This window comes from Diabrotica undecimpunctata, chromosome 6 (genome assembly GCF_040954645.1).
Source record: "Diabrotica undecimpunctata isolate CICGRU chromosome 6, icDiaUnde3, whole genome shotgun sequence".
NCBI lineage: Eukaryota > Metazoa > Arthropoda > Insecta > Coleoptera > Chrysomelidae > Diabrotica > Diabrotica undecimpunctata.
This window is the reverse complement of record NC_092808.1, coordinates 140,460,464-140,604,642: the sequence shown is the minus strand read 5'-3', so window position 1 is coordinate 140,604,642 and position 144,179 is coordinate 140,460,464. Positions and strand designations below refer to the sequence as shown.

Here is a 144,179-nt window from a genome sequence, read left to right as displayed (position 1 = left end):
AAATTGTTAAAGCATTTGTTTTCTCAAGTTGCTGGCATGAAATAAGATGAGATTTTGGTAAGGTATCTTCTTTAAGAACACCAATCAATAAATGAGCAATATACTTTCCTGAGGAATCAGTGGTTTCGTCTACAGATATGTAAAAATAATTATCTGCAATTTCTTCCTTAGTATTAATTAACACCGACGAGTATAGCCCGTTCACATTATTTCTTCTTAGAGACCGATCACTTGGAACATTAAGTTTGCAATATTTTTTTAGAAACGAACTAAAATTTACATTTGCTAATTTTGAAAGCGGTATGTTTGCAGACACTAATGCGCGACACAAGTCTTCATTAAAAGTTTCTTGCTCATCTAATTTTTTTGAAGTAGATTGGAAACATTTAGCCATTGAAGTTTGATGTTTTCCTCCTATTTTTCCTTTTTTTGCAATGTGTGAAGCAGTTCTCACATGTTGGTCTATCTGAAATTTCTTCTCACATGCTATGTATAAATAAAAATAAAAACCTTTATTTTAACCCAACCTTTAAAATATAAAAATATACAAGGTGTTTTTGGTTAATCAAATAACTGGTTTGGAAAAAAAACACTCGCTAAGTGTTTTAAATGCAGTATTAATACACAAATTAGTTTTTGTTACTAACCATTAGTACATCATATAACTTATTTTAAAATTCAACAAAAGTTTTTTTTTTGTTAATTCAATTACAATAAAAATAATTGTGTTTTAGAATAGCTGACTTCATAAAAAAAAGTAAAGGTGAAAAATTTTTCTAAATACACACCATTGTATTGTACCATGGACAATTTTTTCTCACTAAAGGAAGCTATTTTTCATTTAAAAACAACCTACGAGTACTAAATTTCAAGTAAATACGTTTATTGGTTTTAAAGTTATTGTTGTTATTAACTAAAAGAATTTAATTTTTTTTAATTTTAACACCCTGTATCTCGAAAAGTAAATAAGTTTGACCCCTCATTAACTATATCGTTTTGTTCAATTTTTCGAGAAGTATCTACAGTCAAACGTTGTAAGTGTCATTTGGAAACACCCTGTATGTATGAAATATTAGATATTTAATAAAAAATATTAGATAGTTACAATTTTGCCACCGACTGAACAGTAGATTTTTCCCATATCCATAGACAGCTCTTTATAAGGTTTAATCCAAGTTTACGCTTTGAATATCAAAACAAAAATGATTTACAAATCTGAGCATCAAATTAGAAATGTTTAGGTACCTAATTCAATAAACTGGGAGATTTTGGAAAATCCCTAAATTAGGAACAAAACTATTAGCCGTTTACCTGCTGTTAAGATACAATAAATTGTAGATAGATTTGGGGATTAGATCATAAAATGCAAATGAGCGAACCCTTAGCGATTATCCAATAACTGAATGCCTCAGTGACCGAGACTTTCTAAGAATGTTGAGGGCTACTTAAATTGATCTTCTTTGAAATTGTAAATGTTTTGTACCTGTAGAGATTACGTACTTAGATCATTTCTTGATTAAAATGACTACAAAATTTTATACAAGAATTGAAATAAATTGGTATGTTTAAAAATTTTCAAATAGAGTATAAAAATCTGAACTTTTATGCACTTTATGCAAACTTTTATACAAATATGCCAAAATATGAAATATTTGCATAAAATATGCACAATATGCAAAATATGCAATATGCATATTTGCCGAAGTCTACTTATCAGCTTTCTACATACTATTTAGTTCTTTTGGCATAGCACAATCACAATACACAACAATAATTAGTTTTTAAAGCTATTAATCTAAATTTAATATGTATTTATAAATATAATTTATTATTATATAATATATTATGATCAAATTGTGTAAGAAATCAAAACATAAACAAAATTCTTACTTTAAAAAGCGGCAACACTTTAAACAATTTTGCCACACGCTTAACTGTCAAAAAATTTGAAGTATTTCCTTTATCAGTTGCGTACAATTGTTTAATATATTTAATTAAAATTATTATTTTATGGAATATTAGACTTAAAGAGTTATTTCATAAAATTTATATTATTAATAATAACAAATGTTTTTGGTTAATCAATATAATTCTAAAATTCCCAATATATTGATGATTACATTTTTCTGAATATTATACCATGTTGACGCCTATGAAAGATCGAGTAGTTCCGTATGGGTTTCGTATTATTATCTGTGTTAGGAAAATTTGAACTCTAAGGTTGACGTTCTGGAAATTTTAAATATAGTGACGTCACTTTATATAAATTGTGACGTGCACGCATTTTTATATGAAAAATACTATATTGATGTCACAGCTACAATTTTAGTGTTAACTTCAATTACAAAGGAATGCACTGAAGATGATCTGGTCTAGATCGAAAACGTAACGTTATGCTACTGTATATATTTTAACGACACTTTTTAAAAGTTTTAATATGTTTTATACCTAAATACAAATGTGAAGTGTTTTACTTCTGTATCAGTTTTTTTAAACGATGGTATACAGCCAACTACTGGGATTTTCCCATTAATTTTTGTATGCGATATAAATTACAAATAATATCTATAGTTAACGTTTAAAATTTATATTTTGTTTAATAGTTGATTTTTCTCGAGAAATCTGATCACCTTGTTGATTTGTTCTGTGCTAATAAAACAGCACATCCTCTTGTTTTTTTTTTTATATTTTGGATGATAAAGATTTTAAAACGTGAGAGAGTGTAAGTCTAAAGGCTTTTACTTAATAAAAATCTATTATTATATAAAATAAGTAAACTCAAATTTAATATATTATTTCATAAAATTTTTTACGAAAGAAAATATTGAAACTCAACTCAAAACGCAATAAGATGTAAGTAACTATACAGTTGTAGCAATATAAAAAAAAGGAAGAGAAAATAATGGACTTTTGTTTATAATTTACCCAAATACCCATGAAACACCATTACTAAAGAGTTATAATTTTTCTATAATTTGCTACTGTCGGTAATCTTTTAATTAGTAATTTGAAATTGTTTTATTTTATTTAATAATATTGTTAATTATTTCTTCGTTAAATTATGTCTCACATTTTGAGTTTTTTGTCTTTACAGCTTTATTTCTAATCTATTCTGTCTGTTACTATCTTCTTGCTGTTATATGGCAAATAAAATACTTGTTGTATTATTACTCTTGTGATATATTTTATTATATGCATTATATAATTGGGTTAAATATACAGTTCATAAAAAATCAAGGATTACATATCAAGTTTTTCATTATGTATTTTGATTCAAGATACAACTGTGTACCTCCAACTATTCTTTTTATTCTCTAAATATTATCTATCTACAATCAGCCATTTAATGAGAGATCTCTTTAACATTGTATATTTTATAAAAGTAAGAAACAGTTAGAAAACATTTTTAAACCGTTTCAGTAATCTGCAAAATCAGACTTGGATGGCAATACTTAAAGGCAAATTTTTTAGGGTCAAAATATAAGGGAATAAAAATATAAAATATGCAAAAATTTTATAAAATAATAAAAATATTAGAGAATAGGCAAAAGCAAAGAAATAATCTTCACCGTAAAGAAACGAAAGCTTGAGTACTTCGGACATGTCATGAGGCATACTAAGTACCGGCTGCTACAGTTAATAGTCCAAGGAAGAATCGACAGTAGGAGGGGACCGGGAAGAAGACGACACTCATGGATGCATAACCTGCGACAATGGTTCGGACTTACATCGACCGAACTGTTCAGAGGTGCCGTAAACAAAGTCAAAATAGCCTTGTTAATAGCCAACGTCCGAAACGGATAGGGCAAAGGAAGAAGAAAAATTTAATAAAATAATAAAAATATTAAAAGATGTTCTCTTTGTATAAATATATTTGTCTATATATTCTACCATAGAAGCTCCAACTAATGTTTTAATACTACCTACTCACATAATATGAGTTTGCTTTGAACGTATTGCGATAGGGAGAAAAAAGGGCTCCTATATTTTGTAACCGGTGTGTGTTTGGAGAGAGAAAGAACCTTTTTGCCACAGAAAATTGGTATAAGGATGTTTTAATTTTTATCTTAGAATCGTGTATAAACTTGATTAAAATATTATATATAGATTTGTCAGAATAAGATAACATATAGCTGATGTTAACTGGTAGGCTAATATTGAGATCGAATAAACCTAAATATAGGCTCCGAGTCAGTTCTCTACGATTGTAATCTATAAGGGAAATAAACTGACTTCTTTGGATATGTCCATTAAATAACGATACATGGCGAAGTCAACATAACTGAAATGTCTGAAGATCTGATTGTGGCATTTTAAATACATACTTTAAAGAGAGCTATCCTTTTATGGTGAAAAAAACGCATTAAAAATTGAAAGGGCATAAACAAAAACGTTTCGCATCTTTAGCAAAATTGATCTGAATAAAAATGATTTCAACTTATTTAAAAAATGTCGTTTTCATTAGCAAAGTCAATTGCGAAAGAAAAAGAACCCAAATAACGCAAAATCGCCGATTATATTGCATACAGGGGAAAAGCAGGTATTGTCAGACCTACCGATAAAAAACCAGGCAACATTCCGTCTTTGTATGTCTTTCACGTCTAAACAAAATGTTCATGTTAAGTGAACGTTAGATGTAGAAGTAAATGTCAAATGTTCATTTGAAGATGACGAGCAATAACACTGCTAGTTACGTACAATGGGGTGTTAACGATAATACTAAATACTTTAGACTGGAATTTTTGTAGGATTTCGATATTTGAGTGCATACTGTCAGCCAAAACTGAATTCCGTAGCTCCATATTAGTTTTAGCTTAGCTTGAACACGTGAACAAATAACAATTTGTTGGTGACCCAATTGTTATTTACGACCTAACATTGACAACCCCTTAAAGGGTATTTCTTTATAATCAAAAAAAGAACGAAAAAATAATAAGTAGAGCTAAGATCGAAAGTGAAGCAATGGCGATAAATTTAAACAAAAATTTACTAGCAATATAGCGACTAATGGTATTTACTGAAGAAACTATATACCATCTGAGTGAAAATGGTGTCCTTAATATAAATGTTCGTTAATATATAATTACTTGGAACGCCATCTTCCATAATTATTAAATTATCTCACATCTTTTCGCATAACATATGGTTATTCGCATGACAACTGGAGTCATGAATTTTCTTTTCTCATTTTCATTAGAGCTTACTTATACTTTGAATGTAACATAAAAACATTTTTAAAATCATCTTACCTCCCGAAAGCTACCAATGAAGATGAAGATGAAAGTCAACATAACATACGACAGACTTATTTTCCACCAAATTCTTGCTATTCTCTACTTCCTTAGTCAAAGTCATCTCATATTGAAGAGTGACCGAAAAGTACACTGGTACTGAATTATTTTCTGACGCAGGAGCTCACAGGACACGGATGTTTTAGGCCTACCTATCTATGTTCGGAAAGCCTAACACAGATGAATGCATATACTGTGATCACTCTCACACTGTGTAATGATGTTAGAGTGTAACAGATGGATAGTAGAAAGGAACAGAATGGAAAGAGAGACAGGTGTGAATTTTGTTACAGTGAGAGAAATTATTGAGAAAATTATTGAAAATAAAGCAGGTTGGAGTAGCGTACGCAACCATATCTGTGCAGTAATCAAGAAAAAAGTAGAGGAAGAAAGACAGCTGCACCAACGGCAAAGATAAGAAGGAAAGACGATGGAAGTTTAAGCTAGAAAAGTGGGTCAGACTGTATCATTTAGACTGTGTGAGTCAGAGTGTGAGGAAGGAGGAAATGCCCGTCTGGGAGTGATGCCGTACTAGGAGCGATGAGGGTCTTCCACGCGCTACCTGGAACGAGACAAGGAGCTTCCTTGCTGTTAGTCTGTGCATGAATGAAGGTAGTGGTTCGGAAGTGATGCTGGCCTTACAGCGGCCATTCCGCTTTCGGATCGCTGGATGACAAAGGATGGTCTGTTTTAGCAGGTATGCATTCGGCGTAGACTTGGAGATAGGAGGGCATTTTAAAGTAACCCGGAAATTATCGTCGGGTGTACTAAGAACGAATCCTGCACTAAGGTCAGTCAGGCGGCGTCTTGGACTGATATGTCTTTTGAAGATTCCAGAGACCCCCCCTCTGTAAAGACGAAAAAAAAAAAGATGTAATATTGTTTAATGTCTTCGTCAGTTTGAATAATTACTATATCTTACAAAAAATTTTGTATTCTGACCTGAAAATCGAATATTTATTTTATATATCAATAAGCATCAATCGAATATATTTACTTATTTTATAAAATTTGCCTTTAAGCTTCATCGTATATTTAAATTAATATATTGCATATACATACGTATATACATTAACAAATTAGTTTCAAATGTGTGTTTGCATACTAAACATACTTACCAAATAATCATATTTTGAATTTCTTCTTGTAGAATATCTGAAGAATTCAATATAGTAACATAGTATGTTGATAATTTTAATAAAAAATGAAGACACTGTTATGTTGAAAAACTTATAATTTCCTAAGATTGAGACCTACTCGAAACACAGAAGTCAATCATACTAGTTTTGGTCCCACTTTCACACATAAATATCAAATAAGTGAAATAAATATGGCTGATTTCTTTATTTATTTATACTTTTCTATTTGAAATATCCTTAGCTATATATACTATACACATTGAAGCCATTTCCTCTTTTGGTATTACCTAAAAATTAAGTGTTCGTAAAAAGACAGTACCAAAATTGTATTTCATAGTGAATTATTTGCTTAAATAAAAAAACTGATATTTGTTATATTAAACAAATAAATTTGCTTCATTCTATAGACAGCGATGTTTGCATGCATTCTATAGTTATCAAGAATAACTAATTTTATATAATTTGACGTTGCAGCTCGTCTTTGAATCCATAAACTATTTTTCACTTATTGCCCCGTCCCTTTCAAAGGGACGAAATGACACCCAAATGGGACCCAAATGCCAATTGTAGCTTTGGAAACTGCTGCACAAAAGATTTTGGCAGACCGTCTTCTCCAGTCTTACTCAGGGCATTAGTCAATTTAAACAAGGTATATCTCTTTTATTACTCATAAAATTTATTTTGATTTTTCTCAGTCTCTGTACAGATTTTTATCCATATACATTTTTATTTTTATATAAATTTATCTTATATTTTGGTGTGTGAAACTTAATTAATACTAATCTCCTTTACAGAAATGTTTTATTTTACTGACATAAAGCAGTAAACTTTCTTGCTTTTTGTCCAATATTTGTTGCAGAAACTCAACACTCAATATCGCATTGCAATACACCTTAAGCGTGTTCTTTATAGACATACTTCAACTATGTTCAACCTTTAGCAGTTTCTGGTACTGTAGAATTATTCTTCTCATTCATTCTTTGAATATTCATGTCAGCATTTTTCTCGCACTCGTAGTAAGAAATCAGCAATATCTCGTATTCGATGAATTTTATCTCTGCGTTAAAGAAGCATTAAAATATCCTCGTTGCAGATATATATTATATATTTTTTTGACGTTTCACATTCACCCAGTTGTCATTTTGCTATAATATATACCACACCTAGACTTCGTGCAATTTATTCACGTTTACTTTGTCTTCCTTTTCACTTAATTATCGAAATATTTTTAAATTCATAATGAATTTGAAGTATTTTTTTTCTTACCATAGTATAGACATCTCTATTGGTTTCAATATTACCAACAAGTATCAATTATATGTGAATGTACTTAGTAATAAAGCTATTTTAAGTTATTCCTGCAACTTTCTTTACTATTTTAAAGAAGAATAGATTTTCAGATGAGGATTGCAGATATTCTATCTATTATACAGTTGTTTCTATTATCCAGTTTGTCATAATTCTAATTCAAACAGTGTATTTACAGTAGCATATAATTAATACCTACACAATCCTTAAGATTCAACTGACATTTTGATCCAATGTTAATGGGAATTATATTAGATTTTATTTTCTTTTGTATATTGTTCTATACAATGAAGCAAATTATAAAGTTAGTACAATAAATATCATTTTAAATTTCTATAGAAACAAATTAAAATTGACTTCAATTTTATCCATTAATATTAAACAAACCTTGGTACAAATTTGTTTGCGAACACTATCGATTTATAAATTTTTATAGATATTTACAAGAAAATCCAACTTCTAGACATCAAATTTATTTAAAAACACTTAATAGTAATCTGTATTTAGATAAAATTACTTAGAATCAATACGAGAATACAAGCGTTATATTTATCACAGTGGTAGTCATTGCTCCAAAATTGTATTAAAACTGCGGCGATTTAACGATGCTGCTAAAGCAAACATAGTATCTATCTAGTTTCTCTATTAGTTCTAATCGATTCCTTCCGGCAACGAAAGAATTATTGGTTTTTTTTGGTGATGATTTAACAGTAACAAAACATTTAACTTTTGTTGTGCAAAAATTTGTGTCAATATATTTATTTTCTCAGATTCATTAGTTCTATAATGTTTGAGCAAATATAGAGAGTAACAAAATATAAGGTGGCAGCCGTAGCTCAGTGGCTATGTTACTGGCTTAACAAGCTGGGGGGCCTGGGTTCGAATCCCGGCACCGACAAAAATTTAAAATTTCTAATTTAACTGAGCTGCCACCGTGCTTCGGAGGGCACGTAAAGCCGTCGGTCCCGGCTACAAAAGTAGTCGTTAAGTCATGTTATGGACGCTTGCGCGACCTGAAAACCCTAACACTAGACCTTAGCCAGAAGGTTACACGGACTTTACTTTATTCTACAAAATATAAATATCTGGGAGCTTACATCAACACAGAATTAGATCCAGACCAAGAGATCAGGGTACGAATAGAAAAGGCAAGGGCAGCGTTCTTAAAATTCAAGCAATTGTTCTGTGACAAAACTCTGAATACTGCGCTGAGACTGAGGTTTGTTGAATGTTACGTCTAGTCCCAACTATTGTACGGAGTGTAAACATGAACGTTAAAGGCGCAAATAGGTAAGAAGCTTGAAGTCTTTGAATTTTGGATATACCGGAGAATGTTGAGAATTCCATGGACTGCCACGGTCACCGATAAGGAAGTGCTGAGAAGGAAGGGTCGAGACAAAAAATTGTTGACAACAATAAAAGTACGCAAGACTGCATACCTTGGACACATACTGAGGAATGATAAATATAATTTTCTGCAGGTCATCATGCAGGGTAGAGTCGATGGCAAAAAGGGAAATGGAAAAAGAGTCATGGCTGCAAAATATTCGAGACTGGACAAACATGACTATAGAAGAATTATTCCACATTGCAAAAGACAGAGAAACTTTTAGAAATGAGGTCGCCAACCTCCGTTAATGGGGACGGCATAGGAGAAGAATAATGTTTGATATTTAGTTATATAATTTTAGAAAGTAGGTTGTCGAAAATTCTTCAAATAATTCTACAGTTGCTTAACATTTTGACTACCATCCACAACAAGCTGTTATTATACATGTGCCAGCACAATATTTGACCAATAAATAAAATCATCTGAAGTAAGCTGGAGCCGCTTTCCCGGCATATAAACAAGGTTTGTCAAAACGCGGGAGATGCCTTGCTGAAGGTCAATTGGTTAATGATTACTCGTATGACGATCTGAATAAGTAAACATTCTTCAGTATCAAAAAGTCTGATTGTTAGATATTGGTAGCAAAGAAGAATAAAACAGTTTTTTACAAATGCTGATATACAAAAAAAGGAGTATATCATTTATATATTTATATAAAAAACCTCAATAAAAAGAAATAACTTGGACATGATCTGATAACTGCCAACATATTAAATCATCTACCCAGAAAAAGAATAGTAAGTCTAACGCAAATCATAAATTCGATACAAAAAACAGACTACTTTCCTGCATAATCAAAGTTAGCAGAAATCATTACGATTCCATAACCAGGAAAACCTTCACATGAGATTACGTCCTACCGACCCATCAGCCTATTACCAGTTGTGTCCAAAGTCACAGAGAAAATCATTGCAAGTAGACGGATTATTGAAATACAGGACAAAAATATTATACCTAATCATCAGTTCGGTTTTTGCCATAAACATGATACAACCAAACAAGTGCATAAGATGGTAGAAAAGATACAATCAGCCTTCCAGGAAAAGAGCTTTTGCAATGACATTTTTTTGGATTCTAGTTAAGCATTTGACAAGGTCTGGCATCCAGGATTCAATACTATTCAATCTGAAGAAAACAATATTTCAGCCGTTAAACACGATACTAAAATGATACCTCGAAGAAAGACTATTTTATGCAAGAAACAGAGAAAGTGTGTCTAATATCCAAAACATAAATGCAGTCCCACAAGGCAATGTTTTGGGATCAATTCTCTTCACAATCTTTACAACAGATTTTTTTCTAACTGAAGAAGAATCCACAATCGCAACATTCGCAAATGACACTGCAATTCTGGTCAAAAATCCAGATCCCATACAAGCAGCCAAAATATTACAACAAACCGTACAGTTACGTACGGTTACGTATAGTTATGTACCCTAAATGGGTCATCAAACACATCTAGACATACGGGATTGAACTCTTTAAAGCATAGTCAAACATCTTTAGTCCGATTTTTTAATAATATTTTAATATTTTTGATAATTTGGCTGTGGTGAGTTGAATTACGAATTTTGGCCTTGTTGACGTGAAGTGATATGACCTCTTTTACGTGTGATCTCCTAGATCATTGTGAATAGTTGCATTGCTCACAATTACGGGAGGCGTTAGCTATCATACGTAATATTTTTGATTGAAAGGTCTATAAAATGTTTGTGTTTGAAGGCTTGCCACAGCCTTAGCGTTTTACGCTGTAAGTTCATATTGGTTTAAGTATGACTTTGTAAAGCAGTATTTTGTTCTAGAATGACAGTTGCGACTTTCTGCCAAGTAACCGTTTCATTTGTTTTAACTTTATATTGAACTGATTTTTTGGCGTTAATATGTTACTTTCAGCTGAGCGTTCACTCGAAATAAACTCACAATATTTCACTATGTCTCTAGCAGGAAAGGAGGCGTTGTTTAGACTAAATTGTGGACAGGAGCGTCTTCTTGTTGTGAGTGTGATTTGGGACAATTTTGCATTGTTGAATTTAATTTTTCATTTTGTTAACCAATTCTCTAACGTATGTAAGTAATTTTGTAGCTTTTTGAACGCTATGTCTGCGTATTTGTTTAAAACTAAAACGACTGTATCATCGGCAAAAATCGCCACTGTAACGACATTGGTAATAGGTATGTAAGCAGTAAAGATTAGGTACAGAAAGTGACAGCAGACCCTACCCTGAGGAATTCCGGATTGGATTGAGTTAGAAGTAATTATTGATTTTTTACTTGGAACAAACGTTTGTTAATGTAGTCATCCACTTTTAGGCAAAGAGCTCTATGAGAGAAGAGGCCCAAACCTTACTGTGACCGAGAGGAGACAGGAATGGGAAAGATCAATTGAAAGATGGCAAGAAGAATGGAACAACACGGAGGATGTGGCACAGTGGACGAAAACGCTGATCCCGAACACAAGAGATTGGGTGGACTGTGGCCACAGGCGACTGGATTATTTCCTGACGCAGGTACTCACAGGACACGGGTGTTTTAAGGCCTACCTCTCTAGGTTCGGAAAGGCTGACAGAGATAAATGCCTATACTGTGGATACTCGTACACTGTGACACATACGATGTTAGATTGCAGCAGATGGATAGTAGGAAGGAACAGAATGGAGAGAGAGACAGGTGTGAATTTTGTTACAGTGAGAGAAATGATTGAGAGAATGATTGAAAATAAATCAGATTGGACTAACATACACAGCAATATCCGTGTACTGATTAAAAAAAAAGGAAGAGAAAGAAAGACAGTTGGACCAACAGCAAAGGTAAGAGTAAAAGATGCTGAAAGTTAAAGCTAGAAAAGTGGGTCAGACTGTGGGAAAGGAGAAAATGCCCGTTTGGGAACGATGCCGTACTAGGAGCGATGAGGGTCTTCTACGTGCTACCTGGAACGAGACAAGGAGCCTCCTTGCTGATGAATGGAGGGAGGATGTATATGAATGGAGAATGAATAAATAAAGGTAGTGCTTCGGAAGTGATATCGGCCTTAAAGCAGCCATTCCGCTTCCGGATCGCTGGATGACAGAGGAGTGTCTGGCTTAGCAGATAGTCGTTTGGCGTAGACTCGGCGATGGGAGGGCATTTTAAAGCACCTCGGGAACTATCGCCAAGAGTACGAAGAACGAATCCTGCATGAAGGTCAGTCAGGCGGCGTCCCGGACTGAGATGTCTTTTGAAGATATCAGACCCCACTCTATAAAGAGCAGAAAAAGGTCTAACTGTTAATAAATCCGAGTTAAGAAGAACTTGAAATATCAAGGTTCTATTGTAAGAATTTTGATATCGAAACTACTGTAGTGTGTACAAACTTTAAATTTTAAAAGTTGCAGCTTTTGCGTTTTGTTTGTATATTTAATTTTACTAATCAGCAATAACAAATCAGGACTATAAACTGTTGGATGTTTTATATATTTTGCTACAGTTTTGATCAACTTCTAACAAAATAAATATATAGACTTATTTTTATATTAAAATTACCTTTTAAAACATGAGTTAGTATAATCTACTCTATTAATTCGTGTGTCAAATCATCTGTTATTTCAATTTGCCCTTTAAATCCGATTAAAAAATCAGTGTTTACTTAATATTTATCCCGTTGGACCTCTTTATATACTTTTTAATATATTGTTGTTAAGCAAAACATTTTTTCTTACATTTTACCTATTTTAATTTTAAATATTTCCCTACAAATTTCATGCATCTGGTTTCTAAAATATCTACCTTAGAACAATAAATGTATTTCTTTAAACACACAACTTTTAAAGAAAATCAGCATGCAAAAGTAAAAATACAACATTTACGAACACATTTACATATTACCCAAAATAAACGTATTGTTATAAGTATAAGATATTAAATAAACCAGTGCAAACACTTAATATGTTAAGAATAAAAGAAAAGAATACAAGTTGCCTTAAAACGTTTCAGTTTTGTTCCACAGTCAAATTTTCCACGCATATTGTAAATTAAAATTCAAAATTTTCAGATGAACATATCATGGAAAACAGATGAAGTATTTAAGAAGTGAATCTTTACTTTTTTAAATTTTATTTTAATTAATATTTCGTTTCAAATACCTTTGTATTAAAAAAACATACAATGGAGTGAACAACTTTTCAAAATATAATTTTTTTATTATAAAGTTTAAATAATCAGTGAAAACATTTTAATTGTAATTGAAATTAGCCATAGAGCACGGTCTAATCATCCTTAGATTGTTTGTCTGTATGGCATTAACAGGCCCATTTCTGAATAGATATTTTCGTCGTTATCTGTTCTTAGCTGTCAACTTCCATCCTCTGATTCTCATGTCTCTAACATTCTCCGTCACTACATCTCTGTATTTCTTTTTTAGTTTTTCTTTTTTTTTGCCTTCAAGTACTCTTCAACCAATTTTCTTAACTTTTCTATTACCTTTCATTCTTTTTAGATGTCCGAGCCATTCTATTATACGTTTTTTTTCATAAGTTATGTTATTGTAGGGTTCGCATACTATTAGTACATTTCTACATTAGCTCGTCTTTGTCATTCTTCCTCTACTACTTTTCTACCAAACATTCTGCGAAGTATCTTTCTTTTCTATGCTTCCAATCTGTTCTGTATAGTTTTGTATATAGTCCATGTCTCGATAGCGTGTAGTTTTGTGATTTTAATTAAACTTTTATTTTTGAAATACGAGATATCTCTTTGGTCTTAATTATTTTGTTAATGGCCCCAGAACATCTGTTCCTCTTGGTCAGTCTCGGGTTGATTTTAGTTTCTTTTTTACATATATGATCAATATGGGTACCTTAATACATATATTCATTCACCTTCTCGAATTCTACAAAGGATCCATCCTTCATTCCTAATTTAAAGGAGCTGTTTGGTGTTTATTTCTTCTTACTTAAGATTTTCATGTACTTGAATTTATAAGTATTAACTTTCAGTATTATTTTAGAGCTTTCCTGAATCAGTATTTTTGCTATAAATACCAGTTCTTTTCCATTTCTTGCAACGAGAACCACATCACCAGCGTACGATAAGCATTGTTGCTGTTTGTAAAAAAGAGTGCTGGATCTATTTATCCCACTAACCACTACAATTTTTTCTATAACTATGTTGAATAGCAAGGTAGACAACGGGTCTCATTGGCGAACCCCTTTTTTGACTTCGAACTCTTCTGAGACTGTCATTATTTGCAATCTTACTATTTTTTCTGGCACCTGGAATTCTTTTAGCGTTTCTATTAATTTGTATGTGTCTATTTTATCCTAGGAGGTTCTGAGCTGAATAAAAAGTGCTTGTTATGAAATATTGTATTCATAGCAACTGATCAGGATTTGTTTCAACATAAAAATTGGACCAGCTGCGAAATCCTTCCTGGTATTCTCCTAGATTCTTCTTCACATATACAGGGTGTTTCAAAAAAAGGTAACCCCGTCTCTAGGGTAGGTAAAAAACTAAAAAATAATTGGGGTTTGCCTAGTAAAAAATTTTTGTAACGCCATCCGTTCTCAAGATACAGGGCGTTGAAGAAAAAAATTTTACGCATTTTTTACGATTTTGCCGAAACTACTGGCACCATTGTAATGAAATTTTATACGAATATGTTTTGAAAGCTGATACATCCTATGAATTTGGTTTTATATCTGATTCTCATAGAGGGCGCTAGTTACACGGATCGTACTAAGTATTAGTCAATATAACTTTTTTAAGAGTATAATTATAAGTATAATTATTAATCAAAATTTCAAGTAAACTTAAACATCATTCAATTTTACACGAAAAAGGTATTCTTGGTAAAATTCGATACTGTGTACCGTTTTCGAAATATTTTGATGTGAAAATTATGAAGTAATCATTGATGCTGGTATAAAATAGTAATTAAACAAAACTCACAAGAAGAAAATTAAATTAATGACTAAGAACATAAAATAAAATTCAATTACAGTAAGTGTTCAAAATGCTCTCCGTTTTCGCGAATACACAAGTCTATTCTTTTTTCTTAAGATTCCATTAACCTTCTAAACGGTAGGGGATCAGATATGATGTCATTAAATTGACGTTGAATTCTTTCTTCCAATTCTTGGCGTGAATTTACCTCTGTAGCATAGACTTTTTCCTTAATATACGACTAAACTGCGTAGTCCAAAGGGTTAAAATCGCATGACCGAGGAGGCTAATGAATCGGAGCTTCTGCACCTCTACCAATCCATCGATTCGGAAAATGATTACTCAACCAATTACGACACCTTCTATCAAAGTATGGTAGAGCTCCATCGTGCATAAAAAATAAAGATCTTCGCTCGTTTAGCGTTAAATCTTCTAATATCTCGAATAAGGAATTGTTTAAAAAATCAAGATACATATCACTATTTAAATTTCCAGGTAGAATATGATAACCTATTAATTTGTTACCTAAAGTTGCTGCCCAAACATTAACTATAAATGAGTGTTGGTAATGTGATACCCTTTTGACTCGTGGATTCTCATTACACCAGTAGTGTGCATTATGGGAGTTAAACATACCTTGTCGCGTAAAGGTGGCCTCGTCCGTAAAAAGAATGCATTTTAAAAAATTTAGATTGTGGGCTGTCCTTTGTTGCAATGTTTCACAAAAATCCACTCTAACCGGTATATCATCTGGCAAGAGCTCTTGGACTTGTCTGTAATGATAAGGATGTAATTGTTGTTCTTTCAGTATCCGTCAAGTACTTGAAGAAGAAGGATTTGTTTGTCTTGCTATATTCCTTACGCTAACTGTTGGATCTTGATCAAGTAAATTTAAAATATTATTTTCTTTATTAATTGTTCTTGTTGTTGTTGGTCTACCAGAATTTATTTTATTTGGTCTCACATTCCCAGTTTCTCGACAACGTCGTTCAACGGCTCTAAATGTTTTTTACTTGGTAAGTTTCTTCTAGGAAACTTTTCTGCATAACGTGTCACAGCTTCACTAGAACATCCTAAACATTCGTCTAGGGTTAATAACATGTCAGTGTATTCAACATTTAAGTACATTTTGATTTGATTTTACAAATAACAAGGTTTCAAAACTCCAATTATTGTTGATTTATCTTCATAACAATCAATACATGTCAGATTTCCATGGCACACTTGGAGCAAATAGAGGTATACCTATTAGAACTTTATCATTACTACCAGCATCAATTATTACTTCATAATTTTCAAATCAAAATATTCCGAAAACGGTACACAGTATCGAGTTTTACCAAGAGTACCTTTTTCGTGTAAAATTGAATGATGTTTAAGTTTACTTGAAATTTTGATTAATAATTATACTCTTAAAAAAGTTTCCAAAACATATTCGTATAAAATTTCATTACAATGTTGCCAGTAGTTTCGGCAAAATCGTAAAAAATGCGTAAATTTTTTTTTTCAAGCCCTGTATCTTGAAAACGGATGGCGTTACAAAAATTTTTTACTAAGCAAACCCCAATTATTTTTCAGTTTTTTACCTACCCTAGAGACGGGGTTACCTTTTTTTGAAACACCCTGTATTTCTAATCGTTTTTTTAATTCGTATGGCGAGCACATTGATGTTACCTCTAACAAGGATATTTCTCTATAGTTTGCTCATTTAGTTCTTTCTCCCTTTTTGTGAATAAGAATTATAATAGACTTGTTCCATTCTTGAGGCATTTCTTCGGCATCTCACACTTCTACTATGAGCTGATGCAGTTGGTTTCGAAAAGCCTCTCCTCCATATTTTCAGTTCTCTGCCACAATGCGTCTCTCTTCAGGGTTCTTTTAATTCTTGAAATCTAATATTTCTTTAATTTTTTTTTTCTTCTTTTGTGGGCTTTTGTATTTCTTTTGCTACTATTTGGGGTTTGGGAACAATATCATTTTCTTCCCCAGTCAGTCCGCCATTTAGCACCTCTTCGATATTCTTTCCATATTTAACATGTCTTTGTCCACTATCAAGTTTCTTTGCTTATCTTTTACATTCATTGTTCTTCCTTAGTGCCCAGTTTTAATGTATTTTACATCCATTTATCCTTAGGTTACAGATTGGAAATCTATAATATTAAAAAATTTGTGACACGAAGTCGATATTACAGGATTTCATTTTACTGTAAAATACATATTACTGCTCGAAACACGGACATTAGAGTCCTACGGAAAATAACAGCCAACTCTTGTTGCTTTTTTTTAAGTAATTTTATTCCTGGATTCCACAAGAGCTACAGTAGAAGAGCAAGGTGAGAGAAGTACATTTTGGTGGATGCGCCATATGTGTAAGACAACAATTTATAGGGTGACGTATGAGACATCGTTATAATAGGGAGAGGGCAAGTGATACGACGGCAAAGAAAAATTAACGCTGAAAAATTAGTCACTACCACTAGAGCACTATGATATATCTTCTTCTTTGTTATTGGACGTGCAAGGGGTCATATAGTAAGATTTGATGAATAGAATACAATCTCAGGTACAATTAGACCCACACCGGACTGTTGGCTCTTCATTCTGAGTCAAATTACACAACTGGAATTGCGAAGAAGTCATTATATTCTTAGAGAATTGTTCTCTGTGCTCTGTTCACCGAGAAAAAGATGGGAAAAAAATGTGCAACAAACCGTCCGTCACATTGTTGAAGAATGCCCCAAAGGCGATTCTCTGGAGTTTTCAATGAGTTCTTGAATGCGACCGAAAACGTTTTACATTATATTATTAATATATTAAATGCTCGTTTCTAATACTTCATGAATGTAACATTTTATATTAATTTTTAAATTATTTGTTCTTATTATATGCCAGAAAATAAAAAAAAATCTATACAGATCAATTTTTACCATTTCAAAACAAGACATATTCTGTCATATCTAGTTCCATTTTTACTGATACCTTTTTTAGCTTGGCATTCTTAAATTAATTATCACATGCTATTTTTTACTTTTTAAACCAACGAAGCGTCAGATTATTCTGAAAATTTTGATTTTACTTATCAAAATACTTGGAATACTTATTAAACTCAAACGATATACTCTTAATCGATATAGTAACGTTTGTCAATAGCAACATCATAAAACCGCCGTTTTAGATTTTCCGTAAATATAAACATCTTCATATTATCTTTAGAAGTTATCTTTTGATATAAGTTCCATTAGTTTCAACCAATTTTGAGCTAACAAAAGAGATTTTAAAGTAAAGTTAAAATTGTCTAGATTAAAAAACCAGAATATAAGTTTGTAATCATTCGCAACTATATTTATTTGTATATATACACTACATTTGTATTTTGTATTTGCGAATAACTCATTTAAACCTTTAGTAGAACAGTTGGCGTATTACAGTTTTTGGCATCACGATTTTAAATTATTACGTTTCATAATGATCGTAGTTGTTTATAGAAAAAACGTAGAATAAGTGTGTTTGTGTATAAAACAGCTATAAATGTAGAGAATGCTATGCTGTAATGCAATAAAAAATAAAAATACAGTAATAAATTCCTTTTTTAAAAGAACTAAAACAAAAATCTGTCATAAGATAAAAACAGTTTTTAAAATACATAATATTGTGAACAAATAACTCTAGATAATAATAAAAATAAGGCAGTACAGGTGAGATACAAAAATATATTGATCTAAAGCTATTTTTTTGTGGCATGTTAAAGTATATACTATTTAAATGGGAATAAGCCGCAATTAAAGATTAAAGTAGGTTTATTGACGTTTCAATTTTCACTTCGGAAATCGTTTTCAAAATATAAACATTAGTAAATTAAACAAATTTTGTTTTTTTGGTACTTGGTGAAAAATTCTTCTAATAATTTAATTTTATCTGACTCATTTATATTGACAATTCAGACATACATTATACATTTTAAAGTAGACGACTTTAAAATGATATTGCCAATATTGTTGAGTTGCGTTCCTGGGACGACTTTACTTTACGTAGGATAGTTAATTCGATTACATGAAATCAACTTTAACTTGAGAATATGCAATAAACATAGGGTTCAATGGAATGATTCAAATATAGTTCTAAAAGAAACGGATGATAAAAAGAGAAAAATCAAATAAACCGGCTCTAATTATGCTAAATGAGACCACTTGTGTCGCAAATTCCTCGACAGAATGTAGTAGGATCTGGTTACTCATATTAAAAGAGAAAAATATTAAAAGAAAAATACCAGTATTTATATTTTTTAAACAAGAAACATATAAAATCAGAATTTGGTATTTATTGAAACTAAACTAAATACACGACCAAATACTTACCATGCCGGGATAGTATTATAAGGGTTTTTCCTGTTTTTTTCCTCATAATTTACTAAGGAAACACTAACAGGAGAATTTTACTGTCATCATGGCATATGTTTGTCTTTTTAAAGACGAATTATATGCTATGATTTTTTCTGACGGATATTCTCAAGTTAAAGTTGATTTCATGTAATCAAATGAACTATCTTACAAGTAAAGTCATCCTAGGAACGCAACTCGACAATAATGGCAATATCATTTTAAAGTCGTCTACTTTAAAATATATAATGTATGTCTGAATTGTCAATATAAATGAGTCAGATAAAATTAAATTATTACAAGAATTTTTCACCCAGTAACAAACAAACAAAATTTGTTTAATTTACTAATGTTTGTATTTTGAGAACGATTTTAGAAGTGGAAATTGAAACGTCAATAAACGTACTTTAACCTTTAATTGTGGCTTATTCTCATTTAAATAGTAATTACAAAAATATAGGTGAGATACCAAAAATATTAATTTAAATCGATTAAAATAGTGCTTTGGTCGACTGAAAACTGATTTTGTTCATTTTTGTTTGTTTTACTATAAGCCCAGTTTTATGATTTTACGAAAGTTAACGATTGATCTTACAGCAGTTACGTGATCGGTTACATTTTTTTTTCGAATTTGGTAAATTTTATTTTACAAAATATGAATTTAGAATTTAAAAATGGCTTTTGATCTGGCGATAGATAGATCTTTTTCTCACTTACAACATGATTTTTATTTTTTTTATTCAGAGCCATTCCATACTACTTATCGCAGTACTTCGTAACACAATCAACCAAAATGCAGTCCTTTTATGCTGTCCGCAAGAAGTATTATATCGACTTCATATCTGATAATATTCACGAATGTTCCGTTACTAGATATGCCTTCATTGGTGTCTCCTGTTGCATCTCTAAACATCTCTTCTGAGCACATAACTAAAAAGTAGAGGGGATAGTACAAATCTCTTTAGATTTTTGTTGGCCTACTCTTATTCTCACATCCCGATCATTTATTTCTGTGTTTGGTAATATGTTTGCCAGATATCTGTGTTTTATTTTACCCACAGTCATCCAAAACCTCCTTAATATAATATTTTCCTCACATTTAGTTTTTCTGCTATGCCTATTATTATTTTCCTGCCTGGGTCGTATAATATATTGTGTTAATACCGTCTTTGTAGACTTGCCATTCTTTAACCTTATTGTGAATATTGAAGCTTTTATCTTTTTGTTCGTTGTGTTAGTCTCTCAATTTTTTGGTATTTTATTTTATAAAAAAAAAATTTCACCACTTTTATTTACCCCTCTGCTACGTATTTGGTGTGTCATTGCTTTGTATTGTTCGCATTTACCTTTTTATGTTATTTTTTTATTCATTCTTGTTTTCCTGCGCGAATTTCCTTTTTCTGCAGTGTTCTGAGTTATTGTTCATTTTTTATAATACATACTGGCTCTTCGACCATTAAATGACTAAAATCAGTTTGGTTTAGTTTACTTTATTTTACTGTTTTCTTAAATTTAATTTGGTTTTGGGTCATTAAGAGATTATGCTAAGAAGAAACATCAGCATCTGGGTGTGCTTTTACAGGTTTGATGTAATTGCTGAATATTTCATTTATTAAGACATAATCTATCTGATTTAAAACTGGCATTTCAGTGTTATCTTGCGGGAACTTTTAGATATATAGCCTTAGTATGGGGAATTTGTAGAAAGTGTTCGGAATTATAAACTTGTTCTCTTGACAAAATTATCACCCCGCTTATTTCTCATCTAAATTAATAGATTAGGATCAGATCATTTGAATATCATCATTATCATAAGTGGCTCGACGATCCGATGTGGATCTTGGCCTGCTCACAAAGAATTTGCCACTCCTGTCGATTCCTGGCAACTTCCCTCCATCTTCTGACCATTAGAATCTGTAGGTCTTCTTCCACATCATCAATACATCTCCTTCGTGGTCGTCCTCTACTTCATGTGCCCTCTGGTTTTAAAAATGTTAATCTCTGCGTGTATTCGTAATCTGATATTATAACAATGTCTAGCCCATCAAAGTCTCTGCACTTGAATTAATTTCTCAATATCTGGATCGGTGTATAACTGATATAGTTCAAAGTTGTAACTTCAAAGCCATAACCCGTTTTCATCTATGGCCCCAAAAATCTTTCTAAGAATTGTTCTCTCGAGATCAGGTCTAAGTTTCAGCCCCATACATTAAAACCGATCTTATTAAGGTCTTATATTGAGCTTTATTGCACGTTTTATATTTTTATTTTGTAAATGTTTATGAAGACCGTGAACAGTGCTGTTTGCTATTGCTATGCGTCTTTTTATTTCGTCGCTAGTGATGTTTGTTGCGTTTACTAGCTATCCAAGATATGTGAATTCTTTGACTTGCTCAAAAGTATAGTTGTTAATTTGAATTCTCTGTTGGATATTTTGGGCTTTTAGAAACCAACATATATTTGGTTTTTTTCTCGTTTGCCACAAGTCCTAAGTCACTGGCCGCGTACGTCAAGTACAGCGAAGTACGTCAAACGTCAACGAATGCGAGAATTTGCGTCGATCTATTAAAAATAGTTCTATTCATTCTAATATTTAATTGTCTGATTGCTTTTTCCTAGGAAATATTAAAGAGGAGACTCGCCAGCGCGTCAACCTGTCTTAAATCATTCTATCTATACAGCCCTTGCTATCCAATTTTGGACAAAGGCCTCCTCTTTCTTCTTCCACGTCTCTCTATTGTAGGCAGTTTGTATCCACTTCACACTTGTGTGTTTGTTCAAGTCATCTAACCATCTCTTTTGTGGCCTTCCTCTCTTTCGTTTGTAACTATATGGTCTGCAGTGTATGATCATCTTATTCCCTTTGTCGTCTTTCTCTCTTATGTTATTAGACCTATATTAATGTCAAAGAACGTAAAGTTTTCTCCTTAAATTCTAACGCATGAGCTTACGTTTTGCATTGTTAGTTGGGTCAACTTAACTAGCTTAGGTGGGATCCCAAAGTCTATTATTGAATTATTTAATGCAGTTCACACTGTCATAAGCTGCTTTGAAGTCGACGAAGAGATGCTGTGTATCCATGTTATCTGTATACATTAATTTAGTATTACATCATCATCATCATCATCAATCAGCCCTGAGTTGTCTATTGTTGAACATAGGCCTCCTCTAGACTTTTCCATCTGCTTCTGTTCTACGCCTCTGCTATCCAATTGGTCACGATTCTTTTAAGGTCGTCGATCCATCACGCTGGGGGTCTTCCTCGGCTTCGCTTGTCAGCCCGTGGTCTCCACTCAAGCAATTTTTTCGTCCAACTGTCGTCTTTCATTCTTGCAACATGTCCTGCCCATCTCCATTTTTGCCTTGTAATATGTTCGATAATGTCTTCCACTCCGGTTCGTCTACGAACTTCCTCGTTTTTTATTCTATTTATTAAGCTTATTCCAAGCATTGATCTCTCCATCTTTCGTTGTGTCCTTCTCAATTTTTCGGCTGATGTTTTTATGAGAGTTAAGGTTTCTGCTCCGTATGTGAGGACTGGTAGAACGCACTGGTTAAAAGCTTTTCTTTTTAAATGGATCGGTATATTTGTTTTAAATACGTCTCTCATTTTTCCGAATGCAGCCCAACCTAGACTTATTCTTCTGAGTAGCTCGCATGTTTGGTTATCTCGTGTTAACCTTATTTCGTGACCCAAATACATATATTTTTCCACAAGTTCTATGGGCGACTTTTCGATTTCTATTAGCTCATTGGGGACGAGATTGGTCATCATTTTTGTTTTTCCATAGTTTATTTTTAAACCGACTTTCTGGGTTACTTGCTGTAGTTGTTGTAGCATAAGTCTGGCATCTCATAAGTTGTCTGTTCTGAGAACAATATCATCGGCATATCTGAGATGATTGAATATCTTTCCATCGAGGCTAATACCCTTTGATTCCCACTCTAGCCGTTTAAATACGTACTCCATAACTGTTATAAATAGTTTTGGCGACAAGGTATCTCCCTGCCGCATCCCTCTGCCAATTTTTATCTTCTCAGTCATGCAATGGAGGTTAACGGTTGTTGTCGCATTTTCGTATATATTTCGAATAATATTTGCATACCTGTGATATATTCTGCATTCTGATAGTGCTTTTAAGATAGCAACTGTTTCGACTGTGTCAAATGCTTTGTGTATGTCGACAAAGATAAGAGCAAGCAAACTAATTGACCTATAGTTTTCGAGATCTGATTTATCCCCTTTTTTGTGGAGGAGTATTGTATTCTTCCATTTACTTAGAATAGTATTACATACTGGATTGTAATTTAGCAATTTTTAGAGTTTTTATATCTATTAGATAGTCTAATGGCTCTTTTTCAATGGGAATTGGTAGTAATCCATCAATCACCTTAAGTTTAGTACACAAATAAACTATTATTACTAAGGTTATAAAAGAGTATTGAGTAGCAGTAATAATAGTTTTATTTCTTCAGTTATAGTTAGGAAATTTAAAAAACATTAACAATTTAATTAATAAATAGTTCGCATTTCATGTTCTACTAAAGGTTTCATCAAACTCAAACAAAACATTATAACCGAACTTAAATAAAGTTTCCTAGGATAAGATTTGGATAAGGATTGTCGAATAATGTTAATGTCGATATAAGGCGCTAGGTGCGCTGCGAAACTGTGCAGTACGGATCCTGTTACCAACGCACTTGTAGCAGCACACATAGGACATACATCACTTAAATAATATCCTTCTGAATGCTCTTCGGAAATCCTTATTAAAAATGGTATAAATAACGGGATTCAGTGCCGAATTCATGTAACCTGGAAGAGAAAAATTAGACATTATCAAACTTTTTATTTTATTGTTTCCAATGGAATAATAAAAAACAAAATATAGAAAACTGGAGAATATAGTACAGTGGACCTTAAAATTTTTAGGATCGACTTACAAAATAAAACTTTTTTTTATAAAGCTATAATTAAAGTAGAAAATAAATATACAATTAGTTTTTGTAAATATTGCTCATTGATATATTTTTGTATATTTTTCATGTCCGGTATTTTTTATAACTATTTTAAACCCATACCAAACTTATGGACTAGTCAAACTTAAGCATAGACCAAGGCTAAAATAAAAGTCAAATTAGCCAAAAATGAGTACCAAGAAAGTCAAGCAGAAGACAAAGGTACAATGTGAAAGCTCTTACTTAAGAAAAAACAAGAACTGTCTACAAAAAAAAGTGAAAGTAAACCAACCAGCAACGATTCGTAAAGAGAAGACGAGGAGAATGTGAAGAAAATATGAAAAAGTGTTTAAGAATATAATAATCAAAACTCTAAATAAAACAATTAAGACAAAAAATAATAAAACAGAAAATAAATACCTCTAGATACATAAGACCAGATACAAGGATAGAAGAAAGGAAGACAATTAAAGGACTGGCACAGAAGTGATCATCTAAGTTCATATCGAGACTCCAAACCGAGCAGACGATTAAACGTTTTCTTATCACCGTTCGACTGGTTCTCGAATTGAATAGATAAATGTTAATGTAAAGTGATAACATCATTTGACACTTGATCAGGTATGTACATTATGGAAATAAATTAACTCACATCTTCCACCGATATGATTTTCCAACTATCAGTCAATTGCAGAGAAGAGAAAATCAATAGAACAAATAATTGTAGTAAAATGGCATAATATCTTTTCGGAAAGCCTTTTAAATACTTTATCCATAACGGAAAGTGGAATCGAGTACTTAATGATCACAATGAGTTATTTTCGATAACATCGGTTATTTAGATGGTCTGAAATTCCACCCCTTGTTAATCAAGAAGCTACAGTAAACAGTAAAATATAGTAAATAAATAGGGTGAAATAATGACAGATAAAGTGGTCAGAACAAAAAAACAAACGATAATTAGACAAAAACGCATATATTCCTAACATAGAAGCCTAGTCAAACTGAAAAAGTTGACATTACATTTCTTGTGTAACATAATTTTTGACGGGCCATAGGTCCTTTAGAAACTATACTTACAAAATTAAAGAAACAAATAATTAGGATCATCGCGTAATGTGTGTGGTGGAGAATGGCGCAGAACATTGCGTTTTTGCATGCAGTCAAATCAGCCAGGAAAGAGAAGAGCTAGTAAAAAAAGGGAGGATAACACTAGAAAACATAATTTCGAAAGCCATAGCCAGCAAAGACTACTTCAACATTATGGTAGGGACTAGCAAGGAGTTAAAAAAAAAGAAGAATATGGGGGGATGCTACAAAATAACTAAAATAAAATAAACAGAAAGAACTGAATAAATGCAAAAGACTCAAATGGGACATACTCGTTATAGCGACATACTAAGTTACACTCTAGAAGGCTAGTCCCGAGTATGCTGCAGAAGATAAATAAGTGTTTAGTACCTAAAGTCCCACGTTACCCTAGTGCAAAAGTAAAGGCGCTAAAGTGAGCCTAGCGTAATATTTTAAAAAAGTATTGGTGGACCTTTGGAAAGCGTTGACAAGTTTAAATACCTTTAAAAGTACTATAAAGAACAAAATATTAGTATGCTATATAAATAAAAATAAGAACGGTAATTGCATGATCGGCAGTAGTAAATTTCCAAAATATATCTAGAGCCGGCATCTCACAAAACGTAAAAAGGAACTTTGCGCTAGTTCATATCGGCAAAGAGAAACAAATACACAGTGAAATGAAAAGAGGACAGCGTTGGTACCCCATATTAGTGTCAAATTAATAAATATTTGAAAAAAAAACAGTAAAGATTCCATTTCACGTACAAATCGTCTATGTATCTGTTTATACGTATTTCGCTTTAATAAAGCTTATCAGAACAGTTATTCATAGGCGTTCTCAACGTGAAAAATAGATCTTTCCTGCCTTAAGAAGCAACAATAAAATGGCTTCGAAACGGACGCAATAGCGACATCTGATATTAAATCCGTAAAATAGTTTCGAAACACAATTCAGATAACTGCCTTAATCTGAGCCTTCTATAAATTGCAAGGCATAGCCAGACGTTGATAAAGATGTTAATAGAGACATGGGGAATCTAAAATTTGCATTCCACGACATGTCTCCTCAACTAAGCAGAAATCGTTAGCGAATTGGTTTCTTGTACTCATACAGAGTAGATCCGAATAAAATGAAAAAAACAGTAAAGATTCCATTTCACGTACAAATCGTCTATGTATCTGTTTATACGTATTTCGCTATAATAAAGCTCATCAGAACAGTTATTCATAGGCGTTCTCAACGTGAAAAATAGATCTTTTCATGTCTTAAGAAGCAACAATGGCTTCTTCGAAGTGTTTAAAATTTTAGTAAGTTGAGTAATTTATATAATGACAAAATTCCAATACAATATCGTTAGACTATTCCGTAGTAAAATTAGCAATACACTGATCATACCAGACCCCAGTTACCTCGAAAGGGTTGGAGGGATAAGTCCGTGTTTTACATCAGCTTCCAATTTTCTTTGAATTATGATAATTTACCGACAAACAAAGGGACTAAAGGCTCTGGCCATAAGTAGATAGTTTTAACCTATCCCAGGTATCGTAAACCTCAAATATTAAGGGTAAAAACGATATTTCACGTTGCATTCGTCCCGTTTTTATATCTTGTCATTTTCTGTTAAGTATTTTCTATTTCTCTTTCCAGATAAAGAATGCTGTTCTACGTTCTGTCAGATCGCAACTTATAAAGACTCAGGAAGAAAACAACGTTCGTAAGAATGAGATGGTGAGAGATGTAACCGTTTGATGCGAAATTCAAAATGCAGGTAAAATTTTTAAGCTTTCTCGAGGGCCAATTACAAATAAATACGAAGATGAGCTATACGCTGAACGCGTATGGCACTTGAAGAACTGTTTAGAGTTTCTTTAAATTCACCTTCTTTTCAATTTATTTTATAACATAAATTAAGATGTAATGTTGAAATTATTTTTAATAAAATTTAAATTTATAATAGTATACCCATTTAATTTAAACTTAATTATTATAAATATATTTAGCTCTATATTATATAATTAGCATGTATAAATTTATTTTAATAACTTACCTAACCAAAAGGCCGTAGAAAAAAACAGTTGAGGAATATCGTAGGCCAACCTTAGTATATACATAAAGAAAAACGGCAGCCAACATGCTATAAAAGAACCCATAATAAGTCCTAAAATAAGAGTTGCTCTCTTTTCTTTTTGCCTCGCCAAACGCCTTTTTTCCCGCTCGGGGTCCTTAGGTTTATTCACTCGCGGTACTACGTACTCTACTAATACTTGTTCACTAGTCGGCGATTTGGGAGGCTTCTCTTCATTCCTGCTTCGTGTCGCGGGATGTTTGTTTCTCCCAAAGATCGGATTGCACAATCTAAGCTTCAGAGGCTTAATAGCTGCGCACTGCGCCACCACACCCGAATCGGAACTACTCGGATCAAACTCGCTCACCATATCGGTGTCGATACCCATCGATGGCTGTCGACTTCGCGCAAGCGCCGCGGCCTGCTGCTGCAACTCGCCGTTGACTGACAGCGTCGACCCGCTAAATTGACATTGCGCTAAGGGGTTGCGAACTACTTGACAACCTGGTGTAAGAACCTGCAACAAAATAAAACATTATTAAAATTTTAGTTTTGACAATATGGGTAAAATAGGACAATATGTTTGGGCAAGGGTTTTCTGGAAAAATATTAAGAAACCCCTTTGGAAAATTTACATAATTACGATAATACCCGTACCTCTTAATATAAAGCCATGGGATGCAATATATCGCTAAAAATACAATTTCTGGATTTACATTTGTACTTCTACAAGGGATGTTTCTAATGCAAAATTATTATTGAAACATGTCAATTTATCATATCTGAGTTCTAATAACGCGAGATTTTGACAATTTTTTATAACATTTTTATTTCCGACCAAGTTTTTGAAGCAAGAATGGAGATCTATTATTAAAGAAAGCACGACCTCACGTGATAATTTTATTTAAACCTAATTTAAAACTACACTTTTAATTACCTTTGTTTAAATGTTAATTTTTGCTCTTGCAAACTTTTTTTAGATTAATCCACGTACGGTCTAGAACGCAACAATAAAGGAACGAAGATATGAATATATAAATCCTTTTTATTTGAATATATTTTGGCCATGTTGTAGTAAAACTAAGATAGTAAAATTAAATTCTTGTATTTATTTATAATATCAACGTAATATATACCCTTTAAAGCAACAATTAATACCATTATCCCAAGAGCTTAAAGGCATCTTAGAATATTAGCAGAACAGCATCTACTAATTACAGGGGGATGAGTGTATACAGAATGTAATTGACCAGGTAGGACTGACTGAACTGTAACCGTCTATTAAGCTACTGCTTATTCATTCTATTTCTTCGCCCACTAATTACTATAATACCTACATTAAAATTAAAGTGTGATTATCATGTTTTATTTCATTTTTTTCAACTGATTATACGTAACTTTAATAAACGTACTTATTCTTACGAATATTTTACTTACTAATTAAAGTTGTAGAAATTGTAGTATAATGTACAAAATGCAGACACCGTAAAACAGGGCAAATCTGTTTTGAGGTGGATGTGAGAGGTGGCATTCCGATTTTTGCAGTAATAGGTGATAATTTCGATATTAATAATTGACTTATCTTCCCTCTAAAATAGGTCAAGTTCACTTTAAAGCAAAGTCGTAACGAAATAAAATGGTGACAATTAAATTTTGTATAAGACACGGCTGGTTAAAAATGTTTTAATTTATTACCGTTTCTGCAAAATAGCAATAAATACTAAAAGGAGGGAAAACAAGCCATTTCTTATTACATTTCTTATTATGTTTTTCAACCATTTAGATTACACTTCGCTTCTTCTTGTTCTACCTTCTATCGCATTTGAAACACACGTGTTTTAAATGCGATACTTGCGTTAACAAGGAAAGTCAGTAAATGATGTTGTAACTTTTGTTAATGTATTATTCTTTATAATGGTTATCTCTTTATAAGTCAATAAAGCAAATTGTATTGTGTTTCGTGTTCAGAAGTCTTCAGTTTTTTTTCATTTCAGAAAAATATAATGATTTTAAGTTTCTGCTATTTTTGAACTGTGCAATAAATTGTTTGAGCTGAACTGAATTGCTTGAACTTTTTCAATTTTTTTAATAGTACGCACTATTTCAAAAGAAAAGTATATACTTTTGAAGCAGATACTTAAGTATTGAGTTTTATAATTCGTATTTTGTTATGGGGTATGTTACACCCCACCATACCAGACACGTAAGTTTTAGGTATCACACCAACGCAGGGTTAAAACAGGATTTGTTAAAATTAAGTAGTAAAATTCCAACCTAAATATTATCGTAAAGTAGAAAAATCTTTTCTCAACTGTATCCAAATATTTTGTAGCATTTTATGGATTAGAGTTCTACATGGTACCAGTATTTAATAATTTCGGACGTAGATATCGCTACCTGATATGAATAACATTGTAACTCTACTTACAATGTTTTTTAACCATGTTCTATAATACACTTAGAAACCTTCATAATTGTCTAGAAAATCTTTATAACAATAAAACAGAATTTTTGGGAGTAACTGGCAATTTCTTCTTTGACAGTCTTCATTTGAAAATCGCGAATAATATATTCATTGGACATACCACGGTAATAATGCGAAAGTACTCCATTCTCTCAATTTGCTTTAACACTGACTTGTATACTAGAATTTTATTGTACAAATTCAGTTATCTTTTTTCTATTAACCCTTACATTCTGCGCCGGTCTCAGCTTGTGTAGAGGAGGGACGCTGAACTGAGTAGGGGTCCTTCAGTACTTTGTGCAAGACATACAGGGCGTGGAAGTCGTAAACCCCGACACGACGCGTCCAAATGGCTGTTAGGGGACGTTCTTGTAGATAGGCAGGACAGGTATGAATAAGGCTTCGCCAAATAAGTACCAGCGGATCAACTTGGGACATGGCACTGGTCAGCAGCTGTGTCATTAGTGACCCGTGGCCGAGGAATACAATTCCTGACAGGTGCGGTACCACAAAGTCGCAGGCGAAAATCAAATACTGATTTAACCGGCTGTGATACTGCGAACACTCACCAAACCGTCCAGCAAGCGTGGTATTTTAATGCCAATATACCTGTCAAAACACAACATGTTGAACTTGAAACAAAATGGGACGATATCGCAGGTGAGTAGAGCTAGCAGCTCAGAATCGCACACAGTGTACATTATACAAGAGTATGCTCCACAACAACACATCAGGACGAGGTAATTGAAATGTTCTACGAAGATTTAATAACAGCATTAGAAGAAAATGATACAAAGTATACCATCATTATGGGAGATTTCGACACAAAATTAGATAAAAAAAGAAGAAAATACTGAAACTAAAATAGGAATGCATGGTTATGGCACACTAAATTCGAGAGGAAAAAAATTATATAACTTCTTAAAAGAACAAAATTTATATGCCATGAAAACACACTTCAAGAAACCAGCAAACCGAAAATGGACGTTGATATCTCCCGACAAAAAGACGAAAAACAAAGAACAAAGACATTTTTGTGGGAACAAAGACATTTTTGAAGATATAACTGCTCTCAATCGATTCACAACTGGCAGCGATCATCGCCTTTAAACAGCAAGGATTCTGGTTAAACAGACGAAAACCAGTAGAAACAGGCCACATAATCAGTAATTGTAATCAGATAGATCAAACTAAAATGTGACAGAAGGGAGATGAATACAGAAAAATCTTAAAAAAAGAATTTGTAGAACATTATCAACAAGAATATTTCGACATGAATACAATTAAAAAAGAAATGCAGCGAAAGCTCTTGAAACGAGGACTGATTGTCGCAAAGAAAATGAAAAATAAAGATGACAGAATAAGTGATGAAACAAAACGGTTGATAGAAAAGAGACGCACATGTCTAAGTGAAGAAAAGCGAAGCTGGTTTCAAGGAATTGAATAAACCAATAAAGAAGGGAGTAAAGAAAGATTTGAGGATCTACAATTAAAACAAATTAGAGATAAAAATAGAAAAGAACCGAGGCCTGAAATGAGATTAAACTTTGGAAAGCCTATAATAATCTCATTGAAGAATAAAAACAGAAAAGAAATAAGAGAAAAGAACGAAATTATAAAAGTTACTCAAACATTTTACCGTGATCTATATTACTCGAACAAGAACCTAGATAACACTGAAAAGAAAGATTTTAAGAGAAAGATAACGAATATCAACTCCCTAACCTATAATCCGAAATAAAACAAGCTATGGTACAACTAAAGAACAATAAGGCTCCGGTCCCAGATGAAATACTTGTAGAAATCTTGAAAAAGGGGAGTGAAATTATTCTCGAAGGAGTCTAGACAAAGGAGGAGTCCCAGATGATTGGAATAAAAGTTTGACAACACTTCTTTTCAAAAAACGAGACACGGGAGATCTAAAAAACTATAAACCAATCTCCCTGCTGTTCCAAATGTACAAACTGTTTGTGAGAGTAATAACTAACAGGTTAACGTCGAAGCTCGATAGCTATCAACCGGTAGAGCAGGCAGGATTCCGAAAGATTTACAGTACAGCGGATCATCTTCTTACAGTCAGAACGCTAATAGAGAAAGCCAGTGAATATTACTTGAACTTGGACTCGCGGTACAGAATGCTCTTCCATATTATTTACAAGAAAGCTACAATGAAAATACAAATAGACGCGAAAACAAAAGCTATACCAATCAACAGAGAAGTTCGCCAGGAAGATGTTATCTCACCAAAGCTATTCACACTTGGATTAAAAAACGTATTCAAAGACAATAACTGGGCAGATAAATGAATAAATGGTAATGGAAGAAAACTAAGTCATTTGAGAAACGCTGATGACATTGTAATATTCTCTACAAGTTTTAAAGGACTACAAACCATGATGACGCAACTATTTCAAGCTTCGGAAAAAGTGGATCTTGAGATGAACTTGGAAAAAACAACAATAATGACAAATACACTAAACATTAGAGAAATAACGTTGAACAACATGTGACTGTGACAGATAATGAAAGTTAACAAAGAAAATCAAACTGCCGAAATTACCAGAAAAATAGGGTTAACGTGAGCAGGATTTGGAAAACTGAGTTGGATCTTAAAAAGCACTAAAATAGAACAATATTTAAAAACCAGAATTTACGATCAGTGTATCCACCCTATACTCACGTATGGTTCAAAAACTTGGACACTCTTCAAGTCTTATATAAATAAAATAGTAAAGGCACAAAGAATGATGGAAAGATCAATGCTCGGGTTGAGACTTATAGACAAAAAACAAACGAATGGATTAGAAGCAAAACCAAAGTAAAAGACCAGGAGAACATGCTGCCAAATTAAAACGGAGCTTCGCAGGACACAATGCCCGACTAAAGGATAAAATATGAAACCACGAAATACAACAATGGAGACCATCTTAGGAAAGAGAAGCAGAGCAAGACCACGAATGAGATGGGCTGATAACATTAAGGAGATAGGAGGATACAACTGGAAGCAAGTGGCGCAAAATAGAACTGGACTGACTGGATTTATTTGGGGGAGGCTAGTGTCCAAAGTTGGATTACCTAAGGCTGAAAAAAGAAAGAAAATACATTTAACTGAGTTTCAGACCCAACTCTTTTGTTTGTGTAAATATGTGTTGCTTGCACGTTAATCTGCGGTCCAAGTGCATACCTAGGTAATCTACATCATTCTTTTGTTGTAGTACTTGGTTATTAATTGAGACGGTTGAGTAGGTATCTTTTCGAATAGTGAAGGTTATATATGTACTGATTTGCTTTTGTTTACTTTAATTCGCCATGTTTTGGTGCAATATACGGGTTTGAGTGAGCCGTAAGGATTGCTGTGTCGTCTGCGATGTGGCTGTGATAGTGTTTTAACTTGTAGAAAGATCAGCAGTGTAAAGTAGGTACGAAACAGGTAATTAAATATAAGTTAGTCCACTAATCCTTTAATTTCACAAGAAAATGGCAGTCGGAAAGATAGTACTTGAGAATTAAAAAGTAGTTGAGAGAAAGAACATTCACTTAATATTTCAGTGTAGTTTCGAGCTTTTCGTAGATAGATAATGTGATGCCTAGATATTTAAACTCCATCACTTGTTCTATTATCTGACCTTCCAGCTCCAATTTACATCTAAGTAAATGTGTTGTTATTACCATGCATATTGTATGTTTTGGGTAAATTAACATGTTAAATTCTCTAGCAGTTATATTAAATTGGTGCAGCATACCTTGTAAATCATCTTCACTTTGAGAAAGTAATATTGCGTCGTCTGCATAGCAGAATTATTTTAAGTTGTTTTTCTGCCTTTTGGTATCCTTTTTTAGTTCTCACTTTTTTTTTATTATTTCAATCATAATCAAGTTGAACAATAGATGACTCAGAGAATCTCCCTGTCTTATCCCATTGCTAAATTTAATAGGGTCAATTAGTTCTTCTTATATTTTCACTTTTTTTGTGTTGTTTTGGTTGATATTTTCGATCATTTTGATTATTCCTAGAGGTATCTCTTTTACGTGTAATAAGTGGATAACGTCCTTTAATTTCTAATGATTCCTCTTGCACTTGCTTCATTATAAATAGAGCGTCGATGCATGATCTTCCCGACCTAAAACACTTTTGTTCTTCTGTTAGTATTATAATTTCATTCAGTTTATTTGTTATCACTTTGGTTGTTAGTTTTAGTGTAGTGTTTAATAAATTGATTTCTCTGTGATTTTCTGGGTCCGATTTGTCTCTTTTTTGGAGAGAGGTATTAGGAATATCTCCATTCTTGAGGAATTCTGTTTTATTCTATTATTTTTGGATTAGTTTTAAGAGTTGTTTGGTCAAATCTGGCTTTTTTATCTCGAAAAGTTAAATTTATTGATGATTTTCCCTTATATTTTTGTTTATTTTTATTATATTTAAGCATGTTGTGCCTTTAATTTTTTTTAGTTTTGTTTATACTTATGTAGCACAAATAAGAGTATATATCCATTGAATTAGATATTCTTTTTTATTCAGACTTTGTCTTCTGCTCTTATTAAAGCGTATTTGCAGTTTGGTGTAATATTTTTATTTTTTTTGTATATTTTTTTGTATCAGCCCTAAATATATTAAATCAAAACTGTAAAAAAAATACAGCAGAATCCTTAAAGGTAGATACACAAAAGATGCTAATACATTACTAAAACTGAACACATTCATCTTTGTAGTTTTGATATATTTTCACAAAAATATTCATATATTCATGTCCCTATAATATTCTCAAATCCATAAAAAATACTTCAACTTTACTCGTTTTTAAGATACGCCATGTCGTTAAAAAGCCTATTTGCTGAGATAACAAAATGTAACCCACAAATTTCCAAGTATGAAGACCCTTCAGTGGAAGCCTTTAAAGTACCATAATGGCCAATACAAAAGTGTACCCTTTATAAAGCCCTTCGAAGTGTCACTCGATATTTATGGCGCCAGAAGAATGATAATAATGTATGAGAAATTCGCAACAAGATAGTGAGGGGCTCTGAATTGCAAAGTTAAGATTAATTGGAGTTCATTTTTTTCTTTGCCGGATTTAATAAAATTTTCAAATTTATATCCACAAACTTGTCGAATAGAAAATGAAGGATTTATTTGGCTATAAATAAAACTTCATAATATATTCTTGAAGCATCACAAAATAATTTTACAATTATTGATTTATTGTTTATTTTGTGAACCTAATAAAACGAAAACGCTAGGTAAAACTTGCAAATATAATCTTTTATTATAGAAAATATCCTAAAATCCAATTTTTCTGTACATTCATTCTTTTTCGAGTGCAGTCTTCATTTGTGGATGGAGGTTGGCAACGTTTTCGGCTAACTGTGTGTGGTTTCGTACCATTTTACATCGTCCTGTCCAATTACAGATACTCTATAGAAAGAAAGAAGGCTCTATGCCACAAAAACACTGCTTGCAGCCAGGTCTATACCATATACAGAGTGCGGCAGATAAACGGCCTCATAATTAAAAATATCTCGAGAATTAAAGATAACTGAATCATGAAAATTGGAATGAAGAGGTTTTGAAGAGTGACCTATTTAAAGAAAAAATTTTCATTTATTTGCTACTTCCGGTTATACCGGATAGTTTTACTGTTTTTTACATGTTAATATATTTGTTATTTTCTTACCTTTCATTTAACACATCCCATGTTCCAATCGGACCAATAACAACAAAGATATGATATAATACCCTTTTGGCGTGGCCACTATGTGTGTTTTTGCTGTCTTAACATATTTGCTACCCCTTCTCTTTTCCAATGTGTATCATACGTCACGATCCGACGGTCTAATTTACACCCACGACAAAACACTTTTTATCGCAATATAGTGTCAGCTATTCTTTCCATACAGTTCTTGGTAAACAAACATGTTAGGTTGGGTTAATAATACAAATAACAATAAAGTGCATGTTAATACGTATCTAAATGGGATAAAAGAGACCAAAGAAAGTCTATTTATTGACAAAAAAATACTAAAATAAATAAAAAAGTGCCTAAATTAGCATATCAATTTAATATAAAGACGCAATGTCATTACGAAATATGTAGAATAGCTCAATCAGGTTAAGCAAAAATCATCGATTTCACGGCAAAATTTTTCGTAGATATCTGTAGCTTTTAAGACATAGGTGGGGGTTATTTGAGGACGAATAGATGAAAAAGTATTCGCATTTTTACCTTGCGTTTTTATTAAACAATAATTTATGGTCACAATTTGATTTTTTGTCTATAAGTTTTTTACCTTATATTTTACACAAACAATATTTTTATAATTTTTTGATATCAAGAATATCTTTATTTTTCCGTTTTTTAACATAATATACATTTGAACATCAAGGAATTACCGTCTTTTAAATTTGTGCGAAATTTCCCCCCGATCGGTCAAATAGTTTAAAAGTTATTTAATTTATTTATCCCTGAGGCTATATATTTAAACTATTGAACTTGCTCTATTATTGATTCTAGGTTGGAAAACATCATCCAACAAGCGCTCAGAAATAGCACTACAGAAGAGGAAGTAGAAATGCATACAGGAAGATTCAAGGATATACCACAAGCAATAAAAGACTTGATAAGGGAAAAGAACAGAGCAAAGCAGACAGCAAGAAGGACAAGGAATCAGGCAGACAAAACCAGATCAAACAGACTAAACAGAGAGGTCAATCAAAACAGCACTACAACAACACCGTAGTGAAAGCTGGGAAAACCACATAAGAAATATGGAAGAACAAGGACCAAATATGCAAAATATCTGGAGACTCCAGAGGATTTTGAGAAACGACAGAAAGCAAATCCCTCCATTACATGGAGAAAATGGAATCGTATACACCACAGAGGAAAAAGCAGAGGTAATGAGAGAGAGAGTGTACATTAAACTGTACACTCTCGAGAGAGAGTGTACATTAAATTACTAACCAGACGAGGACATCGACTTCATAGAAGAAGTCGAAAGACAAAGAGAAAGACCTGAAAATCCAAACAAAATTATCCCTCCTACATTACCAGAGGAGATAAATGAATTAACCAAAAACAGCTCTCTGAAAAAAGCACCTGGACCCGACCAAATATGGAACAGGGATCTCAAATACTTACCAGTGAGAGCTATAGTATACCTAACAAACATCATAAATGCAATGCTAAGATTCAAGAAATTCCTAAACAGATGGAAAGAGGCCCATGTCATAATGCTACCAAAGCCCGGAAAAGACAGCACATTCCCGCAAAACTGCAGGCCAATTAGCTTACTACCTGCAATCAGCAAGATTGTAGAGAGAATAATACTCAGTAGACTCCAAGCTGAAACAGATAGACTAGAGATAATACCCGAAGCTCAATTCGGTTTTAGATCAGAACACTCCAGTGAGCTACAAGTACTCAGATTAACAGAATACATAGCAGCTGGATTCAACGATAAACAATACACAGGAGCTGCCTTTCTAGAGCTAAGCAAGGCATTCGACAGAGTCTGGCATAAAGGACTAATATACAAAATGAGAGGATACGGGTACAGTGGAGCAATAATAAGGCTGATCTCGTCGTACTTGGACAATCGTCGTTTCAGAGTCCGGATAGGACAAGTCCTATCCGAGCTCGGGAACCCGGAGGCTGAAGTGCCACAGGGAGCGGTACTGTCACGTCTACTGTACACAGTATACACAGCAGACATACCTAGAACACCAGGTACACTATTAAGCCTCTATGCCGACGACACAGCGATAGCGGCCAAACTTCTTCTTAGTCGTTGACCTGATGCAGGTATCGTGATATCATGAAGCTATTAGCTAAATTTCCCAATGTTCCTTCACGTTTTTCTATCTTCTGCCATTCTAGCACATTCTGACAATGGAGCGCCAATGGTAGCAACAATATGGTCCGTGTATCGTGTGGGAGATCTACCTCTATTTCTTTTGCCTTCTACTTTTCCCTGGATGGTAAGTTTTTCAAGACCATTTCTTCGAAGCACATGTCCAAAATAGCTTATTATTTGTTCTGATATTTGTGTTCTTAGTCTTTTCTTTATGTTTAGCTGGTCCAGTATGGATTCATTTGTTCTTCGGGCCACCCATGATATTCTCAGCATTCGTCTCCAGCAGTACATCTCAAATACATCTATGTTCTTTTTGTCTTTGTCAGTAAGGGTCCAGCATTCCGATGCCTAAGTAAAAACTGGAAAAACTAGACTTCCTACTAGTCTCATTTTTGTATCGGTAGTTATTTCATGGCTTTTCCAAATTTTTGTTAATTTTGCCATAGCGCTTTTTGCGATTGCTGACCGCCGCTTTATTTCTTCAGTACAGCCTCCTTTGTTGGTTATTAATGAGCCCAGATACACAAATTTATCTACAACAGCGATATTGTTTATCATGACCAGATGATTTTGATTGTTGTTAGCTCTGTCAATTATCATGATTCTCGTTTTATCTCTGTTTATTATAAGGCCCATCGTTAAGCTTACGTCTTCTATCCGTTGTAGCAGGTGAATCAATTCAGCTTCAGCTTGCGGCCAAACATAGAAACGTAAACATAGCGGTTAATAATCTACAAACAGAGCTAGACGATATAGAAGAATGGAGTTTAAAATGGAAAATAGCAATAAACTCCGATAAGACACAGGCTGTACTTTTCAAAAAGAGGCACCAGCAACCAGAAGAACAGGTAACTGTGCAAGACAACCCCATTATCATAGCGACAATGCGCTGTCCTGAGTTTTGTTGAGGTTCTATTACCCAGGACCTCCACATGAAGAGCATTTGGCTGATAGTTGTGCCCCTATCGCACATAAGAGTGCTATAGGGGGGAAAGGAGTGGTCTGGAACATTGGAGTGCGGTGGGGTGACTCCTGTTTTACTCGAGTTAACACACCTCGCTCCAATGAATTGTTACACCCGAACGTAATTCCTAGGGGTGAACATTTCTCACAGGCTGGGTTCAATCAAATTGCTTGCTGCTTGCTTGCAATTAATGATTCTAGACATATTTAGCAAATTTTATAGGATTCTTTAAGACATAAACTATCTCAGAAGTTAAATGCATATTGCGTTTTCATCGAAATTATTTACAAAATAAACGTTTGAAAAAGGGGTATGTCTTTTACTTATAACCAATTGTCATAACTTCTATATTTTTCAAGTTACAGACTTGTACGTACAACCATTGGATAGCTGGTAAAAAAACTCACATTAAAAAAAACCTTCTATGACCAATAGAAACAAAGTTAGCGACTATGCAGTTGTATAGAGTCTTGGAATGGTTCATCTGCACTTGAAGTATCACTCATTTTTGTCTATTTTTGGTCGACTCACGTTTACGAACCCGAAAGACTAGATGCAACCGCCGAAAACAACAGCAAAATCTCAACTATTGGTTTCACCCGTTTCGATCGTTTGTTATACGGCTCCAGAAGTTTTGGCGGAAGTACGGGTAGTGTTTTACATTTTGCCTATTTTTTAAACCATACCAGATAAAAAAATAACAGCTAGTAGGTAATACCAGATTCTCAACATAAAATAAATTTTGTATGTGGTAGAGCTACTCTCATGGATACATGGCAGCGAAGGGGTTAAGCAATATCTTAAAACTGATAGTGTCCAATCATAAATAATATCATGTTACTCGGTTCAAAATATAAAAAAAAAAATTACAGCAAACCATAACCCAATTATCAGTAAACTTAATATAGCTTAAAGCTTAATATCATTTGCTTAAAATTTTGTTCTGTTGTACTGTTGGTTTTTTCCTTTGATTTAAAAGCCTTTCATTTAAATTTTATATTTAAAAGTATATTCTTTGAATAGTTTTAAAAACGACATCTTTAAACAACATACCAGTAGAAAGCTCCTCTACTAACATAAAAACGATTCACAACAACGGAGATAAAATATGAAAAATTTAATCCATGAAAACTTATAACAATCTCATAAAACTTTTTCTATTGAAGTTGAATAAGCCTTCGAGAAAAGAATTAATGCGACAGTTTTATGAATGCTGTAATGTTTAACTTTTATTACATGCTCGAGTTATTCCCTCAGGAGGACAACAACGTTTTTTTTAAATTTTATTACAACAAAAACTAGTAATTAAATGTGGAACGCCTGGTTGTATAAATTTTTGTTTCGCTCCCGTTTTAAAAATAAACCTTACTTTATTACACGGTTAAAGTTTATTTCAGAAAGACAACGAATCGAGTTTTATTGATTATAAAAAATAAACCACACAATAAAAATGCAATTTTAAAGGAAGGGCATATCTTAAAAGAAGAGATGGTTTTTGCATTATAAGCAGATTCTGTGGGTTCGAATACTGCCAAAATTGGAGCATTATTGTTTAACCTTTCAGTAGATGCAGTTTAATTTTGTGTATCAATGGTCGCACACGGTCTACTACACCGGTCATAAAAATAGTCCTCTGGATGCATTTTGTTTAAATTTCAAATAATCTATGGTTTGTAGCTTTTTTAACATAATTTATTATTATTGGCATCTTTTGTTTATTTAAAACGTTTATTTACGAAGTATAGTATCATCGATTTTATATACTTTCAATATATTCCTAAGCCATTCATGTGGTACTGAATCAAGGGCCTTCTTGTAGTCAATTAAAGCAGTAAGAAGGTTCCTTTTTTGGTGTACGCCAGATTAGAAGAGTCGATTATAAGTTGTTCTTTGCAGCCTATGGAATCCTTACCGCATGCTTTTTGTTGAGGCTCTATGATATTCTTTAGAAAACAGTTTTGGTAGATACTCTAACCTACACAGGATGTAATCAATTTGTAATCATTATTAGTATTATTATTACGTACGCGTTATATTAAGAACGAGATAGCTGCCTCGGTCTCGAGTGTAAAAACATAACTAAAAGAACACAGTATCTTCAAAAAAATCGATTAAAATAAATATTTTATCAAAAAAAAAAAACTACAAAAACTTTGATAGTTACGTAAAACGGAATTATTTTTTAAAAGATGCAGCTATTTATTACAAAATCCCCAACTTCAAAATTGCATGTAATCGACAAAGGCAATATTATGGGAGAAATTGGCTGTTAATAATTAAAACTATTAAAAATTAATTAATTGACGAATTGTTTGTAGTGGTTAACGAATGACTGTATTTCACAAAAACAACTTTTGTAGAATAATTAAAGAACAGTATATTTACATGCTGCTCTGGCATTTGGCCAAAATCAATTAATATGTCAAAAAAATACTACTCATTATTAAAACAATGTAAAAAAACCATACAGTAAAAAATAATTTATATTTTTCCATAGCTAATATTAAAGTGCTGCTAAAACAACTGTTTTCAGTGGATAAAGTATCACTTTAACCGCAAGGGTAGATAAAGTGACACTTTAACAGCAAGAGTAGATAAATGTTTTAACTTTTTTTTATTCAATAAAATTTACAAATTCAAACACATTAAGGATTAAAAACAACTGAAATTTTACTATTAACATTATTAGAAATATCTATTTTTGGAGCATCACAACTTGTACTCGTTTGCTTAAACACTTGATTCGAGGTACTGAATTGATTTTCTGGTCCGCCAAGTATACACTTTGATCCAACAATCTTATTGCTTATTGACTCTTCAATGTAAGATTCTGCAACAGATGACGATTTCCATCCACCTAAACGTTTAAATTTTACTAGATCAGCTCCAGAATTTGCGAATATAGTAGCTGAAGAACGACGGAAACAATGTCCAGTGTACATTTCTGACTTTGCAAGTTTCATAAAATCTGCAATCTTTTTGGGGATATTATATATAGTGTTAATCCCCATCGATTGAGTAGTGCACTTTTGCTGTCGGTAATTTACAAAAAACTTACTGTGAGGTACGTTATTAGGGCGCAAGGCAATATACTTTTTTACAATTTTCAAGAAACTTAGTCCACTTTTCTTGTCAGTAATACAAAACGACCTTTCCTGCTTGGTTTAAGTATCAGATAATGAAACAATTATCTCCGATTTTCTGTCGGAAAAAATTTTTAAATTGTACAATTCATCGGACCTAGTCGCTCCATGCACACCAAAAATAGCAATAACCTTCATCAACAAATAGACTTCATTAGGAGCTTCTGTCAGAAATTTGTAAGGTGGTTATCTTGCTAAATTTAAAAATGTCACAATTTTCATTCGCCAACAACGTACGCTTCAGCATCGAATAATACGACCGTAATGACGATGGCATCGCTTTCTTCGACTTTTCAGAAAAATACTCCAGAAATATTTTTTCACTCACGCCATTGATATTCTTAATGCTTTTCCACTTTAAAAAAAAAAAGACTGGTATTCTTTCTCATACATCATCCTAGATTTTTGTGGCAACAATAAACTTTCTGCTTCCGACGCTGCATTTTCTACATCTGATGGCAGGTTTTCCTTTTCTTGTGTTAATTCTTTTCCGTCCATTTCGTATTTATTCACTTTGTACACAAAACGCAACAATATTCTCCGCAAAAACCAAAACGTAACATTTGTTTGACATTTGTTGACAGAGTAATTCATATCCCTAGCAACGGAGCAACACAATTGCGATTTTTGTGCTAAAAATTACAATTTTCTTTAAAATTCTATTTTTAACCTATACTTGAAGTCTTGCTATAGAAAAAAATGTTGTATTGCACACGACGATAAAATTGCATTATCTTCTCGAGCATAATTAGCGTCTCGACTGACGTCTCGACGCTAAAAAACGCTCTCGAAGATAAAGTACAATTTTATCGTCTTGTACAATAAATAACTATTAAATAATGTTTAAAATAATTCTTCAATGATTTTCTGTTTTTAATAAGATATAAAGAATTTGATACTTTTAACCCTTAAGTGGTCGCACCATTTTTTTTTTCATAACTGGTCGTTCGGCATATTTTGTACAACACTCGAAAATAAAAATGTCGTTTCATAATCAGTGAGGAATTTTTCCTTTAAAAGTATTATCGAATACTTCGTATTTCAAAATATTGATTTACTGACTTAAAAAGTATAATAATATGTCACAACAAAATACAATTATTATTATTTATACCCTTAAAAAAGTCTATGTACTTTTTCTTTTCTTCTCTGACTGCGGTAACCGGAAAATAACTCAAACGCTTGTAATCTAGACAGTCCAATTGAAGTTTAAAGTTTTTAAATTTTTGCAGTGCTTGATCTTTTTGTTTAAAAAGCATTTTTATGTTTTTCTTTAGCCATAGGGCTTTGGGTTTGATTACTAATGAATCTTTAACGGGTGCATGAACATCAAATAAACTTGTAATTATACAAGTGATGGATTCGACCGTTACTTGATCGAAATTCATTTTATCAAACAATAAAACACTGAAAACTTTTGTTTTCAACCAATGGCGGCTTTTGGGGGTAGGCAGGATAGTCCGGGCCTACCCAATAATTTTAAGAGCTTTAAAATTGAAAAACATATATTTAAAAATTATGTTAATGCATGTAAATAACTTTTAAATGTACTAAATCACTCAATACATTAGCGTCCGTTAAAGCAACTATGTTATTGTATTACCACAGAAAGCATCGAATCGTATTCAGGAATTTTAAATATCATTAATAGGCCCGATCGAAATTGGCCGACCCAGCTCATATAACTCTATAAGATCCCCGTACAAAAAGCGTTTGAAGTTAAGCAGCTTGCCGGATAACGATTTATATTGTCGTGTTTATGCTTGCTGTTTAGGCACCAGATGATCGGGCCTACGCCGACCATCGTTGACACTTGTAACGTAATTATCGAATTGTAATATAAATTTTCGTTTTAAATTATGATAAAACAATATGTAACATAATCTATAATTGTAACATATTTTTAAACAAACAACACAATTGCAAACAAGTGCACGGTTGCCCAAATTAATTTAAAAAAATTCGTAAGATTCGAAAAAAAAAATCACACTTGCGTAATTTCTATATCGCTTAATTGTATGCAACTTATAAATGGCAACACTGTCGCCGAGCATTAGTTCAATTTTCACTGTTATCTGTTGCACTAGTTGTTTGGCCGATCGAGGTTGATTTTTTTAAAATTTCTCTTGGAATAATGAGATCGTTTTATAAGTGATACATAAAAATGAGTTTTTCTGACGATTTACCAGGTTGAAGTAATAGTAATGTTGATAGTGAGTGTTTGTACATTGTTGTTTCACTATTGGAATCGTCATTATCTAGAAGAACTGAAGTTTACATGGTAGGCATTGTAACACGGATGTATCCGGAGGCAAGACCCTAGGGGGAACTGCGTTCAGATGTACTCCGCTTACTCTGAATTCAACACACGCCAGGTACGATTCATCTGGTACGGTCTTTAAAAAATTCCCACTCTCACACAAAAAAAAATATATATTACACACACTGACGTCTACAGAAATTTTTTTGGGGAGGTCATGGATCTTGAGGGCGATTACTTTTCTCTGATGCAAGGTCACTTTTAGTGTTACCACCAATAGGATAAGTGAGTTTTCAAATATTTTTAAGAGGGAGGGTCATGATCCCATGACCCCGTTAACCCTCCCTCTGGATCCGCCACTGATTACGCAAAGCTATATGTAATTTGCTGGCTTCGCCTACCCAAAATTTTATCACACCAGCCGCCACTGTTTTCAATACTTTCACAAAATTGTCAGCTGTTTCGGCCAGAGTGCCTGACTCAAGTGATCTATTTTTGGTATGTGTTTACAGTTTATAGTCATTAACTAAATAAGTTGAGTAGGGGAAAACTGTTTGTTTTAAGTTGGTCATTCAGAATTATGTCTGTATTTTTTAATTTGTTGATTTACATAGATTCTAATAAAGATAGCTTTAGGCCTTTATTTTGAATGCGAAGAGTTTGAAATTCGTCATTAAAAGAATAATTATAGTCTAGAAGGTAAAGCGCATACGTAGTCTGTTTTTCTATTATTAAAAGCCCTATTATTAAAAGCTATTATTAAAATATTATTATTAATATTTTATGTTCTGCTATACGTTGAATAAAAGTTCTACCAGTTTGACCTATGTAAGTTTTTGGTCAGTTGCCACATTTAAGTTTGTATACACCGCTGTGTAATTGGTTTTTCTTTTGGCTCTAAGTTATCTTTATTAAAATCTATGGAAATCAACCAATTTAAAAAATACAAACATAATTTTGAATGACCAACTTTAAGTAAACAGTTCCACCATCCTCAACTGATTCAGTTAAAGACTATAAAGTGTAAACACATACCGAACATAGATCACTTGAGAAAGGCACTCTGGCCGAAACAGACAGAAACCTTTTTGTGTTGAAAACAAAAGTTTTCAGTGTTTTATTGTTAGATTGTAATTATATTATTAAAAATTTCAACTTTATTTTTAATATTATTATCACATGGCAATTGTAAATCAAGTATAAAATTATCCAGTCTAAAGTGCTTGCCACAGGTGACTGGATTATTTCCTGGAGCAGGAGCTCACAGGATACGGATGTTTTAGGGCCCACCTCTCTAGATTCAAAAAGGCTGACACAGATGAATACCTATACTGCGGACACTCGGACACTGTGACACATACGATGTTAAAGTGCTACAGATGAATAATACGAAGGAACAGAAAGGAACGAGAGATTGAGAGAATGATTGAAAATAATGCAGGTTGGACTATTATACACAACTATAACCGTGCAGTGATCAAGAAAAAAGAAGACAAAGAAAGACAGATGGACCAACGCCAAAGGTAAGAGGGAAAGATGCTGAAAGCTGACAGTAGAAAAGTGATACCGTACTAGGAGAGATGACTATATCCAACGTGCTACCTGGAACGAGACAGGGAGCCTCCTTGCTGACAGTCTGTGGATAAATGAAGGTATTGCTTTGAAAGTGAGCCGGCCTTACAGCATCCATTCCGCTTCCGGATCGCTGGATGACAGAGGAGGTTCTGGTTTAGCAGGTAGGCATTCGACGTAGACTCGGCGACGAGAGGGCATTTTCAAGTACCTCGGGAACTATCGCCGGGAGTATAAAGAACGAATCCTGCACTAAGGTCAGTCTGGCAGCGTCCTGGACTTAAATGTCTTTTGGAGCTTCCAGACCCCCTCTCTTTATAAAGACGAAAAAAAAGTCTAAAGTGCTTAAAAAATAATGTTTTATAATTTTGGATATATTTTTTTAAATGATACGGTATGCTATTAATTACTAAAGTTGCCAGTACCTTATGCCCCGATATCTGTTAATATAGTTCATGAGGTAAATATGTACGTTTAAACATTGTTAAGATCATGAGTTGTAAGTGCTTCTCGTAATATTTATAATATATTGGTTTGTGTATTTCTAGTGCATCTTTATTGTGTATCTACTCTAAGTGAAAATAAATGAATTAAATAGTAACATAAATTGTGTAAACAATTTTTATTGAAAAATCTACGATCTGATATATCATGATATGATATTGTTAGACATCCCAGATAACTAACGTCTGTAAAGTTGGTTGTCTAAAGCAGCGGTTCTCAACCTGTTTTACTTAGCGACACACTAACGTACTCCTTACTGATTCGCAACACCCTTATATGTACAAATTTTTGCTAGTGGTAGGTAAGTACAGATGAATATATTAAACATATTATTTTTTATTTCGTAAGAACATAACAAGCAAAAAACAAAACAGAAAGAATACATCAAATTAGTGTGAAATTCGACCCTGATGACTTTTGCAAAGTATATCTCTCCGAGGACAAATTGCTCCGTCTTAAAGATAAGAAACAAGATATCTCGCTTTGCTCAACTATTCATAACGCAAGTTATGTCGGTTAAATTTTAAAAACAGAGAGGAAACAATTACGGATTGGCACTTTATTGATTGGTTTAACGTGGTATATACTTAATAGTTAAAAAAATAGTTGAATGCATGATTGGTATATTATAACAAGTAAAAAAATAAAAATAAAAATAGCATATTCGTAAATCTCGCGACACACCTGATAGGTTCTTCCGGCACACCAGTGTGTCGCGAGACGGTGGTTGAGAACCGCTGGTCTAAAGTGTAGAGACGATTACTATTATTTACATGTCCTGGTATTATTAACAAGCTTGTATTTAATGTATATAACAATTAAATATAATACAAAGCCTGTTGTAAGGGTTTATTCATATTCAAAATATCAAGAAACTAACACCGATATAGCATGTAAAGCTAAAGCTAGAAAGTATCTCTCAACGATCAAAACAAAATTATGCATTTATTATTGTTAGAAACATAAAGCATTTAAAAATTTATCAATGATTTAAAGCTTTTAGTACAAAACAAAAATAAATACTGGGAGAAAACACAAAAAGGAAAATATATACATATAGAATAAATGTATTAAATATCAAAGAATTTAAAAACAAAATTGAATTTAGGCACCATAAGAAACACACAAAAATAAATTGAAACGCAGAACTTAAGTCCCTCTTTTACTAATGCCATTACGAAAATGGCTACTTTGTAATAAAAAGGACTGTTCGATTTGTAAATCCCTTTTTGCGACATAAGTATATATACTCGCAGAAATCTCCGATTTTTATCACGAGGACCTGTCGCAAAATGAACTTTGACAAACGATTTATCGAAATTTCAGTTCAAATCCTTATCAAGCCCATTGAGAGAAAATACCTACAGTATTACAAGGCCATTCATCAATGTATACAAAAAATTTATCAGTATTAGGTACGCTCGATTCGACACTGAAATAAAAAGATTCGTATATCGACATATAGATATTTCTTGGCATCTGTCGCGGACTACTGATCGATACTGATAAATGGATAAATGGCTGAATTGCTTCTATACAGGGTATTGGATATGAAATATTTTTTTTTAAACAAAAAGTTTTTTTAAATTCTCTGTGTATTCTCTGTGTATTGGAATACTTTGCACCATACACAAAAAAGGAGATATCTTTGAATGCTCTAACCGCAGACGAATCACGCTTCTAAATGCAGCGTATAAAATATTTTCCACGGTAATATGTCATCGTATGGCACCATATGCAGAACGGATAGTAGGAAAATACCAGGCTGGTTTCAGAGGTGGTAAATCGACAATTTATCAGATTGCAATCCTGAAACAAATTTTAGAAAAAACACTGGAATATGGCATTAATACTCATTACATATTTATAGACTACAAAGCAGCCTACGACTCTGAATGGAAGAGAAATATTCAAAGCAATGAAAGAGCTAGGAATACCAAATCAGTTGGTAAATTTAACAAAACAAACTTTTGAAAAAGTGGAATGTAGAGTACGAGTTCAGGGGGAACTGTCTGAACATTTGAACTGAACAGCGTTTAAAAAAAGCACTTATTGTTATCATCCAGGATAGCCTGAAGACCAGTTATGGTATTTGATTTACCTTCACTCAGGATTTGTCCAACCTCAATTTTGTGTCAACCATGGACCAGATCTAGATTGTTTTGAAGTTAGTTTGACAGTGTTTTTTGTATTCAAATCTAATGTTACAAATTTTTCTTAATAATTTTGAAAAGAAATAACTAGCCAGTGAAGCAAGTAGTTTTGTTTAATTTTTGTAAAGAAACATTCATCGTTAACACAAAAAGATTTGCTGTCATCTCAATTTAAAAAGTTTATAAATTAATATAAATTTTATGTATCAGCTAATTGTCATATTTAGTTTTCTTTATAGATAGATATATAGATATATCAAGCACACACGACCCAGTAAAAGACCTAAGGAGTCAGATCAACAAAGCATCCGCAAATTGGGATCTCTGCGGGAGATAGTCTGGTCAAATCCGTATATGCGCACATATAGTAAAATTAGAATCTACAAGACTTGCATACGACCGATCATGACATATGGCATAGAAGTGCGCGAAGATACCAACAAAACGAAGCAGATGCTAAGGGTTGCCGAAATGAAAACCCTAAGAACAATAGTGGGCAAAACAAGAAGAGACAGGGTGAGAAATACATACATCAAAGAGCAGTCCAAAATTCAGGATATTGTAAGATGGGGAAGGCAGCGTAAGAGGATGTGGTACAATCATGTAAGACGAATGGATGAGAATAAACTCCCAAAAATTGTCCTAGAAAACAACCCGCCCGGTTCAAGACCTCCCGGAAGACCACCTAAAAGATGGAGGGATAGTTGGCAATCTACCACCCAGGAAATTAACCAGAGGCAGCTTCACAATTAAACAGATCGAAAGATCTCCAAGAAGTAGAGAAAGAAGAGAAGTTTTTTTTAAATAAAATTAACCTTTGAAAATTGATTAATAATTCAAGAAAGTTGGGCAGTTTTATTTCGACGTATGACAGCTAGTACATCTTTTCTGCCATTTGGTACATAACCATGGTTTTAATTCTGTTTTGTTAGAAAGTTCAATCCAATGTCATGTGTTTTGATAGATTTAAATATTTTTTTGTAATAACTGTTTATGTACAATAAAAATAAATATGTAATTTTTCTCTTTATACTGGGAGTTTAAAAAAGTTATTTCTTTTAAAAAGATATTCAAAAACCTGAACCTTTTCTATACAGCAAAAGGATTTCTTTAAATGGCGTTCTAATTTTGCTCAGGACATCTCTAAGTATTTTTTTGATTTCTTTTTGATAGCTTGTTCTCCCAGTCTCCCTTAAAAAGGAAACTTTATCCACAACCTTGCTCCCCAACCAAAACACGAGTGGCCGTTAGCAAACGTTTAAATTTTTTTGCTTACTCTATCTTCAAGCCCAATAATTGTTTATTACCTCCTTTTAGCCGCCTATAAGCAAAATTAAAATTTTTACAACATAAATTTACCCTTTGTCGTTCAAATAAGGTAATTGTAGACTCCAATAATTTATAATTGTTATTGATATTTGCGAGTTTGTTCCGAATAGCTTTGGAAATAAGTATTATTCGAAGAAAAGTTTTTGTAAGTATCATCAAAACTATTTAAAATCTACCAAAATAACAAAATGGAAGTCATAATGGATAGACAACTTACAGAACCTATAGACATTGTCAACAGAATAAGATAGGGACACTCACTAAGCCCTTAATTTAATTAAAGATGAAGTCATAAAAAGTATCAAGAAAGAAACAGGATACAGAATGGGAAACGAAAAGAAGTAAAAATACTATGTTATGCAGACGAAATATTAATAACTCATCATGAAGATGTCTACAAAGACTAGTCCACAGATTTAACATAAGATAAAAAAGGATTAAAAGAATTCAATTTGATCATCTTAACTTTAAATCAACCCAAACAATAGTAATAATTAGCAAATATCCAACCAGCTGTAAACAAGAAATCGATGGTATCAGTATTGAACAAGTAATGAAAATAAAATAACTTAAAATTACACTGTCTAGCTATTGATCCTCCTGCAGAGAGGAGTGAGGGATCAACTCAAGTATTTATACAGCCAGTGCGAGATCAATAATGACGTATGCATTAAAAACTAGACCCGATAGAGCTACCACAAAAGGTCTACTGGAAACTGTGGAGATGAGAGTACTGGGAGAAATTAAAGGAAATACGTTGAGATATCAAACGAGGAGTTCAGACATTAGAAGCAAATCTAACATACAGTGTCTGTACGGGTAACCGCTAAACAAAAAAAGAATGGAATATCCATATAGGCAGAACTGGGGAGACATGCATGGTCAAAATAGCAAGAGATAAATCGCAAATCGGTAGAAGTATTCGACCATTGCGTAGAATATAAAATAAAATCCTTTCATGGAGGTATAAATCTGACAACTAACAATAAGAATTTCTTATTGAGATGAAAAAGATAAATTTTTTTTAAATTGTTTTTTAATTCTTTGTGTTTTTATTAAACCTATTTAATTTATAAACCACAATTAATAACCTTTTTATAGCCTTTTATATTGTCCAATTTTTTATAATATTTAAAAGGCTATAAAAGTTAGTACGGAATCTTATTTACACCACTCACTTCATTTTCTCACTGAATATTCTCCAATACTCACTCTTAAAATTACTTCTGTCTTTTAGAATATCTCTAGATTTCGAGACGAGAACACAAAATCCTCTTCCTTAAGGCACAGCAAAATCAATAGTTCGGTCCTGTCATGTAAGCATTACCAAGGTTTGGAATTTCCAAAGTAATTTGCCCTTAAAGACTCGATGCTCGTTCAAGAAAGTGACAGGATTCACTTCCGAAAACGAACTGACAGGAAACACATTCCGAGTTTTATATATGCGTTTAAAATGAAATTACAAAATGCAGATGGATTTCGATATATCCGAGCCTCCATTTATCTTAGTCGTTCAATATAGCCAGTCTGCTTGTTTGTACGATTAGATTTTTCCATCGGAAAATTTTAAGGGTTATTATGTGTGACAGTTTGTTGTCTGTCATTATTTGATACCTATTTTATAACACTAGAATGCTTAGAAAAAATAGTATAAATCAGTATTTAGCCAAAATAATTATTATATAATATAAAATTTACCCTAATAATGATTCCCATCTTCTGGTAAAAAGAGCATAAGTTATATTCAATAAAATAAAGCTGTGTCACTTTAAGTTAAAAATATTATAACTGTTTTCTTTGAATCAGTATAGTACTATTTAACTTCTATTATTTCTAAAAATACAACACAACTTATACTATTACCATTACTGGTATTTGTAGTTATTTGTACTTACAATATCTAACCTCTAAAACTTCAGCAGTAAGCAAAAAAGACTAAATTAGATTTTAATCGATTTTAAAACATATTTGTAAGAAATAACTTTATCGTTTACTTACACTGCTTTCAAATAGCTTTTAAAATTTGTTAAAAAGGAATAAACTTAAATGTAAATTTGACCCATTATCTGCAAATATCGTGTTTTTGGGACACGTTTTCAATTTTTATTATTTTAATATCTGCAGCTCAAAGTAGCTGTTGGAAAAATGGAAATGTATCACTTCTTCCATAATAATTTTTAACATTTCCGCCATTTACAAAACCGGCGTTGCTAACTTCTGGTTCGAATTCATAACCTCAAAATATCTTGGAAAAGATTTTTTTTGACATCGCAGTGGTCAAAATACTTACAGTTTATCTAATTTACAAACCGTTGCACGTCATCGGCGTTATAGGCCGTGACGTCACATGATACCAACACGAAATATTTAGGCGGTAGGTGTGTTCTTTTTTAGAATCACTTTGCCGAGTACACTGGCATTACAGCTACTAGACATATTTTATTATATACGCGTAGAACTAATATTTAAAGATTTCTATTAATGTTAACTTAAAGAAATAGACAACAATATGTTTCATTTAATTTGTGTAAATGCATTATAAAGCGTTTTTTATGAAGAACATTTGGTCGGAACACACTGTAACTGTAATCGAACGAAGGTGATATTTTGCATAAATTGTTAACACTTATTTGACAGTTGCGTTGTTGACACTTTTTGTACTTTATTATTTTGAATTTTAAAGTGAGTACCTCTTATATTAATATTTTCACCTATTTAATAAAATCTGTTCTTTTTAGAACCAAATTAGTGTGTTTTATTTCAAAAATGTCACGTAAGAATTTAACTAGTCGTTGTAAAAAGTATAATAATAATTATATGACCTATTTGATTTAAAATGGATTCAGGATTTTTGTATACTTTGGCAACTATGTCAACTTCGGTCTCTGACGTAGATAATGACTGCAACGGTTTGTAAATTAGATGGACTGTATAAATAAAATACTTTTAAATAAAACGTGTGTTATTGAAAACTAGATTCTACAACTTTATCAAGAAATATGATATAGGTATTCCAGTCTTTGGCTAAATATTTTACACTTATAAATGCAGAGATAAAAATTTTTTGACGTGACAACGTCTTAAATTAGGTTGTGGCTCGGAGTCATTTAAGAAAAAGTGTAACGCACGCTCACGTCTGTTACAGTGAGTCGCCGAACGAGAGAGAGGCCCGCCGGACCGGCGAATGCCTTGCGTCTCTCTCCCACTCAAACATGATCGGTCCGCTGCGCGCGACACTAGAAAATTTGGCGCGTTGAATCGCTAAAGTTAAAAATCGTTGAAAGTATCGTCAGCTGTGTCTGTAGTGAAAATGTGGAGTGCTTAGATTCGTCATTTACAACAACTACAACAATACAGGTAAATAATTGTACACTAATATTTCATTATCGTAAACTATGATTGATTGATTAATTGTTAGATTGACACAAAAGTTGAGAAACTGAGTTTATAGGTTATGTCATACTATTGACAAATGTTGATAGTGTTAAGTAAATTATTAGTTTAAATCACTCTGCAATCAATCGTAATTCAGTCGATTGAGAAGAAACAGCGCGTATTGCTAGTCAAACATTTAAAATAACAAATTATAACTTCTAACCTGTCAAAACAGGGCGACCAAACAAACGAACTAAACCGACCAATCACCACGCGCGGAGTTAGAATTTAACTGTGTTTAGCAAGAATTTCAAATTCCAATTTTAGTAAATGTTTCAATTTTCAACTTTACCATTTACATTTACAAATTTTAATTAATTTCAAATTTATTTAGCAAAAATTTGAACCTTCGATCTGAATAAGTGTTTTGATTTTCAAATTGATTCTTTAAAATTAAAAATATTAAAATATATATAATCAGAAGTGAACGTCACATAACATTATCTGTACTTATTATTATTTAATATGTAGGCAAATACATGTGACCATACTTGGTAGACACAATTGGAAATAGTAATTTTTTATAACTGAAAAAAAAAAAAAATAAATATATAAAATACTGGTAGCAAACAATAACTTCAATGATCGATATCTCCGCAACTAATTGATATATCAAAAAAATTTTCAAATAAATTTTGTAGAAAATAATAAGATCAATAATATAATATAAAATAAATAATATATAAAATATTATATAAAAATATAATATATAAAATATAAATAATATATAAAATACCTAATAAATCGGTAATGCAATTCTTATTTTCATTCAATTCCTTGTTCCTATTGTGCAATTTAATAATATTCATATCAATAAATATTCTACCGAGAAAAAGACGTTGTCACGTAAAATCTTCGCCCGTAAAACCGACTTTACAGGCAACCGATTTTTTTAGAAAGGGATTTAATTTTCAAAGAAGGTTTTGAGTTATTAACTTCTTATACTGATCAAAATAATTTTGCAAAATAAAGCGATATATTCATCCGAATGACAATAGTAACACGACTTTCTTCATTAAAAAGGTCCCTTGATGTGCACTTGTTATTCCATATTAAGGAATATACATTTCTATATTTTGTCCCAAAAGCGCCTTACATAAATGTGGTAAACAGTAACAGTCAAAGTGAAATGAATAATGTACTCAGGAGACAGATGTCCTTGGGAAAGTCCTGATGAAGACTGCATAAAGGGAATTAAAGCACGACACTTATACATGCATAATAAATTTAATATTTTTCTTGTGTAATATTAATGTGTAAAATCTTATTTTGTAAATCTTTTATTAGAAAACTCTTCCATAAATATATAAAAAAATCTTTTTATGTATTATCCCTGAATATATACCTAAAAACGGATTTAATATTCGCTTATGATATTCATATTTCAATTTACTCGTGGAACGTATCAGTTTTTATGCAATTGCTTCGATTTGAATACATTTTCTAGTTAATTCAGTACATCAATTAATTTATATTTAGTCAAACTACGTAACCATCAAGTGCATTTTCGAAGTAATGTGCTTTTAACGATCCGCTTTCGTTAAAGAATGTTCACTTCTGAAAATAAACTGACATATTCAGAGAAATTGCAAAATTGATATATCTGTACAACGATTTATCTTAGTCGTCCAATGCCGCCACTCTGTTTGATAACAAAATCGATTTTTGCATGAGAAATTTTTAAGGATTAAAATGTTATACAGTTTGTTATGTAACTTAGTTATTATAGACCTATTGCCCTAGTTAGATATCTACAGTCATGGGCGCCCATAGGGGGGGGGGGCGTGAGGGGGCAGTTGCCCCCCCCTATCATTTTTTGGGTTTCGTACCATTAAATGAATTAAATGCTAAATCAATAGCACTTGAAATTTTAACATTTCTTTCAAAAATTGATTTAAATGTGGAAAAATTGGTGGGATTGGGATTTGATGGATGCGCAACTATGGCTGGTCAAGAGGGTGGTGTTCAAAAAATAATTAGAGAAAAACATCCCAAAGCATTATTTTTTCATTGTGCCTCACACAAATTAAATCTGGTTGTTAATGATTTAAATACAGTTAGAGACATTCAGATTTGTGTGGGAATTATTAAAGTTGTCATCAAATTTTTTCGTGATAGTACTTTGAGACGTCGATTAGCACCAAACATGCCTTTGTTATCCGAAACTCGCTGGTCATCAAAATACAAATCTATTCGAATATTTTCAGAAAATTTTATTGAAATCAAAAATGTTTTAGAAACAATAATAGCAGATAACAAATTTAATTGCTCAACAAGATCAAGAGCACAGCAGCTTTCATGTGCCACATTTGTTTCCACTTTTATAATTTCCCTAAATTTGATTTCCAAATATTCTTCTTTCTTAGAACCCATAGTAAACATTTTACAAACTAAATCAATAGATATGCTGGCAGTTAAAAATCATATACAGTTATTTCTTGATATGATTACAAAGCACAGACAAGAAGCGGAAACAACTTTTAAAACAATTTTTAAAAAGAGTACAAATGATGCCGAATCTCTAAGTATTACCCTTGAAAAACCACGAATCGCTCCTAGAAAGCAAACACAACGGTCAAACCATGCGGTTAATTCCGCTGAAGACTTTTTTAGAGTGTCATTATTTATTCCGTAACTAGATTCTTTAATTAGTTCTGTTGGTGTCAGATTTTCAGAAGACAATAATCCTGGTATGTTATTGTATAACTTGCATCCCAAAAACATAATAAAATTAACTGAAGAAGAACTCGCCAAAATAATAGAAATCATAAATAATTTATACAAAATTACTAATCTAAAAGAACAGGCATCATTGTGGCTCTATTATTGGAAAAATCAAACCAATTTAGATGTAGAAGATGTTTCAATGATAGAGCTACTAGACCATTGCTTATTTTACCCAGCTATAGCCCAAGCTATAGAAATTTCTCTACATGCTACTACATGCACGATTGAAAGATCACTTTCAACTCTCCGAAGGGTTAAAACCTGGATTAGGTCCACTATAAGTGAACAAAGATTAGATGGACTATGTATGATGAGCGTTCATAGAAATAAAATAGAAAACAATCGAAATAATTTTATTAAAAAAGTAATAGATGAGTTTGGACAAAAGCCCAGAAACCTTCAGTTTTTATTTTCACAAGATACAGAGCACTAGCCTTCAATATCAAGTTTACTTTTTACGTTTTGTTGGGTTTAACATTTTACCATTTTAGATTCTATTGGGAAATTATTCGTTTCAATAAATTATAATACATACAATACTAACTGAAAAAAAAATGTTAATTTTTTTATAATAAATTATAACAAATAAATTTTTAATTAAATTTCTTCAATTGTTTACAACATAGTACAAATTTTTAATGTCAAATATAAATAAGTTGGCACCCAGCGAAGTATTTGAAGATTGCATACACTTGACTATTTATGCAATTTCGGCTAAGCATGGTAGTAGAAGGGTGTAAACTCTACCCTAACCCTTTCAACGTAGTACAGTTTAGAATATTTGTTTTAATTTCCTAGTAAAAGAAATTTTTCAATTCAGATATTATGTTACTTACATATTATTTAAACTACACTATTGCTTGTGTTGCATTTCGTATCTCAGAGTACCTGCTTTTTTTATTACTAATTTTTAACATCCTTGCTTAAAATTGATTTTACTTTTCTGGTATTTCTTTACTGTTTGTAAATCATGTTTATATTTTTGCATTTTTTCAATCGGCTATTTTAGTTTTTATTAAGTTGTATGGATCAAAATAAAAATTTGAGTTGACTTGCCCCCCCCCTGGATTTTGATATATGGGCACCCATGTAGTAAAATAAAAAATAACAAGACAAGTTTTTAATAAATAAATACATAAATAAATAAATTCTTTATTTCCTTTTAGATAAACATAGTTTATGTAGAATGGATCGAGCAAAAAGACAGCAGAGGGAACGTAAAGGTAGTAGGGGCAAAAATATTGTTAAACGGGAAGTGCCATTTTGAGAGGCCACGTTAAACAAGGAAAGAGAGTCTCTTTCCTTGTTTAATAAATCAAATTTAGTTGGGTTATGTTATTGTTTGTTCCAACTGTCACATTAAAGCTTATTTATATTACAGGTTTTTAAGAATTGTGTTACATTTTAGACTATTATCGTTATTATTTAATTAAAACTTTATAAGTATTTGTTGAAATGAATTAATAAAATTTAGAAATAAAAATTATTTGCTTGTTGAACAAGGTCACAACACTTCAAACCAGTGGCGTAACAAAAATGTCTTTCATTAACTGTATATTAGATGTGAAAGTAGAACTAGAAAATTTTTGTTGACTTTGACTAATCTAATACTCATTAATTAACTATGGCAAAGAAAGTAATATTGATTTATGTACTTGATAGTGTTTAAATAGAAGGTAGAAAATCTAAAATTTACAATATGTAGCTTGTACCTACCATATAAATCATTTCAATTTTTAGGTTTCCCAAGAACGAAACTCAGAGAAAAATGTGGCTTATTCGTGTTGAAAAAACGGAGATGGATATAAAGAAATGTTCATATTTATGTTCAGAACATTTTACAGAGGAGGCTTTTGACATGTCATCATCTTTAAAATCAAGGTTAAAGCCTGGTGCCTAAAGACAGCCATTATTATTTCTCTTCATAAGAATGGTGAAAAATCTAATGTCTGCAACTATAGACCTATTGTCTTTCTACCGGTCCTATTCAAAATTATTGAGAGACTTATAAAAGCCCGACTTATGTCCTTTCTCGTTTAAAACAACATTTTATCACAGAGTTAGTTCGGCTTTTTATCTAATAAATTTACCAGTGATGCTATGTTTTCTGTAATACATGAGGTCTATCAAGCACAAAACAATAATCTTTATACTGCCACTGTTTTGTGACTATGCCAAAGCTTTTGATTGTGTAAATCACGACATTTTGATAAAAAACTAAATTTCTACATAACTAGAGGTCTTTCCTTAAATTGGTTCCAATCTTACTTGAGGAATAGGAAACAATTAGTTAGAGCAATTGATACTGACTCTAGTCCCAACAGCATTGTATGTGGAGTACCAAGGTTCAATATTGGGTCTTCTACTTTTCCTTATCTTTATAAATGACATCACCGACTTAAAAATCGATGGAAAAATTTTTCTTTTTGCTGGTGATATCAGTATTACCTGGAGGAACTCTAATATTACAACTCTTCATGCAATTATAACTTTTGATCTACTTAAAATAAAAACCTGGTCCGACTCTAATTTATTCTCTTTTAACACGTGGATAAAACTAGCCTCAGCTTGGTATGCAATAAGATCTGTTTTAAAGAAAAACAATTTAGCATCTTCCAAATTAACATATTTTTCTTTTTTCGAGTCTCATCTTTGATATGGCCTTCCTTTTTGGAGTTCTAGTACACCTGCCCTTTCTGATGTTATTTTTAAATTACAAAAAAGAGCAATACAGTATCTTTTTGGCCTTAGTAGAATGACACATTGCAGAAAACTCTTCAAAAATCACGGAATTTTAACTTTTCCCTCTTTATATATTCTAGAAACTATTTGCTTGATTCGTAAACATCTATATGTTTTTCCAGCAAGACCTAATCATGACTACTCCACCAGAAATTCAAGCTTTGATGTAGATTTACCGATCCCGTCCACTGGGTTAGTAAAGAAATCTATATTATATTAGGCAAATAAACTATACAACCATCTCCCTTTGGAACTTAAATCTATAACTTCTTTCCTTAAGTTCCGTAAATTAACAAAAGCCTATCTATCTGAAAGACCATATTATTTAGTGGAAGAGTTTTTTAACGAATAACTAAGAAATTGCAGTACGGTTAGATATAAGCAACTAAAGTATTTTTATATATATTTAGGTATTACATGCAGCAATTTAAACTTATACGTAAACTAGTTCGTAAGGTTTTATTACCTATCTAGTTTGCATTTTAGTTAAATTTTGCAATGGATTGTATAATCATCACTCAAAATCACTCAAAAAATCACTGAAATTCCTTCTTGTTTTGAATTACTTGCTATGCATTTAAATAGACATGTTCTTTCTAGTATCTTTAATATTAATAAAATTTCTTCTTCTTTTTATATAGACATGTCTGTTTTTCAATGTGCCTCCAGTAATTTGTCGTTCAATCGTTTAAGTGGTCTTCCTAGTGATCGTCTTGCTATTGGGAACCATTTCTTGCAGTCTTTACTATTTCATATTTCCATTCTATTCTTCGATTCCATTTTTCCATTCCATTCTTCCATTCTGCTCTTCTATTTTTTACCCACTTCTTAATGTTCTCCACCTTGCATATACGTCATATATCAGTGCTTTTTGCTCTCTCACATAGTGTCTTACCATCAATTTTTCTAAGTGTTTTCATCTCTGCTGTTTCTAATTTCCTCTTTGTCCTCTCTGTGTCAGGTCTTGTTTCTGCCGTGTACCTCACTACTGGTCTGATGACTGTTTTGTAAATTCTGCCTTTCATTTCTTTCCCAATATTTTTTTTTTCTCCATATTGTTCCATTTAAGTAACCTGCGGCTTTGTTTGCTGTATTTACCTGATTTTCCACTTCTGTTACGAGATTTTCGTAGTTAGATAATGTGACGCCTAGATATTTAAATTCCGTTACATGTTCTATTATCTGACCTTCCAGCTCCTATTTACATCTTAATATATTTGTGTTTATAACCATCCATTTTGTATTTTTTGGGAAAATTAACGTTAATTAACATTTTCTGGTGGTTATATTAAATTGGTACAGCTAATAAAATTCCTGTTTATATATTTATTTTATGTTGGACTGTTTTCTTATTATCGTTTTTATATCTCTGGATCTTTTGTACCCATAATAAGAGCTTTTAGAATTACGTTATCATCTATATTATTTCTGTAGATACCTACTCCAGTCTATTACTTAGATCTAGAACTGCCGTCTTTGTTTATTACACGAATATTATTATGCGATGAATTAAGCGTTGCACAAACTTTACTTCACATTTTTTATCTTTACATTGTCAGTTACATGTATACCTTTACAATTTTTATGTCAGATTTGAGACTTCTACACTAATGTGTCATATATAAAAACATTTTGTGATAATAAAAATGATATTTGCTTAGTGTTTATAAAAGATTTTCTAACCAATGACCTAAAAAGTAAAGTAAACCGTTATTTTTACTACCTCTGTATCCTTCTATAATTGCCTTATTTTGTTCGCCCTAACTTGACAAAAAAACAAATAAAAACGGACGTTTGGTATGCCACATAGTTCTTGAAGACTACTGACAAGGACCTTTCCCGACTTCTAATACCTTTTCCGCAATTTACCAAGAGTCGCAACAAAAAATGCGTATACGGCACACTAAAAGAATTTTAACAAAGAACGGGCTTTTAAGGTAACAAATCAAATCTTTGCCGGCCGAAATTTAAGCACGTACATTTGGTTTAGCGGCCAAAATTTAATTCAATTTCAAAAGGACCGTCTATAGTGCAGGTAAATTGTAAATAAAAGTTTTAGGTCAATTTTAAAATGATGTGTAGTTAGCTTTCACACATAGAATACAAATACATTTAAACTATGATGCAGAAATTTTATAAAAATAATCACTTCTTACTGCGAATGAAAATACAGATTTAACTGTATTATCAATATTATAATCAGAAGTGAAATATACCATCTCAGGTTTAAAAAATAATAGAGCTATAAGATTGCTGTAAAAATAAACTTCTTAGTCACGCTGGTACTCAAAACCTTCTTCGAAGTCATTTATAAGCGGATTTATAACAAAGATGAAGAGAGAATGGGAGATACTCAGTTTGATTTTAAAACCAAACTTCTATTATTCTCCGATAGTTTGGGCAGCTTGCTTGTTTTCTTTTTTATATGCCGATATTAATACTGATCTGTTCCATTTGTTCTCTCTCCTATATAATTTTTATCAGCTCATGTGATTGTTCAGTTGAATTTTTTCCCCAATATTTAATAAATTTTTGATTTATCTCATTTTCTTCCAGACTCTCTTCGTTTGTTTAATATTTTATCTTTTATTTCCTTCAGAGATGGTGGAAGGACGTGTATTTTGTCAGTAGATTTTCTTTGGTATGATAATCATATTTATGTAAATGTATTCTATATATTAATTACTTCCACATAGTACTCGTTCCGTCTGTTTAAAATTGGTTCCTCTTCTGCTGGTTATGTTAATTCTACATTTTTGCTATTTATAAAACAAGTAATTTCTCCTTTGCGTTGCTGTTGCTGTTATTTCGAACTGCTTGGACAAAATTTCTAGTTTCTTAGTATGTAAGTCGCGTTTCTATTTTTTGTTTTCTTTTTCTCGATGATAAACTTTCATTATCTTGATCTACAGATACTTTTTACCGTTCTCCTTTTAAATTTATATTTAGTCTTATTCTCTTCCTTTTCTGTCTGTATCACTTTTATAGCTTTTTGCATTCGTTATCAAACCACCTTTTTTTTTCTCTGAGGGTGAAACTTTCTAAAAACCGTACCAGGTTCACCCATCCTTACGGATGACTGGCGTGCATTGGATTTAGGGTAGAGGAGTACATCCGAGATCATTTCCCCTTAGAAGAAGGAGGTCTTTGAAACAGATGGCTTCCTGTTATCCTATCTACCAACTAAAACCACTCATTCTATTTGTGCGCAGTTGACTGTCACACGTACTGTACTCTAAAAGCAAGATGGCCGCTGTAAGGCTAACGACAATTTCGGAGCAATCCATTCTCTTATCTTTATCTTATCTCTGTCATTGGTTCGACTGGTGTTTCTTTTCTTTTTCTTATATTTAAGTACTGTTCGAATGTAATTATGTACAATATTTCATCCCTCCTTACTTCCCGTCATCTTCACGATTATCCCTCTCACAGTAACAGGATCCATACCTATTTCTCTATACATTCTGTTTTTCTCCACTGTTCATCTATTACATTCCACCATTGTGTGTATAATAGAGTATTCATAGTATACGCATTGATCTGTATCTGTCTTTATGAATGTGTGAAGATATGTCTTAAAATATCCATGTCCTGTAAGAACTTGGCTCAGGAAGTAATACACTAGCCAGTAACCACAGTCCATAATAGTTCCTTAGGCTCGGGATCAGCATCTTGGTCCACTGAGCAACATTTTCCGTGTAGTTCCACTCTTCTTGCCATCTTTCTATTGATCTTTTTCTATCTTCTTTTTTTATGGCTGCTTTTTTTATGGAACAAAATACGTGATAGTCCACAAGGCCACCGCAGATACAGTCCTAAAGACTTGTTCTGTCTACTCGTATCATAAGCCCTTTGTAGGTGGATATCTCTATTGCCTCACTCCAGACTGGTGCCGCGTAAAGGATGATTGACTGCACAATACCGTGTAAGGCCCTCCTTCTTTCTGATTTGGGTCCTCCAATGTTATACATCCCCCTTTTCATCGCAGCCGCACTATTCGCTGCCTTTTGAGCTACCACCTGTATATGCTCCCCCAATCCGCAATATTGATGTAGTGTCACTCTCAGATATTTGACGCATTTCTTTGATGTAAGTTGAACCATTGCACATTGGAGTTCCACCCCTTGTTTTTTTCGTTTATTCTTTAAAATTATGGCTTCGGTCTTCTCTGCTGCGAGTTCTAGACCGTGATCTGTTATCCAGTCCTTCACGACGTTGCTTACCCGAAATCAGAGATTTTACTCGTCCCGCGCTACTACCAGCACAGAGAGATCATCAACAAAAATGAAAGGGTTTATACCTTTCTTATATTCGCAGTTCATGACCCCGTCATATGCCAGATTCGATATTGTCGGACCCAAGACCAATCCTAGTGAGACTACAGCCGTTACATCAACGAGCGTACCCTGCTTTACTATGATCTTTCTCTCGGAAAGATATTTTGCCATTACATTCATCAGATAGTTAGGAAACTACCTCTTTCAAAGCCCGCGTTACCTCTTTCTACTGCAGAGCATTGAATGCATTTCTAACATCAAAGAGCAGCAGAGCCATCGAAGAGCAGCAGATCTTTGCAGAATCCGAATTGTCTTGGAGATAGGCCCCCTGATCTCAAAATCGTGTCGTCGATCCGTCCTCGCAGTATCCTCTCGTACAACTTTTCGATTCATGAGAGGAGGCATATGAGCCGATATTTCACCCCAGTTTTCGTAACAGTACCAACCTTGATATCCTACAAGCTTCAGGAAATGTCTGTGCTTTAAAAAATGCATTCATATGCTCCAAAAATCACCCAGGTTTCGGGCGGTATCTAGTTTAGTCCGGAGGACCTACGTATCTTGAGTGCATCCAATGCTTCGACTAATTTAACTATGGTAAAGGGTACAGCCCGCTCAGCTCCCTCGTTCTTCCCCACTCCACAGTTTTCTCCAATACTTTCTTTTTTCTGTACGAATTTTTCTGTAGAGTTTTCTCTTTCGTGCGCGGTATTATCTTGAGATTGGCTGGATTTGCTCGACGACAACAGAGTTTATTATTGCTCTGTCCCTTGCCCTCGTTATTCCTTTCCTCGTAGCTATGCATTCATCTCTGAGCTCTTCGATGTCCGCACTCTACCAGTATGGCATTCTGCTTACCTCTCGACGACCTATTCTACTGCCTTCTATAGCATTTTTCATGACCCGTCCCAGGTTTTCCACCATTGGCGTTCGACCCTGTATCATACCTATTCTCAATTAATTGAGTAAAACAACCTGGTTTGCTCTAGTGTTAAATTTATTTCATTTTCTATTTCAGATGTTTGTTTAAGCTTTTCGATTAACAGAAGATAATCATGATCTGCAGCTGCTTCTCTGTAAGATCTTGTATTTGTTACCATCTTCTCATTTTTGTTTTGAGTAAGCACATTGACTATCTAATTAATATATCTTTGATTTGCAGATAACCAGAAACCTTTATGGATATAGAATCCCTGTATTAGAAAATTTTGTGCTTATAACAGATGGTATTTCTCTTGTTAATAAGTTTTCTAGTCTTTGCCCATCATCTTTGCTAATTTTGTTTTTTTGCCAAAGCTGTCCATTACTGCCTTATAAATTTCTTTTTTTCTAATCTTTGCATTGAAATTTCCTATTATAGTTACATCCCGTTTTGGTAATGAGTTTTCTATATTTTCATAAAGAGCCGATTTTTTTTGTCCTTCTATCCTTGCTGTACTTAAAAATAACAATAACAAGAAAATTGGTCTACATTCTGTACAAAATTGTTAACATTCTCACAATGATATTCTCCTGTTCCTACAGTTTTAAATTAAAGGGGTTTATCAAACATAGAATAAAAGTAATAAATTTTCCCAAATAAATGTACCATATATTTCAAAACAGTATTTATCCCTTCCTGATATCGTCTAAAATATTTACCGTTTTACAGGAACACATAAGAAGAATAAAGAATCTTTCTGGACAAAATCTCTATTTAGAACACGCCATTCATTATGTCCGGTGTGAGTATGTGGAATAACGCATCCCTGATTTTATATTTACAGGAAAAAGAGTAATTCAGGAAGGGATACGGAACCGGATATAGACAGTCATTCGTATTGAAAATTCGGATCAGGTCTGAAGCTCTCAGTATACATGTGTAGGTAAACTTGAACGCATTTACGCACGATTGCATTTTGAAGAATCTTACGCACGTAGGGAATATGTGCCTTTGAGCTTTTTGTTTGACTTGTCTAAAAATAGACTTATAAACAAATTCATTAGATTTTAATTAATTTTCGATTCCTTTTGGTACTTGTCTACTTAACGAAAACTCAAATACTACAATTTAACAGTCGTTCATTTTAAAGCGTATAAAGTAGGGTGATTCAAAAACTCTTTTGACTTTTTTGACTTACTAATCCAATATAGAGTTGTGATTACTTTTAGTGGTCTTCAGTTTTTTTAATGTCCCTAAGATTTTTCGTTTTATTTCTGTTTTTCCTATTTTTATGCTAAAAATAGTTAGCGCTCAACTTTTCCCTTTCCTTTTCTCATCAAGAAGTGGAGAATTTCATAGCCAGTATTTTGTAATTTTTTGGGATTCATAGTTCATAAATTGTAAGTTTCGGCGGACATTATTATAGCAGCTGTGCAAAAAGAAGGGGGACGGTCAAATATTTCACGAAATTTACATCGGATAAAAAAATCTAAAAAAATAAGGTTTAATATGTTTTAAAAATCTATCGAATGACACCAAACACGACCCCTGTGCGGCCAGCAAGTTTCCAAATCTCTTGGAAATTCAGATTCCTCCTGAAAAATGAGTAACTTTTATTTTACTGTGGAACACAACCAACTGGTCCTTTTAAAACTGATTGGAGTAGCGTACAGGTTGTTAAAAGAATGATTAAACCCATAGAAGGAACGGGCAGAAATGTAATCATGGATAACTGGTTTGCCAGTATACCTTTGGCCACAGACTTGCTTTAAAAGCGATTAACTATTGTTGGTACAATTCGTAAAAAGAAGAGAGAACTACCACAAGAATTTATAACGTCTAAAAACAGAGGATTTTAACGTCACTATTTGGATTCCGCCAAAAAAAATGTACCTTAGTAACGTACGTTCAAAAAAAAAAAAACAAGATCATATTAGCTGTTTCAACCATGCACCATAATGACAGTATTGATCCTGAAACAAAAAAAACAAGAACAATCCCGAAATAATAACGGATTACAACAAAATAAAATTCGGTGTGGGTCTGGTTGACCAGTTGTTTGCACAATATGATGTTTCTCGAAACTCTCGGCGTTGGCGACTTACCGTGTTCTTTGATTTATTAAACATATCAGGAAATAATGTATTTTCCCTGTATAAGGCTAATAATGTCACTGCATCATTCCCAAGTTTGGTTATATGTAACTTTGATTTATAGTATTTATTTTTTAATTTTCATTGTTTTTTTTTTCAATTTAAAATCATAATATTCAATGTAAACTTCGCGATCTTTGGCACACGCGTTAGTATTAAATTCAGTAAATGACAAAAGTGTAGAGCAATAAACAGGACATGACAGATTTTGATAGAATTCTGAGAAAAAACATACAGCAACCTTGAAATAAAAATATGTACCTTTAAATAGATTCATAAACTTACAGCATAGAAGAAACACAACCTGTGTTTCTTTATCTATCAATCATACGACTCCATTCAATTTTATTCTTTTCGAATCCATTAGTAAGAATACTTATAGCAATACTCTGTTTAATACATAAGTAAATATGTCTAAATTTATTTTTTGTCGTCAATAATTTATCAATTTTTTGAAAACAATTTGAAAATCTTAAACACGGTCTTTTAATATAAAGATATTTATTAATAGAAATAAAATGGTCCAAGATCAAGATCAATACTAGATCTATTAAATGAATATCTGCAACAATATCCATTGCAACAGCTCCAATCAGAGCTGTTGCAATCACTTCCAACAAAGTAGTGTTTAGGATAAGTTAGTATAGTGTATATCCTCCACGGTTGTTGATTACTGTCCTACATCTGTAAAGCAAACTCGTGTTTAAATGGTCAATGTCTTGATGCGATATTCTGTTCGGTTTCATTAAAAGGCGCTCAAACAGTTGCTGTCTTGTATTGAACGCAATGTTTTGTTGTAAAATGCGTATGTCCAATATGTCTCATATATGCTTAATTGGGTTTAAATTTGACCATTGTGCAGGCCATGGTTAAACCTCAATTACATTATCTTCGAGAAATTTTCGCACGACCCTGGCAGTATGCAGACGCTCATTAAGATGCGGTAATTAAAATTGGCGACCAGCTTGTTGTGCAAAAGGTATAACAGTAGGTTCAATAATAATATAGCGGTAGTGTTTTACATTCAAAAATCGTTCCAGACAAATGAGATTAGTTCTTGCACCAATAGTGATTCCACCCCATACCATTTTTTTATGAACCAGCTGATTTAAATATTTCTTACTTAAACAAAAAATATTAAATATCGGAAACCCTCTTCATTTAGAAAAATAAATAGACCAAACGCAAAATAAACATCATTTGAAGGTATATTTTCTTAAAACAACATCTAATTTAGTTGGCCGACCACTCACACTGTAATTTACATTTCATTAAGTGGCAGAAATGATAAGGTTATTATTTTAATTGAGTAGCGTAAAAAGTGTTAACTTTTGACATAATTTGTAATTCCGTCTCTTTCAAAAAGAGGTTATATTTTTTACTAGAATAAAAGGAATATTTTTAAACACAAATATTTGTGAATGTGTGTAAATACAAAAAGTATGTGAATCGTCGTCTTTTCTCTTCTGACCTTCTGCTTAGGCTGTCTCTTTTTTATGTCCCACATATAGCTATAATCCACATTCAAATGCGTTTTATAATAATAATCATACAAAAATGCATACGGGAAAAAAAATTCTCAGCTTCTTTATTAGATACGAACTTGAAATATTTGAATCGAACATATTTTTTAAACATTATTTTGTCTTTGAATTAAATAAAAAAATATTTTTTTTAGTTCTCATAAACCAAGAAAAGGGCGCTAGAGGTTTTCTAGAGGGTGCCCTAGTTAATTTCACAAAAAAGATGACTTAACTTATAACTTAAAGAAAGCGTTCTTACAACACAATTAACCACTTTTTAGAAAAAAAGTTAAAAAATTAATTCTGGCATGTAATAATTGGTAAAGAAAGATTGAATTTTTTAACTTTTTCTCCAAATGTATGCCATTTTATTTTTTGGTTTAATTTTCAATTACAAGTGGTACGTAATCCCTTTGGTATTTTTTGTTTTTTTTTCAAATTCATATACTTTATCCTTGCACCAATGCATCAAAGTGTTTACAGCTAATGTTGCATTATCACAGTTGACGGTGAAATATTTTTCATTCTGTGCTTTCTGGGTCACGTGTTTATCAGATTCGGTCATTTCTTTAATTATTTTTTCATCTGTTAAGTTAGCATTCAGACTGTCATCTAAAATCCACTCTTGTAAAGCTTCTCTTAATTCTTCCACAGGTTGGTCATCGGATCCTTTGGTAACTTCTTTTGGAAGGAGTGGGTTGTTGGACCAAATATTCTTCCACGATTTAATTAATGTAGTAGGCATGGCTTACTACCACGCAAACGCAGCATTGATAATCGCATCTCTGATGTTGAAGTTTCTTAAAATTAAAATTATATCAGCATAAGGTTGACTTACAATATCCTCAAGGAGTTGTTTCTTGTAGTGCGCCTTAAGAGTTTTAATAACGTTTTGATCCATGGGCTGAATCAATGCAGTAGTATTTTTCGGTAAGTACCTACATTGCCTCGATATATCCATTGGCAGTTTAGATTTTTAATTCGTCCTGTTTAGGATGTTCTTGAGTATTGTCTAATAAAAGGAGGGCTTTTACTGACAGTTTCTTTTTTCTTAGCTTATCTGTAACTTATGGGACAAATCTGTTCTCATACCAATCCAAAAATACTTCTTTTGTAACCTAGGCACGGCTTTGCCACCAGTACGTTATTGGTAGCTTCTCAATTTTTACATTCTTTAAGGCACGAGGTTTTTTAGGCTTACCCACGATTAGCAATTTTAATTTGTGGGATCCTTATGCATTCGCGCATACCATGAGAGCGAGACGTTCTTTCTAAAGTTTTCTTTTTTTCGTCAAAAGTTACAAATGTCTTTATTGGAAGTTGCCGTCACTTTAGACCGGTTTCCTCAGTGTTACAAAGTTGTTCAGGAATTAGGTCTAATTCGGTGATCTTTTTGGTCAAACTCTGAATATATTCAAATTTTTTAGACATATCTTCACTCAACTTTTATCTACTCATCTGCAAAAATTGTATTTCGTACCGTTTTTTGAAGTTTTCGAACCAACTTTGACTATCACGAAAATCAGTTTTCTTTGTTAATTCCTAATAAAAAAGTTGAGCTTTATTTTTTAAAATGTCACCTGAAATAGGAGCTTGTTTGCTTCGTTGTTACTTAAACCAGATGTGCAGAGCTTCTTCAACATCAGGAAATTTACTCATTCTAAGGGTTTTTCTGTTCTTAGAATCATTCTCTACAGATTTCATAAGTTTTTCGATTTTGTCTTTGTTTTTCATAATGTCGTACACTGCAGCTCGTGCAATATCATAGAATCTAGATATCACAGTCATAGTTTCACCACACTCGCATCTCTTAATAATATCACATTTATCTTTTAGAGTCAGCGTTTTTTGCTTTCGTTTCAAACTTGTGCTCGCCATTGGACTGAACTTTTTAAACGAATTAAATAAAACTTTGGTACTCCGTATTACTGTATCTAAAAAGCCTATCAAACTGAACTGCTTACGGAAAACTCACGAAATGAAGCATCCGGTAAGAATAAGATTCATAACGCGACAGGTTTCAGTACAAACAGACATGGCGGCAACCTTGACGGTGTAGCATTTGTAAATTGTTTGGTATATATTGAAATCCTCTAGTATATCTATTAAAACACCGATGAATGATAATTTTTTCAATTCTTCTTTGCGTCGCTGAGTTGATAATAAACCATTTTAAAGTTATTTATATATTACGGATAGATATTTAGTTGGCATTTTCTTTTGATCGAAGCCGCTTAATATTCTGCGTTTCAAATAAACATCCATTTTGATCGTTGAGAAGGTTTTTTCGGAAAGATAATTGTGTATTCCGGAAAGATGATTCCAGTTTTTTAAGAAGCCGAGTCCAAGGTTTGTGTTTAGTATTTAAAGTAACTTTAGTGCAATCCAGGTACCTTTTTTTTGTTTGAACTTTTAAAGGAAGAAAAAACACTGTTAATAATTGCTTTCATACCAATTTAAAATTGTAATAATTAAAATTATATGGCTTAGTATTGTTCTGAAGCTATTTTCTTGTGGCATTTTAAAGTAATTACTATTTAAATGGGAATTAGCCTAAATGAAAGGTTAAAGTACGTTTATTGACATTTCAATTTCCACTTTGGAAATCGTTCTCAAAATACAAACATTAGTAAATGAAACAAATTTTGTTTTTTTGTTACTTAGTAAAAAAATTCTTCTAATAATTTAATTTTATCTGACTTATTTATATTGACAATTCAGACATATATTATACATTTTAAAGTAGACGATTTTAAAATAATATTGCCAATATTGTTGAGTTGCGTTCCTGGGACGACTTTACTTATAGATAGTTCATTCGATTACATGAAATCAACTTTAACTTGAGAATATCCGTCAGAAAAAAATCATAGCATGTAATTCGTCTTTAAAAAGACAAACAAGTAGAAAGGGAGCCATTTCACCCCACTTTGACCTTTGACCCCTGACGTCACAAGCACCGTCCGCGCTCCGGTCACGCCCCGTGATGACGTCATGAACGCTAACCCGCGCCCCGTCATGACGCTCAGCCTACGAGGCCAATCGGTCATTTGGTAGGTGTCAATAGGTATAAAAAAAGTATTTATCAAAGGTGTAACGGCCATTTGTCATGGTTAGAACGGGATATACGAAGCAATGTGTCGATATAAAGTGTAAATACAAACCGCAGAGAATAACGCAAAAGCGAATAGTAATGTCAAGGTTGTCGATATGGGTATTGCAAACATATATATTTAAACTTGTGTGTTAAAGAAATCCGCAAACTCAAAGTGCGATAAAGAGAAACTACTTTTAATCAAGTATTTAAAATATGAAAAATTACGAATGTATTTACAAATTAGCAAAGATTACAGATATCACCGATGTAGAAAGCCGCAAAATATTATTTTTATTAAAATGCAAATAGCAGAAAAACATGAGAAATTGATAAACTTGTAAGCAGGTTGTGATATCGCCAAAACCGCAAACTGTTATCTAGGTGTAGAACAACAGCGAAGACTTCATCGTTTCATTTTAAATAATATTTTTCAAAGAAATGTGCGTGTTATGGATTATAGTGTAAAAAATCAGAAAAATGTGGCAAAATGTAAAAATTTTGTGAAAAAATATGTAAATATACATTTATATGCCTGTAAGGACCTACCAAGAACAAGGATTAACAGAAGAAAACAGAGGTAAGTAATAAGAACTATTATTATTATTCAATGACTGGTGTCTAAAACGATTCAAAAACGTAAGGAAGGTAAAAGCGCTAGCATGTATTTTGTAAAAATGTAGATTTAATACACATGTACAAAATGGCGGTTGTACCGGCAAAATATTTCAAAACGTGGTAAAATAATTAAGAGATTAAAACAGTTTTACTTTTGCTTACAGAGTATACCAAAGGGATAAAAAGCCCATAAAGTTCTAAATTGTCAAAAACTAAGGCGTAAAGACCGACAGGAATAGACGAAGTATACAGATACTAAGGTAAGATATTGTTATTCTGCATTAAACATGCCTATTTTTTAACAAATACCATAAATGTGCCTGGTTTTTAACAAGCACGTAAATAAAATGTCTACGAAGGTTTTTTTTTGCAAAATGTCCAATATGCAGATGTCCCAAATGTCTAATGAGCATGCGCAACAAAGTCACGCTATTTGTTTAATAAAAAACGTTTTTAAATGTAAAAGAAAGAATACACGAGTACCTAGAAAAAATATTACACAGTACAAGCATTGTACAAATTATGTAAACTTATAATTTTAGATGAGAAGCCGAACATGAAGCATCAGTGCCCACCGTAATTAATATTTGGAAATCAACAACAACAACAATTGACAACGTTAGACGCTGAATAACTAAGGGTAAGCAAATGATTGTAAATTTTTGCTTTAAAGAAAAGAATATAAAAATATGTAAAATTTGATTGTTGTAAGTATCAGAAGTCATAAGTTTGCGCAATATGCGGACAAAATAATAAATTTATCGTTTTCACCGGTTAGATAACAATTTCCTGTTGTTTGTTTGAGAATTGTCGATCTTCTAATAGTATCAATTTATTTTACATAATAATTAAAAGAAATACCAAATGTTTAGTAATTGTTTTTACATTAAGAATAAAGAGATTATAAATAATAGATAAATAACAAAAATTATTATACAGGGCGGATAAAATGAAGATTTTACATATAGGTTTAACCAAAATGTTCTTGTACAGGGTGTTTATAAAACTTAAGTAAATATAATAGCCCTAAGTAATGTTACATCTCTTTCCAAGGCCTACCCAGGAGGCAATACGTCAACATTATATGACATATTCGTGGATATATCAAAGAATATTGATGTATTGGAGATGCTTACGGCCTCGTTAAGATTCCCCGCCATATGTCTCAATATACAGAGCATAGAAAGACATAAGACAGGCCTACGGTATTTGGGCCCATCCATGCTTTGCTTATGTAGAAATCACATATAAGTAGTGTAAGGCCCAGTAAATATCTTTTAGTGATCTGTGCAGAGTATCTTTTGGGTATCAGGCAGCTAACGAACACATAGCTCCGGAGTTAACCAGACCGGTTCATTAAGTAGCCAGTGACTCATAGCAGATATCTTTTGGTGATTTATCTGAGCATCTTTTAAGATTTTTTATTATACAGAGGTGTGGTCAGGGCTAGTTCAAGGTAAGGCCCAGTAAATATCTTTTAGTGATCTGTGCAGAGTATCTTTTGGGTATCAGGCAGCTAACAAACACATAGCTCCGGAGTTAACCAGACCGGTTCATTAAGTAGCCAGTGACTCATAACAGATATCTTTTGGTGATTTATCTGAGCATCTTTTAAGATTTTTATTATACAGAGGTGTGGTCAGACTTAGTTCAACGGCTACTACTTTGGGGTAGTCTACCACTGACTAAATAGTACTGACTCTTGGGAAGGTGATCAGGGATTAAAGCTAAAAGGTTTTTACACTTAAATATGTAGATATTCTTCGTAAACAAAGCATGGATGTTGTCAAAATATAACCTATGCAAAAAAGTACAGTAGCTCTTAAATATTTTTTAAAAATGGTAGATAGCATTTTTTAACATTGAAAATAAGATAACATTCTGAAATTTTTAATATTACCGATGTTTTTAAATTTAATGATAATTTTCAAAACAAATCATATTACATAAAAAAAAAGTAATTAACGAGGCATTTTTAAGATTTGAATGTCGAATTTAGTGTCTTTAAGTTGTATGTAAGCATTGGAACTGGCTACATTTTTAATTTGTTCTAACATTTTAGCCATATTGACATCTGCACTAGTTGTTGTCGAAATAGGATGATTGAAATTGTCATTTAAAGCCACAATACGGATTCTGTCACCCTTTTTGTAGCCAATTTGCTTTTTTCCACCTACATAGTTTTCACAGCATAGTTGGAAAGTGCACTGATGAGCATTGAATTTTTTAATTTCTCGTTGATTTATAATATTTACAGACCACATTTTGATACGTGTGTACTCTATGAGTGTTCAACTGTGAATGAAGAGATTTTGACATGTGACACACTATTAACAGCAATCTAAGAGGCCTTGTAGCCTAGAGGCAGGGTATCCATACACTCATCATTATGTACAATTTTTCGTTTTTTGTAGTCCATCTTGAATGTCTTCGATACCCTTTTTTGCGTTACTATGTCTTTAGTGTGGACATCGCGGCATATTTGGTCATATGTGAGCTTGATTTGTTTGGTGGGATCGTGTATGATATCATTCATCGCTGAGGTATTGAGTACTAGGCTATTCTCGTAGTTTAGAGTAAAGCCTTTGATTTTAGTCACCTCTTTGCCCTCGACTGTTTTGTAGTAATAACTTTTTGGTCCAGTAGCCTGCCATTCTACAATATAATCATCTGACCCAAGCTCATCGCTCCAATCGCCCAACATTTCACCTGTTTCGACAGTGTTTAGGCCATCATCAATATAAACAACGGAGTCGGTGTCGAAATAAGCTACGGCCTCTCCTAACCTATCAATCATATCGTACAGTCTCAGACGAGCGTTACTTGTCGTAAATAAAGCCACAAAAATATTTGTAGATGTGGGGTCTTCTACAAATACGTCCTTGTAATCATATGAGACTTGGGCTATATGATCGTTAACAAATATCACATTAGTTATGTTAATCTTATCATCCATCAAGAGCTCATACCATCTTTTGAGGTCCACAACATACTCTGTCTGTTTCATATTCATTCTTTGCCCAAACTTGCCCCATAGACTATTCAAGCATAGTTTAGCGACTGCTCGTTTACCAAGATTTGGAGATATCTTCTCCAAGTCTAAGTCTATGTCCATTTGTTCTTTTACAACCCGAGCGTATTCTTCGTTTGAGGCATATGTATGTGGACTAGTTTCTAATTTTATTTTCATAAAATCTTTGACATAGCCCTTAAATAAATCCGTCGAAGTTTGTTCAAAATTCCACACCTCGTACACTTTCAACATTTTATACCCCTTTTCTAGGGCTTTATTGATCTCTAGAGTCGTCCACGTACCTTTTAATGCGCGTTCTGAGTCATCATGATCACAATGTTCGCAATCTTCCAAGGCGCATTGATTACACAAAGGAAACATTAATTTGTCAGTTTTGACAGGTAGGACTGGGTGATATAAGTTGGTAGGTGGTAGTATTTGACAATGTACTAGGCCAAACCATGAGGGGTCGTATGATTCAGGTGCATGTATTTTAACAGGGTGGCCAATGGGGTAGCGGTCATAATACTGTACAGTAGGGTAAAGCGATACAATATCTATATATCTAAGCTTTTTACCAGTCACATTTAGTTTTATGGCGTTTGTTCGTCCTCCAAAGAATGCTTCACGAGGCTTTAAGGATTCAACAATTTGAGGGCTCGGTGCATTTTTACATTCTTTTGATTTTAACCAGTCACATTCCCACATTTCTACTAGTTTGTAACCAGCTTCTTTTATTTGTGCGGTTCTCCTCAGTGTTCGTTCGTACAAGTCGCTCATTGACTCATTGTTGACATGATTAATTGTGTTGGGTGCAAAACACTCGGGGTGGCCATGCCAGAAACAACCGTGGTACTGGTACACAGTATTTGTACAGGCATCATAACCATCCACTTTTGCACCACAGATCGTAATTTCGCCTCCATTAAGAGCATGTTGTACGTCTGGAAACTGACTGAGCCACTTTATGGATGCTTCACTGTACGTATCCTTAAGATCCTGTTTTACAATCCCAATAGTATTTGTTTGCAGATATTTGGACCTATATATAGCCATACAAACACTAGCAATGGTCAGATATTGGAACGGGTCTATGTTAGCGATCCCCAAAAATTCTTTACGAAACTCTAGACACCCTCTTCGTAGAATATCTACATCTGAATCGCAGTAGGTATGTAGCTCCCTCTGAAAATTAAATTCGTCGTTTTTATGGTCCTCATACCATTCGAGGAAAGCTGTACGATGCTTCTCTTTCATGGTATTGGGACCATAATATTTAGAGCTTGGTAAAGTCCCAACATATTGTTGGTTCTCAGGCACATTAAAGAAATGTGGAAAATAACCCTTCTTCAGCTCTGCCAATCCAAAAGTTTTGGGGAATTCTGCCAGAGGACCGCTCACGAAATTCGAACTATCAATTATTTTTAATTTAATAGCAGGTACTTCTAGCAGCATCAGTTTTGACCCGTTGTAGATGGTGTACGGTTTTATCGTGTTTTCTACACAGTATTTCAAAATAAAATACGAGTCGTAACTTTTCCCGTTGTGAGCTACTGCTGTATAACCCCTGTGTTTCTCAGAAATTAACCATTTACAGAACTCATCGTTGTCCTTGAAAACAAATTTATTACCATTAAAATCGTGGGCTATCACCAAGTTCGGTATGTGTATACCTGTGTCTTGCATTGCTTCGTAATCGAAAAATAAATATTTTTCTGTATATGTGCAACGATTTATGGGTGTGTTAGAGAGGCCGTTGCATTGACATGGATATTTACATGTAACAGTTGTTTTATAATGCTTCCGACAACCCATATTTTCTTCATTACTACGATTATTACATACACACGGTACTTCGCAAATTCCTCCTTTGGAGGGTTTTTTCATCATATAGCAATGATGCGTAGCTATCTCTACGAATGTGTTACAATTCCTGCACATCGAGTAGCCACACACATGCTCGTTGGCTCTTTTACATACTTTATTGCACTTTTCACATTTAAATACTTCTTTGCACATTGCTTCGTGATTATGCAGGCATTCAACATTAAAGCAGAAGCGGTTACATAATTCGCAAAGGATCTTTGTGTGCGTCGACAAGTCGTGTTCTGGCTGCTTGCAGATTGTACACAGAGGTGCTTTCTTGCACTTGTGCTTGCTTTGATAAGGTGTATCGCACTTTGTACAGTAAAAATGTGTGCCGTACAACCCTTTCAAACTGTTGATTACATCGAAGTGGTTACCGTTTTTATATAGATAAATTTTGTTTGTTTTTTCGGGACCCTCGTATATGATTGTGTTGAAATTTTCAGCGCAGATGATCTTAATTTGCACATTCAACAGTTCTTCGGTCTTCTTAAAATCATCCAAAGTAAAGCCGTCGACATAGCAGCCACCCAATAGACCACAAAGTTTTTCCGCCAAAACAGTCTGTAATGTTCGGCCATCACGTATGCTCTGAGTATCCCTTTTGATCAATTTGTGACCCAAAATCTCGTTTGTGATGTATGTAAGAGCCGTTACGATTGCTCTAGCCCCACAAAGATTATCAGTATTAACAATCCGTGTAATGCTCTTTTTGGTTCGACGATCCTCTGACAAATTTATCATTCTACGACGACCGCTACCCCTAGGCATCTTGAAAATTTGAATATCGAATTTCGTGTCACCCAAAAGAACAGTATCGTTAGATGTTAATATGTTTTCAACTTGTTGTAATAAATTATCCATATTGTCTTCTGTGGTCACTTTTGTCGATATAGGGTGATTGAACTTGTCATTTAAAGCCACAATACGGATTTTATCCCCTTTTTTGTAGCCACCCTGTTTCTTTGCATCATTCAGCGCATCCTCCAACAGAGCTTTCAAGTTCTCTTCGCCGCGGCTAGGAGAACCCCCTGTATGCTGCTCGCAAGAGAGCTGAAAACTATGTAGGTACGCACAAAATGTAGTTATGAATCTACGCGCTAAAACCTTCAATGACCAATTTTGAACCATTTCGAAAATTATCAAAATTAGAAATTTAAAAATCAAAAAACTTTACAATTTTTCAAAAAAACTAAAAATTCAAAATGTAATATCTATTTTTCAAAAAAAAATGCACACTTACTGTAAAGGCTGATAAGAGCAAGAGCTGATAAGAGAGAGAGCACGTCTTAACGCCAGGGCTGACTGATAAGAAATGAGAGTAAATCATCTTTTGCGGGCCTTTTATACGTTTTCACCCTAGGTCACGTGACACTCTATGATAAGGAAAAGGGTAATACTGTTTGAGAAAAACAGGGGTGTTTATTTTCAATTTTACATAAAAACAGCTGTATAAAGTATTTAAAACATATCAGTTAGTCTTTTTACGAAATCCCGGTTGTAAATTATCTATATTTTCGAGTTGCGGCTTACACGCTATCATATTGTGATAAAGCAATTAAAACCGAGTTTATTCAAATAATAAAAGTATGTACATTTATAATTAATTATTAGAACAAAACAAAAGCTATTTTGCCAAAAACGACGATCATTTTTCCATAAAATGATAATAAAATTTAGGGCGTTGTCCCGCTTTGGGAGAACTCGTAACACTTTGGCTAGGATATTTGTGCGAAATTAACAAGATCTTACCTGTCGACGAGAATTACGTCATCGCTACTTTTAGGCAAAGATAGAGCCGTGTGCAAAACATACACATCTAAGGTGTTGTCTTGTTGTTTTTATCAAGGTATGCCAAAACGATTAAGATAGATGATGTCATCAATATTTTTAGATAATGATGTGTAGCGGTGAATTGTTAGATAATAAAAAGGCATGTTAAATCCCAATATTATTTTATTTGTTAAATTAATACATATTACATGTTATTCTTGAAGGAAGGCGTCGGTTAGTGAGATGATGAATTCTGAAGTATTCCGTTTCCTTAGTAACCGCTAGGTGGAGACAATTAATGAATAAGCTCTAGATAGCGCAATTCACTTATTATTTCTTCTGCTTCTTTTCCATTTAGAGCATCGCTTTTCGAAAGAATTTTGAGGCCTTCTACAAGCGTATTCGGATCGTTATTTTCGTTATAGAGGGTCCATATTTTGTTCAATTCCTCGTACAGCTGTCCCCTTTCAGAACTTGGTCTCTGATTTGTTTTTGACTCGTTTTCTGGTGTGCTGCTTTCCAAATACTGCTTTGTTGTTTTCCCTTCAATGTTTTTATTTGAACTTTTCGTTACCCGTCCCATGCTTTTAGTTGATAAACAATGTCTTGACGAGGGTTTTCTTCTTCTTCTTTCTTTCTCAACATACATGGGTTTGATAATTTTCTTGAATTTTTCTGGGAACGCTTGATGTCTCAAATATCCTCGGGAATCTCGATGAATACCTGTGACTTCTAATATTTTTTTATAGTTAATGCAATCGTTTGGCGTAAAGTCTTGTGGTTTCTTGTAAAATATTAAATTATATAATCCATTAGTAGCTTTATACTGATTATTGTTAACCCATATATGTTTAGGAGTAAATTTTATCTCCTTATCGCCCATTACCCATTTATTAGTTATCCAAACATACTGTGGCCCATAACTTCGGTCGATATCTGTCGAATGATGCCAATATTTTTGAAGGTGTTCGGATCTCTCTTCATCCTTCTGCTGTGTATTATTTTGATGGTCGCTAGTGTCTTCATGCTTCTCCGATTGATGTATAGTTTTTTGATAATTGTCGCTAGTGTCTTCATGTTTATCCAGCTGATGTGTAGTTTTCAGATAATTGTTTATTTCTGTAAGAGGTTCAGTTGTTAAAATTGTTTCGAGATGTTCTTGTTGATCACTCTGCATTCTTTTGAGAGCTTTGTACTTTGTTCCAATAATTTTAGCAAGCTGCTTAATACGTTGTTCTCTGTTCAACATCCTACGACTGAATGTCGATTCTGAAGTTAACAGCTCTATTTATAACCGTTGACTAGACGCTAACTTGACGCTGACTCGACGCTGACTTGACGCTGACTTGCCGCTGACGTGACGCTGACTTGACGCTGACATGATGCCGTACGTAGCATTAGTGTCATGTTAGCGTTGACTCAGTGTCGAATCATCATATACTCAGACACAAATGCTACGTACGGCATCATGTCAGCGTCAAGTCAGCGTCACGTCAGCGGCAAGTCAGCGTCAAGTCAGCGTCGAGTCAGCGTCAAGTTAGCGTCTAGTCAACGGTTATAAATAGAGCTGTTAACTTCAGAATCGACATTCAGTCGTAGGATGTTGAACAGAGAACAACGTATTAAGCAGCTTGCTAAAATTATTGGAACAAAGTACAAAGCTCTCAAAAGAATGCAGAGTGATCAACAAGAACATCTCGAAACAATTTTAACAACTGAACCTCTTACAGAAATAAACAATTATCTGAAAACTACACATCAGCTGGATAAACATGAAGACACTAGCGACAATTATCAAAAAACTATACATCAATCGGAGAAGCATGAAGACACTAGCGACCATCAAAATAATACACAGCAGAAGGATGAAGAGAGATCCGAACACCTTCAAAAATATTGGCATCATTCGACAGATATCGACCGAAGTTATGGGCCACAGTATGTTTGGATAACTAATAAATGGGTAATGGGCGATAAGGAGATAAAATTTACTCCTAAACATATATGGGTTAACAATAATCAGTATAAAGCTACTAATGGATTATATAATTTAATATTTTACAAGAAACCACAAGACTTTACGCCAAACGATTGCATTAACTATAAAAAAATATTAGAAGTCACAGGTATTCATCGAGATTCCCGAGGATATTTGAGACATCAAGCGTTCCCAGAAAAATTCAAGAAAATTATCAAACCCATGTATGTTGAGAAAGAAAGAAGAAGAAGAAAACCCTCGTCAAGACATTGTTTATCAACTAAAAGCATGGGACGGGTAACGAAAAGTTCAAATAAAAACATTGAAGGGAAAACAACAAAGCAGTATTTGGAAAGCAGCACACCAGAAAACGAGTCAAAAACAAATCAGAGACCAAGTTCTGAAAGGGGACAGCTGTACGAGGAATTGAACAAAATATGGACCCTCTATAACGAAAATAACGATCCGAATACGCTTGTAGAAGGCCTCAAAATTCTTTCGAAAAGCGATGCTCTAAATGGAAAAGAAGCAGAAGAAATAATAAGTGAATTGCGCTATCTAGAGCTTATTCATTAATTGTCTCCACCTAGCGGTTACTAAGGAAACGGAATACTTCAGAATTCATCATCTCACTAACCGACGCCTTCCTTCAAGAATAACATGTAATATGTATTAATTTAACAAATAAAATAATATTGGGATTTAACATGCCTTTTTATTATCTAACAATTCACCGCTACACATCATTATCTAAAAATATTGATGACATCATCTATCTTAATCGTTTTGGCATACCTTGATAAAAACAACAAGACAACACCTTAGATGTGTATGTTTTGCACACGGCTCTATCTTTGCCTAAAAGTAGCGATGACGTAATTCTCGTCGACAGGTAAGATCTTGTTAATTTCGCACAAATATCCTAGCCAAAGTGTTACGAGTTCTCCCAAAGCGGGACAACGCCCTAAATTTTATTATCATTTTATGGAAAAATGATCGTCGTTTTTGGCAAAATAGCTTTTGTTTTGTTCTAATAATTAATTATAAATGTACATACTTTTATTATTTGAATAAACTCGGTTTTAATTGCTTTATCACAATATGATAGCGTGTAAGCCGCAACTCGAAAATATAGATAATTTACAACCGGGATTTCGTAAAAAGACTAACTGATATGTTTTAAATACTTTATACAGCTGTTTTTATGTAAAATTGAAAATAAACACCCCTGTTTTTCTCAAACAGTATTACCCTTTTCCTTATCATAGAGTGTCACGTGACCTAGGGTGAAAACGTATAAAAGGCCCGCAAAAGATGATTTACTCTCATTTCTTATCAGTCAGCCCTGGCGTTAAGACGTGCTCTCTCTCTTATCAGCTCTTGCTCTTATCAGCCTTTACAGTAAGTGTGCATTTTTTTTTTGAAAAATAGATATTACATTTTGAATTTTTAGTTTTTTTGAAAAATTGTAAAGTTTTTTGATTTTTAAATTTCTAATTTTGATAATTTTCGAAATGGTTCAAAATTGGTCATTGAAGGTTTTAGCGCGTAGATTCATAACTACATTTTGTGCGTACCTACATAGTTTTCAGCTCTCTTGCGAGCAGCATACAGGGGGTTCTCCTAGCCGCGGCGAAGAGAACTTGAAAGCTCTGTTGGAGGATGCGCTGAATGATGCAAAGAAACAGGGTGGCTACAAAAAAGGGGATAAAATCCGTATTGTGGCTTTAAATGACAAGTTCAATCACCCTATATCGACAAAAGTGACCACAGAAGACAATATGGATAATTTATTACAACAAGTTGAAAACATATTAACATCTAACGATACTGTTCTTTTGGGTGACACGAAATTCGATATTCAAATTTTCAAGATGCCTAGGGGTAGCGGTCGTCGTAGAATGATAAATTTGTCAGAGGATCGTCGAACCAAAAAGAGCATTACACGGATTGTTAATACTGATAATCTTTGTGGGGCTAGAGCAATCGTAACGGCTCTTACATACATCACAAACGAGATTTTGGGTCACAAATTGATCAAAAGGGATACTCAGAGCATACGTGATGGCCGAACATTACAGACTGTTTTGGCGGAAAAACTTTGTGGTCTATTGGGTGGCTGCTATGTCGACGGCTTTACTTTGGATGATTTTAAGAAGACCGAAGAACTGTTGAATGTGCAAATTAAGATCATCTGCGCTGAAAATTTCAACACAATCATATACGAGGGTCCCGAAAAAACAAACAAAATTTATCTATATAAAAACGGTAACCACTTCGATGTAATCAACAGTTTGAAAGGGTTGTACGGCACACATTTTTACTGTACAAAGTGCGATACACCTTATCAAAGCAAGCACAAGTGCAAGAAAGCACCTCTGTGTACAATCTGCAAGCAGCCAGAACACGACTTGTCGACGCACACAAAGATCCTTTGCGAATTATGTAACCGCTTCTGCTTTAATGTTGAATGCCTGCATAATCACGAAGCAATGTGCAAAGAAGTATTTAAATGTGAAAAGTGCAATAAAGTATGTAAAAGAGCCAACGAGCATGTGTGTGGCTACTCGATGTGCAGGAATTGTAACACATTCGTAGAGATAGCTACGCATCATTGCTATATGATGAAAAAACCCTCCAAAGGAGGAATTTGCGAAGTACCGTGTGTATGTAATAATCGTAGTAATGAAGAAAATATGGGTTGTCGGAAGCATTATAAAACAACTGTTACATGTAAATATCCATGTCAATGCAACGGCCTCTCTAACACACCCATAAATCGTTGCACATATACAGAAAAATATTTATTTTTCGATTACGAAGCAATGCAAGACACAGGTATACACATACCGAACTTGGTGATAGCCCACGATTTTAATGGTAATAAATTTGTTTTCAAGGACAACGATGAGTTCTGTAAATGGTTAATTTCTGAGAAACACAGGGGTTATACAGCAGTAGCTCACAACGGGAAAAGTTACGACTCGTATTTTATTTTGAAATACTGTGTAGAAAACACGATAAAACCGTACACCATCTACAACGGGTCAAAACTGATGCTGCTAGAAGTACCTGCTATTAAATTAAAAATAATTGATAGTTCGAATTTCGTGAGCAGTCCTCTGGCAGAATTCCCCAAAACGTTTGGATTGGCAGAGCTGAAGAAGGGTTATTTTCCACATTTCTTTAATGTGCCTGAGAACCAACAATATGTTGGGACTTTACCAAGCTCTAAATATTATGGTCCCAATACCATGAAAGAGAAGCATCGTACAGCTTTCCTCGAATGGTATGAGGACCATAAAAACGACGAATTTAATTTTCAGAGGGAGCTACATACCTACTGCGATTCAGATGTAGATATTCTACGAAGAGGGTGTCTAGAGTTTCGTAAAGAATTTTTGGGGATCGCTAACATAGACCCGTTCCAATATCTGACCATTGCTAGTGTTTGTATGGCTATATATAGGTCCAAATATCTGCAAACAAATACTATTGGGATTGTAAAACAGGATCTTAAGGATACGTACAGTGAAGCATCCATAAAGTGGCTCAGTCAGTTTCCAGACGTACAACATGCTCTTAATGGAGGCGAAATTACGATCTGTGGTGCAAAAGTGGATGGTTATGATGCCTGTACAAATACTGTGTACCAGTACCACGGTTGTTTCTGGCATGGCCACCCCGAGTGTTTTGCACCCAACACAATTAATCATGTCAACAATGAGTCAATGAGCGACTTGTACGAACGAACACTGAGGAGAACCGCACAAATAAAAGAAGCTGGTTACAAACTAGTAGAAATGTGGGAATGTGACTGGTTAAAATCAAAAGAATGTAAAAATGCACCGAGCCCTCAAATTGTTGAATCCTTAAAGCCTCGTGAAGCATTCTTTGGAGGACGAACAAACGCCATAAAACTAAATGTGACTGGTAAAAAGCTTAGATATATAGATATTGTATCGCTTTACCCTACTGTACAGTATTATGACCGCTACCCCATTGGCCACCCTGTTAAAATACATGCGCCTGAATCATACGACCCCTCATGGTTTGGCCTAGTACATTGTCAAATACTACCACCTACCAACTTATATCACCCAGTCCTACCTGTCAAAACTGACAAATTAATGTTTCCTTTGTGTAATCAATGCGCCTTGGAAGATTGCGAACATTGTGATCATGATGACTCAGAACGCGCATTAAAAGGTACGTGGACGACTCTAGAGATCAATAAAGCCCTAGAAAAGGGGTATAAAATGTTGAAAGTGTACGAGGTGTGGAATTTTGAACAAACTTCGACGGATTTATTTAAGGGCTATGTCAAAGATTTTATGAAAATAAAATTAGAAACTAGTCCACATACATATGCCTCAAACGAAGAATACGCTCGGGTTGTAAAAGAACAAATGGACATAGACTTAGACTTGGAGAAGATATCTCCAAATCTTGGTAAACGAGCAGTCGCTAAACTATGCTTGAATAGTCTATGGGGCAAGTTTGGGCAAAGAATGAATATGAAACAGACAGAGTATGTTGTGGACCTCAAAAGATGGTATGAGCTCTTGATGGATGATAAGATTAACATAACTAATGTGATATTTGTTAACGATCATATAGCCCAAGTCTCATATGATTACAAGGACGTATTTGTAGAAGACCCCACATCTACAAATATTTTTGTGGCTTTATTTACGACAAGTAACGCTCGTCTGAGACTGTACGATATGATTGATAGGTTAGGAGAGGCCGTAGCTTATTTCGACACAGACTCCGTTGTTTATATTGATGATGGCCTAAACACTGTCGAAACAGGTGAAATGTTGGGCGATTGGAGCGATGAGCTTGGGTCAGATGATTATATTGTAGAATGGCAGGCTACTGGACCAAAAAGTTATTACTACAAAACATCCAAGGGCAAAGAGGTAACTAAAATCAAAGGCTTTACTCTAAACTACGAGAATAGCCTAGTACTCAATACCTCAGCGATGAATGATATCATACACGATCCCACCAAACAAATCAAGCTCACATATGACCAAATATGCCGCGATGTCCACACTAAAGACATAGTGACGCAAAAAAGGGTATCGAAGACATTCAAGATGGACTACAAAAAACGAAAAATTGTACATAATGATGAGTGTATGGATACCCTGCCTCTAGGCTACAAGGCCTCTTAGATTGCTGTTAATAGTGTGTCACATGTCAAAATCTCTTCATTCACAGTTGAACACTCATAGAGTACACACGTATCAAAATGTGGTCTGTAAATATTATAAATCAACGAGAAATTAAAAAATTCAATGCTCATCAGTGCACTTTCCAACTATGCTGTGAAAACTATGTAGGTGGAAAAAAGCAAATTGGCTACAAAAAGGGTGACAGAATCCGTATTGTGGCTTTAAATGACAATTTCAATCATCCTATTTCGACAACAACTAGTGCAGATGTCAATATGGCTAAAATGTTAGAACAAATTAAAAATGTAGCCAGTTCCAATGCTTACATACAACTTAAAGACACTAAATTCGACATTCAAATCTTAAAAATGCCTCGTTAATTACTTTTTTTTTATGTAATATGATTTGTTTTGAAAATTATCATTAAATTTAAAAACATCGGTAATATTAAAAATTTCAGAATGTTATCTTATTTTCAATGTTAAAAAATGCTATCTACCATTTTTAAAAAATATTTAAGAGCTACTGTACTTTTTTGCATAGGTTATATTTTGACAACATCCATGCTTTGTTTACGAAGAATATCTACATATTTAAGTGTAAAAACCTTTTAGCTTTAATCCCTGATCACCTTCCCAAGAGTCAGTACTATTTAGTCAGTGGTAGACTACCCCAAAGTAGTAGCCGTTGAACTAAGTCTGACCACACCTCTGTATAATAAAAATCTTAAAAGATGCTCAGATAAATCACCAAAAGATATCTGTTATGAGTCACTGGCTACTTAATGAACCGGTCTGGTTAACTCCGGAGCTATGTGTTTGTTAGCTGCCTGATACCCAAAAGATACTCTGCACAGATCACTAAAAGATATTTACTGGGCCTTACCTTGAACTAGCCCTGACCACACCTCTGTATAATAAAAAATCTTAAAAGATGCTCAGATAAATCACCAAAAGATATCTGCTATGAGTCACTGGCTACTTAATGAACCGGTCTGGTTAACTCCGGAGCTATGTGTTCGTTAGCTGCCTGATACCCAAAAGATACTCTGCACAGATCACTAAAAGATATTTACTGGGCCTTACACTACTTATATGTGATTTCTACATAAGCAAAGCATGGATGGGCCCAAATACCGTAGGCCTGTCTTATGTCTTTCTATGCTCTGTATATTGAGACATATGGCGGGGAATCTTAACGAGGCCGTAAGCATCTCCAATACATCAATATTCTTTGATATATCCACGAATATGTCATATAATGTTGACGTATTGCCTCCTGGGTAGGCCTTGGAAAGAGATGTAACATTACTTAGGGCTATTATATTTACTTAAGTTTTATAAACACCCTGTACAAGAACATTTTGGTTAAACCTATATGTAAAATCTTCATTTTATCCGCCCTGTATAATAATTTTTGTTATTTATCTATTATTTATAATCTCTTTATTCTTAATGTAAAAACAATTACTAAACATTTGGTATTTCTTTTAATTATTATGTAAAATAAATTGATGCTATTAGAAGATCGACAATTCTCAAACAAACAACAGGAAATTGTTATCTAACCGGTGAAAACGATAAATTTATTATTTTGTCCGCATATTGCGCAAACTTATGACTTCTGATACTTACAACAATCAAATTTTACATATTTTTATATTCTTTTCTTTAAAGCAAAAATTTACAATCATTTGCTTACCCTTAGTTATTCAGCGTCTAACGTTGTCAATTGTTGTTGTTGTTGATTTCCAAATATTAATTACGGTGGGCACTGATGCTTCATGTTCGGCTTCTCATCTAAAATTATAAGTTTACATAATTTGTACAATGCTTGTACTGTGTAATATTTTTTCTAGGTACTCGTGTATTCTTTCTTTTACATTTAAAAACGTTTTTTATTAAACAAATAGCGTGACTTTGTTGCGCATGCTCATTAGACATTTGGGACATCTGCATATTGGACATTTTGCAAAAAAAAAAAAAAAAAAAAAAACCTTCGTAGACATTTTATTTACGTGCTTGTTAAAAACCAGGCACATTTATGGTATTTGTTAAAAAATAGGCATGTTTAATGCAGAATAACAATATCTTACCTTAGTATCTGTATACTTCGTCTATTCCTGTCGGTCTTTACGCCTTAGTTTTTGACAATTTAGAACTTTATGGGCTTTTTATCCCTTTGGTATACTCTGTAAGCAAAAGTAAAACTGTTTTAATCTCTTAATTATTTTACCACGTTTTGAAATATTTTGCCGGTACAACCGCCATTTTGTACATGTGTATTAAATCTACATTTTTTACAAAATACATGCTAGCGCTTTTACCTTCCTTACGTTTTTGAATCGTTTTAGACACCAGTCATTGAATAATAATAATAGTTCTTATTACTTACCTCTGTTTTCTTCTGTTAATCCTTGTTCTTGGTAGGTCCTTACAGGCATATAAATGTATATTTACATATTTTTTTTTCACAAAATTTTTACATTTTGCCACATTTTTCTGTTTTTTTTACACTATAATCCATAACACGCACATTTCTTTGAAAAATATTATTTAAAATGAAACGATGAAGTCTTCGCTGTTGTTCTACACCTAGATAACAGTTTGCGGCTTTGGCGATATCGCCACCTGCTTACAAGTTTATCAATTTCTCATGTTTTTCTGCTATTTGCATTTTAATAAAATAATATTTTGCGGCTTTCTACATCGGTGATATCTGTAATCTTTGCTAATTTGTAAATACATTCGTAATTTTTCATATTTTAAATACTTGATTAAAAGTAGTTTCTCTTTATCGCACTTTGAGTTTGCGGATTTCTTTAACACACAAGTTTAAATATATATGTTTGCAATACCCATATCGACAACCTTGACATTACTATTCGCTTTTGCGTTATTCTCTGCGGTTTGTATTTACACTTTATATCGACACATTGCTTCGTATATCCCGTTCTAACCATGACAAATGGCCGTTACACCTTTGATAAATACTTTTTTTATACCTATTGACACCTACCAAATGACCGATTGGCCTCGTAGGCTGAGCGTCATGACGGGGCGCGGGTTAGCGTTCATGACGTCATCACGGGGCGTGACCGGAGCGCGGACGGTGCTTGTGACGTCAGGGGTCAAAGGTCAAAGTGGGGTGAAATGGCTCCCTTTCTACTCAAACACATGCAATGATGACAGTAAAATTCTCCTGTTAGTGATTCCATAGTAAATTATGAGGGAAAAACTAGGAAAAAACCTCATAATACTATCCCGACTTGGTAAGTATTTGGTCGTGCATTTAATTTACCTTCAATAAATTATATAATATGGCTTAGGGTTTAGTCTAGCTGTCATATTATTTGCTCTGTTTTAAAATAAATGGTGACATATGACAATCAGCTTTATTATTCCTGACAGTTGATATGAAATATCTAATCATATTTGAGACTTTGTTTTGTTTTTAGAAGGAGGTTAACCTCTATGAATAATTTCACTTAAAGACAATTTTTTTATTTGTAATAATTTAATTCTGCTACAAATTATAGTCCAGTAACATTACAACAAAACATCAACATTACAAGTTTTTTTTTGACAATTGGTTCGCCAGCATACCTCTTATGATATATCTGATCAAAGAGGGCATTTTACCTTTGGGAACAGTAAAATTTAATCGTGTTCCTGGAGTTGTGATGTCAGTTGAGAAAGAAATAAAGAAGCGCGACAGAGGTCATATGGTAGAAAAAATAGCCAATATAGACAATGTGGATGTCAGTGTAGTGTCCTGGTTTGATAATAAAATCATTACTACAATGTCAACATATGCTGAAAGTGAACCAAAGGGAGAAAAAAGAAGATTTTTCAAACAAGAAAGTATACATAAAATGAAACCTTGTCCTAACAGTGTCCTAATTTACAACAACTACATGTGATTCTTTGATTCCATGTTAGGATTTTATCGTATGAAAATCAGTTCGAAGAAATATTTTTTTATTTCAATAACAATACAGCCGTGAACTGTTGATTATTAGCCAAAAGAACGAAGAAATTTGATTTAATCCTTTTGGATAAAAAACTAGCAATAGCCGATCCTCTATGCAAAGCCGGAAAAGCAAGTAAACAGAACAGAGTAGGAAGACCGTCAAGTAGTAGCATTTAGCAGATGTACGAGAACAAACGAAAAAAGAAACCCTCTAAATAAATACCCCAAGAAAACTTCCGTAAAGATAGGCTTGATCATTTTCCCTATTGGGATGAGAGCACTAGGTCAAGATGCAAATTTCCAGGCTGTACAGGGAAAACATATATAGTGTGCACAAAATGCACGTTGTGTATTAATAAAGAAAGAAACTGTTATATGCTGTTCATACTGTATAGTGTATACTGTAGCTTCAAAATAGTTTGACTTTAATATTACATTGTTGCATGATGTTCCATATATTTGGAACCAAAATTTTATTTGTCAATAAAGTAAATTTTTACGTACAAATAAAATTAAAATTCTTATCTGAGAATTTATTTTTGACAAAAAAACAAAAATTCATGCTGTAAAGGGTCAATACGTTAACATGTGACGGTAGGAGCAAACAATATTTTTATTGAATTTATTTAAAATATAAAATATAAAATTACTTTATTAAATTTAAAATACAATATTTAAATTTTAAAACTAGTCTTTAATATAACATGTTATTTTTAAACATCTTAGTTTATATAATAATTAAATTTGCTGTCAAATGATATTTATTTATACTTTGAAAATTTCATATAAATATAAATAAAATGTTAGATTTTTGCAGTTATTATATCAACTATTAGATAAAAAGGGTTGTTAGTAAAACAATTTTATATTTTGTACAGTTACAGTTACAGCCATAGTCCATTTGTGTACCTAACAAGAGGGTGGCCGTTCAGTAAAAAAAATTATTATAATTTTTTGTACATGAAACACAAAAAAGATCTCAATTATGAATGCGATGAAGCATAGAAAAAAGGTTAAAAAAGAAACACCTTTTTAAGATCCAACTTTTAGATTACAAATTAAATTAGTTTTCATTTAAGATACTATCTAATTGAAACACCTTGTATAAGCATACTGTCTCATTTGATACATTTAATAGCAATTAGGCTTAAAATATACGTCTGCTTTATAAATAGAAAATGTACGCCTCCTTTCTTGAGACGTCATCATCAGTTAGTTAATCCATTCATGCTAATAATGCATGTAAACGCTAATTAGCATTTAGAATCCGTAACACGTTAACAAGAAGAGAGTACTTAATACCTAATAGAAAGGAAGAACAGCATTAGATGCAGCAAGAAGTTACTTATACATTTATCTTATTTTAGCACTAAAAGCAGCTGTTACTAATCCTTGCACGTATCAACTCTCTTCTAATCCGATATTAAATCAGGACAACAAACGGGACCTCTGTGCACCTCTTACGTGGTTGTCTGGGAGTTTACAATAAGTTGAAAGGAAAACACATCCGTAAGAAAACACTCAGGATTTTATATGTTTATAATATCGTGAGAAGTTTACAAAATAAACCGTAATGAAAAAAGTACATAATCTAGTTTAATTTGTATTGAAAGATAAATGAACCTTTTTAACAAAACGTATACGGCCAGTTTTGATTATTGACATATTATAAAGTATAGACTACCAAAATTATTTTTATTTTAATTTAAAATAATATGCAAATTATAACATATATAATAATGATTATAATAATAGTAAGCAACTAGCGTACCAACTCGACATCGAGTTTTGATGTAAGTTTTGTTGATATTTAAGAGGGGCGGAGTCTAACGATCCATCGTTTCCGTCGCCTGGTGTAAATGTTCCAAAAATCCTAAAAATAAACTGTATCGACGCCAATTTTTTTAAATTGAATAATAATCCAAAAAACACGTATTTAATATGTACTTATAGATGTACTTGATGGCTTCAACGCTGCCACAGTATTCAACGTTGATGTGACAGTCGTACTTCCGGAGGAGAAACTTGTTGTAAGGAATAACCCAACGATTATCCATTTGACAGTCTCGAAGAATAAAGTAGTTGTTGTTTTCGCGTCTGTGATATACAGGCATGCCGTTTGTCTTTTCAACAGTTTCTTCCTGAAACTGTTTAGGGAATTTTTTGGAGCATTTGTCCTCTTTCATGCATGGACAGGATGGATTGAAAGTACCACATGGACCATGAATCATGTGACTTCTGACTTTTTCATAAAGATCAGGATCAACCGCTGGATCAGGTAACTCCGCACATATAAAGTAGTATCATTGAGTTTTTCAACTTTTAGTATAAAAGATATCTTACCGGAAGTAAATACTTCCGGTTTCATAATTCTGAATTTAATCAGTAAGTATAAGAAAAAAGTAGACGCGGGCATATTTTAAAAATACATTGAAAATTAGGAATGAAGCCTGTAAAATTCCTATACTTTACTATAGGAAAAATTCATTTTATGGCCGCCATTTTTAAACCGGTTCGAATTTTTTAAATTTTAAACCTTAGGGGGAATCTACTCAACAATCTGTTTAATTATTCGAAAAAATTATTCTCTCATCTTTCACCGTTTAGGAGGAGTATTGCGCACAAGAAAAGAGCTTAGCCTTTTAGTATTTAGGACTTTAAATTTTGAAGAATGAAACCTGTAAAATTCCTATACTTATTATACTATTATTACTATAGGAAAAATTCATTTTATGGCCGCCATTTTTAAACCGGTTCGAATTTTTTAAATTTTAAACCTTAGGGGGAATCTACTCAACAATCTGTTTAATTATTCGAAAAAATTATTCTCCTATCTATCACCGTTTAGGAGGAGTATTGCGCACAAGAAAAGGGCTTAGCCTTTTAGTATATAAGATGATATAGTAAGTAATGTAAGTAAGTAATAATAGAAGTAAGTAATGATATTAGTATGCATTTTGGACTAGTGCCAAATACCGTGCCGTATACTAAATATGGTCAGAGGAAAGGTTCAGCCCGGAGGTTTCGATATGCAAGATGTCCAAAACATCGAGACAATGGCTGAAAATGATATGAACAAATATATATCGGAGTACAGCAAGTGCAAAAAATTGACCATAAACTAATAAAAACCAAACTAACTGTCGAGTTTGTAAGAAGAGTAAGACAACTAAATCGGTCATATCTTAATAGTAAAAATTTGTTTAAAGCATTAAATACGTACGGCTGTCCGCGCTGAGCTACTCATTTGGTATTATAAAGTGGTCAAAAATGGATATACAGAGTCTTCAGCGGATAGTAAGAACACTTCTCACAAAGGCGCAAGAACATCATCCAAGCAGTGCAGTAGAGAGAACAACATTACCGCGGTATCAAGGGGGAAGAGGACTTATGGATATAGGTGAGCAATTAGATAAGCAAGTTGCTAATTGAAGAACTTATTTTTAGGTGCAGGCTGAGACATCTGCTTTACATCGAGCAATTTGTGCAGTAGATGATACAACGCCGCTTAAACTGAGGGAACAAGAAATGCTCATAAACCATCTGACTAAGCAAGAAAAAATGCGCACCTGAATGAGTAAACCTCTGCATGGGCGACATAATGAGATCAGCCAAGAATATGTCGATAATAGTGTTAAAATATTGGTTGACATCAGGAAAGATGTTTCCCGAGACTGAGGGCTTTCTACTTGCGTTTCAGGATCAGGTTATTCTAACTAAAAATTACCTGAAATATATTGTTAAAGATCCTAAAGTCCAAAATGACAAATGCCGATATGGATGCCAAGCCCAAGAAACCATCCAACATCTTACCGGAGGCTGCCAGGCCTTTGTCGGAACTAATTATAAAGAACGCCTTGACTCAGTAGGAAATATTATTCACCAAGAACTAGTTGATAAACTGGGACTTCTCCAAACCGACCATCTTTCTTATTATCAATATGTCCCTGACAGAATGCTTGAAAATGACAACTACAAGCTATACTGCTAGCTCTATACAACTCAAAATTATCCAAGAATACGCTCCAAGAATAGACCATACAGACATATCTACTGCGCTTAATGACTCTCGTACACAATTTACAATTTTATGTGGTGGTTAAAAAAACAGAGCTAAAAACATCCTTGGAAAAATTCAATTCTTTAGTAAAAAATGGCCTAGGAGAAACCCTACTAGGATTCCTACTCTAGAATAATTTATTCAACATGAACAGCTTCTTTTACAAAAATATGCACAAAAGATGGACCAGGGAAAGTCCAAACGGTAGAACAAGAATTGAAATCGACTACATCATAAGTGACGAAAAACAAATAATTAAAGATGTAACAGTCCTCAACAAGTTTACCACTAGCAGAGAATACAGAATAAAAAAAAGAAAGAAACATGATGATTAAAAATAAATCTCATGGTATCTGGACACCCGCATTAGAAATCTACCAGTATCAGACACATATCAAGAATAAGCTACTACTTCATGAAACCTCCGAGAACGATCTTAATAATAATAAACACCTTACAAGAAAGTCACTGGGTGCACTATCCTAAAAGAAAATCAGATAGTAAAATAAGTACACATACTGAAACGCTGCTGAATAAAAGAAGACAAATAAAAAGCGATAATAATGCAGAGAGTCACACTCTAAGAGAAATTAATAAATCTGTTTCGAAGGCAGTCAGGAGAGTTTTAAAAAATTTAAAACCAATAATATTAAACGCACTATAGAGGAAAATACCAGCTTAAAAGTTTAAAATACCTACCAGCGAAATTCATAAATTAAGAAACAAGCAAAAGAAACTGTTTAATACATATTTGCAGCAAAAAGGGGTGCCCAAAGAAGGGAACAATGCTATAACCATACTTTTACCTAAAAATTAGAAGATTTATGGACCTATTAGCCTCTTGAACCACATATACAAGCTCTTCACTAGGTTAGTCACATCAAGATTGGAAAAAAAATATATTACCAACTGAGAGAGCAGGCACAATTCCGATCTAATTATGGTACCAATGATCACCTCCATACAGTTAAGACACTCATTGAAAAATCTAAAGAATACAACAAACCTCTTGTCTCTACTTTTATAAATTGTCATAAAGCGTTCGACACGATGGAAATAGACAGCCTTATAGAAGCAATGAATGACAGCAGTATTGACCATAGGTATAGTGAACTTATTTACAATATTTACAAAAACCCGACCAATAAAAAGAAAACAAGAGATAAGGCAAGGAGATACATTGTGACCAAAATTATTCATAACGGCATTAGAATATGCCTTTAAGATGGTCAATTGGGACCACAGAGGAGTACCAATAGACGGCAAAAAGCTTAACCATCTACGTTTCGCAGATGACATTGTCCTTATCACAGATAATTTAGGAGAAGCCACAGATATGTTAAATGAATTGGACTTTGCATGTTCAAAGGTGGGCCTCATTTAATATTCTCTGCTATTATCACGGTGTCATCCTTATATCTCAAGCTTTTAATAGTGATTCCGTTCACTACAACGCCAGATATTTCGTTGGTCAGTGCCTTTTACGTAATAACATTCAAATGCAAAGTTTTATATAGAAGCAAACACTTAAGTCACACAATTAAATTTAATTTTTAACTTAAGTCAAATGGTTGATAATGAAAAATATTTTAAGAAATATTTGCACTATCAGTTTAAAAATACGAAAATTTGGGACATCCTTTACGGATTTTTTTTGCATTGAATCAATATCAACATTTTTTTAATATCACCGTCGACAACGAATACACGCCATCAGAAAAAAAATAGTATAAATTACAATTTTCGCACATTTCTCCTTTGCTTTTTTGCCGATACATAAACATCTGTGAATGATGTTTCATCAGATTAAACCAGAAGCAACCTAATAGCAAGAACAAGTTACGTAATCAATCACTGTCCTCTTCAATCAAACAAACAAGTGAAAAATTAGCAATGGCCTGCCGAAAGCCATTGAAAGCAAAAATAAATTGACCTCAGACCCGAATACAAGTCCAATATACCCAAATATATCCATGAATATTTCGGGTAAACCAAAATCAATCACGTTACGTCATGAAAACTTTCTAAATTAATATATTGAGATACTGCTAAGCGAGAAATGTCACACGGTATGTGAACAAACAAAAAACTATAATAAGATTAATCTCAATAAGCCCTATATTTATTTAGAACGTAATATACAGTAATGAGTGCCTTAAGAACTGGCAAAATAACGCAAAAGATAGAAAACATAATACGCTGTGAAATAAAAAGATAAAGACGAAACTACCTCTACCATATTACATTAATGAGATTTAAGAAATTTTAAAATTCAAAATTAATATCAACGATTTTTTGTATTTTCTGCGTTATTCCTTTAATTTTTAGATTTTTAGTTTACATTTATATAAAAAACAGTTCTTTTCAGAACTATTGAGCGACGTATTAGTCTTATTAAGAAAACAATATGGATTCAATGCCAAGTACTAGTAGTAATTATCCTTCTCCCCCTAAAAAACGCCGAGTAGATTTGGGTCATTTATAATCAAATGATAAACAATGCATTATAAACATGTGCAAACAAATAAACATTGATAATCCTTCAATAAAAATAACAGCCATGGTAGCAAAAATAAAACAGGCAACAGGTTAGTTTTGCAGAATAGTTATTGTTAAAATCAAGACTTACTAAAGTAATGTGCTAATTTTAGCTGTTGCGAATTCAACTATTTACAGAAGAATTAAAGAATATTATAAGCAGATTGGAACAGTAAGATGTCCTAAAAATATTGGCGGTCGACCTTCTATCCTTGCAACATACGATGAAAAAGTTAAAACATCTGTACGACAGATAGTACACAGCTTCTTTTTCAAGAATGAAATGCCCACTTTAAATGAAATTTTTATTAAAAATAATCAAACAAAAAAGAAAATGTATTTGGTAACTTTTCTAGTAACGTTCTTGGGTGTGAATCTTTGTTTTTAGCTCACTCCTCCTGGTTGAAAAACAAATCATAGTTTAACACAATATTTTTAAAACTTTTTTGCTTCTTAGTACTTTTTCGATAAGCCAGTTTTTATCGAGATAGGGGTTACTTTTTTATTATGTTTTAAAAATTCTCTAGTCGGCTGGATAACACCTGTTGCTATGGTTACTATGTATTAAATAGTATCATCAACAATACATTAAATTTTCTATTACAATGGTGTACACGTTTTCAGAAATGGCAGATATGCATTTAATTCTGGGTAAGTTTGAGCAGGCTGAATTAGGGTTTTAGATAATTATTGGTAATTACAGGTGAATGCCACGGGAATAGTGCAGCAGATGCAAGATGTTATGCAGAAAAATATCCTAATGGAAATACACCAGGCAAACGATTACGTCTTTGCAATGATCATCGTTTACGAGATACAGGCACATTGCGACCGCAACTTGTTGGTAATAATGGTCGACCAAAAGTGGATTCAAACGAAGAAGAGATTCTGGAAGCAATTAAGAAATCCCTGGAAGTAATATAAGAGTAGTAGCAGCTCAATTAGATGTTCCTCACATGATTATTTGGAGAAGATTCAAGGAATAGCAGTTTTATCCTTATCACTTAACACCCGTTCAAGAATTACTGGATAAAGGTTATCCTAAAAGAATGCGATTGGTTTTTATGTTAAATACGTCAAATAGCAAAATTTAATGGGCATATATTATTTGATCACTTTTTATAAAGTACCTATCACTTGTCTTGGAGGTCTTGTCATTTCAAAACAATTTTTACTTCTTTGTGTCAATAGTTGGTTGTTACATCTCAGGGCGTAAGGTCTCCTTTTTCGAGCTGAGCAATTGTACGTTTCCTTTAAAAATGTAATCCTTTATTATAGACCTAGTGTCTTGAAAATTACAATTGTGATACTTAAATTATGTAATTTAAGGGTCAACTGACCTATGTGGCTATTTCCAACTACTTTATACACGTAAGTATTAACCACCTTTTTTAATTTAAGTCAAAATTTTACCATTTTGTTTTTATTTTTAAGTGGTTATACTTATTTGTAGGTTTTTCACTGATGAGGATCTGATAGGATCGAATACGTTCTGAAAATTTATAAATCCATTTTGGATAATTTTTAAAACTTCTATATATAACAAGCGAGTCTTCTACAGCTGACGCCCCTTCTCGCATCCTAATTTTCAGCGTTTTCTGTCGAAGCAATCTTCAGTTGTTAGATCTCTGGCGGTCATTGCATCGTCGACATCGTCTCTCCAGGATCGTCTTGATCTACCTCGTTTTCTTTTAGTTGGCGGAGTCCATTCTTCTATTTTTTTTGGCCATCTAGTTTCAGGCATTCTCTGAAGGTGTCCATACCAGTTAAGTCTTTTGGCTTCGATTGTGTCTATTATGTCTAGATCGATTTCCATTTCTCTCCGAATATCTTCGTTTCTCACCCTATCAAGTCTAGTGAGCTGTCAACATCGTCTCCAGTAGTTCATCTCCATGGCCTTAATTTTTGATTTGTTTCTTTGGTTTATTTCCCAGAGTTCGGCGCCGTACAGCCCAATACTTTCCATTATTGTTTTATAAATTCTTTTTTTATTTTCTTTTGTTATTTTTTTATTCCATAATAGTCCGTGTAGCTGTCTGGTGGCTGATCTTGCTTGGCCAATCCTGGAGTGTATTTCTTCGCTACTTCCTGCTTTTGATGTTATTTGGACTCCCAAGTATTTAAAATTGTCTTTTGGTTTTGTAGTTCCCGTTTCGATTTGTAGGCTTTCTGGTTTTTCTCCTACAACTAAGTACTCAGTTTTTTGTATATTAATTGTGAGGCCCCATTTGGTATACTCATCTTCCAGTTTTCTAAGCATGTAGCCTACATCACTCTCGTCTTCAGCTAGAATGGCTTGGTCGTCAGCGAAGTGTATCGTGTACAATCTATCATCTCCGATTGGGATGCCCATATTGCAGCACTTTCTTCTCCACACTGAGAGTGACTCATTTAGATATATTTTGAAGAGTGTAGGTGCTATGCAGCAGCCTTGCTTTAGGCCCTTACTAATAGGAATTTCTCTAGTTAATCTATTTTCAGTTTTAATGTTTGCCGTCATAATTTTGTAGAGCTGCTTGTATATTTTTTTGCTTATTCCTTGTTTTTCCATTGCCATTCCGGCAATGGAAAAACTTCTCAAAACTAATAAAATTTTATGTCCGTTTTATAAAATATAAAAAAAAATGAATTCATTGTAAGTTTTTTTTAAACTATGGTATATAGCTAATCAATGTGATTTTTTTTGGTTTAAATTACACTTTAATTATATTAGAAAATATTAGCCAAGTTATACTACACTACGATCTATTTTTATTCATGATATTTGCTTTTTTACAGATATTGTATATCAAACGCAAATATGTTTTTACACAACATTCTAAAGTACAATGAAATGTCTGCATTGTTGGTGTTTTATTATAACTTAACAACAATTTATTATACATTGCATTTCCGTCTTAAATCTAATGCGCTATTTACGTTATATTCTAAGTTTATGCTTAAAGTAATTTAAATTTTTAATTAAAAGTACATATAGTCTGTCCCAAACCCTTCTTTCAGTGCGTCACTAATATTGACGTCATATAGGATTTTAAGAACGTCGAGAATTATTGCATGATATTTTAGTTAAATCTGACAGTTGCAGGATCGTAATCGGCTAAATATAAAAAGTTTATTTTTTTTAATGTGGAATAAAATTTTTAACAATTCAATTTTTTTTTTAATTTACATATTAGAGGTCCCGTGCTGTATATATTTTTTCTTAATTAGCTAAGATTTTTTATGGATTTATTATTATTTATTACAAACACTATGGAATTTAAAATAATGCTTTCTCCTAGAATCTTTTACGAGTTGACTGCGAGATAAAAAAATTTACTGGCAATTGCAAGGCATCAAGGCAAACATTCCTGTGATAAAATAGCATTGATTGAAATCAGTCATATTCGGATAAGTAATTTTGCGATAAGTTTCTTTGGCAGCCAATAGTTTAATTTTGTGAAGATTTATCATTAAATAGTGGAAATAGTTTAAATAGTTTTAATATACACTTCTAATAACATGTCCATATTTATTTTTTTAATGGAGGTTATCCTAGATTATCACATACTGAAGTACTCATTGCCACAGACATCTGTTTGAATGCCTTCATTTGCCAATCGTCTTACTGTTGATAAGCAAACTTCTAACTCCTCGGCAACACACTAAAATGTATTTAAAATAGTATTAACATTTTTTAGAATAATTTAAAACTTACTTCACGAACGGCAAAAACTGGTAATAAAGTTGTCCCAGCCTCTTTTTCTAATTGAAAATAATTTAGTAATTTTAATATTAGTCTTCGTTCATTCTCGGTATATCTCGGCATATTTAAAATATTGTTATGAAAATAAATACAAAATAAAATTTTCACTGTAAAATGTCTGAAAATACTAACCTGGAATGACAATTATCATTTTATCAGTTGACATTGTGAAAGTACAGTCACGATCGAGACCATCTGCGTCAAATTATATTTATGGGCATCATTAATTGGATATCTATTAAGCGTATTCTAAACTCCAACCTATTATACATCCGTAAGTAGAATTCAGTTTAATATGCAAATACCCGTGAACGATACATAATTTTCTAAGTTCTATGTATAATAATTACAGACTCACGTTTTTTTCTATCACTTCTAGCTTAATGCGTTTTTGATCAACTATAACGCACTGAAAAAAGGGTTTGGGACGGACTGTATTGATATTATTTATTACATCCGATAGATAAAATAGCATAATCAAAAGGATACCAAATAATTAGAAAAATAATAAACAATAATAGACTGCAGTATAATGCTGATACGTTTCTAGTTAGAGCAAATATTTACATAATAAAGGTGCAATTCTGATAATTATATGCAGGCTCCGTATATCCGGCTGCGCTCATTGCCATAAACCAGCTTGATAGAAGTTTTATCGCTTACAGCAATAATTTATTGAAGCAGTAATCTCTATCGATTTTCCTATATCCACCAGCTGTTTGCAGACGATAAAGTTGATAACTAAGTCAATAAGAAGATTATTGTTTATTTTTATATTTTAAACTTAAATTTGCATTGTAAAATGTTTACGATCTAGACTATAAATGAGATGGACCAACTTTAAAATGAATTTAAATCCTTTTCACCAAAATGCTGCAGCAGCCATGCAAATTTTGAATTTATAAAAATCGTACTACAAGCCTAAGCTTATAATCCTGCCTTGTTGTTGTTGTTGTTTGTTCCGGTTTATACTGCAGATACTAAGCCTTAAATTGAAAACGATAGATCTTATACTAATTGTGATAAGAATAAGTAAAGAATTATACTTAAACGTTTCAAAAAGAAATAAAAAATAATTAATTTTGTTAAAAGTACAAAGAAAGTTACAGTCTTACACAAAAAAATAATAAAAGTTTTTCTTTCTCTGGTTGTGAAGATGTAAAGAAATAGGCTTATGGATTTTTTTAATGATAGTTATTTCTACACCAAGGGTGTTATTGATATAACTACGCTCAAAGAGCAGCATAATCCAGCCAGAGGGCCTCTGGCCCGAGAGATGGATGTTGATCGATGTGCGTAATGATCCGATAACACCAGTGATACATAAAAGATTTTTCACTTTACATAAAGGATCACTCGAAGAGTGGTGGGTTTTTTGGTCAAAAGATGGAGAAAAAAGACTTGGCTACTTCATCTATTTATTTGAAGACGTTTCGCTCTCTAATTAGAAAGCATCATCAGTTCATTTCAAAAAGACATGTAGCAGTCAATGTGTAAAATCTAAATAAGCTTCAGATACTTGACATTAAATAATTAGGTTGTATAAACAATCAATTGAAACTAAATACAATTTACAATTTGATTCAAACATAGCACAGCAAAAGACCATATGGTTATTGTAAATAAATAAGCTTAAGATACTAGACATTAAATAATTAGGTTGTATAAACAATCAATTGAAACTAAATACAATTTACAATTTGATTCAAACATAGCACAGCAAAAGATTATGTGGTTGTTGTACATGTAATTTAAAAAAGTATGTAAAAAACTTATGTAAAAAATAAGTATTTGCCGAGAACTAACAAGATCACACTTCCAGCAGTATGTACCTTGTGACCTTGTTAGTTCTCGATAAATACTAATTTTTTAGATAAGTTTTTTACAAACGGTCCAAAATTTATAAGAAAATATGTGTTATATCGTTTTACTTGCAGCAAGTGCTACAAATATCCAAATTAACCACTGGTCCAGCATTTATTGCAGAAAAATATGTATGTATAATCTAGAAATCCATTATTGTACGGAAGACACTGGTCATATGTTTGTCTGGACGGAAGACGTTGCAAAAAGAGGACGTGGTAAAATTGCATCAATATTCATAAAATTTCTGAGCTCAAAGATGGGTGAAGTAGAATATTTCGTTTTTTTTTCACGGATAATTGTCCCGGGCAAAAAAAAACTGGCTTTTAATGTATTTATGGTTCCAGCTAGTGAAGGAACAAAAGTTTAAGTCTAGTATACAGCATTTTTTAGTCAGCGGACACATTCACCTTCCCTCTGACAGGGATTTTGATTTAATAGAAAAACGACATAGAAAGTATGCTCCTCTTATGTGCTCTCCTAATGAGTAATATAAAATTATAAAAAAATAATAAAAAGAAGCCTTCCAACTTAACTATTATAAGGCAGGAAGATCTCCTCAATGAACAACCACTCTTAGAGAACATTAAAAAGAGTACTCGCACCGATGACCAGAAATTTTTGGATTTTTCCAATGTTTTTCCTTTTTATTTAAGAGTGATAACAGAAAAGCATTTTACGCTAGGCATTCGGTGAACCCCGTCACTGTTGTCAAGAAGGGACGTCCAAATGTGCTTTCTGTATCTGATTTATAACAGAAGTATATTGAGCCATTCGGATTGCAAAAAAGAAACTCGAAAATGTAAGATTATTATTATCCTTCATACCTTCAGTGTATCATCCCTACTACAATAGTTTACGAGAAGATGTCAGCCCTGATATTGCTGATGATGTCGCCGCAAGCGATCGTAACAAGCAACATTTTTTTTTTAATAAAACCTGTTTTATTTTCAAGTTTGGAGTAATTTTATTAACATTGTTGTAACTATAGTTCCCTAGGGCATGATGCATCTTCTTCTTATGGTGCCCTATCCAATTAGTGGATGTTGGCGACAATTCTGGCATACTCCTCTCGGTCTTGTGTCGCTCCTAAGAGTGCATAAGCATCGAGGTTTGACCAATCGCTTATGTTTTTAAGCCATGAGTATTTCTTTCTTCTGATGCCCCGTTTTCCTTCTACCTTTCCTTCCATAATGAGCTTTAAGAAGTGGTACTTGGAATTTTAAAATATATGACCAAGATAAGCAGTTTTTCTTCTTTTTATTATTGGCAGAAATTCTCGTTGTCTTCCCATTCGATTTAATACTTCGACATTTGTTGTGTGATCTCTCCAGGGAATTTTAAGTAGTCTTCTAAATACCCACATTTCAATAGCCTCCAATCGGTTCATCACATTTTTCTTTATGGTCCAGGTTTCTGCACCATATAGCAGCATGTAGTAAATTTAACATTTTACAAAGCAGTATCGAAGCGTAAAGTTAAGGCTTCGTGTCTCTATGTCTGGATCTAGATCTTTAGTTATCCCACTTCCGAGATATCTGAACTTGGGGACCTTTTATATATTCTTATTGTTTACTCTTATATCTAATTGCATATTTCGTGTTCTGCTAACCAACATTACCTTCGTCTTGTCTATATTAATCTTCAAACCCAGTCGTTCTTCTTCATTGTTTATTCTATCTATTAGTCGTTGTAGCGCTTCTTGGCTATCAGCTATTATGACTGTATCATCAGCACAGCGAACATTACTAATAGTCTGTCCGTTGATTTTGATTCCATCTTCAGTGTCACTTAAGGCTCTATCGAAAATCGTTTCAGAGTAAAGATTAAAAAGAAGGGGGTGACAGAACACAACCCTGTCGTACACCTTTTTTGATTGAGAAATGTGATGTAGATTCCAATCCTACTCTCACAGATGCCACTTGATTCATATAAAGGTTCTTTATGATTTTAAGGTCATTCTCATCTATCGAACGCTCCTGGAGCAATCTTACTAATTCTGAATGATTAACACAATCGAACGCTTTCTGGTTTTCTATAAAGCATAGGAAGATATCTTTTTGCTGATCTCTGTATTTCTAAAGTAGGACAGTTAAGCTATAAAGTGCTTCTCTTGTGCCAAATCCTTGTCTGAAACCGAACTGTATGGGGCTAATGTCTCTTTTACATCTGTGGTATATTCTTGTGTGAATTATCTTTAAGAAGAGTTTTAGGCCCTGTTCAATAAGCTGATCATTCGGATTTGGGCGCAACTATTAGCGTTTGGCTTTTTTTGGGATTGGTATAAAGGTTGATTGTAGCCAATCCTGTGGTATTTGACCGGACCCATAAATGTCATTAAAAAGATCTACCAAGGTGTCTATATTGTCTTTACTTAACATGGTTAGAACTTCTATGTATACGTCGTCTGGGCCTGGTGCTTTTCCCCATTTGCTCTGTTTGATTGCCCTTACAACTTTCTTTTTTACAACTAGAAGAAACTTTCAGAGTTTCTTCTAGTATTGTCTGAGTATAGTTGCTGTGTGCATGATGCATCGACATATCTAAACTAAAACAACAAAAATTGTTTAGGACTTTATAATATTATTTTTAATATTTAAGTCAAATATCTTAATTTTACCTTTTTGAGGCTTGTCATTGTTTCACATTAAGCCCTTTATTTGTGGAAGTCGACCATGTTTTGCTAATGCTAGTAATAATATTTCTAATTGATCATTTTTTTATTATTTTTGTAGGCTAACTGGTGAACTGTTTGATCGACATCTATAAGAAAATAATACGGATCATCTTAAAGTCAGTGACAGCTTCTCTCTTCACCCCACACTGATGGTTAGTTTTGGGTTCCACACGCTAGCCTGCATTGATTGGGTTAGGATATCGTGTTGGAGTTTTGGTACCCAGAACTTCTACACAAAAGGCATTTTTGCTAATAGCTGTGCCTCTATCGCGCATCTGGGTGCTATGGGGAGAAAAGTGATGGTCTGAAGCATTGGAGCGCGGTAAAGTGGTTCCTGATAATACGAATAAATACTTCAACGAATTATAACACCCAAATATCATTTTAAGGGGTGCCCAAGTCTCTCTAACTGGATTTAATTAGATTGCTTGCTTACACCTAGTCAAGACCTGTTACTATGCTGTATACTGTATGTATACAGAATGTTACAGAGTTTACATCACAATACTAAATAACCTGTAAACCACCAATAATACCCTTTTACTTTTAATCTAGTATTTATTATTTAAAAATAAGTATTCGACAAAATAATCAAGTAAAATTTAGGATAATAATTTTTTTTTGGAATGCAATGAAATCAAATTTTGCGAAGAGTAAATTTGTTTTATTTTTATACCCATTTAAAACCCTGTATATCTTATATATTTTAAATATTTACAAACTTACCTTTAACGTATCTTTTTGCTCCTGACCATCTGTTGCGTTTTCCGCGTTATCGCTTGTGGAAATATCAGACGCTAAATCACAAGTCACTGTTGGTATGGTCATAGGTCTAGGATGGGCTTCGATGGTGGCGATTTGGCTTTCGGCATCGCGTGGAGAGTTATTGCTATTTCTATCAACTATGGATCCACCGGCGGAACCCTCGCTTCTCTCAGTTGTGCCATTTTTAGGAACCTGTAAACAATACAGATATTATTATTCATTATAAATAAACAGTATAGTTTCTTAACGTCAACATTAAAATATTTTTAATAATATGTGATTGATCGTCATTGCGACAAGTTTTCGACATCCTCTTTGATGTATTCAGGGCTTCCGAGGTCTCAGTCTCCCGAGACCCCAGACACTACTACGGTGATCACTAACCAATGCATTACTGACACTGAGAACAGAGGACGGTTCATTTATACCGTAGTTGGTGACGTGGTTTGGGTGGAGGATGGCGTGGGGGTTAGCGGGGGGATTGGCCTTGGGTTCGGCACGAACATTTCTGGCAGTAGGATTTTAATTTGCGAGTGTAGCTAACGATATTTTCTTTATGAGAGGTCTCCGTGTCGAAGGTAACCGTACGCCGTCATCTCTTTTATTGAGACGATTTGGCCTTTTTCAATTTCTGTTGCTTCTCGGATAATTATTGGTTTATAGAAGCGGATGGGGGCTATGGTTCTGGAGTTTTCAATATCAATTGTGTGACCTGAATGAATATGGTGTTGACCTAGAGCTAACATTGCATAGCAATTGCGAACAGAAATCGAATGATCATAAATCCTATTTTGGATTCTACGATTTGTTTGGCCTATGTAGGATCGGGGAGAGTCTGCACAATCAATTTCGTAAACTCGTTAACTTAGATATGAGAAAAACATTATTTTATCGAAATGTTTACAAAAGTTTAGGGTACGAAAGTTTGTTTAGGGATTTATTTTATAACATTTAATTTTAAAGAACACTCATGTTATTAAAATATAAATGCGGAGTCTTTTATTATTGTTTAAGAGACTAACATATACGTTTGGTAGATACACTAAACTAATACTGAAGCATAGCTGATGTTTTTTTTACATTACGATGTAGTTTTCATAGTATTTCATTAGCTGTACTGTAAACTTTGCACAAATTAGTGTAGTATTAATTTCCTGTTCTTATCCAAATATTTGCTAGATTATTTTAACTAATCATTGTCCACAAGCGTATAATAATCGAACATCATTTCGGTAGTCCACAAACAGTTAATCCTTATAATCGCTAGAGCTTTAGTAATTCACATACTAATTAGTTTATTGGTGAATATAACTAAACTTCGTTATATTATCTTTGTTTTCGTAAATTTTACGATTTATACACTGAAACACATTTTTATATCATGAAAATAATACTTTACTAAAATATTTTAATAATATAGATTTATATTTTTTTTTGTTCTTATTTAGTTTTCATTCTAGGCCATTCTTCTGTTTAACTTAACTCTACTTCTTCGTCCTATTGGCGATTTATCTTAAGCGAGGTTGTCCTTGACAGTTCGCACATTTTCCTTTTTGTTTTTGTAGGATTGTGCATCATTTTGTCAGATGGTTTTCACCGCACTTTACACATCTTGGTTTCTTGTAACAAACATTACATGAGGCTTGTTATATTTTTGGCTATTGGTACGTCTTCTTTTTGTATGATTAGTACAAACATATTCAAAGATCTTTGATCCGATTTCATATTCTTCATATTCTTTTTTTAATTTTTCTTAAATATCTGTGGCCACTATATTTGAGTGAAGTCCTCTGAGAACCAGTTTTGATTCTGCAGATTGGTGATTTATTTCTTGCTAATTTGACGACACGGGTCCCTCCATTCTACTTATGTGGTTATTTAATTTTTTTTTCTATTTTGTGTCTATTCATTTATACACTATTACATTTTCTTTTAATGTCTTTACTTCTCTTTCAATGTCTCAGCGTAGTTCCTGTAATTCTTCTCAGTACTCTCATCTCTGCCGTTTCCAGTAGCCTTTGCGTTGTGGCTGTGTTGGGTCTTGTTTCTGAGGCATAAAATTTTTGATTTCATCTTAGTGTTAATGTGTCTGTCTTTTAATATGTGGGTCATTTTTCTACATTCCTCTGGATTACTTGTTTGTATGAGGGTCTCTTTGCCGTTTCTTGATATTTTGTTTATTGTATGCAGTTTTTTCTTTTTGGCAATTTGAAGAATTTCACCTGTTTCGTTTTTACTTTATAACTTGATTACTAGTGGTTTATGCATTTTTTTGATGGTATTTTGTTCTTTTGTTTGAATATTTACGTTTTTACAAATATCAATGGTATCTTTCTCTGCCTTAATCAGAAGGGAATATGCAGTATTTTCAACTTTTTCTTGTTTATTTTAGTGTTTCTCCTTGACTGGCAAGGAGAGAAAATATTTTCTGTTTTTTTTGAGAAATATTTTCTATGGTTTTTTTGAGAACTATGCGTTGTTTTTTTCTCTGTCATTGTGAATATTGGTATTTGGGATTTTTTTCTATTTCTTCTTCTCTTTTTTTAAGTCTTGGGCAAATGATATTGTTGCTAGAGTTAATTACCGAGTTTTGCAGTTCGCAGACTTTCTTATTTAGCTTATTGATAGTCTCTTTTAGCTTGAGACTTTCTTCTTCTTCTGTTTTTAATTGTTCATCTATAATGGACGAAAGAGGAAGAAATAACAAAGGAAAAAAAAGGACCATCAAAATTCAAAGGCCTAATGAAAGCAATAAGGAAGAAGAAAACTATAAAACAATAATTATTATTGTCTTACAGTTTTCTTCTGCCGTCAAGGCCACAACTTACCACCAACTTAATGTTAACCCTGCCGTGTACGGGTTGAGTCGGTAGGGCCCATTCAATTTTTCTAATATCTCTATTCGGTCAGCGAGTCTAAGTACGGTCCTGGCGGTCTAGATACCTTTCGACGGCATGGCCAGCTATAATCCCTCAGTTACTAATGCGTATTGAAGTGATATTGTCAATGTTATATCTGTTTTTGTTCTCTCAGACCCAACCCGTTCCTTAATGTAAGTATTTTTTTATGAAAGTACCAAACAAAATTTGCAGTGCATTGTTTTTAGAGCTTAGCAAACCAATGTATTCTTTCAAGGGCGAGGAAGTTGCAACCGACGAGGAAGAAAATTATGAAGATTCAAATTCCGATAAGTCTATTGTTGGAAAATTAGAAAATGAAGATGGTAATCATAACTCAGAGTCTGAATTCGATTTATCAGACATCGAACTAAACTTACAAGAATGTAACTTTATTACAATACCAAAGATAAAATGAAATGGAATAAGACATTCGGATCACGAAATGTTAGAACTAGACGAGAAAATATTATCACAGAACTTCCTGGAGTTATTCGTGAAGCGAAAAGTTGCACAACTAAAAAGGAATGCTGAAAACTGTTTTTAATGACAAAATTATAAAACATCTTACACATATGACATATAACAAATATATGTAAACTAAAAGCTCTGATTATTGGCCTGCTTTAGTTAGCTGGAGTTTACCGTGGAGGTAGAACTTTAATTGTTGAGTTTTGCGAAGAAAATCGGCAACGATGGCTCTTAGTCGGATCTTAGATTTAGATTTCTTATGAAGTGCTTACGCCTAGATGGTATTCGTACAAGAGACGAACGGAAAGAAGTAGACAAACTTGCAGCAGTTAGAGTCGTATTCGAGGATGTAGTTGAAACTTTTCAAAAATATTATACCATTGGCCAATATGTCACTATCGATAAGATGATTTTAGGCTTTAGAGGTCGCTATAGTTTTAGAATTTACCTTCCAAACAAACCGGACCGATAAGGTCTGAAGGTATATTCGTTGGTGGATTCTCGTACTTTCTATACTTATCAGTTAGAAATCTATGCCGGTATACAACCAACAGGTCCATATGCTATCAGTTCTGCAGCCTACGATGTGGTTGAGCGGCTTTGCAAACCAATCTCCAAATTCAACCGGAATGTCACAACGGACAATTGGTTTACATCAATTGAAGTCGCACAAAACTTACTGACAAATCATAGTCTCAGAATTGTAGGCACCCTACGGAAAAACAAAAAGCATATCCCAACCGAATTTTTATTGAACAATAGACCGCCAAAATCAACTATGTTTGGATTTACCAAAGATCTGACGATATTGTCCTATATACCAAAACCAAAAAAACATACCTACACCATGATGACCAAATCTATCCGACAACGGGTGACGAAAGTAAACCTGAAGTAATAACGTTATATCAACTCTACGAAAGGTGGTGTGGACACGGTTGATCAAGTTCGAGGTTCCTATACTGTCGCAAAAATTACAAAACGTTGGCATATATCTTTTATGGATAGCTTGATATTGCTGCAACAAATGTATTTGTGATACAGAGAACTAACAAACTGGATCTAAAAACAAGCAAAAGAAGAAGATTTTTTTTAAAAGAACTAGGTCTTTAGTTAGTAATGGACAATATAAAAAAAGAGCACAATCTCCTCATCTGTCACGAGATATAAGAGAGCTTGCTGCTAAATTCAGTGGTGTTGGATCAGTACAAGCACCTGCGGAATTGCAAAATAAAAGGGGGCGTTGTGCTTTTGTAGATATCGTAAAACTCGATACATGTGTCACTATTGTAAAAAACTTATTTGCTTATAACATACCGTACCTATTTGTCGCATACGCATTGATAAAATGACTGAATAAGTTATATACAAGGTGTTTTTTAAACATCAGTCATATTATAGTATGTAATTTCTTTTATATTTTTAGTTTTAGTATTTTATGTAAGGTATTTAGTAGTAGTCCTAATATATGCAACCCTGTTGTTACAAAATTAAACATAAAAAATTCTTAGTTTAATTTTTGGGCTTATCAGATCCAACCCCTTCTTACGTGTGTCAAAGTATCACCCGTGTACCGAAGGGTTAATTGATAAATACGCTAACAGCTTTAGGTTAAGTACTAATGCCCTGTTTGTACACATGTTCGTTTCGGGCGCTATGCAAATATATAAATGGAACTACATACTTCAAATCAACTAATAAACAACAAGAAATTAATATTAAATTCTTTAAAACAAAATTGTAAATGCCTTATTTACTCATAGCAAAATGAAATTATAAAATATTAATATAAATCAGACATTATGTTTTATAAGTTTCTTAAGAATCGGGGAAAATGGTGGATACAGAAATTTTTAAATTTGGCGACTCCGCCAATATCTTCAATTAAATATGACAAATAGTGCATGAATGAAATCTAGTGTCCTCTGAAAAGCATCAACATGTTCGTCGTAATTTCAAACAACTACTTTATAATATTATGGTTATTGGTGGATATCATTTTGAACAATTAATAAAATAATTATAGCTGATGATTAAACTGTTTTGAATTATAAATTCAATAATTTAAAATTTATAGTCCTATAGAAGGACAAAATCATTATGATTAAACAAATAATTTTTAATCTTCTGAGGAATGATAACGTTATTTAAATTAAAAGAAGTTGTAATTTATATCTTGAACAAATTTTCTTTTTATATAAAATTACGACTTATTTTTTTTAACTTGATATGAAAAACTTTTTCCAATAAAAAATATCCATTAATGCCACTCCATTTGAGCGTCGCGTAATAAACTTTTTAGCTTAATATTCATATAAGAAAAACATAATTATCATAAATTTTAAATTTATACATCACTGCCTTAAGAAATATTAACTTGTTTCATTTTATATTCAAGGCAATGTCAATAAGTTAAATATATTTTTACATATTCCAAATTTAATTTATATACCATGTTCGTTACGAAGCTAAATTTTTTAGGCAGGGAGTCCAATAAAACCAAATTTTAAACTCGAATTTTTTGTTTTTAATTTTTCCTCAGTTAAAAGAAGAAATTTAAAAATTAAAAAAAAATAAACTTTTGGACAAAGTCAACTTAGTGATTATATTTCCCAAACTTTTATTACTAAAGTTCAACTGCATGAATTATACGTAAGATAAAATGTTTTAACTACGTATTAAAATAATTGTCAACTTTACGCAATGTTAATTTAATAAAAATCCTACAATAATTTTAAACTCAATTGACCAAGGTCCAATTCTTTCAAAATGTAAAAACTGGAAAAAAAATAATAACTGGATAAAGCCCATCGAAAAACAAAGAAAATATAACAATAATTTAAGAGCGATTTGGGGTGGGGAAGTGGAAATGAGGTGAGTTTTTATGGTAAAAACGGTACATTCATTAATAAAAAAAATAGTCCATAGTAATATAGAGCCAAATTTGTAGCCAGTAAAAAGATCTACAACTTTTGTATTTACAATTTTTTTCAGCTCAAAGCTCAAAAATTTCTGAGAAAAATTAAAGTACCTCAGTGTTTGGTTTTTTATTTACATCTTTAACCAAAACAATTTTATTTCAGGAATTCACATGGAAGCTTATATTTTTATGTCCCAAACACATTGTAATTTTTTTTATTTAAAAGTTTTTAATTTTTTTCCCATAATTTAATTTAATCTTCCACGACTGGCCCGCGGAAAAATCTCCGTACCAATTTAAACTTCTCAATTTTTTAAAAACTACTTACCCTATTATTTTAGCTTGCCCACGTAGCTCCCAATTTATGTTAAAAATGTTAATTTATTTCTTCACACGAAGTATCATTTGCATACCGAGAATAAAATATTGAATACGAAGATAACGAAGAAGAATACGAAGAAGATAATAACATAGAAAAAATTGATGAAAAATAGTTATATAGAGAAAGAAATTTTTAATACGGAGGAGCTGAAATAATGGTTTTTGCTGGGACTTTCTTTCTTCGTAAAGACCCAACCATTTTCAACGATTAAATTATGTGGTTTATGCAAGATGCTGAACCCCCTCATTATACGAGGGCAATAAGGATTATACTTAAGTGCAAAGGCGCAAAATGTCGCTTGTAAAAATGTTCACTGTGTTTTAAATGTATTACTTTTTTTGAATCCTGAGAAAAGAATAAGTATATTTGAAAAATTTAAACGCAGAATGAAATATTATATTATTACAGGGGGAATAAAGGGCCTAAACATATTATAAATGTTTATTTTAATAAGTAACAGGGATAAAAAAATGTGCCTTTAATTTCAAATATCTCATTAAAATAAAAATTTTTGGTTCATCTAAGTGACTTTCGGCCCTCGGTAATAATGCAATCTTTTATTCTGCGTTTAGTTTAAAAAAAAAAAATACAAAATTAATACATTTAAAACGCAATAAACATTTTGACAGGCGATATTTTTCGCCTATGCCTTTAAATACCAACTTTTTTAAATGCTGAATTAGTCGTGGTAGTCATTTTTTTGGCCTTCACGTAGAATTTAATAAGCTACATTGTGTGTACAAGGGGCAATAAAACAATGTGTCTATCAAAATCCTATAAATATTCGCAAACAACTTTGGAAAAACATTAACACTGCAACAGTTTCTTTTAAACCAATTTAGTTCAGTAGATTTATACCTCTATAACTGTTAGGGTCTTTTTTATCACCTTTCTTGAACATTGGTAGCATTAGGCTGTTCCTTCATGCGTCTGGTATTTTGCAGTGTAATATTAGTTTTTATATAAGTTTTGTCATCTCTAGTTTTATACTTTCTCCTCCGTGTTTTAGAAACTCGTTGGTTATTTCATCTGGTCCTGGTGACTTTCTATTTTTGAGTAAATTTGTGGTTATCTCTACTTTTTGAAAACTGATTTTTATTTCGTGTCTTCAGGTACGTTATTGTGTTGATTATTATTTTCCTTGCCTTTAAACAGTTTCGTTTTTCCATTCGTTGGCTGATATGTTATTGTATTCCTTTAATTCTGCCATTTCTTTTCCTTGGTTTCTTATGAATCTTCATATTTATTTTTGTGTACCGTATAAGTCGCTTTCTATCCTTTTTGTAAACTGTTTCCAGTCTTTATTTTTTGTTCTTCTTACCAACTGCTTTGTTTTATTCCGTATTCTTCTATAGGCATCTCGGGATTCTGGAGTACTTGATATTTTTTACTTTGTTCAGGCCTCTCCTTTCTCTTTACATTTCTCTTTTATTTTATCTCTGAACCATGGTATATTGTTGTTGTTTCCTTTGTTTAGTATGATTGCGTTTTGCTAGAGCTTCTGTTGCTGCTTCTTCAATGTTGTTTTTAAATATCTTCGATGTCGTCTATTTTTTTTAGCTGTATCTTCTGTGCTAGCCTCCTTTGGTACATTTCTCTTGTAGAGTCATTCCACAGTGATTCTACATTGAATATTTCCTCGATGATTTTCAGCAGAAAATGTTTTGGTAATATTTTCAATCGTATTTTTGCTAGTACTAGTTTGTGTTCACTCCCTGCGTCTGCTGAGTTTAAAGTTTGGATATCTAGAATTTGCTTTAGGTAAATAATTCTATTGATGACTATAAAATCAATTATAGAATTGTCTATGACCATAAACTTCAAATGAATATTTATACTGGAGCTTATGGGCGAAAAATGTATTATTAATTCTCAGATTCTTAAATTAGAGCTATGCAGCTAATTTGTAAAATGCGATTATTATAAAAGTTCAAATATATCTTTTTTTGTCGAAATGGGGTATCTTTAATATTTTTTTATACAAATACTGCTAACTTGAAAAGCAAAAAAAGTTAAGCGCAAATTTGTGCCACATATGTATGTGACATAATATGTCGAGTACAGCACGCCCAGATGATGCAAATACTAAAAGAAGCAGGAATTAACAACCAAGATCTGAAAATAATTAGAAATCTTTACTGTAATCAGAGAGCAAATCTCAGAGTTGAAGGTGAACACACTGACTATATATTGTATATATACTATATCTGTACTCTGAAAGAATATTTATCGAAGCTTTGCACGAAACTAAAAAAGGTATTCTAGTAAATGGTTACCGGCTAAACAACATCAGATATGCAGATGATACCATAGTATTTGCGGACAACTTAGAAGACCTACAAGTTCTTGTGAACAAAATCACGTATTACAGTCAACAATATGAACTCAATATAAACGTTAAGAAGACAAAGCTTATGATAATTAGCAAGAAAAGGATAACAGAAGGTCAACTCTACCTCAACCAATCCCCTGTAGAAAGAGTGACGCACTACAGCTACCTCGATACCATAATAAATGAAGAATGCACCAACAACCAGGAGATTAGAGCCCGCATCGGAAAAGCTAGATCTACCTTCAATCGGATGGGGGCCTTCTTCAAGAGTCACAACCTCTCTCTTGATACAAAAGTAACAATGCTGCGATGCAACGTCTTCTCTGTCCGTTTTTATGGTGTTGAATCGTGGACCTTAAACGAAGATATGTGCAGAAAACTAGAAGCAGTTGAGATGTGGCTATATCGGAGAATACTTAAGATCCCGTGGACTAACAGAGTCACAAATGAGAAGGTCCTCAGAAGAATGAATAAGAACCGAGAGGTACTTATTCATTCTTATTAGGATTGTGACCACAATCAAATCTCGAAAGTTACAATTTTTCGAACATATTATGCGAAATAAATCCAGATATGCTGTCCTTCAAGCCATCTGCAAAAAAAAAATATTTGGAAAACGAGGTCTAGGAAGAAGAAGAACATCTTGGTTAAAGAACCTCAGAATCTGGTTTAATATAACATCTGTGCAGCTTTTCCGCGCTGGTGCAGATAAGATAAAGATTGCCATTGCGAAGATTGCCAACAAGAGGAAGAAGAATATGACATATATGGCGTGTTCTATCAGCTGCATCAAAGTTTATTACTTAAAAGCGGCAGTTACAAATTTTTAGACATAAATGTCTACAAACATGTAAGTTATAGAGAAAAATAAAATTTTAAATTTCAACTTTGACAACTAGTATCTTACAAGTCTGGCTAATTGGTGCTGCCAAAGCCATTTTCAGAAAAAAAAACTAGTATCTTTCTAAGTATCAACATTTTATTAAAGCAAGTTGGCTTAAATAGTAATATTTTAAAGTATGGAATCTAAATTTTTATGTACAATGAATTAAGGACCACCCTGTATAAGGTATAAGATTATCGAATTGGTTTTTAACGGTTATGAACTCTACAAAATAAATTTATTTAGTACATTAAAAGTGTATTTACATACACACATATATGTAAATATACATGTTTTATTTTTACATTTTTAACAGAATATGCAAGTATTTACCAAAAAAAAAACAAAAAATTAACAAAATTTATTCACTCGTATAAAAATCTTTCAGTATATTTATAAGTGCTTTTAACGTTTCCAATAAGATTATCGTTATGATAAACTGCCTTCTTGTGTTAAATCGGCAGGTTAAATAAGTACCGCCCGAGGGGGTACGAAGCAGCAAGTAGATAAAATCGTTGTCGTGTACTTACCCCTGGGCTGTTAGAAAAGCTGGTGACGGCATCCTGAGGTTGTTTTCGGGGTGGCTTACGGATCCCCCTGCGGGCTCGAGCTTTTGCTGCGTAGTAAATTCGTATGTACACAAATACCATGATGCAAGAGGGAATGTAGAAAGAGCCCAACGCGGAGTACACCACGTATCCCGGTTCTTCGCTAAGCTGAAATAGAAACAATCACGTTAATTGAATTTCTCCATCAGTATTAGCTGGAAAAAAAAATAAATTAGAAATATGTTATCTTTTATTAGAATTCTTTAAAATGTACAGCTAGACTAAAATCAAGTGGCGTAGTATTTTCAAAATAAAAAATATTATTTTATTTAAACAGTAAGCTTATGAAACAAACTTTTTTTATATTAAAACTACAGAGACATTTAAAAAATCTTAGTTTAAGGTTATGAAATTGTTTATTTATAGGAAACGAAACATTTATGTCGTAATACTGTTTTGAAGCTCTTTTCTTGTGGCAGCTTAATGCAATTGCTGGTTTTTCCTTATGATTTACCATGAATTGCTAATAGGAGAATTTTTCTGTCATCATTTTATAAAAGGATCACATGCTACGATTTTTCTGATGAATATTATTAAGTTAAAGTAGTTTTTATGTAATCAGATAAACTATTTTACAATAAAGTTGTCCCAGAAACGCAACGCAACAATATTGGCAATATTGTTTTAAAATCATCTACTGTAAAATGTATAATGTATGTCTAAATTGTCAAGAAGAAGAAGAGAAGAAGAAGAAGAAGTTTATGTATTCAAAAATAGGGAACGCCCTAATACATACAAAATTAATCAATTTATAACATTAATACATAAGATAAAAATAACAATTACATTTAAAATATAGTACCTACACTTATTAAAAAATATAAAACAATAATTAACATAAAATATAACTATAAAACAACTACCTAACTATCGGTGCTTTTAATATGGTCCATTAATTTGCTTTTAAACATTTGTATAGATGAACAACTTTTAACTGTTTGAGGAAGCTTATTAAAATAATCAAAACCCTTAAACATCAAAAAGTTTCTTGAAGCTGTCCTTTTTGTTTTCACAATGTGTAAATTGCACTTACCACGAGTAGGGTAATTGTGAATATCACAATTCCGTGTGATAAACTCACAACAGTAAGCAGAGGTCAAATTATTTAGAATTTTATAAATGAACACCATTGTAAGGTAAAAGACCCTTTGTTGAATTAATCCCACTGCAGCATGCTAAGCATTGTTGCTATAGGTGTATATCTACTTCCATTAAGAATGATTATCATTCCACGATTTTGTAATTTTTGCAACTGGGCCGATTGATTTAAATTGATTTAAATTGAAAAACTGTAATTTTAGTTGAAGTTGACAAATTTTTAGATATTTGTGAAAAAAAGTATAATTTTTTAGAAATATTTTTTAATAAGTAATTAAAATGGTCATTAAAAGACAATAAATTATCCAATTGAAAACCAAGGTACTTAATTGTTGTGATAATTTCTATTTTGTCATTGTCAATTTGAAGATTAATGATATTTATATCAATATTTGAGTATTTGTATAAAGTTGTTATCATCATAGCCTTCGTCTTTAACATAATTAACGTTAGTTTGTTGATCTTTAAATATTTATTAACAGTCTGCAATGCTGAGTTCATTTTAGATACAGCATTTTCCAAGTTTGAATCAAAACATGCAAGTAGGGTGTCATCTGCATACAAATTAAAGAAATCACATTTAACAAATAAGTTTATATCGCTTAAATACAGTATGAACAAAAGGGGTCCTAAGACACTACCTTGAGGTACCCCAATATTGACACTAATTGCAGAAGAAGTAATATCATCAATCCTCACTTGTTGCTTTCTATCCAATAAGTAATCTTTAAACCATTCAAGAACATTTCCTCCAATACTATAGCCTTCTGATTTAGTGAGAAGTATATTACGATCAATAGTTTCAAAAGCCCTTTTTAAATCAAGGAAAACTACTACTAAATAATTATCATTGTCCAACTCAGACCTAAATTTACAAAGTGACAGTTGTAGTGCAGTTTCGCATGAATAATTTTTACGAAAACCTGACTAAGTATTCATAAGATTTCATTTTTATCCATGTGATCCATGACTTGATCATATACTACCAATTCTAATAATTTCTGAATGGGCGGAAGTATATTTATAGGTCTAAATTCATCCACCTTAATAGTATTATTAATTCGCAAAATTTGGTATTGGAACAACTGTAACGATTTTGAACAAATCTGGAATTTTTGATGATCTAAGAGAAGTATTTATAAAATTTAAGATAATGTGACCACAAGTGACAAAAAACTCTTTTAATATTTTGGAGTTTAGTATTTTATTAATGTAATTCCTATTATCTAACGAGTTAACCATGACTGCCAAGTCACTCAGTGACAGTAACCAAAATTCATGTATGCTATGATACAAATTCTGATTATGATAACTCCATAATTCTTCAGAGTCGATGGTTTCAACAATTTGCTGAATACTAGAGACAAAATACTCAAAATACCAAACTGATGCACCATTTCAACTTTGTCACTCAGAATTCATAACTGATTCTGAACCTTAAATTCAATGCGATAAGGGAATTTTTGACAATTATTGTTAATTAGTGTTTTTAGCATTTATTACATAAGTCCAGAGTTATTTTTATACCTATCAATTTAATCAAAATAATATTGTTCTTTTTTGCTTTTAACATATTAACTACCACATTTCTTGCTCTTTTAAAATCCTCCCATTTGGCATTTCTATCACTTATGTTAGCAGTTTTAAAATTTTTGTATAATTTGTCCCTAATTTTAATTTTACTATTAACTTCATTATCAAACTATGGTATGTTACTTTTGATCTGACATGTTTGAATAGGTGCTATTTTATTTATGACCGACTGACTGTTTGATAAAATTTCATTGTAAATAGTATTGACATCATTATCATCATCATTGGCTTTTACAACTCTTCATGAGTTTTTGCCGCGTTTACTATTGCCTTCCATTGATTCCGATCCTGTGCTATTATTTCCCATGGCCTTACTTCCATCTTCTCCAGGTCTTCCCTGACTGCGTCTTTCCACCTTTTTCTAGGTTTTCCTGTCGATCTTCTACCATCTGGTCTTTTCCAAAACACATTGCTAATCAGTCTGTCGTCATCACTTCGTACCAAGTGGCCTGCCCATCTTAATCTATTGGCTTTTATGTATCTTACGATGTTTCCTTTCCCGAAGAGAGTCTCTATTTCATTGTTGTATCTGCTCCTCCATTCATTTGTCACGCTGTCCCTGCAAGGACCATATATAATTCGCAGGATTTTGCGTTCCCATTCTAATAGCTTATTGATTTCTTTCTTTCTCAATGTCCATGTTTCACTTCCATATGTCACTGCTGGTCGTATTATGGTTTTGTACATTTGGATTTTGGCACGCCTTAAGAGAAGCTTTGACCTCATTAGATGTTGAATGGCAAATAATGATTTATTCTCCGCCAGTATTCGTATTTCAACCTCCCGTTGTCCTGTGTTTTCACTGGTAATTGTTGCTCCTAGGTATTTGAATTCTTTGACCACCTCAAAATTATGATCGTTTATGGTAATGTTTTGTCTTATTCGCTGTCGTTCCTTTTTTGATACGACCATGTATTTAGTTTTTTCTTCGTTTATTTTCAGGCCTACGCTTAGTGTTGCTTCTTCAAAGTTCGATACTATATCCTTAACTTTCAGTGTTGTCTGTGCTACTGCATCTACATCATCTGCAAATGCGAGAATAATCTTTGCTCCTCTGGCAGTTGTGTCTGGTTTGACTCTGGTATAGATTTTTCGCATTGCATATTCCAATGCTAGGTTAAATAGTAATGGGGACAGCGGGTCTCCCTGTCTGAGTCCGGTGCTTATGCCGAAAGCCTTTGAAGTTTTGCCTCCTATTCTAATTTGTGCAAAGGAATTGTTGACACACATTCGCGCATTTTGAATATATAATTATATTATATAATATATAAATACAATTGACATCAGTACAATTTAAATCCCAATCACAAGAAAGTAAATTCATTTGGATTTGATATATTTTTTCCTCGTTAAGACACCTGTAACGTTTACTAGAGATATTAAAATTTTGAAAACTATTACTAAAACCGACCGATATTATTGAATGATCACTCAGCTTAGGAGTTGAATGAACAAAAGAACTAAACAGATCATTATTAACAAGAACATAATCAATTAAGGTTTCACTAAAGTTTATATTTCTAGTAATTTCCATTACTAACTGCCTAATGCCACATTGTTAAAACATTGCTTTAATTTTTTGGGTGTAAAAGCTAGTACTTGAAAAATCCAAATTAAAATGACCAAGTAAAATACAATTGACGTTACTTTTATATAGTTCATCAAAAATATGCTCTAAGTTATCTAAAAATACTGCATCAGAACTAGAAGGTGAATGATACATGCCACCCAAAACAATCTTGTATGAACCAATGTCTGTATGTCAATATGAATAAGTCACATAACATAAATGACTAGAAAATTTTTTTATCAACTAACAAAAAAAGACAAAATTTGTTATATTTAAAAATGTTTGTATTTTAAGAAATGATATTCATGAAGCTAATCTTACACAACAATGGTATAAGTTCTTTTATATATATTTCAATTCCATTTTATCGTCCTTTCTATTTATAATATAAAACTTTACTACTACAATCTAAAAAATCACACACTGCAGCTTGTGAAGAAGATTACTGGTTATGTTTTCCTGGCGGACCAGATAAAACGATGCACAATGAAGATCACGTCCATAAAACGTGACTAAAATGGTGCCTCGTCTTGGCGAGCAATATGAACCGTCGGTTTTATCACACATTTCTTGAAAACTTTCTCAAAAATTTAAATACAAGTTACAAATATCTAATATACAGTAACTTCAACTTTTACGTAATATAGAGTTTTCATATAAGTTCAATAATTTGATAAAAACAAAACACTAATTAATTCAATTAATATTTTACCAATATATTGCAAAAACTTTAATTATAAATAAAAAAATTTATTTCTATTGTTTAAATTTTTTCTCAGCGTTTTGTCTAGGTTCTGAAATCCCTTCACCTTCTAATAGTGTTAAAATATACAACAGGAGTACAAGAAAGTAAAAGAAATGTTAAATAAATGTTATTAAAATATATTGATCTAATACCTTACAAAAATTCCATTACATATACAAAAAAATAATACTAAATATCGATATGGTTATCACCTACTCTGACAAATTTAATCCCTCTCAATTAGTCTTCTATACTAACTGTTTGAAGAAGGAAAAAATGTATGTAGAAGGAAAAAGAGAGAAATGTTGAATAGAAAAATACAACAAATTACAGATTATAATAACAGAAGAGAGAAGATTATAATCAACAGTTTGCAAGGACAAAAATGGGGCAATTATAGCGAGACAGAGGAAATAATGAAAAGGTGGAAGGAGCATTTTAAAGAGTTGTTAAACCCAGGAAAAGAACAAAACGAAGATAAATAAATAATTCACCACACAGCAGAACAACTAGTTGAGCAACCAACATTGGAAGAAACGATAAACGTCATAAAACATAAAAAAAATAGCAAAGCACCTGGCACAGATGGAATAACTGCAGAACTGATAAATAATGGTGGACATGCGCTTTGGAGGCGTATCCATAAACTAATCAACTGCATATGGCCACTAGAAGTCATCCCAGAAGATTGTAAAGTAGGAATCATACTTCCTATGTACAAAGGGGGAGACAAACGACTCTGCAAAAATTATAGGGGCATAACAGTTTTAAATGTAGTCTACAAGATATTATCAGGAATTATATACAGCCGCCTGGAATCGTTTTCGGATAAGATTATTGGTGAATACCAATGTGGCTTCAGACCAAAGAGGACAACTATAGACCAAATACATATGTTAAGAGGTATACATGAAAAATGTGTTGAATATAACATACCTATTTACAACTTGTATATCGATTTCAAGCAGGCGTTTGATGGAGTAGATCGACAGAAGATGTTAAAGCAACTATCTATGTTAGGGATACCCAATAAGTTGGTTAAACTTTTACGAATGACTCTGGAGGGTTCCAAAGCTATGGTGAGAATAGATGGAGATGTGACGCAGGCCTTTGATATTGAAAATGGAGTTAGATAAGGTGATGCCTTATTTTTGCATGCCTACAACAACACTTTTTAATCTAACTTTAGAAGCTGTTGTTAGAAAACTAAATATAAATGGCTGTATTAATACAAGATCAATGCAAAAATGCTCATAATGCGGATGATGTTGCCATAATAAGCCGCAACAAAAGGGTATTAAGCGAAAAAGTTATAGAACTGAAACGAGAAGCTGCTACGTTTGGTCTATATATAAATAAAAGCAAAACAAAATATATGGAGTGCACAAAATCGAATGAACATGAGAATCTGAAGGTAGACAACCATACCTACAAATATGCCTCCACTTTTCCCTTTTCCCACTACCTAGGCTCAATAATAAATGACAACAACAACATCAGTCAAGAAATACAAGCACCGATTCTTAGCGGTAATAAGTGCCTTTATGCATACGAAGACTTAATGAAAAGTAAGTTACTGAATCGTGAGTCTAAGCTGAGAATCTACATAACAGTAATTAGACCAGTGGTCACATATGGATGTGAAACGTGGACCCTCTCAATCACTGATGAAAATCAACTGAGAATATTTGAGCGCAAAATACTAAGGAACATATTTTGACCAACCCAATGCAGCGATGGTTCGTGGAGAATTAAAATGAACCACGAGCTGGATGAACTAATGCAGAGCGCAGATATTGTCAGATTTGTAAAGTCACAAAGACTAAACTGGCTTGGTCACCTAGAAAGAATACCAGATAATCGAGCTGTAAAAGTACGACGTAGAGAGGGATCTTAAAACCATGAACATCAGGCAGTGGCGAAGAAAAGTGTCCGACAGGGTAGAATGGAAGAACATTGTTAAGCAGGCCAAGACTCACAAAGGGTTGTAGCGCCATTAGAAGAAGAAGAAGAGGACTAACTGTTTGAGCTTATCAACAACGAAACAAACTTTACAAAATTTTATTAAAGACTCCGTTTCAAAATTAAACAAGATTGTTTAAAATTATTAACCCCTGGATTCTCGTCTAGAACTCGTACGCTAAGCGCCTGCCTTAGATCTGCTCCCAAAACCTAGATCTCTTGTAGCTCATAGATCTTTCGTACCGAAATAAACTTCTCTATCCTATGGATACTGCGTTTTCTCAATGCAAATATAAACATAAAAGAAGCCAAAACTGCAACCACTTTTTTTTTTAAATAAACACTTTCGACAAATAAGATTTTTTTCTCAACCCAAACTTAATACTATATAAACACACTCGACTTTTAGGTTATTCTTTTTACGGTACAGGAAAAGATGATATTTTCTCTACTTTAAAATAAGCCTATAACAACAAATTATCTTTCCAATTTTTCTTTTTTAACCAATCACAGTCTAGCATATTTAAACAACACAAAATTCCATTTCTTTCCTTTCTCTGAAATATCTTAATTATATATTTTAGTTTTTTTCCTTTAGCAAACAACAAAACCGCTTTTCAAAAATTAAAATTTTCTCTCTTGCCAGCTCTCGAAAACAAACAGATAGCTAGTCGTTTGGACCTTTCAAACCATTATTAACCTTACTTTGTTTAACTACTTTAATTAACTTTCTAACTCATGTCTTAATTTATATTTTGATAGCAATCTAGTATGATTTGTTCTTTGAATACACAAACCACTTTCAGCAGAAATAATCTTTTAATATGCACTGATGACTTGCTTACATCTAGAAAGACAATCTTTGTCAAAATTTTCTTCTCTGGATTTCACAAATTTAATTGTGAATCATAACAATATATATATCTTCTTCTTCCTATGCCGTCCCCATTAACGGAGGTTGGCGACCACATTTTTAAAGGCTTCTCTATCTTTTGCAACGTGGAATAATTCGTCTACAGTCATGTTTGTCCAGTCTCGAATATTTCGCAGCCATGACTTCCTCTTTCTACCTATTCCCTTTTTGCCATCGACTCTACCCTGCATGATGACCTGCAGAAGACTATATTTATTATTTCTTAGTATGTGTCCAAGGTATGCAGTCTTGCGTACTTTTATCGTTCTCAACAATTTTTTGTCTCGACCCATTCTTCTCAGCACTTCCTCATTGGTGACCCTGGCAGTCCATGGGATTCTCAACATTCTCCGGTATATCCAAAGTTCAAAGGCTTCAATCTTTTTCACTATTTGCGCTTTTAGTGTCCATGTTTCTACCCCGTACAATAGTTGCGACCAGACGTAACATTCAACAAACCTCAGTCTCAGCGCAATATTCAGATTTTTGTCACAGAATATGCAAATATTATATATATATATATATATATATATATATATATATATATATATATTGTTATGCTACGTAAAATTAAAAATAATATTGGTTTGCTCGTAATATATTTCAAATTATAAAATACAATAATTCAAAATATTTCAACTGATAAACTAGAAACGATATTTCAAAGAAATGAAAGTCCATTATCTTTGGATTACCTGTAGTAAACAAAATTTGAGATATGCATAAATTATTTTCTTTGTAAAATATATTCGAGTGTCGTGAGGAAGTTTAAGTGAAGTGAACAATACGACCGGGTTTTCCAAATGGACTTGTACAGTGAATAAGACAATAGAATCGAAATATTTAAAATGTATAATTCTCCGTTAGTTTTTAGGAATTTGTAGAAACGATTAGCATGTTAATAGTTTTTAGGAAAGTTATAATTGTAGTTAAGGTTGTTGTTTGTTATCTAAATGGGGATAAATATGACGAACTTTGATTGGCAAAGAGTGAAAAAAAGTGGGAGAGATGGAGGAATGAGAGTTTAGCTAGATTTTAGAGGGAAAAAAGATCATCAGTTGTTTTCAAAGGGTGCAAGGCGAACAGTCGTTGTTCTTTGGCGGTTACCAAATGATAGTAAGCATTAGAAGTGAATGTTTGTGAGTTTTCGTGGACTAAGTGTATCCTGACGGAAGCTGATCCAGTAAAATATTGTAAGTCATACTTTTCTACTTATATATTCCAAGAGTCACTGTTCAGGCCGGAACGAGAGATTCAGTTTATCAAGAGGAGAAGGGGCTAGCATTTTTTTAACGATACGTGCATCTGAAGGAGGTCATTGAAGACGAGAGGCTCGCAATAATTTGTTGTAAGATTGCTGATTACCTAGAGAACTGCTAACAATAGATAGTGTAGGCTACCAGGAACAAGGATTTGGACAACGCATCATCGGAGAGATATTTTTTTTTCACCATTCGGCAGTTTTTCTTTATCAACAAAGTTTTTTTTTTATTGCTTCAGGAAAGATAGAAATATTTATCAGGAGATATAGAACAACAATTTTGATTTGAAATTTTAATTTATATAGTGTATAACATTAAATTTTGAAGGTTCACGTACGTAGAACAAAATTTTTTTGATAATCATTATATGAGATATTTTTGTTTAAGATATTTGAGTGTGGATTTTATTTCAATATATAATTTTGTATCATATATGACTATTATTCCGATATATCTTAGACTTTACCTATCATATGTAAAGCATAGATATTGAAGCACGAATATAACCCTGAGATAAGAGAATTAAATAGTGTGATAAAATCATAATTGCATCATTTAAATAAGTTTAATTAATTAATTAATTAGCTAATTAATTTCTTGGCGCACCTCTGACTTTTAATATCACATTAATATATATATATATATATATATATATATATATATATATATATATATATATATATATATAATGAACCAGAAGTATTCATTGTCAACTACAGGTATGGGTTTTTACCAAGAGATTCGATCTACTTTTGGAACTTTAGCTGGTGAGAAAATGAAATCATGGTCACGAAATCACATCAAACTCGCCAAAGAATATAACCACAGATGTTTTCTTTTAAAATGTAGAAAAACAGGATTGTTACCACCATATATCCAACAAGTCATAAAGCCAATTCAAAACTTCTTTTATGGACAAGACATCCATAATACACATGAAAAGCAATTCAGGTTAGGAAACAAACTTTTAAATTCAGAAATTTGTAATAATCACAAATTAATAAAAAAGTTAGAGTCATTAAACAGTTCATTAAAATTGGAAATTTCAAACTTAACAAATAGTGACATTTTTGATAATTTTTATAGTTCTCAACTTAGGACCTATAACAGAACTTTTCATGAGACGAAAGAAAAAAATCTTAAAAAATTTAATAAATTATTAAATAAAGAACTAGATTCTAAACTTAAAACTAATCCTAGATGGATTAAAAATCTTTCTGATGTTAATATACCAGATGATATTGTGAAATTTCTGTCTCTAGGTCCTAAGTTGAGTATTCAACCACAAATTGGTAAAGATATCTCTATAAAAAGAATTTTAGCAGACATTGATAACATTCTTGTAAATGTATCTGATAAAGACACTAAAACTATCCTTACAGCAAGATCAGTAAATATTTTAACGAATTTAGTTAACAATTCCAAACTTAATAACTCAATATTTAAGCTTTTATTAATAAGAACTAAAAAATTCTTAAAACAAAATCCCAATTTGATAGTCACAAGATCAGATAAAGAAAACATCACTGTTATTTTGGAAAAACAAAAGTATTTAGATCTTTCGGTTGCTATAATAGAAAATGATACATCATATACCACATTAAATAATCATTATCAATTAAACAAAAATGTAATAAAGTAGTAAAATCGTTGTTTGACAATCAAAAAATAGATGAGGCCACAAAAAAGAAATTATCTAACTATAAAGGTATATCTGGAAAGTTTTATTGTCTACCAAAGGTACATAAAACCCCATTGTCTGTTAGACCCATTTTAGCCTCTATTGGCACACCTACAGAAAACATTGCTAACTACTTAACAGATATTTTAACGAATGCATATAATTGTGATAATGAATACTATATTAAAGACTCATTTCAAGTTAATCAATTATTTAATAACATACAATAGCCAGAAGGCTACGTGATTGCAAGCATAGATGTAGTATCCTTATTTAGCAATGTTTATCTAGATATATTTACACTTGCCATTAGTAATAAATGGGAGATTATTGCTCAACATTGTAACATTGATAAGGACACATTTTTCAAACTGTTAACTTTTCTTTTCAAAAACAATTATTTTTCATTTAACAACAAATTTTACAAACAAACTTTTGGTACACCTATGGGGAACCCTATATCACCAATAATTTCCTGTTATGTAATGGACCACATTAGACACCATCATCCTTGTCCTACCTTATAAATTACATTTTATAAAAAAATATGTTGATGACATAATATTAGCATTACCAAGCACAGGGATAAATGATATACTTTGGTATTTCAATAGTTACAACCCCTACATTCAATTCACATTAGAATGTGAAGATACTACAGGTTCAGTACCTTTTTTAGATACCAAGTTAATACGAAAAGGTACCCATTTACTGGTTGATTGGAATAGAAAACCTCTCAGTTCAGGCAGATATCTCAATTATTGGTCATACCATAAATATTCAATGAAACTTAATTTAGTTAAAGAAATGAAAAATCGTGTCCTTAAAATCAGCGATACCGCTTTTCATACAAAAAATCTAAAAATCCTTTATAACCAATTCATTGAAAACTCATACCCAAGTATACTACTAAAGAAAATTTGTTTAACACTTCACAAAATTTAACTAGTCATTTAAGAAACGAAGAAAATCTGTCTGTATCACAAGATAGAATTGGACCTGTAGATCCTTTACCAAAACAAACTACAATTAGATATGTATCTCTTCCATACATTAAGGACATTGGACAGAAACTAAGTAGAATTTTTTCATCAATTAATAATATCAAAATTGCACATAAAACGGTACTAACAGTTAACAAAGTTTTTTCTAAACTTAAAGACCAATCCGCACTCTTGTCTTTAACGGATGTTGTTTACTGTATACCGTGCGGATCATGTGAACAAGTATACTATGGTCAAACATCAAGATGCCTTAAAGACCGCATTACATCCCACAAGTCAGATAATAGACTGCATCCTGAAAAAAGTGCATTGGGTGAACATGTATTTAAAAATGGACATCAGATAGATTATAATAACATCAAAGTAGTAGAACAGGAAAGTAACATCACCAAAAGACTTTTTCTTGAAATGGCCTACATTTGCCAAAATAATAATGCAATGAATCATAGAACAGATATTGGTCATCTAAATGAAATGTTCTCCTATTTGTTACTACTAGATAAATGCAATAATAACACAAAAAATAATTTATCAATTGACATTTAAAAGAATTTTTTCAGAATAATGACATGTATTAATTTAGAATAATTAAGTGTTTTTGGATGTACAGTAATTTTTAAAATTTTTAAACATAAAAATAGGTTTTATATATTAAAAAAGATGAGAGACTATGATAAATTTTATCAACATTCTAATACATCTTCGTTGATACAACCTCATTAAGTTTGTAAGTAGTGAATTTTTTAATTAATTATACCAACGCCAACAATTTATTCATCACATTTGTAGCTCCCCTGATGAAGGACATAACCAATGTCCAAAAGCTTGGAATAAAAATTTAAAAGAGTACACGTTTCATTTTTTATTGCTGCAAACCCACTATTTAACGTTTACTTCTTATATATATATATATATATATATATATATATATATATATATATATATATATATATATATATTTATCGTATAAAACTTGCTAGAAATACGTGTATAACGAAACTTTATTGTCGAGTAATAACTGTTTCTTAATTTGGGAAAAATTGATGGTGACTCCCTAATGGGCATTTTTTATTTTTACATAATTACATACCCATTCATTAACTAGGTATGCAGTTTTTTGACGGCTCTATATTTTCAAGTGCTAAAATAATTCATTACAACCGTTATGGAACTACAATGAAAACATTACCTTATTTGCAGCAATTTATTTTACATGTTTATTCAGAACAAAAATCTTTATATTGCATAGTTACACAAAAATTTAATTGCAATTCCACCAATTATCAATTAATTAAAGCAACATAAAATATTTATCGATATCTATAGACCATCACATGTTCGCTTCCCTCAGTTTAAACCACAATTCAATTAGAATCAACAATTACTGGCAATGAAACAATCTAACACAAATTTAATTTTGCTTGCATTTGCAAGCAAAATAATTGAAAATGAAATTGAAATTGTTCTATTACTGGTATGTATATTGAATGTTTGAAATTTTAATGTTTTAGCTACTGTTTATAACATAATTGATATACTTACAGCAAAATAGTGAAACAATTTAATCAGTTATAGAAAAAATTTGGTCAATAGATTATGTTAAAAATATTCTTAACCTCTTTTCTTGTGGCATGTCTTATGTGACATGGAAAGTTAAATATTATGGTTGTATGGGGTTAAGCCACAATTTATTGTGCTGAAAATTCATCATCATAAGTGGCTCGACAATCCGTTGTGGATCTTGGCCTGCTCACAAAGAAGTCGCCACTCCTGTCGATTCCTGGCAACTTCCCTCCATCTTCTAACCCCTAGAATCTGTAGGTCTTCTTGCACATCATCAATCCATCTCATTCGTGGTCGTCCTCTGCTTCTTGTGCCCTCTGGTTTTGAAAATGTTAATCTCTTCGTGTATTCGTGATCTGACATCCGAGCAATGTGTCCAGCCCATCTAAGTCTCTGCACTTTAACGAATTTCACAATATCTGGATCGGTGTATAACTGATACAGTTCAAAGTTGTATCTTCGACGCCATAGCCCATTTTCATTTACGGCCCCAAAAATCTTTCTAAGAATTTTTCTCTCAAAAATACCAAGAAGTCTTTTATCATTTTGAGATAAGATCCACGTTTCAGCCCCATATATCAAAACTGGTCTTATTAAGGTCCTGTATATATTAAGCTTTAGTGCACGTTTTATATTTTTATTTTTTAAATGTCTCTGGAGGCCGTGAACAGTTCTGTTTGCTATTGCTATGCGTCTTTTTATTTCGTCGCTTGTCGTGTTTGTTGCGTTTACTAGCGATCCAAGATATGTAAATTCTTTGACTTGCTCAAAGGTATGGTTGTTAATTTGAATCTTTTGTTGGATATTTCGAGGGTTTTTAGAAACCAACATATATTTGGTTTTTTCCTCGTTTACCACAAGTCCTAATTCACTTGCTGCGTCCGCAAGCCTTGTAAAACACTGCACCATGTCTCTCATACTTCTGCCCACTATAACTATATCGTCAGCGAATGCGAGAATTTGCGTCGATCTATTAAAAATAGTTCCATTCATTCTAATATTTAATTGTCTGATTGCCTTTTCCAAGGCAATATTAAAAAGCAGACACGCCAACGCGTCTCCCTGTCTTAGACCATTATTAATGTCAAAGAACGTAGAATTTTCTCCTTCAATTCTAACGCATGAGCTTACGTTTTGCATTGTTAGGTGGGTCAACTTGACTAACTTAGGTGGGATTCCAAAGTCTATCATTGCATTATATAATGCAGTTCTTTTAGAGAAGAACTGTGCTGAAAATTACATTGATAAATACCGTTTAAAGTTCCGATTCCTACGCCAAAAATCATTTTCAAAAAACATTAGTTAAAAAATTGTGCGAAAAGTATAACGAACAAATTGCTGTGATGAGTTATGTTTTTCAAAACTGATTGTTTACTCACTGGACCAGAGTGTGATGTTGGAATATCAAATTCTGACTGTTTTGTGTGTTCTATTGTTTGTATAATGTGTGTGTTACGTAGATTTATTCTTTGTATATTGTGTGTTGCATATGTGTTTTGTATAATAGTTTATAATATAACAGGCATATTTGCATATCTGAGATCTATCGAAGTCTCTGTTCTTGATACAGTTTTTATGCTCATTTATTCTGGCACTTAGTGATTTCTCGGTTACTCCGACATATAAATTGTTACATTCACAGGGTGTTTTATAGATGCAGTTCTTTGATTTCTCTTGTGTGTTGTTGGATTTGGTTGTGGACAAGATAAATCTTTGCGTGTTGGCTTTTTTTTAATGTTGTTGTGATATTTTTTTTCATTTTTATCCATTCTTAGAGATTTTATTGTTTCCATGCTTCGTTTGCTCTTCTAAAATATATGTTCTGGTCTATTTGTTTATACATTGTTTTATTTTTAACTATAGCACTGTTTTTTGACATCCTTACAGCATTTTGTGTAGTATTTCCGGTGTCTTCTGTCTCTGCTACATTTACTCTTAATTTACTCTTATATGTTTGCTCCAACATTCATTTGTATTCCTTCGATTTCGTATTTGTTTCCCCAAGGCATCAATTGTTACTTCACCTACATGTTCTACTTTATTTCGATACTTATTAAGGGCAGACGAATATTAAGCTTTATGTCTAATGCCATTATCTATAGGAATGCTGTCGACCAATCTTTAGAATATTTATAATCTTTTCTCATAAATTTCTTGATACTATGGATCTACTAGATTTTTGCAATGTATGGCAATGAGAAAAAGGTTTATGCCTTTATAATATAATGGCCCGTTCCACATTTTGCATCTCTGACAAACCTTAACATCGTACATCGGTAGCCGGGAAGTTTTGGATATAATGCATTCGGTGGCCGATAGCCTGTCTGGCTTAATCTACCGACTGTATGAAAGACCTTCTTTGCACTCCATTACTATTAATTTTATTCTCAACAATTAGTTTTTTCCACCTTTTTATTCTTTTTTGGATGTGTGTGAAGTATCTGGGTTACGACTTATTTATTTTTGTTGACATCTTGTGTTGCTCTATAATGGAAATAAAGCGAGTATTTGTATACGATATTCATATTTTTTAGTTACTCTACATAATGAAGTTATCTATATTTCTTTGGTTCCCATTAACGGCTTACTGCATATATAGCAATGAGAAAGATGAGTGTATTTAATAATATTAGTATATTTGTTGTAATGTATTTATATAATAATATTTGTTGTAAGTTTTTCCATAAACGCATTAACTATGGTTGGTATACTCATATCAATTTTTGTATTTTCTTTACTAAAATACAAATTTAATCGTAAGAAAAAATTATTTAATTAAACTTACGGTTTTGATTAAATACTAAATTAAAAATAATATTCACACCACCTTTTCAATTTAAAAAATTTAGATTATTGAAAAAAACCGTCGGTAAAAAGTTTTCTTAAAGCATTACAAGTTACTTGGGGTAGTCTTTTATCAGGCAACTTCCTGACATAATTGCTTAACGCAGAATGAAGTTTAGAAATGTAATTGTATTACTGTCTACCGTCGCAGCCTTTGGCGAAGATTTAATAAGTATAGAGAACTTTAATAACAGGAAAAGTTTACAAGGTTAGTATCAAAAAAGTTCCTGAGCACTTCCGGTCGTCTTTAATTTTCTCTCCTTTTTATTAAACTTGCGGACAGCCAAAGACACGCAAGTACACCTTGGAAAATATTTATCTCTCACAAACATTTAAATTTCCGAGAATTAGTTTTTCTGTTAAATTTAATCTGAAATGAAATAAGTTAGTTTTGAACTTCTTGAGCAAAGTATTCTTTGAAGGAGTTTAAAAAGAATACTTTATACAAAAGACCTTTTGCTATTCTATAAAAGAGAACAGACTTTATGTATAGGATAATTTATAAATAAACTAAATTTTTTCAAAAGATATTTTAATTACATATACATCAAGAAAAACGCAAATGCAAAAATAAGAATGCAAAGAAATATATGCTGAGAATTTCAAAATTTGTTAGTAAAAAGTCTAATCTTAAACAACAATACCTGACATAAAAGTGCAGGATTATCTTAATAAGTACAGACTGCTCTCACAGTTGTTGGACAAAAAAGAGATAGCGATAGCCACATTTCTAAACGTACTTTTGAGTACTCTTTCACATAGTTCAATACTGATCAACCAGTTATCAATAAGAATAAAGTAACATTCTTGGATACGGTGCGAAAAAATATGAAACAGCTACCTACCCAGTTGTTTACTAAGAATCAAGGTAGCTTAATTCTATCAAATATGTTTGCATTTAGAGAAAATTATACTTCATGTATAATTTTCCCTAAATTATACTTCTATACATCATATGCTCAAAACTGAAGAAAAACGTTCTGCTGGTATCTTCCATGCATTACTAATAAATTAACTAATGAATTAATTAACGCATTTGTAATTTACAAATGTAATCAAAAAGAAGACAAAGCATATCACATAAGTTTTTTTAGAGTACTATTTAGAGGTTTATTAAAAAGCAAAATAGGATAAGAAGCAAGCAGATCAACACATACAACGTCCCATCAGAGAAACAATACAACAAAAATTTGTACCTCTAAACAAAATATAAAAACAGAATATAGCCGCAAAATTTGTAGTAAATTCCTCTGTCTCGAACATATTACATCTGTAGTCAATTCCTTAAGGGGAGAATAAACCAGAACTTTTGTAATTTTACCTCATTTTTTTTGTATTTGCTTAAGAAATGTATGCTTTATTTTTATTAACGATAAAGCAATCACTTGTTCTACTACCTTTTGAGTTTTTTAATTAAACATTTTTGTAAACCACTACATCTTACCCTTTATTACGTCTAATGATTTTAAAAATGTGTATTTATAAGAATATATCAAGCGATATATCTCTATTGGTCAAACAGACCGAGGTCACCACTACTACTTGTCGGTTTATAACGTTCTCCGCCGTTTTCCGACTTCCAATCGCCACTTGGACCGGTTGTTCCATAGATCTTCTTCTATGGCCCTCTCTCTTAGTTCTTTATTTATTCCTTCGCTCCAACTTTTTCTCGGTCTACCTCGTTTTCTCTTTCCTTCTGGTTGCCACTTTAGTATTTATTTTGGCATTCATTGTTCGTCCATTCTTTGTATGTGCCCGAACCAGATAAGTTGTTTTGTTGTTAGGTCATCTGTAATTGTTCGTTTGATTCCCATTATTTCTCTAACGCGTTCGTTGGTAATCCTTTCTCTTCTAGATCTTCCTGCGGCTCTTCTCCAAAAATCCATTTCCTTCGCTTTCAGCGTTGACAGTGTTCTTTCTTTCAGTGGCCATACCTCACAGCTGTATAAAGTGATACTTTTTACTATAGTCTCATATATCCTCTTTTTATTTTCTTTGCTGATGGATTGGTCCCATAAAATGGTGTTTAACATTGAGATGGCTTTTCTCCCTGACGTATTTCTCTCTTTTATGGCTTTGTCTAATGTTCCATCTTGTGAAATAGTGATACCTAGATATTTGTAGTCACAGCAGTGCTTTATCGTAGTGTTATCGTCTAATATGAGATCTTTTTGTTCTGCTCCAATGCACAGGTCACCAATAATGTGTAAATTTCTTACATCACCGCTAGACGGTTAAGGACTAAAACAAAGTCGAAGGTTTATTACTAGGAGTTGATGGTCACTTTCACAATCTGCGCCCAAGTATGTTGTACAGTTGATGGTGGAGGGTTTCTACCTTCATCTTATTAGGATGGCATCTATTTGATTTCTTATTCGTCAATCTGGGCTATTTCATGTGTGCAATCTACGTGGATGGTACTGATAAAATGTTTTCTGAAGCTATTTTCTTGAGGCATGTTAAACTAATTACCATTTAAATGGAAATAAGCCACAATTAAAGGTTAAAGCACGTTTATTGAAGTTTCATTTTCCACTTCGGAAATCGTTCTCAAAATACTAGGTATTTTAAGAACGATTATTCACTTCTTACATTTTATACCTAATTAATGCATATAAACATTGAAAGTACAAAAATAATACAATCCAGAAGATATTTCTTGATTTTTAAAATTAATAGCTTCTGCCAGATCCTTCTTGTTTTAAATTTTACCCAAGAAAAATGATTGAGGGGAATGCGCAATCCTTTTCTGCTGATTTTCCAGTTTGTTTTGTTTTGTCTTGCGTTCCTTCTTTACTTCGCTGCAATTTTTAACTTTATTTTCCTTCATTCTACTTACTCTGTGTTCATCTTCATTACTGACGATTTGATCCTGTCAGTACAATATCTACTGGCATACTGTCAATGTCGAAATTGTAGCCAATTGAGTCCTCGACTATAATTTCAGTCATATTTGTTTCTTCCAAAATTTGCTGACCGTGCACGCCGTGCAGATCTCCATAATTCAGTATCTGTTCTTGATTTACCTCGTCAACGTCATTTTCTTGCACATTGTCCTCAACTGCAGGTATGTATTCTGCTTCTTCAACAGTTCTGTTGGTCGTAATAAATCCTTGCGATCTATGACCCCCTCGTATTTTTGGTCCATCTCGTGTTTTTGGTCCACATCGTGTTTTTGGTAAACCTTGTGGTTTTATTACATCTTGTGGGTTCAGTCCACCTCTTGGTGTAGATTTTCTGGTATTGCTAGTAGTTGAACTCCTGTTTTGATAATACTGTTTTATTTTTTCGACTGAAACACTTTTGCCAGCAGTTATTGGAAGACAGAATTTTTTTGCCCTCGTAACGTTTTGCAAATCATTTTCACGAATGTTTTCTACATACAATTTAAATTTTTTTCCAATATCTTCATTTATTTTAACCATTGGTCGAGCATACAATGGAAGTTTTAGCAATGCCTTTTTATTGTCAGTGGGATAAATTCCTGAAGCTTCAAACCCCTTGTTGAGATTACGAGCTACAGTGTCCTTTCCAAGGAGTAGGGTTGCTTTGCGAAGTTGGCAAAATACTGATTTTGGCATAGCTACTGTCTTTCTTCCTCCCTTGGTTGCTCTCCACCGGATTAAAATTTGGCGCCAATATGTTTTAAGACTGGCAAAATACCCCACATCCAGCAGTTGCAGTAAGTAGGTAGAGTTTGGAGGAAAAAATATTAAACAAACATTATGTTCCCTTGCAAGTGTTAATGTCTTTATTGAAATATGTGCTGACATGTTGTCGCCTATCAAGATCTTTCTACCTTCGTTTTTGTTGGCGTACGGTAGAAGATGTGTCTCAAAACCAGTCATTAAATACAGAATTTTCAATCCAGCCCGATTTTGAGGTGTTCAACTTCGTACCATTAGGTGCATCAAAAATCCAATCCGACCACTTCAGACTACCTTTCATTATTACATACGGAGGTAGAAACTCTCCATCTGCATTTGGACAACACAAAGTGTTAAAACAAGATATCGTTGAATTTATGATTCTCTCTGGATTCCTGCACCCTCTTCTGAATAAAAGTTTTCTTTTTGTTGGAACGTCATGGAACCCTGTTTCATTGTAATTGTAAATATTTTTGGGTGCGACATCAGAAATTTCTATCTCCAAGTTATCAAAAAACCTACTTATTATTTTTTCATTTACTTAAGCCCTCCGTCTCGAAATATTCGTTTAAAACCGTTGAGCAAGTTCTGTGCGTTTTCTCTCCAAACATAATTGGTTCCAATCCGAGCCTGGTAATTTTTCCTTAAACTGTGATACTTTTCTCACTTGAGAATTTAGGTAACTTTGTGCAATGCATCTCACATCAAACAAAAATATTGGAATTCCATTATCACTTAAAGAAATAACATGCTTGGCTATCGACTTTTCATCTTCTTGAGAAAATGCTGTAGGTCTTTCTTCGTTTTTTGAATGATTTCGTTTTAGTTTGTTTCGAATTGTATTACGCAAGATATCGTATTGTTTTGAGGCCTGCCTTTCACTCAGCATTCCACTTTTAACCAGTTCTAGTACTGTTTGTAGGTGTTGTTCTGTATATCGGTTTTTAGTTCCATACCGACGGACCCCAATATGTAGACGTTGTATCTGTTTTTTCGGCATTTTGGGAAATCCTGAAATACAAAATTACAAAAGTGAATTCAATAAATAAATTATCCCGCAATTTTAAATCGTCAGGGTAACTTTGAACTAGTTTCAATGTGGTGCAAAGTTAGCTTGAAATCAAATAAATTATCAGGCCGGCCAGTTTTTGCTGCAATTTCGGGTTATTTTAATGAAACTTGAAGCTCTGAAGCTCTGGTCAAAGAAGAAGAGGAAGACCCAGAACAAGATTCCTAGATAACATAGACCAAGATATGAGAAATATGGAAATACGTGCTTGGCGGAGGAAGGCGATGGATAGGGACGACTGGAGAAAAATTCTTGGGGAGGCTAGGACCCACACAGGGTTATAAAGCCAAAATGATGATGATGATGATGATGATGATGAAGCTCTGATGTACCGAAAGTGATCCTAAATCTTTAATAAAATAATTAAAATCCCTGCATACTTACGTTTTCGACAAAATCGCTATAAGTAATCACTTTGAATTATTGTTTACAACATAGCACGTTACAGACCGTATAAAAACTCAAGGTTGACACAATACAACATATCAGAAGCCTTCAAACTAAACGTAAATGTCAATGACAGAGACATCTATTGCAATTTATCCAAATTAAATAGTTTTAACAGCAAGAATACTACTTATAACGTACACTAACATCAATAAAAGTAAATGGTGCAAAGTTAGACCCTGTGGATCGAAGTTACCCCGAATGACTGTACCACATTAAAAACTATCCAATGCTATATTAAAAACGAATTCCGCCATACAAAACGAATATATGACAAATATTAGTGGGGGCAAAATGTAACCCTGTCTGATCTATTCTTTACTAGAATTCAGTTTTGGATATTAAAAACAAAGATTCAAAGGCAATCTCATATATAGTTGGTATTCCTTGTGCAGTTTTTCCATTTTTATAAAAATACTGTTATTGTACAATATTATAAAGATAAAGTCTCTCTTATAAACATTAAGCTTGCACCGCCACATTTTCATTACATAAAATCAACTCAAACTATTTATCTTCATCCCGTCTACAAAGTACCTACTTAATTAAAAATATAATTTAAGAAGCTCTTAGCATTATCCTCTTATAATTTAAAGGAAGAATTTCAACTGTAACAGGAACAAATTCAATGAGAAATTATAAAGTCTTGAATTAAAGTTGCTAAACTTATTTTAAGTTTCAGCACCTGGCTTGTTAAATCGGCAATTATAATTTAAATTTAATTTGGACCGTTGGAGTTTTTGTTACGGTTGCAACAGATTGTTGTTGAAATATTTGTGTCGACAAAGTAATTGGAAATGGTAATTTTGTTACTCGCCGAAGTGGGTATATGCTCGGGGAGTAAGAAAGTTAAAACCACGGGCGTGCTCCTTTAAAAAAACTGCTGACTTGAAAAGACTCTTAACAACTGCATTTTTATTTATTATTTGGGTTGAGGTTTTTCTCCTTTAAATAAAATTAAATTTACGACATCCAGTGTCGATGGTAACAGAGTAAAATGGGCAAGTATTGGAGTAAGTACTCGGGAAAATACTAACCAGGGAGTGGAAAATGTTACAGCATAAGAAAATATTACAAACGTAAGCTTAGAAGAGACCTGTTCAACGACTACTCTGCAGACATTATCTGTAGAGGCAACAAACACCGCTGAAAAAATAAACATTTTTGGTGCTAGCGTAACGACAAATGGGATAAAAAGAATGAAAAGTTTTCCAATTAAAATAAAAACTAGCCAGCTTAGGGTCCAAAATCCCGATACCTCAAAAAATACTTACTAGACAAAAAGGCAAAGCCTGCACATCTAGCATTTAAGTAAAATTGTACCATCAAACATAGTCAGATTAGAAAATCTGTGTACGGAAAAGTGCAGACTAAAATGCAGCAGTAAATTGAGGGATGAAGAACGAAAATCAATATTAATCAATTCCTATGCACTTGATATTAAGAGAAAAAATGCTTTCTTATCTAAAGATATTATCCCTAAACCAATAGCGTAGATCAGAAAAGATGCAAAAAACATAAATCTGGATTGTTTGTTATATAAAATAGGGATGAAAAAGTTAGATGTCATTAAAGGCAAGCTAGCCACTGGAGTATCAGCTCTATCTCTGAACAAACGTGGTCGACACTGTTATAGGCTAAACAAATTAAAAGATCTTGTAAAACATGAGATGAACTCCTTGCAGAAGAGTCCCACTACTCCTGTACCAGTAAACCGAACAGAAAATATTGGCCTATCGATTGTTTATTGCTAAATGCAAGGAAAAACCAAAACCCGAAATGTATTTTATGAAAGGAATCATCATAATTATATGTCAAAGTTTATTCTACCCAAATTTAATTTATCGTCTAGCCATCCGAAGAGCGATATATGCATGTATCTGTTAAATATAAAAAACTTTTAGCAACATGATCCGACTCTTGCGCTAGTCAAAATAAAAATTTTAATTTCATTATTACGTATCAGTTAATATTATTTCGAGGTTATATTGACAAAATTGATCATAAATTTCCTAATGTGGGCCACACGTATTTGGACTCTGATCGGGATTTTGGAAGAATTAAAAAGTGCTTAGAAAACATGGAACTATAGTGAGACCACAGCAGTACCGTGAAATAATTAAATCTGCCATCGGTAAGAATTGTATGGTTAATGATATGGAAACCTATTTTCATGACCACCATATCCATCTGTTATGATGTTCTTGTTTTTTGTTATTGTTAAATACTATATAGTTACTTATACTATATAGTTAGTTTTCCTAAAGGTATAATACTTTATAGTTAGTTTTCCTAAAGGTGTTTGCTATTTCTTTGAGATTTTATGGAAGTTAATAAAGGCATGTTTTGTAAATAATAGTTCTGCTTTCTCGCAGATTTCCATTCTCCATTTATTTTTGGTTTCTTTTTAAAAATTTCTTTTTTGTTATTATGTCCAAAATTTCATTTGTAATGTAACTGTTTATGTGCTTGTATGCCGATTCATGAAACAGATTAGGATGGATCAAGGCACAGGATACAAAAATGAAATAATAAATGAGTTAACTAAAATGCTATAGATCACGCTCAAGTTTTCAACGGCATACTACCCCTAGTCAATAGGAATTTATGAAAAACTACAGAGGACATTAAATGAATACGTAAAATTATTTATAGACAAAAACAAGGAAAAGTGGGACGAGTGTTTCCCGTTGAGTTTCCCGGAACGTTGTGGTATGAAGAGAAAGGAAATTTGCCAGATCTCACAAAAGAAATTCAACCACGCTATAGCATAAATGCCTACTATCATGTGCTATATAAACTATCATCATATAAACTAAAACTTGCAGACAACAGAGCAATAGCAAGCGTTACCTCAACGTTTTAAAATAGGAGACCTAGTTCTGATCAAAAGAGAAGAAAATAATAAGTTTGATAGTCTTTGTGTAGGCCCTTTCATAATACGAGAAGTAAGTAATGTTAACTGTAAAATTAAGTAAGATACGGGCAACTATAAGTGGTGTAACAATATAATTTACTTATAGGGGGCTAAAAGGGGACTTTACAATTACTGGGATTGGAGATATACTCCAACAACAAAACATAATTAAACTATGGTTATATACCAAGTGGCAGAAAAAGATGTACGATGTCATAAAAAAAAGATGTCATATGTCGAAATTAATTACTAAACCTTTCTGAATTAATAATTAATTATCAAAGGTTAATTTTATTTATAAGAAACTTTTTTTTTTAATGGCTTTGGCTTGAAACCTTTAGCCACGTAATTACATACATTTATAAGAAACTAAAAAATGACAATTGGCAATAAAAGCAAATCTCAGTGTATCAACGATAAATGTTTATTTAGAAAAATTTAGCAAAACGACTCGTTTCACTGGCTATTTATTTTTTTTAATTATAAAAAAATTTGTTATCTTAGATTTAAACAAAAAACAGTGTCCCACAAACTTAAAACAATCTAGACTTGACTAATGGGCCAAACAAAATAAAGGCTGGACAAATCGTGGAAGAAATCAAATCAAATATCAAAACTGGACTTCGGGTTATCCTGGATAATAACAATATGTGATCCTTTAAACTCGGTTATTTGTTTTCCATTTAAAACTACATCGGCTTACTTAACCCTCAGGATACATTGTCACATGATATTTTGAGCTCAAATCACCTTCTTTGCCGGTTTTTTAAAACCTCACGAAAACGGTGTTCACGTGGCCAGACCCTAAATTGCTCTTCTCCTGCTTCTCTTCTGAGCGCCAGCTATCTCCTCTTCCTTGAATCAAAATCGTACTTTATTGTACCAGATCTAAAATCGTGGCCAATTGGATCCCTCTTCTGCGACTCTTTGAGCGCGAAATGGAACCTTAAAAGTACCTTAAAAATCAATTTTTTGCGCTTAGTCGAGTGATCCATAACGTTGTCCATTAATTATAACCTGCATATTTTTTATATATACCTGAATGTAGTGTTAGGTAGGGGAGCGCCGGGAGGGTTTGGACAGCGGGAGGCATTGGATACTCTCATAATTCCCATTCTACTAGACAACAAGCGTAACCGCAATTATAACTTGAAGTGCATTTCTGTATGATTAGTATCTATCTAGACGCCAAGCCGACAGGTTACTTTGTTTTGATGCTAAGCTATTTTCGAAATTTTCCATGCTGTTGTTCCACTATTTAGCAATTTAAAACTGTATTTTCAATTAGCTGGTTTTGTTTGTTTTGGGATACTGATTGAATATTACTATACGGAAAGCCTAAATAATGAAAGTTTGTTGTTATTTTTACGATATATAAAGATGCTTAATAATTTTGTATTTATTTATCTCAACTGTCTTGTGTTCAAATTCCTGCACAGGTGTCCAAACCCTCCCTTATTTATAAAATTGTTACAGAAAACATGCCGTATATATATAAGCGACTGACCGAAGGACGATTTTCCGAAGAAGCCATGCAAAGTGCAACAGCTGATGTTTTATCTGGAAAGTTTTCTATCAGAAAACGCGTTCAACAGCATGAAATTAAAAAATCAACACTGGCTTTATATGTAAAGAAAGCTAGAAAGAAGTAGGAATTGACAATACGACATGCTCTCCACATTTTGTCACATGACAAGTGTTTTTTAATGAAATAAAAGCCTCCCTCGCGTTGAACCTGAAGAGATGTTCTAATATGTACCATGATTTAACTCCAAAAGCTACTCTCAGATTAGGAATACGAATTTTCCAAAAAAAAAGTCAAATTTCCAGAGCCTTGGAAAGTAAACAAAACAGCTAAGAAGAACTGGTTTACAGGATTTTTAAGTCGGCAATCTGAACTATCCTTACGAACCCCGGAGAATACAAGCTTATTGAGAATTTTCAGTTTCAATAAATCTACAGTCGGAGACATAACGGAGACAGACTCCTTTCAACATAAAATCTTGATTTCGTTGCACTGCAATTTGGCCATTGGATAAAAATATTTTTGATCAAGTAGACTTTCTATGCTTGTTTGTAACAGACAGAATGGTTTCTTCAACATCAAAAAACCCCCATATTTCTTCATCAAGTGAGTTTTCAAATCAAAATATGGAGGTGTCGTCGCAATTCAGCCTCTCTGCTTTGTCAGGACACTTTAGTTCAAAGCAAACACAAGAAAGATTACTAATGTCCAATCCCAAATAAAACCATATCCCGAAGCTTTAGAAAGAAAATAAACTAGAAAAGGTCCAGTAAAAAGAACAACCATAATGGCAACCGATTCTCTGGAACGCAATGCAATTACAGAAAAGAAATTGAAAAAAGAGACACCACAAATTATTAAAAAAAAAATATGCTAAAGAGGAACGTCATGAGCGAATCTTCTTCCGGTGAGGAAGAAGGTATTTACAAAGACTCATCTCCAGATTTAGATTTGGAAAATGATGAAGATCAGGATGAGGTCCTTACTAAACTTCAAATTAATAGTTTCAAAAAGCAAGTTGTTTCTAACCGGTTTATATTTAGTGAAGAGCCTCCAGCATTTGTACCATACGAAGAAGTGATCGTAAGGTTACCAAATCCTTTGACAGATCAAAGTGTCAGATACAAAGACATGATATATTTTAACATTATTCTTTTTCAGTACAGTTTATTTTAATAATGTATATTTCGTTTGTTTTATTGACATCTAAAGCTTTTTTTGGCAAATAAAACCTTAAGCAATATTTTTCTATTTATTCGTTTATTGTCCAGACCCTCCCGGTAAGTCAGAAGGTTTTGGATACATTATCAAGTATGTATATGCAAATATTTCATTCACATTGTTATATTTGTACACAAATCAGCCAAATATATAGACATACATTAATCAGTATGATTTTAAAGTTTTAGATATTTGTTATCCCTGTCCATGCCATAATTGTTTATCAAAAAATTGTCCAAATCCTCCCGGCGCTCCCCTATAGTATTTTTTCAGTTTTCCCATTGTTTTTCCACGCTTGATTTTTCATGTTTTTGTTAGATATTTCAGTATATCATTTGTTTTAATACTTTAACTTTACTGTTAGTGATTTATTTGTTTTTAAATATTATTAACTGGCTTATTTTTCTGTTACTAGACCTCTCTAACATTACTAAAGCTTTTAAAAGTAATTATTTTATAATCATTGAATTTAAGCCCCATTTAATGCCAAAATCATGTATAGTTACTATTTACCACAATTTGACGTGACAAAACATTCATTTGAGTAAAATGTACTAACTGTTAATGAATAACTCGCACCGTAATTATTTTCCATAATTCTAGGATTGACGACAAAATAATTTCCTTTACCCACCCATTGACACGCCCATCATTACGTTCAGTTGCGTGTGAAATCCATCGGTTTTCCGTGCTAATGAAAATGCAGGAAAGGGCCAATTTTACTGAATGAAATTCGAGAGGTTCAATTCGTTTAATAAAAGGTAAATAAAGGAAATAGCATATTTTCATTGTATTTGGAAGAAGCAATTAATAAATTTACTGAATTAGGAGAGCTTATTTCAATCACGGAAAATACACCAAATTATGATTTTATGATTAATCTGAACTTCATTTTTCGTCATGTTTAATTATTTCTGGGAAATTATTTATTTAGTAGAAGCAGTTGAGAAAATTAATGAGAGGAAAAGCAATTAAAATCTGTGATAGAAACACTAGGAAAAAACTTTACAAGGAATAACATTAACATGGAAAGAGCTAAATGTTTTGCACAACATTCAAAATAACTCAATTAAATGTAGTAATTACATAATCATATGAGTCACTGTATAAGCTAAATGAAAGACGCCTTGCACAGAACAGAGTAAGTGGTTAGCTCAAAAATCATAGCACAAGCTGGTTTTAGATCTGTTAGGACCTACTCCAGCCAAATAAATTCTAGTTCTGATGGTACACATCGAATATTAAAAAGAAATTTTCACAAGGAAAAACAAATTCCTGTAGTTGGCTGTATACCATAAATCAGAAAAGTTCTATTTAAAATCCTTTATAGAAGGTATATATTAGACACTACCCTTTCGGGCTACATTACAGAACGATTTAGGACTAAAAAGTCCATCATTAGTGTAATATGACCTGAAATAAGTATTACCACTTTACTAAAAAAACATAAAGGTTAAATTTTGACTAAGGTTGAATAAACAATGCGGTGAATTACTTACCAGGCATACATAAGTATATATATATATATATATATATATATATATATATATATATATATATATTACAGAATCCAACTTGTATATACAATACATTTTGGAGAAGGCTATCGCCGTTTTCCTGTTCCCCTCCGCCACTCCTTTTGGTCTAAGGTATACTCCTCCTCCAAAGCTCTCGATTCCATGGCTCTCCTAATTCCTTCATTTCATGAGCGTCGAGGTCTACCTCATTTTCTTCTTCCAAGGAGTTCTTTCATCTGTGAAGTTTTTGGGGGCAAAGTTCTTCAGGCATTCTCAATAGGTGTTTAAACCATTTTAAACCTCTTCTTTCTATTCTGTCAATGACCGTTTCTGTAGCATTTATGTTCTTTCTTATAGATTTGTCTTTCTTTCCAGCCTTGATGTTCTAGCACTTCTTCTCAAATAATTCATTTCAACTGCCAACA

General features: G+C 32.8%; 1 protein-coding gene and 2 long non-coding RNA genes across 3 annotated transcripts; 1 reads left to right on the top strand and 2 right to left on the bottom strand.

The window, feature by feature from the left end:
- Positions 1–23,887: 23,887 nt before the first annotated feature.
- On the bottom strand, positions 23,888–134,267 carry LOC140444647 (alpha-2B adrenergic receptor-like). Its single transcript, XM_072536409.1, has 7 exons — positions 134,251–134,267; positions 116,926–117,139; positions 115,099–115,284; positions 104,645–104,875; positions 83,812–83,821; positions 27,502–28,023; positions 23,888–24,236 (listed from the first exon to the last, which is right to left on the bottom strand). Exons 1-7 carry the CDS (start codon positions 134,265–134,267, stop codon positions 24,148–24,150), a joined length of 1,269 nt encoding a protein of 422 aa, XP_072392510.1. The 3' UTR covers positions 23,888–24,147.
- LOC140443982 (uncharacterized) lies at positions 70,488–71,946 on the top strand. The gene is made up of 3 exons (XR_011951291.1): positions 70,488–71,212; positions 71,415–71,510; positions 71,793–71,946. It is a non-coding gene; the product is annotated as an uncharacterized lncRNA (long non-coding RNA).
- On the bottom strand, positions 86,709–88,225 carry LOC140443983 (uncharacterized). The gene is made up of 3 exons (XR_011951292.1): positions 87,458–88,225; positions 87,159–87,254; positions 86,709–86,862 (listed from the first exon to the last, which is right to left on the bottom strand). It is a non-coding gene; the product is annotated as an uncharacterized lncRNA (long non-coding RNA).
- Positions 134,268–144,179: the final 9,912 nt, after the last annotated feature.

Excerpts from the sequence above, each read along its gene's own strand:
- LOC140444647 (XM_072536409.1), bottom strand. Across the intron at positions 115,285-116,925 it reads CAATTAGTGTCAATATTGGG|CTTAGCGAAGAACCGGGATA; the intron begins GTACCTCAAGGT and ends TTTCTATTTCAG. Across the intron at positions 24,237-27,501 it reads TTCTACGGCCTTTTGGTTAG|GTTACATGAATTCGGCACTG; the intron begins GTAAGTTATTAA and ends TTTCTCTTCCAG.